Genomic DNA, 144,179 nt, shown 5'->3' on the forward strand with positions numbered 1-144,179 from the left:
AAATGAGTATTTTCTTATTGAATTTTCATTTTATCACTAAATTATTTATACGTTATTTTTGCATATCAGAAACTGTAATTTATTAATATATTACAATGAAATCTACCTTATATTCATTTTGATATATATTTAATTGTTTCGCTTGGTTTTTGATTGACAGTCAGTTTTAATGATTCAAACATGCTTTGAACAGGTACTTATGTATGAGAACGTGAAAAGAATGTTTTTGTTACTCAAAAAACAAATCACAAGGACAAACTATAATATATGAATGAACTTAGTCATTGGTTTAACTATTCGTTCTGTCATCATAAAATAACTAATGCTTACCCGTGTATTACATTTAAGTATAATATCCATGCACATTTAAATTTAAATTTAAAAAATGGTAACCCACAGAGCGTGTTAAAAATTCAGCTGATAAACGAATATAAATTTGCCAGTTATTAAAATGTGTGTTTTGTTTAACCGCGAAATTTTTAAGCAAAAAAAACATTGAAGCATGTTTCTATGACTGTAGGTTTCCGCTTATTCAGATTTAAAGATTGCTGATACCGGGTTTATGGACACACAAAATGCCAAAATTAATTTTACATATATTTTTCATTCATTGTTGTGGCTACATGGAGATTGCTTATCAGATCTAAAGATTGTGATAGCATAAGTATAATTCTACCTAGATTGTTTTCTCAATATTGTTTAACGAAACTTGTATCGTTCACTTGTATGTCTTAAAATAACGGATGCATACTGCATAGTCAACAACGCTATGCCTAAATTTTTTTTCTATTCATCTATGAGAATTAATGTAAAATATTTACTCGGGACTCTGTATAAACGAGTGGGAAAAATGAGAAATTCATATACAATGGCATAATTGGCTGGGGAGGTTGCTCGACAATTGTCATGAACGAAGACGCAAAAATTTATTCTTATACCCGTATGCAGAGACAAAACTTAAGGTGAGGAAAGTACATTCTAATTTCAAATGCAGAGAATAACCCGAAGGAGAAGACAATAGAATGTACTCTCCTCACCTTAAGGTTCGTCTCTGCATACGGGTATTAGAGTTATGCTTCGGTGCCCTCCGACCTACCCATCTGAACCATTATTTCAATTGTTAAAAGTTCTTGATATTCGTCAAATCTATATCAAGAATGTATTGACAATTTTCTTGTCAGGCGACTACGGAAGGAGGTCCCAACTCCCAACAGAATGCCCGTACGAGGTTTTCGCGGAACCTAAACTTCTTAATACCGAGAACGCGTACGATGTTTGCTCGGAGACACTTTTCATATATAGCTCCAAGAGTGTTCAACGTCTTGGATGAACATATTAAGTTCTCCAAAACAACGTCTATATTTAAGATGAAGATCCATAATTGGATTGGATCGAGGGGTAGAGACCACTGTATGAGATTGCTTCGGGAATAAATATATAACATCGCTGATGTCCTTATTATTATCCATATACGTACATGTGTATATCATCACTTTCATACGTATTATTATATAACTTTTCTATATTACATTTTTGGACATGTATAAATTTTTACTATTTATATTTTTCTATTATTATTTTTTATATTGTTATGATTATTTTGCGCATTGTTTTGATTACTTGTATGTTGTTTTAATATGTAAATAAATATTTTTTATTTATATTTCGAAGAGTCCCGACTTAAAACGGAATTTTCTAACAAGTCGGGACATAAAAAACATATAATGGTGTCTATGTAAAATTGTGTATTTTGTGCATTAAATAAATAAATAAATAAATATCTTTAATTCATTGAATGTTTTTGCGTTATTAGTTTTTGCATAGTATTTACAAAGATGATTATGACTGTTTATTTAAACAGTCATAATCATCTTTGTCTTCTTTCAGAGCAGAGACGATGTGAAGAAAACCCTCTCTTCGTCGCATTTGACCTCCATGTACACCGCAAAACTATGGAATGCACAAACATCGTGGAATAAGTTAAAGGTCACCTATAACAATGCATATAGGCAATTGTTTGGATTGCCTAGGTACTGCAGTGCCTCTGAAATGTTGACGGCTGAACGGATGAATTCCTTCACTGTCTCACTTCGCCAAAGAGTCTGGAGCCTGGCTACCAGGCGCGCTCCGTCCATACATACTGTGGATGCGGCGCATCCCTTAAATATTAAAAAATAATAGTATGTATTTTTGTATCAAAAATTTCTAAAATTCGAAAATGTTCGAGTGCACGCGATTTCTAAATTCAAGCAATATTTTTAGTAAACATACCGACATTCGTATGCGTATTTCCTATATAAACGTACTAAATATCAAGGTTTTTTGGCCTTGATAGTATTCTATAGATACGCCAAAATCTGGATACTACTCTTTATTTTGAGTCCAATCCAATTACAAATGTTTTAATTTCCGCGCACGTGCATTAAGGTTCAAACCGTTATCACATTTTTTTGTGAGACTCATAGATATAAGAGCATCCAACTTGTGTAATGCAAAGACAAAACGACTATAATAATAAATAACATAAAGTTTTAAATAGCATATTATAAAAATTTAAGAACATCTCGAGTTTTAGGTCTTTATATTTACAGCATCGCTACTAGTCATGCCTGCTCCTGTGCTTCATTTGTTTATAGACCATCAACTATTAATTATTATCATAATGGAAAACTTATATAGCACTATTTCGTGATATAATACCTCAAATGCGCTTTACAAAGGGGATTCTATCCAATATCAATTTTAATTTGACTTAAAATTTAAATGAAAGGGTTAAAAAAAACAAATTATTTTGAGACGTGTATTAAACAAATTATCACATGCTCAGGATTTGTTCAAATGTCAATTTTATAACAGCGTAAATTTACAAAAACGTAACTGATTTAAAGTGTACATTTTATGATATACATAAGTAGATATCCACCTATATCTACTACTATACCTACTTAAAGTAAAAACGTGATTATTTTTTGTCATCCCCCTACTTATAATAGTCACCGCACACGCCTGCTGGCAACATATAAAAAAAAATCAAAAAATACGCTTTTGCCACTACAGGGTAAATTCAATTTTACTCCTGCTCAAGCAGTGGCTACAAATAAGATCACTATAAAAACTGACATATTTTATCCTTTACCTTCCCAACGTGCACATGTGTGGACTTCAAGTGATTTTTTTCAACACTTTTAAACAAGTCTCTAGTATGTTTCTTTACTACGAAAGCAGTCCATACATTTTTTTCGGTAGATTTTAATGATTATTTTTTCCATCAAAAATCGCCGAGTATAAATTACTCAAAATTGCACACAGTTGTGCAATTCTTGTGTTTTTTAAAGAAATTATTGAGTAAGAAAGTATTTGAGTAAATAAACATATTAAAAATTACTTTTTTTTTTTATAAAATGTCTTTTAAATCTTTGTTAAGTTATTCACTTAATAAATTAATAAATGCAATAAGATAGTAATTTTGAAAACAATAAAAAACATGTTTTTTTTAATCATTTTGGTTTTTTTACTTTTAAAAAAATTAAGTTTTTCTAGTGACTAGGTTTTTCTCGGACCTTAAGAAGACATAAAAGATTTGATTTTATTTATTTCCTGTATTTTTTTTTAAATACCTCTCAATAAAATTTGTAAAATTTCTGCCTCGTTATCGACGCTCTTACTGATCTGTAAAGGTAATATTATGAAAGTTATGAGTAGGCATTGAATCAATTTAAATAAGTCAAGTGCTCAAGCACCTGTTTAATACGAAGAATTTAAGCTAATAATGCTTTAAGATGCGTAAGAAATAAATACTTAAAAATATTTGTTATCACTACCTACATACATGATCCTTAAGAATACGACTTGTAATAGCGGTTGCTTTAAAAAACAAAATAGTTTTTTAATTCATGTAAATACCTACGTGATTAAGAATTTGTTTATATTTTTGCCGACATTTTATTTTATTTATGCCGACAGTATATTAGCCAAATATTTTTTAAATGTTGTAATTGCTTTACATTATGTGTATAATTCACAATATTAAGCGCCATTGATTGCGTGCTTAAAACTGTTCTGTCAACACTACAAATACTAATTTCTATGTTTTTTTGAAGAAACACATTTATTTATCATTTTTAATCCGCTGTAAAGATCTAAATTTGAAAATGAATATTATAAGGCGGGCGTCACGATATTTCACGAATCCATTAAAAAACACACAACTTAGAATTATGTCACATAGTAATTAATATTTTTTAGTATTCAGATCCAATAAAGACACAAACTGCAAATCGCAATTATTTTTGGGTTTTTATAAGAGCCATTTTGATCATTTGTCTCAGTTTAATAAAGTGAGGTTAGAGTCGTTGAGCTTAATAAATCACAGGTCGAACTGAAGAATTCATGGAAAATACATTGAATTTACATGTCGTTAAATGTTAGAGCTTAAAAAGAAATGTCCATTTTTGTAAACGCCCAGCAGATGGTGGACATCTAGTTTTAATAGTCAATCAGGACCCATCATGGTTTCGGCTTTAAAATGAACGCCATTAAATATGATTAAAGAACATAATTAAGTTAGTAAAATGTTGTAAAATTGGCCTAAGCGAGCGAGTTGCGTTAATGACCTCCCGTTTGTATCTCCGACCGTGTGAAAATAGCCAATTCTATTCAAATGCTTTCTGAATTTCACGGAGAATTATATAACTGAATTTAGCATTCCTGAATAAGTATCTACTTTACAGCTTCCTTGTACTGTATTCCCAGGAAAAATAAAATATTACGGGTGATAAAATTCTAAAAATTAATTAACTTTACTCCCCTCTGGTAGATTCATATTCTCAGCAAATGAGGAAGGTCAATGGTTCAAAAAAAATATTTGTTAATAGTCTATAAAAATAACCAAATACACATTTTTTTAATTTCTGCGTATCTACTCTGAATATTACTCCGCGTGTGACGTCTCAAGTTCTCTTCCATTTCTTCTCGGTCAGTTCTGCTGATTGGTCTGTTGACGGTAAGTTAACCGTAAATCTTCTCATTAGTTGATTTATATAAACTAGTGACGTCGTTCAAAGTAGTTAGTTTTTATTAAAATATATTTTCATGTTTTTTTCGTATATTTTCAATAAACTTTGTGGTAAAAATGGTATATTGGTGTTATTGAATCTAAGAAGGCTTGTCTATGTTCTGTCTAAAACACTCAGGCCACTTTCATACAAAAAACTATAATAATCACTTTCGGAAAATTTCATGATGTCAAAATGTCATAAAAGTTCATGTTTCCTCATACATTCAGAGTTTGTAGGAGGTTTCATTCAATATTAGATCTGGCAGTCATTAAAATAATTTAATCTAGTCATATACATGATAAATATTATTGTCTTATTAAAAACCAAATGCTTGCATTATTTATCATTTGCCTAAGTAAAAAATATTCCAACTGTTGTGTAGATTTGATAATTCACTCTTTTCACAAAAGTGCTAATATCTCAGTTTCACTTTTCTATGGCTGGCTGCTTTCTACATAACTACGTGCATTTGATGTTGTATCTCGAGATTTTACTGACAGAATGCATTAAGTCATTAAACTAAGTTACGAGATAATCGCATTTAACGCATGTCCGCAAGGGTGGAATTGAAAGCCTCCCTAACCTGTTCGATCCACCTGAGAGGGGATCTATCCGCCGCGTAATCGCGGAGGATGTTCGTCGTATATTATTTTCAAAAAAAGAATGTGTTTTTCCGCTGTTTAGAACAACATTTAAAAAACCCATTCCAAAAACATTTGCTTCATTATTTTCAAAAGACTTTTCATTGATAAGTAGGTACCTAGATACTTGTTTGTGATTAAATTAAATGAATTTAGGTAGGTACTTGTTTATGGTTGAATTCCAAAACAGAAAATAAATATTTTTTCAAATATGGCATTCTTTTTGCAAACGTCAAACTCCGGTCGTCTCAGCATCAAAGGGGTGTAGTTTTGTAGAAATACGATTTTTAAAAATAAATTAAATTTTATATTATTTTAGTTAGTGTTACCAAAAATCCAATAAGAAGAAATAATGGGTAAAAATCATAAGGAATTTAAGGAAAGAATCTGATAGAGATCCACCAAAAACAAATGCTGTTTGTAAACATTCAAAAACAACTTTTTTTATACACAAAAAAACAATATCTTTCCATTTTTTCGCAAATGCATTCTCCTCAAATGCAACCCTGGTAGATCGATGAATAAAATATTTATGCTTATTTTTTACATATTCTATAGAAGATTTTAATATCTACGAACACGCACAGCGCAAAGATCTATATTTTTCTGAAAACCGCACGTAAATCGGTTAAGCCGTTAAGGAGGAGTACGGTGACATCACACGTACAGAGGAATTATATATATAAAGATAAACAAACTGTTTTTAAAGAATGAGTTTCACGCTTTTTTCATATTCGTGGAGTGGAGATGGCCACGATTTTTCCACGAAACTTAAGATTGTTATTTTTAAGAGCATCAATAACAATGTATTTTTTGTGAAACTGTTCCAGATATTTCGGAAGAATAACTATTTTAATATACCAGTTTTACCTTCTTTACGAGGGACGGGTCAAACCTTTAATCAGGTCTTGCAAATGGTGCAGATATTTTTCTGTTTTTGTATTCTGCATAAGAAAAAAAATTGTGAAGGTAAGTGAACCGTATTGTGGATTCACGGACCAAAAATCCGAGGGTTATCCCGCTACCACAACTCGATTTCCATTTTTCCAGCACAAGTAATTTGCAGCTTTTAGGAAATGGTCTGAAAATTTAAATAATTAAGAATTTCCCTTTTAAAAAAAACACAAATTTATGCCATTAATATAAAGGTTGTATATAACAACTCGGATTTAAAAAATGGAATGACTAGACAAAGAATATTTATGGGTCATGGAATGGCAGGTTTTTGACCCTTGTTTTCGACAACATGGAGGCGAAATGACTTGTATTTTCTTCCAAGTTAAATCAACAATGTTGTTTACCATTTAACAAGAGCGCGCTGTGTTTTCAATTAGAGAACGTTACACAGGGAAAAAATTGACCAGAAAAACATGGTCTCGATATTGCTAATGCCCTTATATTGGCCAATCTTTCTTAGTACGACAGGGACACAATCATGGTACAATTAGAGAAAATGAGATATTATCGGTATTAAAAGATATTTTTACAGAGAATATTCATTGCAGGTATGGGAAGTTTTAGCATTTAGACGTTAAAAATAACTTTATATTTTAGACCACACATGAGTTTATATCATAAATCTATACGTGACATCAAAAACACTTAATTTTACAGAGCAAGCCAAAGAGAATAATACTTAAAACGAATTTAGATTTAAATCAAGAATTTATGGATAAGGAAATTGACTTTCTCACAACAAATCATATACTTTGTCGCGATTTTCAATTCGTAAGAAAAAATAGGCATTAAATCAATGAAAAATGTAATAAGATTAACTGACAATGGTAAACATAATATAAAACTTAAGATAGTCAAATATAAGCTTATCAATAGGGAAAAAAACGGTCCAAAACTTGTTGTACAAGGGTTTGAAATTTGTAAGTTCAGTGGTTTTAAAAAAAAAACTATAATTTGTTAATAGACAATTTACTTAAAAAATAGGTAGGATATGAAAGTTCATAATCCTGTTAGTAAAATAAAATAACCAAGTCCAAAAAATGTAACAGTAAAAGCACTCCCTCCACATACCTGAAAACTGTTTTAAAGACCAATGGGTTTTTTAAATTTTCATTAAAACCATTTTTTTTGTCTGTGAAGGAGTTACTTTTGAAGATTTCAATTTACAAAACCACGATTTTAACTGAATTTAAACTTTAATATGAGTTTGGCAAATTGTATGAAAGGTTTATGTCAGGAAACAGTAAAAAATACATTGAGGCATATTGTATTATATGTATCTTCATGGAAAAATATTAAAATACGAAAAAAAAATGTTCATCATAATAGGCCAGGAGATGCTATTACAGTAGTAAAATACAGCACATTGTTTTGTTCCAAGGGTTGAAAAAATTACTATTTTTGTTGTCCACGTCGGGAATGTCTTAGCCATTGCACCACGTAAGCCGCTAAACAAATATACCTTGTCAGATTTGCAAGGAATCGATCCTGGAACTTCAAACATGATTGGCTAACGCGCTTACTACTACACCACAAGGTAAAAGTCTAAATGAGGAATTATACGATGTCTGTAGCCTAACTATGCACAACACTCTTTCCTCTATCGTTCTTGCTCAAACTTTAATTTATTTTTTTCATCAGTTGATATATTTAACATGCCCATCAATTTATTTTAAAATAAATTCAGACTCATTCTATCAGGCTGCGATACGCTCCCATTTGCTTTTTAATGAAGCTCACGCTTACACATACCTAAACACTTAGTCCTTTACAAATACACATAAACACACTCTTTTGTTGTACCATTTTTTTACATTTTTACATATTTTTTTTTTACACCACAACAGGCCAGGAGGCCTAATTACAGTGGTGAATTACATCACAGAGCACCCAGGCTTGAGAAATCACATTTTTAATTTTTGTGTTCTCACCGGGAATCGAACCCGGAACCTTCCGTAAGTGAGTCAAGCGTCTTGACCACTTTCCATAATTTAATATGTATGATTATATAGAAACTTCGCTGGTCTGTCCTAAAACCTTATCTTTAGTAAGTCATTTAATCATTGTTGACTGTATGTTTCTGTAAAAAAAAATTTATGAATAAATATAGTGATTAGTCATAAGGACTCGTCAAGAGAGGTAACATTAGACGTGATATATATGGCAAAAGCAATAAAAGATATCAATGATTGGAGGACACCAAATGCCAAACACTCTTCAAGTGAATCGGAAGGTCAACACAGGGCTCTTGGCCTCATAGAGTTAGGGATACATTATAATTTTTTTGTTATAGATATGTATCTTTATATGAATAAATAATTTTCTTCTTCTTCTTTCTCTTTCCGCCCCCAATCGTACATAGGACACTGAATTGGTACACCAATCATAGCGTATCTTGATTAATTTTGCTATATGATGGAAAGATGATCAGTCTTACGCTTCAGGTGCACGTCCAGGGACTATGAAATGTTATATTGTTAATACGCCGTTTTAAATAAATGTTTCACATCAACCACGTCGGGAATCGAACCTGAGACCTCTTGCATGACAGGCAAACGCGCTGATCTACACCACGAGGCTGACTATAAAACCGAAGCCGAAAATGAAAAAATTAAATTAAAAATATATAAACCATGTACATTATAAGCAAGGTAAAAAATAATGCAACTCCCATTAATTTTTTTTATTTTTTATTTTTACATTTACTTTATATACATATACACATATGTGCATAAGGGCGGGCATATTCCCTAAAGGCAATTTTGTCCTTCCTTCCCAAACTGTGTTTGAGAAAATCAGTGGTATATAAACATATTGTAGGTTTGTTATAATATTTTCACTATAAAACAAAACATTGATTAATACGTATGTTTTTTTAAGAAATAAAAATTGACCAAATATCTACACTATACTATGAAGAGAGAAGAGAAAGGAAAAAATCAAATATTTATGAAGTAACATTTTATACGTGATCTAAAGTCAAAACTGGTAAAAGTAAAACTTCAAGGTTGACATACTGGTGGATTTTTTAAAGCTGGCGCGTTCGCAATACACAGACGCGTTGTGTAGTATCTGTGAATAAGCCCATGGAATGACATCGCACGGCATACAAATTATGAAAATAATCTCTGTCTCTCTCGCGCTCAGACGCGCTTACGAGCGTGACATAGATGACTATTGCTTTGTTAGTTGCTAATGATAAAGTAATAAAATATACACAGGATGCTTCTGCGTTCGTCTGAATTTCGTTGCGATTCTTAATAGTAAAAATATTATAATATGTATTCGATGTATACTCGTATGTATTAAGATATGGATTGAAAACGTTTTTCAATTTTATCGAATTATGTATAAGTCAATTGTCTAGTGTTGACGCTTTCGCAAAACTTATACAAAAACATTATTTATGTACCGAATATTGATTTAAAAAATCTTGATATCATATGAAATGTTTTAAAAAATCTGTTTTGGATTTGAGCGAAAAAAAAAGTCACTTAAAAATCACTTTAGAAAATGTCATATATTTATTTATTTTTAAACAAGCTCGTTTTTTATTTTATATTTTGGGTTCATATTAATAATAATTAATATAGTGTTAATAAAATGCACAGTCAGAATTATATTTTTTTAAATTAACGCACTTATTGATAAACAATAAAGATAGCACATTTGGTTAAAATATAATATAACTTTTTTTCTCAAATAACATACTGTAGATTTTAAATGCGTTTGTGTAAGTTTTGCGAACGCGCCAGCTTTAGTTAAACAACCAGTACTTTTAATCGATTTTCTTATAAAGCATCTGAGAGTTTTAAGTTAAAAGCACTCGTCTAGGATTCTGGTTCTATTTAACGTCCAGAATTTAAGTTTTATTCCGCTACGGACGGGATAAAATTATAAATTTAATCGGGACTTATTATTTTTATTGATGATTTAAAAATGTTTTAGTACAATGATACAAGTAACGGTTGAATGAAATAACAAGTAACGTACATACAGAACATTACCAGTGGTATGTGGCAATTAGTAAAACAATGGCGGACGATCCGCGTTGGTATTGGCAGTCTTTTTAATAAAAATTCAATTTGTTTTTCGATCGCATTGCGCATTTTAGTAGCGTCATTATAGGGGAGCTTGGGGAAAAATGGACGTATTGCAGCGGCAAATTGTGATTTTATTTACAGGTGAGCCATAAAAAAATAGTAAGATCGGTTTTTCTAGAGACGTTGATGTTTTTTGAAAATTGAAAAATGCCGTTTTTGTTATCAAAACTGTTTTCAGAAGGTGATCATTACAGTTTTATGTATGAAAGCAGCCTGACTGTTTTTTGCAGAACTTAGAACTGACATTATTGCGTCCGATAACACCAATATCTCATTTTTTCAAATTGTGGACTGGCTGCTTTCTCCATCAACACGTTCAAATGGTGTTAGGGCTACTGTTGGTATTTGTACAATATTAGGGTTTCGTGAAAGATAAGATGCTATGATGAAATGTAATTTCGCTAGAGTTCAATTGAGTCATTTAAGAATTAGCATTGACGTTTTCCTAGTATTATTGTCTTGATAATTTTTGTTTATGTGCTTCAGAATGAGATTTTTTTGTTGTATTGGGCAAATTATATGAATGTTAGCTAAATGTACAGGAGTTTTGTTTAGTTGTTTATTTCGTTTGTATTACTTGCTTTTCTTCCTTTCGAAGCAGGATCCGGGAAGTGTGACTGTGCCGTCTCACTTTGGAACCAATACTTTTTTCCTCCACTGTTACGGTGAATAAAGCAAATGTAAAGAATTGTCTTATATTTCGCGTATTTAACTACTACTTTGACTTTTTACTTTTTTTTTTCTAAATAAAAAAGACGATAGATCATGGCCTTGTTAATGCAAACTTCCATTTTTTCCCATAAAAGACAGGTTTCCAAAAAAAAAATGGCATTGAAACCCCGGTGCAGTATGGCCCCGTGTTCCCCGGAATCAAAAGACGATGCAGAGCAGTGAACTTTTAGTCGGTTGACCATGTGACCATGGAACAAGGTCCACCAAATTAGCGACCAGCAGAGACAATAGAGGCAACACGAGCTTTGTGAACCCGAACGCTATCCGTGATCGTGTTTTATAAATACAAAGGCGGAATAATGAACGCCAGATACAAACTGATTAAAAATAATCAGCATTAATAGAACTGTCACTTTATTCCTCTGCACCGTATACCCTGAACAATAAGACCGCCGAATTGTTGACAACTTCCTGATGGCAATAGTCATCATCATACCCCCTTTTTGCACCCTCTGTTGGCATTCCACCATTCCGTGAGAAGTTCGGTTGAATATTTTATTTTCATCGTCATTTTACCCCATAGTGCACAGAGCAATTCACCGGAAAACCAAATTCAGCGTAACAAATTACTACAGGGATGGAGAATACCTTAAAGAAGGGAATATGGAAGTCAAGGCATTTACAGGGCTTATGACCTGTCAATGGCTGGTTTAAGTGGTCACTTTACACACTGTGTAACATTTACCATTTTGCCTATGTTTAAACATCCATATTTCTTCAATTCTTCAGTTTGTTGATTTTAGTAAAGTTAAAGAGCTGAAACCTTTATTGTTGTGAAGAGATTCATTTGACTGGATTTTTTCACATAGGTACTAGGCAACGCCTGAAAACAATTTCCCATTTTTTTAAACTTCTTCTTGAACCAGTTGGTTTTATTACAATATTTGAGTTTGTCCAAATGTTTGTAGACAAAAGACTGTTGTTGTAATTTGTTATTCTTAACGACTCCCGAGGGGGTGAAATCCAGTCATTTGCCTACAAACATTTGGACAAACTCAAATATTGCATATTCAGCGTATTTAAATTATCTGTCATTTAAAGTAAGGTAATCAGTGTTACGCATCAGGCGACATATTTCAGAGAAAAATACCTTTATAAACAAAGATTTTATTTCTTTCTCGAGAATCAAACTCAGAACGATTAATTTCTAACATAGGTGGATAACCACATATAAATTTTTTATTTAAAATACTGCCTGCATAAATCAATCGTGTAAGTACATTCATGATTTTATAAGGAAAGGGCTTTTGGGTGTCAATGAATAAATAAGCTGTCGTTCATCAGTTTTCTGAAGTTGTTACAATATTTTGTTCTTGTGCGACATCTTTTACTTCAGCATCGTTTGTCAAGCCCACAATATCAACCCCTTTCTCTATAACCATGAACCCTTCTTCTTGCAAAGCTACCCCGGCACTCGGTTTTTTTTCTCTGGGTGCAGGAACGTGCCAAAATGGAGTCTGATTTAACTTCCAATTTATTATCTTAACCCGAGATTCCATGCTCGTGTGGGATTTCGATAGCTCATTGAAATATGATTCAATCGTTTCATGAGCTGAAAATAAGATAAAACCTGTATTTTTGTATAAATATCAGAATATTGACCAGCCTTACCTGGCAGTTTGATGAGGGCGCTAGAGTAGGATGAACAATGTAGTCTGGATAGGAAATAATTTGTATTTTTTTTCATTTTCTTAGTTAAGATATTTACTTTAAATGTGAAACGTAACTATTTTTATGTGAATATTAAATCTTCTTCTTCTCTTAGTGCCCTGTCAGGTATCCCCAACGTTGGCAATCACTCTGGCAAAAGTCTCTGTCTTGTGCTGCCTGCTCCACAGTCCTGAAGTCAGTTCAGTCTCGTTTATTTCGCAGCCAGGACATCTGTCTTCTTCCAGCCCCTCAGTGACCCTCAATCTTGCCTTTTAAAATAAATTAAGCAATTGGTACTTTTCTCCACGCATTATATGCCTCAAATATGAAATTAAATAAGCGTGATCTATTCATATTTAAAATCAAGAAATACTGTAAACACTGTTTTTTAATGCACACTAACAAGATTCAAACTCAGAATCTTAAGCATGGTATGCGAATACGTCAATCACTGCACTGCGAGACGGACTTTTCTCCGTCAGTTTTTTTTTTTTAGGATTTTTACCTGACTATCGAGTCAAAAGCACTCGTCCAGATTTCTGGTTCTATTTCACACTTAAAACTGTATTCTTTATCCGCCCAGACACAAACCTTAATAGAACTGTCAATTATTGAAAATAATTGGCATTAATATGTCAACAGTCAATTTATTCAACTCAACCGTACTCACAGAACAATGAGACCGCCGAATTGCTGACAACTTCCTGATAAAAATAAAATTAACTAATTTATTCGTTTAATTAAATTATATTACATGTGTTAGTTGAAACAGGACCTAGGCCCCGATTACAATGAGATGTTAACATAGTTATCCTTTTTGTTTTTTTAATTTTTATAGAAAAAAATAATATATAGGTTCTTGTACCTACCAAATATTTTAATTTTGAGAACCATTTACGAGGAGTTGTAAATAACTCACCGTTTCAAAATGGGAATCAACTTGAGACAGAGTGGGATTCAAACCTCGGACTTTTGATCCACGAATCCGCCTCACTAGCCACGGGACCACAACCCAACTTCGACTATCAATTGATTCATTTGTTATATATCCGGCCTAAGCCAATAACAACAGTTATACAAAGGAACAAATGTACAAACAACTGAACAAAGAGGACATGAAACTATGTAGCAAAAACAAACAAGGTAAATTAAAAAATGGTATACAATATATTCATAAACACTACCAACATATGATACTTTGAGCTAACTCATGTCAATCCATCTTCATCCTACACTATGTTAATGGCAGAGAGATCTACGAAATGCCGAAAGATCTATCCGAAAGAATTTCAAGTTGTGTGACGAATTGACTAATCTACAGATTACGGACATTAGGGCATAAAAACAAAAGTTGTTCTTAGAGAATTTGATAAATGGCAGAGTTTGACTTCTGGTGACACGGTTGGGAACATGAAAAGAAATTGATTGTAACAGAGATGGGACATTACTTATGGTGAAGTGACTTGTAAATGTATATAAGGTCCATCGTCGTTCTACGTTTCTCCAATGAAGACAGATTAAGAAATAAAATTAAATTAAAATTTATCTACGAAAATGTGAACATTTTTATGATTTTTTAAATATTTAATTTATTGGTAACCTGTATTTGAACATTTTTAGACACAAAAAACATATCGTGGGTATACAAGAAAAACCGGTTAACTACGTTTTTGGCATATTTGAGTTAAATTTTGTTATCCTCTATCTACAGGTATAATCCATTAAATGATATTACCGCCATTAGCTGAGTTTCAGACAATTGTAGAGCGAGTAAAAACGTATAAATATCATTTCTTCTCAAATTCTTACAAAGAAAATCACTTAAATGATTTTAAGTGATTATTTTTCAATTGAAGTTTATGTTTTTAATAATGAATATACAAGGAAAAACGGTTGCGTGTCTTTGTCTGGTTATCGTTACTAAAACAGTATCACATCCAAAGTTTTTATTACAAGGAAAAAAAACTACTGTGTGAGTTTAGCTAATTTTCATTGAAGTAAAAATATTGGCCTTAATGAAACCTTACTACAGCTTTCGCTGTTTTTCAACTGTGTTAAAAAGGCTTGTTAAAGTTATGCAAAGCAGGAGTCATTCCCGAAGAATTCCATCTTTGTTACAAGAGTCTTTCCACTGCGCTAATGTGATAGATGCTTTATCTGAAGATGAAGACAGAGTTGACTTTGATACAACTCAAATTCAGTTAGACAATGTCGCCGGCTAACTCAACCAGCACAAATTTATTCACAAGGAAAATCAGCTGAATGCGGGTTTTATTTTTTTATCTTACTTAATTATTTTTTTTCTCAAAATTCTGTTGCTTTTTATTTCATACAAATTCTGTAATGTACAAAAATATGTTTCATGAATAATAAACAATAAGTATTTAAAAAAAAAAAAAAACAAAACTTGATTTTTAGTGAACAACCAAACTTTAAAATTCAATTTACGCAAAACTGGCTTTTTGCAGTTAGCCGGTTTTCTTTGTATACCCACAATATGCAGATTAGATTTTTTATAGAGAAAACTTAATTTTACTTTGTAGATAAAATTGAAGATAACTGTCAACATTTCATTGTAATACGGACCTGCAATAAAATTCTTGGTAACAATAGTCTACAATGAATGGACGGGGAGCGATTTGCTAATAAATATAAATCGAATGTGATGGTTTTTAAAATAAACGAAAGTATGACTCAATGTGAAATCACTGTGAATGGGGTGGGGTATACTGAAACAAGTAGAAAAAAATTGTGTATTAGGGTAGTATGTTTACTAGGAATGGAAAGACAAGAATATATTGAAAGGAGGCTACCGAGGACCCTCGGCAAATAAATGTCAGTCGCAGGAAGCAAAATTGGCAATTCCTATGGAGTACTGGTGCCGACCCTTATGCGTAGGAGCGAAGTACAAAATTGGAAAAACAAGTGTGAAAGTAGGCGGAATGTTGTCTAAATACGATCTCTCAGGCGAATGCATGGTAAAACAATGTTCTTCAATTTCACGAAAGTCAACAGATAAAAGAGTTTGAGAAATGTGGGTGTTACACAGTGTGTAAAATGGCCACCTAAACCAGCCAATGACTGGTCATGAGTCCTGTAAATACCGAGAGATCCATATTCTCTTCTCTCAAATGTTAATCTATATAATTTCTCCGGTTGGTGAAATTATTATTATTATCCTTGTGTAACTACAATCGACAAACTCTAAATATTGTGAATAAATAAATAAATCTAACGCAAGCATGTTTGTCGTAAACATGGCCAAATTATAATAAACATCATAAAATATAAAAAGTTACAAAGGATAGAGTGTGGGATATTCAGAGCGGTTTTATGAATGGAAGAGGATGTATGGATCAAATATTTGCTTTACGAAACATGACAGAAATTTCTTGCTAAAAACCAAAAGCTTTTCTGCGCATTTGTCGATCTGCAAAAAGCGTTTGATAGAGTTGACAGAGAAATATTATGGAAGGTGTTATCGGAGTACGGAGTAAGCGGAAATCTAACACGTGCTATTGCTTCTCTATATAAAGACAGCACAGCATGTGTTAGGGTAAACGGATCATACACATCGTGGTTTGACATTCATAAAGGAGTGAAGCAGGGATGTGTTATGTCACCATGGCTGTTCAACGTGTATATCGATAACTGCATGAAAGAACTGAAAGGCTTAAGAATGGGAGCAAAAATGGCTGATTTAAATGTCAATTATCTTTTGTATGCTGACGATGCTGTACTCCTTGCTAACAACAAAGAGGAACTGCAATTCTTAGTAACAAAGGTCTACGATGTATGCAAGAGAAGCGATTTGCTGATGAATGTCGATAAATCGAATGTGATGGTTTTTGAAAAAAAAGAAAGTGAAAAAAATGACTGAATGTGAAATCACTGTGAATGTGTTATACTTAAACAAGTAGAGGATTTTGTGTATCTGGGAAGTATGTTCACTAGGGATGGAATGACTGAGAAAGATATTGAAAGGAGGGTGAGTGGCGGGAACAGAGTGAACGGTGCACTTAAATTGACCTTGGCAAATAAATGCTGGTCACAAGAGGCAAAATTGGCAGTTCACAACGGAGTCCTGGTCCCGTCCCTGATGTATGGGAGCGAAGTATGGACTTGGAAAAACGGGGATAAAAGTAGGCTTAATGCTGTCGAAATGCGATCTCTCAGGCGAATGTGTGGTAAAACTATGTACGATAGATGCACAAATGTTGAGATCCGTACATTATGTAAGGCTGAGACAAGCATTATCAGCAAAATCAAGAAAGGAGCTCTGCGCTGGTTTGGACATGTAGAACGAATGGACAGCGAGAGAACGGCTAAGAATATTTACAGTGCGAATGTTGATGGATGCAGAAATAGAGGAAGACCGAGAAAGACATGGCATGACCAAATTCAACAAATACTTAAAGATGGACATGTCAGAAGTCGGAATAATCGGCGCGCGTGCATGAGAAGAAGTATGAATGTAGAGGAAGCGAGATCTGTATGCAAAGATAGAGTGTGGTGGCGTTCTATCCTCTCTGCCTACTCTTACGGGGAAACGGCGTGATGGTTTGTTGTTTGTTGTTGTCATAAAATATAACGTTACAGTACCCAAATTAAGCTATCTGGAACACTACCCTCCTAATTAATAAATTACAACAATGCTACTAAAAGTGAACTCACGTTTACTGATAAATTCATTATATTTTAAATATCTACCGTCTAATATTAATGTAAAAACGTAAATTGAACAGGAATGTTGCGTCTTACAAAACAAAACAATACAGACCAAAATGAACACCAAGTCGTTGGAACAATAGGCATCATCCCTCTGTAACTACACATGTGCATCAACTATCTTCCAGGAATTATCAAGCAGCCGTAGGCCACGTGGCGGCGGTATCTACCTAATATCTACAAAAGCTACTCTTCGGACATCTATCTTTATTTTGTTAATCATAATGTTGAAACAGTGCTTTATTTATTTAGTTTTCTATTGTATTCTTGGCATGAACACTTGACAAATTTACTACTTTGTTCTATGTTTACTTTTATTTTTTCTAAATTTATTGATATTATTTTAACATGCTAGAATTCCTACCTTCCATGCGCTTAGTAGCTGCAAGACTAGTTGTGATCTAAATTGTTTTTATTATTAATGTTATAATTAATTTAAATTTTAAATTTCAGTGATACATTTTTTTTTTTACAATTTAAAAAATGCGTAAATGGGGGCTAGATTTTTTACCATCCATGCGCTCTGTAGCTGCAAGACGTGCTGTAATCTAAGCTCATATCTGTTGTAATTTAAATTAATCTTAATTATAACGTTTTCAAACAAGGAACTAGAATCGTTTAAGGTTCACTTTATTTTCACTCAGCTTCAAAGCATTTTTAAAAACTGGTTTTAGTGCAACAAATTTAAGTTATTTAACACATCATTGAGATTACAAATTTGAACAATAGCTCGATTATAAATTTTACCTCTAAAATTCCTAACCAATCCGCGTATATCTTTCATCTGCATTGTTATTCAATGTTCCCATAACAATACATTATTATGTATAATGCGAAGACATAATGGCGGTTATTGGTGGTATAACAGCATCATATTATTTGAATTCTTGCAGCTATAAATCTATTATAAAATAAATACGATGTATCTGAATATCAAGGTGAAACAATGACGATAATTATTTCACCCATGTTCTAAAATTGACAGACTGTTTTATGCGAGTACATTCTACGAATCCAAAATAAGACAAGTTTTCAATGCATATTTATTTATTTACTTATTCACAAATGGTTTTACGTAATAACTCATATTTTCATATAAGTTATAGGTAAATTAAAATACTTGGTACCGTGCGCGGTCCGTCCATAGATTGGATGGAACAAATGCTTCCTTAATAAATTGACTTCTAAACAATCAGTACCTAATTTTTATACATAAATATATCAGCTATAAGTTAACTAATCTTTTCAGTGACTACAACAATTATTTTTAAATTAATTTGTTGTTAATCATAGCAATCTGAGATGGGTTTGATACTCATACATTAATATCTTCTTAAAAATTGCGGCAAACCCACACACAACCTTTCGCCTGCGCGTTTGTGCGCTAACTGAAGTAAAATATATTGCGCACCGTCGAATTCTGAAATTAGGAACTGAGTAAGTCGGTTGGTTCCTATAAAGCGGTCGTTCAGTACTGAATTCACATATCCGCGCACGCGCAAATTGAGATCTTATAAGATTTGTGGAAGCAGTTCTAACAAACTAATCTATGTTTTTTTTTTCATATGTCGTGACTGTTTTATAACAAAATTAGCAATTAAATCGATTGACACGATGACAAACAAACTGTGAAATATAGCTCTTTTATGCTAAAATAAATTGCATCAAAATCATATCAGAGAGGTGAGCCTAATGGATCGGCCACATTATGCGCCATGAGGGCCTCCTGCATGACATAATAGAGGGAATTGCTGAGGGGATAAATTACAGAGGGTGCCTCCGACGGGATTATTTGGAGCAAGTGTGCGAGGATTTGAACTGCGCCTCATATACCGAGCTGAAGAGCGCTGCAGATAATAGAGACCAGAAAAGGACGAAATGGAGGACTTCGCGACAAACCATTCCCCGGGATTGAGACTGCGAAGAAGATGCTAAAATTGGTTTTTACTTTATTTCCCAGCACCTAACTTGAATAATTTTTTTGTAGTAGCTACATATTTTACATATTTATCTTATCATGGTACCGAGTGACTGCTTCCCAAATCAAACACCTCACCGCACGTCCTTGTGTGGGCCACACTCCTAAATATTTTCTTGACTAATTAGCGTTTTTGCCCGGTAACGGGGATCTTCGGACTAATTAACAACATCTTCAACTCTTTTTATTACACTATAGTGTTGTTATACCATTTAACTGTATTTAAAATTGTTTTCTGTAACTATGGTAAAGTAATAAATGCAGTGAAAAAAAATTAACAAAACTGTATACTCGCATAAAAGAAAACAAAATAGTATTCGACAATATTTTTTTATATTTCTGTCTCGAAGGAATTATGGACAAAATAAAAATATACAAACGAAAAAATATTAATCGACGTTATTTTAACACACAATAAAGAGCTGTCAAAAATATTATATCTAAGCTCAAACAGGACTTATGAACTAATCATAAGCTGAGTTTTTTTTTATTATTTTTTTTTTATTAATAAATTTCATAAAAGGTACATGTTTTTTTAAAATTCTATACAGATCTACTTTTATACATTTTGAATGTAACTCTCCAAAAGAAACCAGCTCTTGTGGTTGTAGAGTGATTTACACTGTTGTAGTTAATTATTTATAAGAGTTTATGTAATTTAAAATATACGAGTACATGAGAAAAAAAAAACATGTTTTAATAGTTTTTACTTCATCGGGAAAATTACTATAATTTTTTTACAACTTTGAAGACAAAGCTATTTTGACCATGACTTGTGTGGAATTTAGGAATTTCAATATTATGTTGGTATCTGAGTGACTTATTCATTTCAAATTATTAGATTTTTTCTTCTTTATAAATTTGTATAATTGAATTTATTTTATAAAGAGTGTCCACTGTACGAACCTTAAATATTTTATATGGACCTTCCGTATTGAATGTTAAAGGTTTCTTTAAAACTGCTTGAATAATTAATCTTTGTACTATTTAAAGAGGGTTTAATATATTGGCATATGCACCACCCCATCCTACAATACAATAGATTGTACAATTGAGCAATAAGCTATTTTTAAATAATTGATTTTTAAAATATTCCTTAATCTAATAAATATGTATTTATATATATATATTTGCTAATTCGTTTTACTAATTTACTAATATGGTCTTTCCTTTTTAAGTTTTGGTCTATGTATACACAGAGATATTTAATTTTATCTGTTGTATCAAGTACTGAACATGTTAGATCGTAGTTAGTTTTGTTGCAATTGCTTTGGTGAATAATTATTTTAACTACTGAATCTAAATTTGTTTTGTTAATAAAAAATGGGATGATTTTTGTATTTTCCGTATTTAAAGATAATATATTTTTGTCAAACCATAATTTCAATTTATTTAAAACGTCATTGGCTACTAAATTTACTGAGTTCCTCAACTAAAACAATCGTATCATCGGCATATGATATTATTTTTTTATTTTAATTATTTTGATTTTGAGTTTTTTGAGTACATATCAATTTTTATTTCTATGGCCTATGTTAAAATATATTATTTAACTTTACATGAAACAAATTCGTCGTCTTATGAAAAATATACAAACCGATACAACTAGCGGCATCTATTGTAAATATTGGAAACCTTAATAAAGGAATCTGTTTTTTACAACAATCACCATTGAGCGGCAGTTCCAATTTAATCCGATAGATGGCCCGATGTAATCTTCAATGCTTAACTTGGTAGGTATAAAATATTTTTATATATTATATTATTATTTCTCTTATTATTAGGTGCTATTAATTTATCGATGTCGTTAAAAACAATAAAACAACAATATACATGTAAATACTGCGGATAGACGCTACTGAGAGGGGAAAAAGCTTCTAGTTTGGTCCTTGAAATCAATAAACAGGCTTTTAATAATAACAGTGCATGTTCCTTTTTTTTTAAAACAAAAAAGCCCGTAGGAGTTCAAAAAACTGTGCATAACAATTTAAAGACCACACGCCGACTATGCTCTAGAATCCGCTTTGTCTGCTCTGAGGCTCTGAGGTCTGAGAGGTTGTCAGAGTCATCAGGAACAAATTGAATAAAATAAAATAGTGTTAGGACGATTAATATTTTTGCAAAAGACTGAATTTACTGTTGGTATAAGGACAATAATAGAAAAATATCACATACGACGAATACCGATAAAAATATATGAAATGGATTTAGAATAATTAATTGTATTTTCAAAATCCATATAAATATTTTAGAGAAATGTTTTCATACATGAATGAAAAAAAGAACTTAAAAAGAAATACGTCGCTAGAAAAACACAACATGTTTGACCTTGCCAGTTTTGACGTCAAGATTCGTGGCAATATTCAAAACAAATTTGAATGGCAGGAACAAATAAACATGAATCGTGACGTAACTAATGGAATGACCGTTTTTGTGGGAATTCAAAATTACAAATTTAAAAATATTATTTATGCTACTGTAAGCAAAAATGTTTTTTTCTGGATAGTATTTCATAGAGCTTTAATATTTTTAAAGCGTTTTAAAAAAACATGATATTTCCCCATTAGGGTTTTGTGAGAGAAATATGAAGGACGAAAAAGGAATTTCGCGTAAGTTCGATAAGCTCAAGTAAGAACAGATCCAGATATTAGGGATTTTCCAGTATTATTGTCATTATTGCATTGACATATTAATACATGGATATGGAGTAAAATATTTTTAAAAGTAGTGACGCGAAAACAAACACATAGTTACTAAGTTTGATTATTTAAACCAGGGCTGTATTCAACGATCATACATATGCTACCAAAAATTGGAGGATACTCGTATTTAAGTTTGTATTTTAACGTTTACAATCAACATTCGTTTTTGGTGTCCAAGTAAATCTATGTTCAGGGATCCAAGGGTTGACGTCTCGTTATAATCGGGGCTCTGTTTTAGGTACATAACAATGATTAATTTCCTAACATAAGTAGTTATTTTTTTTATTTCTTTCTTTATTTAAAATATTGCCTGCATAAATCAATCGTGTAAGTACATTTATGATTTTATAAGAAAAAGGCTTTTGGGCGTTGAATAAATAAGCTGTTGTTCATCAGTTTTATGAAATAATTTCAATATTTTGTTCTTGTACGACATCTTTCACTTCAGCGTCGTTCGTCAAGTCCACAATATCAACCCCATTCTCTATAACCATGAACCCTTCTTCTTGCAAAGCTACCCCGGCACTCGGTTTTTTTTCTCTGGGTGCAGGAACGTGCCAAAATGGAGTCTGATTTAACTTCCAATTTATTATCTTAACCCGAGATTCCATGCTCGTGTGGGATTTCGATAGCTCATCGAAATATGATTCAATCGTTTCTTGAGCTGAAAATAAGATAAAGCCCCTATTTTTGTATAAATATGAGAAAATTGACCAGCCTTACCTGGCAGTTTGATGAGAGCGCTAGAGTAGGATGAACAATGTTGTCAGGATAGGAAATAATTTGTTTTTTTTTTTCATTTTTTAATAAAGATATTTACTTCAAATTTGAAACGTAACCATTTTAATGTGAATATTAAATAAGCACTATTCATATTTAAAATTAAAAAATACCATAAACACGGTTTTTTAATGCACACTAATAAAAAAATCATTTTAATATTCTATAAATATAAAACCATTTAAGTCATTATGCTAATATAGGTTTTTAATGAGTCAGTGTAAACAATTCGAGGAAAAATAGATGGAACTTTTAAAAAATACATAAGAAAGACACATTAAGGGTGACATATTTTTAAGCGGATTAAAAAAATAGGTTTATTGACAAAGAGTTTTTTATATTTTTTATTAAGGAATAACCGGCTCAGCCTCTATTAAGAGGTTTGTTAGCAGATGGGATAAAGGGGATATGGAAGGAGGTAATGAAAAATATGCCAAAACACCCAGACCCATTGAGAAAAAATCTTTATTGGATTTTTTTCTTGCAACTGGCGGGAATCGAACCCGCAACACCAGTTTCACGGTTGGCCGTCTTACCAACTGCGCCACGGCGTCTGTCGTTTAATAACTTTCGACAATTTCTAGAAAATTACATTTATTAAGGGACAGTTTTAAGTGGATTAATAAAATCGGGCTGTTAATCATTAGTAATTAAATGTATTAGTAACAATTTTTAAAACAGAATGGATTTTTAAAAGAATGCAATAGCAGTCAAAAAAATATACATATTCATTTTCATATTTAGAAACATCCTAAACAAAGCAACTCTAATTAATGTATACTATGCTCTAGCACAATCAACTATTAGTTACGGAATAATAGGATGGGGAGGAACAAATAAAACTACATTAGAGCCATTAATAAAAGCCCAAAAAGCCTTACTAAGAGTAGCCAGTAAAAAGCCTTACCAATACTCTACAGACAGACTTTTTACAGAATTTCCAGTACTAGACATAAGACAAATATACATAAAGACAATTTTAAGACATTTCCATTAAAATCCTGACAGACATAATGACGGACAACAAATTTACGACACTAGGCAAAGACAAAAGACAATACTTCTGCTCCCAAAAAAAAAAACAAATTACGGACAAAGGCATTATACGTTTCTGGCCCCTAAGCTATACAACTTTTTAAGCAAGGACATATTGGCGAACAAAATGAAAAACAATATTTTCAAAGCTAGAGTACATAAATGGATTACTAAAAAGACTAGACAGGAAGCTGAGGAATATGTTTCATATATAAGAATGTAATTATAGTTTCTTGAAAATCCTTTTTCGTTTTATTGATGTAGATATGTTTTAATTTCTAATTTTTTTTTTATTTCTTTTAAATTTTTATTTCTTTTAAATTTTTACACAATTGATGTGAAATTATGTACAATTATGTATGAATAAAAAATACACTGACACTCCGGAACGTGCCTGTGGGCCAGTGGAGTGGCTATATCCATAAAAATATATATATATTGAATGTACCTACCTATTGTATAGACATTTTGTTAACTATGTATTTGTATTGTATTTTATATTAGATTAAATAAATAAATAAAAAATAAATAAAATAAATAAATAAAAAATAAAATATTTGTAAACATAAAATCTGATCGATTCTTTTTTGTTTATATCATTACTGTATTGTATAATACAGAGTTAAATGAATAGTAATGAAGCCAGATAGATATTTATCGAAAAAAAAAATTCAACACGGGTCGATTAAAATAATTATCCTGGCAGCACTCAGTTAAATAATCAAACAATTATGTCATGGTGGCAGCGCGTCTTATCGAATTTTCTAAAGCGACTAACGCCCTTTTCTTCATTATTTCTACTTCACAATATTGTACAACTGCGTAAGCGATGGTTTTTACGTCACCGCGTTATATTTTTTATGATCTCGGGATATTATTTAATGAATTCTACGAAGTAAATATAAAAAAGGATGCATAATGTTTCACACCGAAGTTACATGATACAAGAAGCGGAAGAGTGGGGGGTGTTAGGGATTTTAGTTATAAAATTAGTCAACTGCCACCTAAGGCTGGTCAAGCTTCATGCTACAAGCGTTAACTTAATTTAATTTTCAAAGTTAATCTTGGGGTGAAGGAGGTAGTGTAACAACTACATTAAAAGGAAAAAGGGTATTTATTGTCCAAATAGAGAAACGAGGGGGTACCCAAAAGAAACCAAACTAATATTGAATAAAATATTCCATGAATTATATTACAAAAAAGTTTAAATAGCCTTTAAAGTACTCTCCATTGGAGCTAATGTCCAATTGTCCAATCTTTTATTCCAATGTTGGAAGCAATTTTAAAATTTGTTTTCCGTGATGCTTGACAGTGCCTTAGTCGTTGTTTTTTCTTTGCCTCGCAACGTTGGCTAAATGTTATCCTTTTATGTCAGGGGAATGAAAAGTGTGACGGGAGGCTAGATCAAATAAATAAGGCGGGTGGGACACAGCGCACAGCGGTCATACCTTTTTAGGTGAAAAATAGACGCAAAGAGGGTTTAGCAATAGTAAATTTTGCAGCCACCCATCTCATCCCCCAAACCAGTAAACTCTGAGTCACTCTAGATAGCTCCACAACTATTTTGGCTTTTTTTCTTAATAAAATATCGTTAATTTCAACGATATTTTTGTCAGTTTGGGCCGTCAAATGACGTCCAGAACTGAATTGGTCATCAATTGATATTTTACTCATTTAAAACCGGAAAACCACACGGATTTTCTACATAATCATGTTTGTGGGCCGTTGTAATTATTTCAAAAGTTTCTGTGTCAGTTTTCCCGAGCAGCAAGCAAAACATCACGGCTGCGCGCTCGATAATCCATCGCAAAACGATGAACTCACCAAACTACTGTCACAAAAAAACCACATAAGTCAATGGAAGCCTTCTGCAGCAACGACATGTGGCATTACAACTGAGAAAGGGTAGCTCTACACAATCCTACCGACCAGAACCTGGTGCTACAAGAACTCCGCCCACCCTAACATTAATTCGTTTTGTTTTTGTTTTGAGTACCCCTACGTATTTTAGAAACTTCTCAGCATGTTTTTCATTGGCGAGTTATATTATAAGGATGCGATTTACTCGCAGACGCATTTATGACACATGATCAAATCATACACCTAAGTTGAATTTTTACCTCTGGAAATGCCGTACATGGATCGTATATGGCTGAGTTCATCTTTATGCCTATTGTCAAGGTGAGTTGTCATGGAAGGATCGTCATCTTCAAAATCATCTAAGAAATACGATGAAAATCTTTGCTGTTTCTTTTTGACCTTCACCTTTTTGCCCAGGCTCACGAAAGACACCTCCATATTAAACAAACTGGAACGCTTGGCATTTATTTCCATCGCATCATAATTAGCAGATTCTCTAGGACCTTTTCTTGGTTTGTTAGGTAAATTTTCTTGGTTGTCAGAGATTACTTTATCTCTTTTCTTTAAAAGAGTTGTTCTTGTATCTGCAACGTACGCGTCATTTTCTCTATTTATGGAGCTGACTAAAAAGCCCACGGGCTCCGTGTTGTGGAGTAGTTTATTTTCCAACTCTCTGTACTGGATTTTCGGCGAAATGATGGCTGCAGAACCCACTACATTCATGGCCGCCATCATACTTTTATTTCTTTGAGCCCGGGAAGTTCGAGGAATAGTCGTCATAACTTTTTTCTCCTAAAACATATTAAATAAGTAAAATTTTAACCAAACAATTAGATTAATTTGATAATCCTGTAATTTTCTATACAATTATAATAAAAAAACAGTCAAAATGCATGAAATGTTTTTAAATTCTAAACAGTCCAATTTCTATTATCCACATATTTCATAGTAACTCTTGAATTAATAAACGCAATGGTCTGCATAACATTATAGTACGTACAATCGACTCATTGTTTAAAAAAGGATAAAATTAAAACCAATACGAGTACCGAGTTAATCACACGAGTTCTTAAAAATAAAAGTAAAACTAATGTAGTTTAACTCTAAGTAATAACTCCTAAGTACAAACAATCGTAGCTGTTATTATTCCTAGCAGCTATCGTGACAGAATTTAACATGCAAATCAACCTTTCTGATAGAGCCTCCGAAGCAGTTGTAGGCCTTGAAGAGCAACGGAGAACCCTCAGACGGGCGTCCTCCTCGCAGCATCAGCTCGCCCAAGCGCCAGAAAGCATGAGCTTCCCACGTGGTGAGCTTGTACCTCTCCGCCAAGCTGAGCATCCGCTGCAAGTATTCCCAGGCTTCGTCTATCTTCTTCAGCCTAGTCAAATATAATTTTACGTCTTTATACTTCAAAATTCAAAACAGAGATAAGTTGTTGGAAGGAATCGGATTTCCCCTCAAATTTGTTGAAGGAAATCAAAGATTCCTTTTGAAGTTAGTTCATAGTTTTGCACCAAAGCGCAGAATTGAAAATGACTAAAAATGGAATAATGTTTAAACTTATTGCAACAGAAAGGGACAACATTTTTGAGAAGAGAATATGGAAGTCTAGGCATTTACGGGGCTTATGACCTGTCATTGGCTGGTTTAAGTCGCCACTTTACACACTGTGTAACATTCACCATTCTGCCCATGTTTGAACATCCACATTTCCTCAACTCTTCCATCTGTTGAATTTTGTGAAGTAAAGGAACTGAAACCTTTATTATGCGGGTGAGATTTATCCGGCTGAACCAAATCACCTACTAGCCAATGCCTGAAAACAATTTTTCAATTTTTATACTTCTTCTTTTACCAGGTAGTTAATTCAACAATTTTTGAGTACGTCCTAATACTTGCAGACTGGCTGGATTTCCTCCCTAGGGAGTTATTCATATTTAAACTTATTGCAACAGAGAGGGAAAACATTTTTGAAAAGGGAATATGGAAGTCTAGGCATTTACGGGGCTTATGACCTGTCATTGGCTGGTTTAAGTCGCCACTTTACACACTGTGTAACATTCACCATTCTGCCCATGTTTGAACATCCACATTTCCTCAACTCTTCCATCTGTTGACTTTTGTGAACGAGCTGAAACCTTAATTATGCCACTATTTAAACATGAATAACTCCCTACGGAGGAAATCCCGCCAGTCTGCAAAAATTTGGACATACTTAAAAATTTTTGAAAAATGGAATAATGTGTAATATTAATGTTTAGTATTTGAATTTACATAATGTGCTTGACAAAAAAAATTAAACAAATTACATAATTGTATTCAAATGAAACTGTAATAATTTATATGGATACAAAATAGGTATGTATGTAGATGAATATATTAAAAGGTTTTGAAATTAACAAAGACAGCTTCAAAAAAAAAGAGGAAACTTAATGAAAAAATAAATATTTTTAATATTTAAAGCACAGACTTTGTGGAACATCAATATAATAAAATGAAAAAACTTTTTTTTGTCCCACTTTATTTTTTTAATAATTTAATTACCAACTAGTTTCTGATTAGTTTCTGTTTCAATTACACCCTGAAGAAGGCATGTTGTTTTTGCCGAAACTACTTGGTTATAAAATTATAAAAAAGTGGTATATAAAAAAAACTAAAATTTCTTAAATTTCAAATAGTTTTTTTTTAAAGGAATAACCCGTTAATCCTCTATTTTGAGACTTGTAGGCAGGTGGGATAAAGGAGATATGGAAGGAGGTAATGAGAAATACACTACAACACCCAGACCAACTGGTAAAAAAATATTTCTTAGATTTTTTTTTGCAACTGGCGGGAATCGAACCCGCGACGCCACTTTCACAGTTCACCGTCTAACCAACTGCGCCACGGTGCCAAAAAATTATTGGATTTTGTCTAAGGGAAGGGATGATTGCAGGATTCTGCTGCGAGATATTGCATAGATTTATATACCATTAAGCGTGTTGTACAGATGTTTATTGAAACAAGTTTATGTAATAAATTTTAATGAAAAATTTTGCTATTATTTAATAAAATGCATGCTTCCACTTTCCATTATGTTGTATCCCAACTCAATACAGGGCTCTTGGACTTAAGAGTTAGGGATATGTAATTATTTTTATATATTACATATATACAGTTGTATGATTTTTTTGTAATCTTCTTTTTCTTTTAATTTGGAAAAAACCAGACAAAACTTATGTAAACGCTCAACATAACGAATCTGGGATTTTTGATTCATTTGATTCTATCTCACATTATAAAATTAAACAAAGTACCTTAGCGTTATTGATTTGAAAAGGTGTTTGTACACTAAAGTATTTCATATTCCCTATGAAACGTATGACTGAACATCTTACCTTCATGTGACAAAAACATTATAAAGATATGCTGCGATTGGTGTACCCAATGCAGTGCCCTAAGCATCATTAGGTGCGGAAAGGGAATGATGATGATGATAAAGCATTATTAAAATATCATTTGTCTTACTTTTGCAAGGCGATTGCTACGTTTATCAAGGCTTCACATATGCCATACATGTTAACTGTTCTCTCTCGAATTTCCAAAGCTTCGTCAAAATTCCTAAGAGCTTCATCAAAATTTCGATTGAGAATATGGCAGTGTCCCGCCGCTGTCACGGCCTCCGCATACTTGTCGTCATTTTCAGCTGAAAAAAATATTTATCTGATAATTTTTCTATGAAGTGGGTTTTCATGTTTTTAAATTGACAGTTCACGTCACCGCCAAATCGTGTAAAGCCAATGTAAAAAATAATCCTTAGTCCGCCTAGTGGCATAATGGTCAGGCCATTTGCCTGCCATGCAAGAGGTTTCGGATTCGATTCCCGACATGGTTGACACGTAATATTTATTTAAAAAGGTTACCAAAATATTTTATAGTTTCTCGACCTAAAGCGCATTTACTTATGCTTTATTAAATTAGTTCATAACATCTAAAGAACTAATATCAGTATTTTTTTATATTTTTTATTTATTTAATTTCTTCAGGTAACTCGTTGTACAGCGTCAATCTCTTGTACAGTGAGTTTTGTGACTCTGTTTTTCCCCTCATTGGTAATGTTATCTTTTTTTAATGCCCTAGATTCATATGTATGACATTGTTGGTTGCATTTGATTATATATTTTATTTTGTTTATCCCCTTAATTATTTCGTAAATAAAAATTGCCACATCATATTTTCTTTTTTGTTTTACTGTTAACAAGCCAATTTCTTCGTGCTTTCTTTCTACATTAGAATATTATGTATTTATTTTGAGTATAATCCTCATCGCCTTATTTTGAAGAATTTATATATTTTTTTATTTCCCCTTCATTATATAAAAAAAGAATGTAAGAACGGTAATTTACGTGTGGACATATAATTCTTTTATATATAAGAATACTCTACTCTTTCTATCTATTACATTTTTTAATCGTCCCATAAATGAATTTCTTTACGTTACATATTGGAAATGTGTTTTGAAAGTTAAATATCTATCTAATTTACTACTACTACTACCATCACGCCATTTCCCCGTAGGGGTAGGCAGAGCTCATAGACCGCCACACACTTCTATTCCGGCATACAATCCTAGCCTCTTCCACATTCATACATCTAGTCATACATGCCCTTCGGTTCTGTCTGCTTTTGACATGACCAGACTTAAGATTTTGGTTTATCTGATCATACCACGTCTTCCTTGGTAGTCCTCGTCTAACGTTGCCGTTCATTTTCACAGAATAGGGTTATATCACGTTTTTTTTATTTTTTAAGTAATAAGGGTCTATGAAATACTGTCGCGTAAAAAAAATATTTTTTTACTACTTATTAGTAGCTAAAAAAATATTTTTAAACTTATAATTTTAAATTCTCACGGAAACAGTCATTACATAGGCCACGCCCCTAATACGTCACGATTTATGTTAATTTTGAACTTTGTTCATGACCGTTAAAATTTGTATGGAACATCGTCACGAATCTTGACGTCATAATTATCAATGAATGTCGCGTTTTTCTAGGGACATATTTTTTTAATATTTTACTTTTTAAAGTTATGTATGAAAACATTTCTCCACAATATCCATATTGATTTTGAATACACAATTAATTTTTCTAAATCCATTTAATATATTTTTATCGGTATTCGTAGAAGGTATGTAATATTTCCCTATTTACATATATATATATATAAATAAATTTTTATCCTTGGGGTATATTTTTTCTCCCTATATTCATATATTTTGTTTGTATGACTGATAATATTACCTTCATGTAACAAAAAACGATCAAGGTACGCTGAGATTAGTGTACCAATCAAGTTCCCAATAGAGCTTTTAAAAAGGTGCGGAAAGAGAATTATGATGAAGTAGAGGCAATCAGAACATTATTTACTGTTATTTTTATGTTTTGTTTGGCTAAGTTTAATAGGACAATAGTGTGTTTTTTTAAAAACAATGCTTCCTTATTTTTTAGACCAACGCGACGATACCATAGACCTTTTTTGCAATTTTCGCTAAACCCATAAAAATGTATTTTATTACCTACAAATTATATTGTATTTTGAGAAATTAAATTACAAAATAGACGCTGACAAATTATTAAGATAATACTTGTTATCACCTTCTTCAGCTCGTTTGACAGCCAGTTGGCAAGCCCTCATGGCCTCTTGAGGATCATTTTCCCCAAGCTCTACGCTTTTCTTTAAATACATGTCTCTTAGAAGAAGACAAATCACAGAATACAGTGTATTTGCACAGTCGCCGTCATTTTCACAAAATTTCCATTTATCCTGAAAACGAAACATAATTTACAGGAAAACCATGAGCAAACTACTCTTATTCAAATGAAAGACATAAACCCTACAATACAAATAATATAATCACTAGATCCTCAACACAAAGACAACTCAAACAAATACAAACTTATACCACTTTCGGACAAAGGGATTTTGAGTATTATTTGATTAAAATCTATAACCTACTTCCACTTTCTATTAAAACAATTAGTAACGAGAAAATGTTCAAAAAGGCTATAAAAAAATGGATAGTGGAGCTAGGTAGAAGTAAAAAGGATTGTCACATTCGCCCAAACCAATATTGAATCAACCGCTCTACAAGTGTATAGCTTATGTTAGGTTTTTGTTCTTTCATTGTGCGTTTTGTAATATAAATAATATAGATGTACATAAATCAATTACAAACATAAATATGTAGTGTTTAAAACTGTCTGAACATTTTGTTAATTATTTCTGTTTATTAAGTTAATCTTCTTTGTATATTCCCCAATGGAAAAATATATTTTTTAAAGTCGTTAAGTGTGCTCGGCACGAGTAACCCCAGTGAGGTCACATTATTTTTATTATTAATTATAGTTTATAAGACAAAAATATGAATAAATAAATTTAAAAAATACGGGTTCTTACTCAAAAACTTAGCATTAACGCCTACGCATAATGGTAGAATACGGATGAAAATACCTCTTTATACTACCCTACCCTCTTTATTCTAGTGGTAATGCCCAGGCGTAACTTAACACCAGGCTTATAGTTTAGACCCATTGTTTTCTTCTTTTCCTCGGGGTTAAATTCGTGGGTTTTCATGACCTTTCAGATACTTGCGATGTTGTCCGGGATTGTAAATTGATTGACACGACATATCGTGTATCGTTTCTTTTACTTGCCGACGTTTCTGAGTGAATTACAGTGTTCATCATCTAAGTGTGATAGTAGAAGGTATGAGAAATTTATACCGCATCGCGTTCGGCGGTTGTTTGTCGTTTGTTTTATGTCGGTTTATTTACGTTAAATACTAGGTAGGTACCGTGATATTTTGAGGCGCATTTTATCATTTTTTTATATTTTTTTTTATTTGATTTAATAGCATAATTATACATTTTTACAATTGAAAAAAATTTCACTTGTTATATTTTTACTAAAACTAAAATCCCACCAAGCCACTTTTTGTAGCTTGTTGGTGTATTACAAACATATAACAAAAATAAAGATGAATTAATACATTTTTTTTATTCAATTTATTAATATTTCAGAGAAACCGTTTTCCCTTTTTGTATCGTTATTTTATAAAAATGGCGCTTACGTGTACAGAGTGATAAAATGAGATATATGAAACAATTTCTTACTATTCCAAAAGCCATTCTGCGAGCGTGTAACAAATGTTCAGCAGCTGTTTCGGTGTCGTGGTCTGGATCTAAAATATAATATTTTCCTTTTAATAAAAGCGCAAAAATACCCTGTACCAGTGTACAACTACACTGCGTTCAAATGTTTAATAATCTTATGTTAATGTGTTTGTGACAGAACGTTTCAAAAACGGCGGTCTCCGTGGTGTAGTGGTTACGCTTGGTGACGCACGGAAGGTTCCGGGTTCGATTCCTGGTGAGAACACAATAATTCAATGTGATTTTTCTCAAGCCTGCATATTCTGTGCTGTAATTCACTATTGTTATAAGGTCTGTTGTGGTGCAAAAAAAACTTTGAGTGCGCCTATCTACACAAAAGAAATCTGAATGTTTATTAGGCTCACAAATAGGCACTAACACATAAGACTAGGACTTTTATATATTTGAATACACTGGGCACCTACCTAATAAGAATTTAAAATATGTTAGGTAGTATGTTTAACGATCTTGGAATTTAAAAAATATTTTTTATTTATTTATTTTATTTATAAATCATATAACACAAAGTATTTTACAAGCATAATACGTTGAATTACATTCCCAAGAGTTACAACAACTCAATTGGGGACTAAAATAATATTAACATTTAGAAAATAACATATATTGAGAACAACAAAGCAAGTTTAGCACCTTCACAACTTAATATAGCATAACAATATAACGCCTAAAACCTTTTCTTACACAAGCAGAATAAATATATTAAAAAAAAACGCTTTTAAGAATAAAAAAAAATAGTGAATTTACTAAGGGAGATAAGGTCATTAACATCACATGCCATGCAGATGATGCTGCCATAGTGATGATGAGAACATATCCACCTCAGTTAGTAAACATCTGGATCCCTAAGAAATGTCGTATAGTACAATGAACGCATGATTATTGGAACATAATTCGGATATACAAAACGTGTGTCAGGCCAATTCATGGTGTATAAGCTAGAGATTTTCCGTCACCCACTATACTCGCCAAATCTTGGTCCATCTAGGGTGATATTCCAAACGCTCTCGTGTATTTACATACGGGTTACGCGAGATAAAGTGTTTTCTACGGCTGCGAGAACGATTCAGAATATCACCGCTGGTTAAAATGTTCAAAATTTGAATATTTTTTTAACATATGAAAAATTTAACTCTTGTTTTTTTTAACTCTAAATCTTGAAAAATAGATTTTAATTATACTACTTGACACCGCAAGCTTAGCATTCTCCATTGAAGTATTTTTAGTGAAGCATAATTGAACGTAGTTATGCAGAAAGCAGCCAGTCTACAATTTCGAAAAAATTGAATATTGATTTTATCGAGTGAAGTAAGATCAATTCTATGTTCTGCTTAAAACAGCCAGAAACTGGTCAAATTCACAATTTGATTCTTCTTTGTAATATAAAAAAAATCTAATGTGCTCATTGTTTATCATTTGTTAAAGTCAAAAACATTCCAACTATTATGTTGACTTGATTATTCACTCTTTTCACAAAAGTGCTATTATCTCAGTTTCGCTTTTCTGTGACTGACTGCTTTTGGCATGACTTCGTTCAATTAGAAATCTCACAAGTCTTTTTTCAAAGTTTTTCACAAATATCTCAGTGACTCCTTCAATGGAGATTTCTAAATTTGCTTCTACTACCCTCATATCATTCCATCGGGAATATTCTTATTGGCAAATGAAAACTCTTATTGATAAATGACTCCACTTATTAATTGCTTAAATGATTTCTCCCTAATACCAGGAGACCGAACCGTGGGCAAAAGCTAGTAGATAATTTGCATGCAATTTTTTTTATTTATTAATTTTTGTCATAGGCAGGCAGCCTTTGTTGGCGCGCCTATATCTTTTGTAATACTTTTTGTCCGCGTTTTTCTTCCTTTAAAAACGTATCCAAGCGATTTTGAACTGGTTGACCAAAATTAACTTTTTTCAATTTATTTATGAAGGCGAGAGTTTCCAGTTTGTCAAATCTCCCTCTCCAAACCCTAATCCGTAAAGTATCGAGCTATTAGGCAGTGGGCGAGCCCTTTAACATCCTCAGGTTTAACCAGTGCTCCCCCGAAGATGATGCTCCTTTTATGATGCAAAACATCACTCACATAAAATGTGTAGGCTTGGCAATTTATTCCGGTCTGAATCCACCCCACTGGAAAGAAAAATTTTCTCGGGATTGAGATCCAATTGTTTATTATTTAATACAAAAAGGCGATTTTAGAAGTAAGCATCTAATATAAATCAATTATTTTTAACTCACAATATCCTAGCAGAAATCTCGCGTACAAGAAACGACAGTTGGCTTCTCTTTCGCCCCCATCCATCTTGATGCCCATGGCCAAGCCTAGAGCCACCAGGAGTAGTCTCCTCACCAGCCAGAGCCAGCCCCGGCCCCGCCCAGGGATGTCGGATACGGAGGGCGCGTTGGGGGCCCTCCCGAGGGCCACGTCTAAGAACCTTAAAGCCCCCGAACATAATACCTTTGTTTCCCCAATTGCATCACCTGAAAAGAAGAGAAATCAGCGGCGGGAGCTGTCGACCAGTGACCGGCCGAAGCAAAATTTTCAGCCGACACCAAAATTGAAACCCAATTTTGGCTTCTGCTCTAGTTCCGGCTGAAATCGAAACCAATTTAAATGATCAATTTCTTTAGTATATCCAAATGCTTGCAGACTGGCTGGATTTTCTTCCTAAGGAGTTATTTATATTTAAATTTGTTTCAACAGAGAGGGAAAATATTTTTGAGAAGAGTGTTATTTATATATATTTTTTCTCTCTGTTGCAACAAATTAAAAAATATATATATTTAAGTAAGTTAAAAGTCATTTTAAAACTCGATAAATAGGGAAATATCACGTACTACCGATAAAAATATATAAAATGGTTTTCGAATAATAATTTGTATGTTCAAAATCAAAATGGATATTGTGGAGAAATGTTTTCACGCACAACCTTAAAAAAGAAAATATAAAAATATATATTCGTGACGATGTTCTAAAAGAACTTGAATGGTTTGGAACAAAGTTAAAAATGAACATGAATCGTGACGTATTAAGGGCGTGGCCAATGCAATGACCGTTTTTTCGGGAATTCTAAATTACAAATTAAAAAATATGCTACTAATACTTAGCAAAAATTCCTTTTTTACTGGACAGTGTTTCATTACTTTTTACTTTGAATTTTTTTTTTAAAACGTGATATTTCCCTATTAGGCTCATTATTGTTACACCTCACGGGTTCTTAAAAATAATTGTAAAATAAAATGCACAAATGAAATAAAGGGCATCAATTTAATTGTTCGTTCTTATGTTAAACATATAACTTTACTTTTAAGTAAAAGTTCTTCACTGTACGCTATAGGAGCTAACTATAGTTAACAAATCCCTAAATCGGCCGAGTCATCAGCCATAAGATGCATCCGAGTACAACCGAATGTAATCCGTCACATCCCGACCACAGTTTTCGGCTGAGCTGAAGTTTGCCAAATTTTATCCGAAACCGAAACAACTAGTTTTACTGCCCAAAACTGTCCGAATCCAAAACAACGGTCGGTCACTGCTGTAGGCGCCAAGATCGTAAACGTAGAATATATTAATTAAATATTTTTTTATTTATAATATTTCATAGATTCCAAACATTCAAAATTTTCCTTTTTTTAAAAAACATGCACTATCCTGGATTCAAACTAAACATATGAGCTCTTTTTTTCTATGATTTATTTTGTTGCCCTTTTATCGTAAGGAATATTTTTGTGTTTTTTTTTATTAATATTTTTTATTTCCTTTTTTATTTACTATAAAAAAAATACCATATTATCTTTTACGGGATATTTTATTTTTTCTTTCTTATGTTACACAAAAATATTATAATTGTCTATTATTTATTATAGGAGCAAAAATTCAATAACATTTTCTTTTGTACCCACGAACAGGCCATGCCTTTGTGGGATTTTTTGTTTTCTATTTTTCTATTAATACGTATTTCATTGCTATGTAATTATGCTATACTTTTTTAATACTCTGTTTTATTATTGTGTTTATTGTAAAAAACAAAAAAAATAAATTTAAAAAAAATAATTAAAAAATAGATTATAAATAAAGATAAATTTTACAAAGTAGTAAAATGTTAATTCCAAGATAATTTGGATCCATTTCATTATGTTTAAAGTTACGCATTCTTTAACCGTATGCAAAATTATGTTTATTTGAAATAAAATAAATCTATTTCCTTCGATTACAAAACAGAAAATATCAATTTAAGTGTAGTCAAATTCATTTGGGATTCTGGAGTTATCGTGGACTATAAACTTAAACTAGCATATTGATTCTATAATAAATAATAATGGTTCAAAACTACTAGGCTTTATTAATTTTATCAAGAGATTTCAGTAAAGTATCAGGCCGCTGTTTAATATTTCTTTCGGAAAAACATTACATTGCTCACTTGTTCGCCATCTTCTATTACATGTTTAAATAAGTTGTGTCCGTTTTTTTTAAATTAAAAAATGAGCACCAAAAGTAAAGCAAAATGGTTAAAGTCATATTTCTTTGAAAATTAAATTTTTTGCTTTATAAGATGTTGTATTTGCTTTTACGTCACATATGTTATTTTATTTGATTACAAGCCTTCAAAACGGAATGTCAAGCAGATGAAAGTGTGCACTTTCGACACTTTTGTTCGCATTCAATCGAGGGAATAAAAGAGGAAATATATAAGGAGAATATATTATGGACTAATTTGTTGTGATAGAACAAAATTAGTTACAATAAACCATATTAAAATACCTATTCATCAAACCACTCTACTTCCGCATATCTTCTTGATAATAATAACCACGCTAAAAGACGGATAACTTACATACAAAAAATAGTTTTGAGTATTTTATACTTACGATCCCTATTGCGTTCTTCAGCTTTTGTTAAAATATTTCTTAACAAATCTATAAACATTGGACTCTCTGATAATTTGAGAGTGATCCCCAAATCATCCTTCAAGATAACTTCTTCATTTTCCACCATCAGATCTCTGATGAACTGAGGAGCCAGAATATAGCCATCTTCTTCCAGTTCCTTTAGAACACAAATGTAGTGAGGCTGCCGATGCCTAAAAGGATTTTTTAATTATCTTTTTTTTTATGTTCCTAATTCTTGCACCACAACTGGTCGAAGGCACTTTATTGGTGTATGAGTGAAAAGAACGCTCATACATAGTTAATTATTACTAGCGGACCTGACGGACGTTGTCCTGAGCGAACGTTGGCTTGCCTGCTATTAGATTGGAAAAATACTTTTAGTTGATAAGTAGGTACCCAGTTACTTGTGTCTGATTGAATCCCAAAACTAACAAGTATTATTATTCAAATATTCAATTTAAGAAGGTATCAAGGAACTTTTTTATGGTTGAGTTCTAAAACATAAAATAATATTTTTTTAAATACAGAATTGTTTTTGCAAATTTCAAACTCTGCTCTTTTAACAACAGAGCCCACTTTATTTAGGATTGCGATTTTCAAAAATGTATCGAACGTCAGTTAATATAATTTTAGTATTACCAAAAATCCAGTTAAAGGAAATAATAATGGGAATTATAAAGAAATTATAATGAATTTGGGGAAATAATCTGATTGGGATCCACCCATAAAAAGCAAATGTTGTTTGTAAACATTCAAAAACAAACTTTTTAAACACGAAAAATATCTTATAATCACCGACCATTATATTATGGTGGAGGTGTTTGATATGGCACATTTAAGTGATTTTACATAAACTTAATAGGTAGGTACATATTTGAATTTTTAAATAAAATATTACCACAAAATGTAATATTGAGCTGAGTTGACATTTACTGTTATTGAATCAGATAAAAATGAATTATTTACCGTCTTAATGTCCTTGGACTCAAATCTTGAAAAGATTTTAGTGCATTTTCTCTAAAATCTGCCAATTTTTTACCTTGAAGGCATCCGATGGCCGTTAATTCCAATTTTTTATCCATTTTATGTATGTAGATCAAAAATTGTTCGAGTTTTAATATTTTGACCAGAGATTATGTAGAAATTTTGACGTATTTTTGTATCTTTATATTATTTTCCGTCGTTGTGTTTTGTTTTAGTCTGGTCAATTTTTAGAATTATTATTTTTTTATTTAAATTTAAATTCCTACTTGAACTTAAATAGTGTAGCCAAATAACAGAAACATTTTTTGTTTTTTTCAAAAATGATTTTTATGAAGAAATCAAAACCACGTAAGTATTTTAAAAAAGGGAAAACTGTTTTTTGGTTTTTTCATAATATCTTAAATTAAGCATATTCTTACATGCGCTCTAATAATAATATTATATTAACATAAATCTCACGTGTACATAGTTTAACACATGTATCCTTACTTTGAATCTGAATATTTATATCATATGATGTATATACATGTGATTCAAATTTAAAACGGTTAATTTTTATTTTACATTTGTTATTTTACATTATTTATTAATTATAAAAATGGGAAAACCAAGGAAAAAAAATGATAAAAATATCCGATTGAAAAAAAAACTATTTACTGTCTTAAAACGGGGAAACTATCGCTAGATAGGTAGTTTAGATGTATCACCATCAAAAACAAAAAAATCTACATTTAATTTTACTACTCATCAAAGCTATTACATATGCGAGTATATAACTAAATGTAAATTGCTGTAATAAGTATGTAACCATAAAAAAAAATAAAAAAAATGACTTATTTATTCTTGAGGTCGTAAAATAGTTTAGTAAGTTGAAATATCAATATAAGTGTCCATGAAATAAAAAAATAAAACAATCATTTCAAACAATACGCATTTATTGTTTACAAGAAAGACTATGTATCACCCATCATCCTTATATATTTTATACAAAAATAAAAAGTAGATCACATTGATGTACATGAAGTAAGTGCTAGATTAATTAAAAATACATTTGTGAGTGCACAAATAAAATCAAACTCATATCGTAAGTCATATTTAGATAAAACAATGCTTCAAATTTAAGCTGTACCACTTTGAATATTCAAATAATGATCACATATTTTAATTTTTCATTTTTATTTTATGTATTTTAAAACACATTATTCTATTAATGCTTTATTTATTATCGTTAATTTTTTTCTTCAGGTTCCGCAGTTATTTAAAAATGAGCTAAAATAAAACTTATTTCAATATACTTACACATATGAAACATTCCATAAATATATACATTTGATCTATGTGGTTCTATATTACATTAGTTAATTTTTTTTTCTTAAAGGTGATTTTTGAGTAGTCGGCTTATGCGATAACAGTAGTCCTTTTGCGGGATTTTAGGCGGACCATGAAGCCTTCCTCTCTTTTGAGGATGATGTCTCCCTGTAGTTTGAAGTCTTCTTCGCTGACATCAGAGTGGATGCGGAAATTACGTAAGATTGTCGATAGTATGATCTTCAGCTTAAGCATGGCGTATTTGCGACCTAAAATGTAAAAATTGAATTTTGCAACGCATTTTTTGATATTAGTAGGTTTTAATGATGGAAAATGTGATGCTGGAGATGGATGCTACGCATTTCGTGAGCTGCAGGACACGTGAGGGCCTCTATCCTCTAGGAACTATCAATAAGCGAAAGGTTTAAGGGTCATTTTGTTGTGTACAAAACAATAGATATTAAAAATAATTGATAAAAATAATTTTAAAACTTTAAAAAAAAAAATTAAAAATCATTTGAATAAAAATTTTCTAAAGGTGTTAAAAGTTTTTTAGTCGATAAATGTAAAACAGTATACAAAAATATTTTGAAGATGAAACGGAGTAAATTTTAATGCATATAATGTAAGCACAAATCACCACAATCTAAAATGATATTAATATATTGAGTTTTTCTATTGACATTTCTTAGTGAAACTGCATATTTAATTATAATAATAAAAATACGTATTTAGTTTTATTCCACTTTTATTTATAAATTTTTACTAGTGACCGGGCTTCGTCGTGACCGACATGTCGACCAGTCTGACGATGTTGGTTAGGACAAAACCCGGTCACTGGTAAAAATTTCTAAATAAAAGTGGAATAAAACCATATACGTATTTTTATTATTATAATTATAAAATGATATTTTTTAAGTTTACGTTTTTTAAACTTTTTATTGGTCACTGTAGGAAATTGCTAGCGGCTTGTCAGCTTTTTACGCATGTGTGTCTTTGTTTTATTGTTTATTATTTGTAACCATTATGTATAATGATTAAAAGATTTTTAATATTATTATTATTATGGCAATACTGTCTTGTCCCAGCTCCGCAAACAGCCCCGTCCGTGTAGGACAGAACGCTATTTAGAGCCTCTTTGGCAGGTAGGAAAAAAGGGCTATGAAAGAAAGTAATGAAATATACACCACAACACCCAGACCAAGGAGAAAAAATCTTTCTTGGATTTTTTCCTGCAACTGGCGGGAATCGAACCCGCGACGCCTGTTTCACAGTTGGTCGTGTAACCAATTGTGCCACGGCACCTGTCAAAGAAATTGGAATTGTTGAAGAATGAACTAAATAATGAAAATGTCATTTTAGGGCAAATCGCTGTTGTCATAAGGTCATGTCTGTGCGCCTTGAAACGAGGACAATGCGGTGATGGAGGTAATCATTGTTCCACGGAGATAGCTTGCCCGCCTATCTCGGTGGCAATGTCTTTGACTATGTGCCACTATGTGGAGAATATTGTGTTGTCCACGTGTTAAAAGCTTTTCAGCGTAGATTCAGAGCACGCATGGAATGACGCAGGACGGACGGCTCGAATATTAAAAGTGCTTCTAGTCGATGGATGTGATGCTTTACAACATAAAAGGAGCCTCATCTTCGGGGGACCACTGGTTAAACCTGAAGATGTTAAAGAGCTCGCTCCCTACCTAAAAGCCCGATACTTTACGAATCTGGTCTTGAAGGGGGAGATTTATCAAAATGTAAACTCCCGCCTTCCACACAGCAGCCAGGCTCTTTATAAACCTGGACTTGGAGGGTGAAAACTATTCACGGAGATCCGTCACAATAGATCTTCACAGGTCGCAATGATTTCAGGAGTTTGCATCGACCTGATCCCCACCTTAAAGAATAATAATAAGCTACAAGTAGATTATAAGGTACGACATCTTGAAGCAAAAAACGAGTGTACATCCAAATTGAATAATTCAAAAATTGTGTACGCCTAAGAATTATTTGTTAAAAAAACACTTTAATTAAAAATGTCGGAAACTAGGCTAAACATAAAATATACATATGTTTTTAAAATAATAAATGTGTTTTTGTTCGGAATGTTTAAAAAAAAATCTATATATGCAATTGTTTATTTGCGTTGAATACAGCTGACTAGTTCTACACGTAAATTACATTTTATTCTTCTTTAGCTATCGCATTTCGTTTTGTATAGAATTTCACCGCAATGCCATTTGTAAAGGAAATTCGACTCTTTATATCTTTATTGAACATAATAACAAATGACTCAAGTAAATAAAACGACCGGTAGACAAAAGTGAACAGAAGCTTTGCGAATGTGGAATTGTATTTCGTTCAATACACATACAAATAAATTCAATTTTATCTCCCTTCGGTTATCCGACTGAAAAGTGCAATGGTAAAACAATTTTGGCTTATCTCAATATTTTTACATGTAAAAAAAGTGATAATTTTACAGTTGAAAGGCCAATCTAAAGGCTTAGAAATATGGCAGTTGAAAAAAGATTTAAACATTAATAATATAATGCCACATACCAGGAATCGAAAAATAACGTTTTGAATAAATTGCCAGCTTATCGCTTAAAACTACTGCGCGAGCAAAAAGCTATTAAATAACTAGCAAAGGTAAAAAGCTGGTGATAGTTTTTCGCTTTATCATACACATTTTGTTTATGGTGTTATTCCTTTGAAATGTTATCCATGAGGTTTTAAAATAAGCCAATCGTTACAAAGTTTATCACATTATTATATGGTTTAATCACTTAGCAGGAGAGTACTAAGGTTTCACTTGAAGTTGAGATGGAATTGGAGACGACAGTGTTTCCAGTGATATTCGGATGAATGAGTGTTTGTGATTTGCTGATACATCTATCAGAGGAGGAAATCACAGTCATAAGTCTTCCCACCTTATTTCCAAAGATGTTCGTTCCAGCAGCGCTTTCGATCCACATATCATCGTTTGGCATCATTTTTAGTAATTAAGTGATTCTTTTAACTTTCTTTTAAAAAATAAGCCGTTATACTAACCAACACAACTTCTCGGTCCCGCAGAGAAAGGAACAAAGCCATAGTAATGCCTGTTGGCACATTTCTCGGGAAGGAAGTTGTCAGGGTTGAACTGTTCCGGGTTAGGGTAGATGTCTTCTCTACGGTGGACCTTGAAGGTTCCAATCACAACTGTAGCTCCAGCAGGAACAGTGAGATTGTTAGACTCTGGGGAGAAAAAAAAGATTGGTTGTTTAAGTAGTTTTGAACAAATGAAGGATTCAAAATGCCATCACTATGTGAAACTTTTTTTGAATAAATAGAACTGGTATTTATTGCTCGTATTTTCACACTTTTGTCTACTTTAAACATTGGTAAAATCAGAATTTTATGTCTCTTTTATACTAGTAATTTCTTTTAAATCGATAAAAAGGTACTATGGATAAAATATTTGTTTTTCAAGATAATTTTTTTGGCCATCTATATTTGAGCAGTGTTATAAAAGAGTGCAAATACTAACATACTTCTTTTTTTCTATGATATTGTTTTATAAGTGGTTGTCTTTTTGACCCACTTCCAATCTTAGCGATATTCTTGCGATTATGTTCAACTTAGCAATGGCATTAAGAAGAAAGTATATTGTTTTGAAAAACCATTTCAGAATTAAAATAAAACTATCAAAATCACGAAGAAGTTATAAAAGTATAATTATTTTGATTTAATTACTCAGTTTGACATCCTCGTTGATCTGTCTAGCAATGATTGGCACTGGAGGGTAGAGTCGAAGGGTTTCCATCAAACACCTTTCCAAGTATTTCATTTCCAAGGTGTCTTGGAATGTGGCTGGCCTATCTGAGTCTCCGAATATGCTGTCCACTTCTTCGATCACCTTATCTTGGATGTTCTGATGGATTCCCATCAAGGAAAGGAAGAAACTGCTTCCAGCTGCTGTTGTATCGTGACCCTAAATATACAAACATTATTTTAGATATTTTTTCAACGGTGACAAAGCTGTTTAGTGTTCAGACATCTAAGCATTTACAGTGCTTGTGATCTATCATCGGCTGGGTTAAGTGATCATTTTATACACTGTGTTACATTTACAGTTTTGGCCACAGATAGTTGACTTTCATATTCACGTTTGGCATTTTTCTATTCTATGTATATGCATGGTTTGGATATAGCATTCGCATGCATAGTTGTTTTACCACAGAGAAAGGAAATATGGAGAAAACTAACAAGACCAACTTACCTCTTTTAAAAAAAGATGCCGCTAGTTTTCTTCATACTTTTATTTTGTATGGAAGTATGAAGAAAACTAGCCAAAAACCAACACGCTTGGAAGTGCTTAACCAAATCAAGCATACATACAGGATCAAAAAATGACATAAGTTAGTACAAATATCTCGCTTTGGTATAGTTATTAAAAACATGCAAATTTATATATTTCAGTACATTTGGATTTAATTATGTACTTTCAGAAATGTACTTTTAATAATGTTTCCCAAAAAAGAGATTCAATGGTGTTGTTATTCAGCATCCCTGCAAAAAATAATGATAGACGCATGAATGGATAAAAGTAATCTTTTTCAAGATACAGGTATCGCAAAAATAGGTTATGAACTTTCTTCATTTCAAGAATGTGATTCGACTTAGAAAAGTCCATTCCTTCTGGACCTGGGTCAAATTAAACATTATGTTTAATAAAGACGTTGTTAGTTTCTTTATTTGAACTATCTTTCTTGTAGGCGGCAGCCCTTTTGCTCGCTTACCCTTACTTGTATCTGTTACCTGTTACTACTAGTTTTTCTTTTACCCAAAATTATCAATTGTTAAACTTACCTCAAACATAATGGTATCCACTTGTTCCTTAATCTCAGTATCAGTAATAACCACACCATTCTGTGAGCTTTCCAACAAGAGATCTAGGAAAGCTAATCTCTTTTTCTCTCCAATATTATTATCCTCTACGTCCAAGTCATCCTTTAGCCCAGCTGACTGTCCGTAGGACAATCCTTCTATTGTTGCTTTTTCTTTTAGTTGCTTTGGTTCTGTTGATTCCTTTTCTTTCAATCGAGCAGCAATTTCAGCCTCCTCTTTCTTTTGAATTTCAGCAATGATAGCAGATGATGAGAACTGTTGACCCTTTGAGAATTCTTCCTTCTTCCTCTTAATAACCTGTAACAAATCATGTATCCATATTTTTCAATAGTTATAACAAGGGAACTTCTAATTATACTTTTTCATTGATTTTTTATTTTTCACTATAAAAATATTTGAGTTATTCCTTTCGCTTTCTTCTTTACTTCACATCTCCTCTCCTCTCTTCATAGTATAGTTTTAATTATTTATTTTTTTGCTAATTTTTGTTTTAAATTTTAAATAAAATTTTAAGATTTAGTACAATTCCTCAAAATATGTCCATTTACTTGTAATTTTCCCAAACTGAACAGTTTGGGTAGGTAGGAAAAAATTTCAATACAATATGCCTTCGCTTATATGTAAACTTAAAATGTTAAATAAATAATAAATACTTATTTTTTTGCAACAGAGAGGGAAAACATTTTCGAGAAGGGAATATGGTAGTCTAGGCATTTACAGGGCTTATGACCTGTCATTGGTTGGTTTAAGTAGCCACTTTACACACTGTGGAACATTCACCACTCTGCCCATGTTTACACATCCACATTTCCTCAACGCTTCCATCTGTCGACTTTTGTGGAGTAAAAGAGCTGAAACCTTTATTATGCGGGTAAGATTCATCCGCCTGAACCACTAGGCAACGCCTAGTAGGTGAATAGTTGAGGAAATGTGGATGGCTACTTAAATCATTAATTAATCAAATCTTAAATTTGGTGTATTTGTAAATAAGAAATTGATTCTGCTGAACTATTGTTACCACTAATAAAATTTAGAATACCCAGGTTTAATAGTAGACTTAATCATCTTTTTTCAACATCTCTTCGACAATCGAATCTTGGTAAAAATGAATACATTTATCGAGTGTGGTCATCATATGATAAAAATTTTTAGCGCAATAAATCTTTTTAAGGAAAAAAAAATACCGTTTTAAAAAACTTATCAAAGTTGATATAAAAACGTCATAAGAGCAAAATTTTTATTTTTTTATCGTTTTACTTATTAGTTTGATTATTTTATTATACTCGTAAATTATATAAATGTACGCGTACGTTTGCGCATTAATGTATTATAAGTTCATGTGTATATGTGTGTATATATATATATATATATATATATATATATATGCATGTTCATGTGTGTATATGTATGTATATGTATATATATGTGTGTGTGAAGTGTGTATGTATGTGTATGTATGTTTTATATGTACATTTTTATTTCTTTTTTCATTGTTTAATATTTACTTACTATTTCTTATTTTTCTCTTCCTTTTATATTTTCCCATCCCACTTCCTTTCACCCCTAGCGAACTGTACGTTTTGTTTTTTTTATATTTTTGTTCCTATATGAAACTTACAATTGGTCTTGTTATTTGTTGTTATTCTTTATGTATTGTTTATTACTATGACTGTGTTTGTTTTAAAAAAATAAATAGTAATAATAAAAAAGCCCTTTAAATGCCTAGACTTCCATATTTCCTTTTCAAAAATGTTTTCCCTCTCTGTTGGGACAAATTAAGATGTAAATAACTCCCAGCCTGTCTTCAAACATTTGGACATACAGAGAACATTGTAGAGTTAAGTTAATCTACAACACAAAACTTTTTAAAAAACCATTGGCAACTCCCTAAACTATTTGCAAAGATTTTGCTCAAATGGAGCCAAGTTTGAGTAGTTTTTACACGTACATACAACGAACACAGCACGTAAAATGTATCCTGTTTCTTCGTAGACAAGTTTGTTTACATTTGATCTACATAACACTGGATCGAGTTTGGTAAATTCAAAAAACTATCCTCAGAAACGATGAGCCGATGTTAAATTAAATTAAAAAACTATTTTTCTGAAAACGATTTCTTTTTATTTGCCATGTGTTTTAAGTAATGTGAAGGTCTTTTAGGCCTGTCTCTCAACAAATTTTATCATAATATTCAGTACTACTTGTATTTTGTATTTATTCTGATTGAAATTGATTGTTAATCACGTAATATTTTGGTAAATAATCAAAACGTTTTTTTTTAATGTATTAGCATACAAGTCTAAGAACAACCTATGTCGTTTTCACAAACTGGTCAATTTGAACGTGGCTAACTTTCGCTCGAAGAGGAATTCCAAATTCAAATATTTACGCTATGTAAGCAGCAAGAGCTGAAGCTGACGTCTCTGGCTCTAAAGACTCTCCGTCACCTATCATACTTGCTCAAACTAATTACTAAAAGTAGGTGTAGGGGTTTGTGGAAGGGATTCTAGTTCGTGAAATTAAAGATTTACACCATTTTCAAAACATTATTTATTAAAAATAAAAAATGTTTTTTTTTCATGTTTACCATAAAGAATGTTCGTCTGAAGTTTCGCGGTCTGGCCCTGAACGTGTATATGCAATATTTAATGATAGGGGTTTATAAATCTATTTTTTTAATAAGATAAATTTGAGAATAGTCCAGAAACCGCATACGCACATCAAACAGAAGGCGACTAAACTACTCATAAATGAGTAGGTTTACGATTTGACCCATTAGTTTCTTTGTAGACGTCGCTCAGTACGCAACTCCAGATCAAATTTAAGAATTGAATTATTTTTCCATCTGTCAGATTGTCGAAGAAACAAAATAGACATTTCGTTAGTGTTACCAGGGTTGTAATTTTTTTTACCCTACTTTGCTCATCTAATACGAGAAATAATAAAAATTGGACCTCGGATAAAACAACTCTGTGGTAGACATTTGACCGACATTATCTTTAAAACATCAAATATTATTTATTAACATTATATAAAAATATCCGTTTTATGCTAAATAAAATTTGTTTTATATTTTAAGTTTAAAGTTCATCAATTCAATTACTCTTATTAAATGACCCTTTACTTATCTACTCTGTTGTATAAATCAATTCCGCGTGCACAATAAAATTTTAGAGAAATTAACAGATTGCTTTTTTTTTACCTTACATTTGTGTCGTAATTATATTTTTTCCCATCGTGCAACATTACGCGGCGGCATCACGAATGCGCGTGGCGAAAGTGGGGCATGGTGGGGGAATTATTGGACACAGTCCGATGTATTCAAATGTGATTCTACGCTCCTTCTGGACTATTCTTAATTCTATGATTAGGATATAATATAATGTTTATACTAGTTCATGTCCAAAAAAAATTTTTAGGGCTAATATATTGCATTTAAGTATCTCATTGAGAATAATAATATTGAGCCTTTTTTCCAAAAACTGATTCTACTCCCATAATACGAATACACATAAAATACTCACCACATTCCACACACATCACTCCATATACCAGCCACACTATAAACATCACACTCTAAACTCACAAAACAATTGAAACACCGCAAACAAAATCATCTATAATACATATTCTCATTAATTCATGTTGTCCTGTTTATAAATTTGTATTATATGTATATTGTGTTGTGTACGTAATTAGTGTTGTGTTAGGTTTATGTTTTTTTGTGATAATTTCTACGCATTATACCAGCATAGTAATGCGTGCATAGTAATAAATATAAATAAATAGTAAATACCCTCTTTGTAAGTCCGTGGATGATGTCCAGGAGTTTGACCTGCGTGGAAGCGTACTTGGTGAAGTTGAAGATGAAGTCAGGCCGGAGCCAGACCTTGGTGTGACGAAGATGGAGAATGTCACACATCTTCATCACAGCCATGGCGTACTCGAAACCACTCTTGCCCTGAGTTGTCTTACTAACTCCCATTGCAGTCTCTGGAAATGTAATTTACGTATTTTCATTATGTTTATAAACATCAGAGTTTTGAGAGTACGCGTTCGAGGAAAATAATTAGTGCTAGGTTATTTTATTTTAAAGCCAGCATTGCAGGTTATTGCTTTCATAACTGTCAGTAAAAGCACTTCCTCCACATATCCAAAGACCGAGGTGTTCCTATTGGTTTCGCTTTTAGTAAACATGTTTTTTTTTGACAATAAACGAGTTATTTTTTACAAATGTTATTCAATTAATTACTTTTTTAATTTAATCTAACTTGACAGCTTTCATTGCCCCTTTTGGCAAATTATTTGGAGGGCTTATTTCAGATTTTGTCATTCTTCCTCATTATATTGAAAACACAAATAGTTTTTATTTGTATTAAATTCAGTTACAAAAGTCAATTTCCCTGATAGTTTTTTTTATTAATTCAATATTATCAATTTAGATTACTGTTATCAAAACTGCCAAAGTTAACGCCGCGCTCAACATCAAATTAAAATTTACTAATTTAATTATATTAAATAGGGTTCTGTTAAAACAGTAGCCACCAACTCAAAACGATTAAAAAAAGAATAAACCACTATTCAATTACGAATTGCTTGTTGAACATGATTTTTGTCACTTCCAGTGCTTCAATATATGTACCGCGGGGTATAGGTGCCCTCGAAAGTTATCGATGTATTTACCACAAAACTCGCAGATACAGGATCGATAGTGTAAAAATGATATAATATGTACGTAATCCATTTAATTGAAAAACGTATCTAACATTTCACAAATGATAGAATTGTATCTCTTGACCATTGCTTATTGCATAAATCAGTCAGTCTTGCTTTAATCATTACGTAAATATTTCAAGTTCAATATTCATTACCAAAGGCTGATTATCCTAGTGTCCATTTAAAGAGCTAGGAGACCACACGACACGTCTGAGTGAAAAAATCGATATGCTGCCGATGCGTCTATTAAGAAAAGATACAAGGTTGAATATTTTATTGACACGGGTGAGATCAAGCCGACCCTTAGATGGTTTGACCATGAAATATCATTGCAAGTGACCGCGGAACATTAATAACATCCAGCTGTCGATTCTGCGTTACATAATTTTAACTTTATCAAAGCCTTATTTGGCCACATACTGCGGACGCCTGCCGAGAGTCGAAGAGCCTGACGTATAAAACGCTTGAAAATATTTCATTTTTGTATGTTTTCTTAGTCTTGTCAGTTTTCTAAACAATATTTTGTACATGTTCAAATCTTTGAAAAACCGATCCCAAGCCTAGAAAGATATTTAATGAGGAGTTTTTACCTCATTTGCGTATGAGTAATAGACACGTTATTTTCTTATTAAACGCATTTTAATTTGTTTTGTTTTTTATAGTTGAAATACAATTAAAGCATTTTTTCGTCACACACGATGGCATATTTCTGCATAGCATCATGTCTAATCGTGATAAAAGTCCGATAGAGAATGAAGGCACCGAGGCTCGTACAGAGACATGCATATATTTTATAAGCCCAAAAATTTTTTATTCTTTTTTAACTGATAATATTTCATTGAATCCAAACTTTAAAAATTTCCTTCTCGAAGAACTCTTTTTTTCTATGATATATTTTGTTGCCCTTTAATAATAAGGAATATTTTTGTGTTTTTTTAAAATATTTTTTATTTCCTTTTTCTATTACTATAAAAAAATACCATATAATCTTTTACAGAATATTTTATTTTCTCTTTCGTATGCTACACAAAAGTTATAACAGTCTATTAATTATAGGAGCAAAAATTCATTGACATTCTCTTGTATACCCACGAACAGGCCATGCCTTTGTGGGATTTTTTGTTTACTATTTTTACTATTAATATGTATTTCGTTGCTATGTAATTATCCTTTATTTTTTTAATACTCTGTTTTACCTCTTATGTTTTATTGTAAAAAAATCAAATAAAAAATAAAATTACCAAAAATTAAAAAATTACCCATGATTGAAATCCCATTTCCTTCGCGCTAGTAACGTGTCTAGTTTATTATACGTCATTGGTTAACCTTATATCACCAGATCAGCCAAATTTTGCGTGTTTTAAACACCAGTTACATGAAGGCAAAATAACAGTTATAAGTTCTTACGATAAGGTAATAATCTCGAAACCGGCTGACGTAATACATGACAATAAAAGTAGTTTAACTCTCAAAGGGCGTGGATTTTTGTATTATATGAACCATTCCTTTTATTAAAAAAATCGCCATTAATTCTACACAATGTTTATTCCATTGTTACCTACCACATACTAAAGAATATATCTTTCGGGGCTAAAATAAAGTGAACGCAACAAAATATAAAATAAAATTTTAATTTGAAGCACTAAATTTGTGGTTATTAATTATAATCAAATCAATACATAAAACAACTTTGTTTTTAATCCGTTATTTTTATTTTTTTATACTGACCAATTTCTAAATGTAATAAGCCTGGCATATACCAATCAAATTGTAATGATTTCGATTCAACCTACATTGGAAAAATCTAAAGAAACGTCAAGGAGTAAAAGAACACTTAGGGTGCCTAAATAATAATATTTTTTCTGAATTCGCAAACTATCTGATAGAAAATACTAATCATTTAAATAAAAACACTGGGTTAAAATTTCTTGATGTTGAAAATAAAATGTCAAAATTAGATAACTTGGAAATCTTAGAAATTAAAAAAGCTATTCATAATAAGAAATAAATAATAAATAACCAAACTCCTACTCCTGTCTAGTTTTAAAGATCGTATCCATTTTACTTCACATTTTGCATCTTAAGGACAACATGACAAAAAGACTTGACTTACTGGCTCCACGTGTATCAATGTAATATTTATAAATCACTGTAAAAAAATAATAAGATGAATTCATTAGTTAAGTATACCTTGATAACGAATTTTGTGTAGCTTTGAAACCAGCCGGTAGAAAAAAATAAAAATAAGTGATATAAGACCAAGTTTTTTTAGATTTATTTTATTGCAAACATATTTACTTAAAAACATGAGAAGTGAGGATACTGTTTCGCGACAGTGTCCAATATTACTAAAAGTCACGCTCATACTTAAAAGGTATAATACGAGTATAATATTCAGTTAAAATAATTAAGTAATAGTAAATGATTTTCATTGATTGATTGATTGATTGATTTGGTGTTTATTTTGTAGAACTCCATATTTAAACTTATAATTAGAAATCAAACACTGATTTGAGTCTTCTGAACACTTTATTTTATTTTTACAAATATAAACATGTAAAAATAAAAACTTCGTGACAATTGTTTCGCCTTATTAGGGCATTTTAAAACGAATGTGAAGATTATTTGGATTGAATGTCCTTATATAGTTATATAATTCAATGTACTTAAGTAGAAAATAAAAATAATCTTATGAACTATAGCATGTACATTAATCATAATTAAGGGAAAAACCAATGGTTAAGGGTGAGGCTAAGTGTTTAATAGGTAATGGGGAATTTAGGTATTTATAACCTACTTCTACTATCTATTAAAGCAATTAGTAATGAGAAAATGTTTAAAAAGGCTATAAAAAAATGGATAGTGGAGCTAGGTAGAAGTAAAATGGATTGTCTCATTCGCCCATACCAATACTGAGTCAACTGCTCCACAACTATTAGGTTTTTGTTGTTTTCATTGTGTGTTTTGTAATATAAATAATAAAAATGTATATAAATACCTTGTTTTTAAAACTGTCTGAATATTTGTTAATTATGTTTGTTTTTTAAGTGAGTCTTCTTTGTTTATTCTCAAATGTAATAAAAAAAAACTAAATTGTTAAGTGTCCTCGGCACGGGAAACCCCAGTGAGGTCACATTATTTTTATTATTAATTATAGTTTGTAAGCGAAAAATATGAATAAATAAATAAATATTTGAATTTCGGGGAAAATATAACAAAGTAAGTATTTATTGACATACAAGTATGTATTGTGAGATAATTAATGAAGCCTTAATTATCAACAAAAAACGATTGTCACGAAGTTTTTATTTTTATATGTTTATATTTGTAAAAATAAAATAAAGTGTTCAGTAGACTCAAATCAGTGTTTAATTTCTAATTATAAGGAATAGAAAATATTTTATACTGTTTGTGTAATTGCGATTTAAAAAAATATAGTTTTTTTTATTACGAACTAACTCGATAGGAAGGCATTGTTTATTTAAGCAATCATTTTATTTTTTGTATTTTAAATCTGAACGCTTCCATTGTCCATTATGTTTTATCCCAACTCATCATAGGGTTTTTGGTGTCATGGAGTTTGGAAAACAAGACTATTTCATTTTATACATATACCGTTGTAACGAATAAATTAATAAATTTAACCTAATGGTGACAAAAAAAATAAAATCAGTTTTAAAGTAATGTGTTTTATAAAAAAATCTTCATGGATTTATTTCTGTGCTGTTAAATTACTGGGCATCTAGCCTTCGCATTTTGTGGTACGAAAAATAAATTGAAATGTCTATCAACTTTGTATATTTTGTAATATCTGATATGCAATGATTTTTTAAAGATATGAAAAATAAAAACCTTTATAAAGGCACATAAATGGAAAACTAGGACAAGGATGGCCTGGGAAAACTTGGCAAGATCAGATCAATTAAATCCACATCAGTCCATGTCTGAGTAACAAAATGACATTATTTATGACATACATGTATGCAAGTGGATGAAGCGAGGCTACAATAACTACTGCTAATATATAAAACAAGTGTACCTTTAATTAATTTTAATATACGTCATGAAAATCGTAGGTATTTCGATTATATTTGTATTATTATTTTTAAAAAAAGAGGTTAAGATTGTATTTTACACCTACCAGAGATGGTTAAGATTATATTTTAGACCCAGTAGTATTGAAAATTATAGAATATTTAAAAAATATTTTGAATCGTTATTTTCTTTATCAAATATATTTTTATTGATTTAAAACGTATTTTAATGAATAAATAAAACTGAAAAACACACAGAAAATACTTATGAAGTGACTTTTGAAACTAGGTGTAATTTGACCCACCACCATCAAAAGTAGGTATTTTGAGCTAGCAGGCTTTAAGATTTTAGTAACCGACAATGCTTTATTTGTTTTATACATTTGTATATACTTCTTTATTTTCGTAAGTACATCGACCGGTTTAGAGGTAATTACATGATAGTCAGAACTTATACTGATTATCTTGTCTTCATGTCAGAAAATAATGATCGATATATGGAATGATTGGTGTAGTAATGCAGTGCCCAGTGCACCGTTATATGTGAAGAACGGAATGGCGATGAGTTAATTGACTTATTGGTATGTATTTTTTTATTTTATAAAATGCTGTTATTTTAAGATAAGTGTTAAAAAACAGTCTAAAATTTTTTGCTATAAAATACGATCAATACATCATACAATTGTTTGTTTTATTTTCCTATATCGGCATTTTTTTTATTTACTTTATCGTTAACTTTCTTGGTATTTTGTTTTAATTTTTTTTAAGCATCATATTTCCTTTCTTCGGTTAGGTATCTTTATTTAATATAATAATAACTAGACAAAGTGCAAATTGTTCCAAAAAATATATATAAATCGCATTTATTATTCTTGTTAACATACGTTTAAAATACCAATAATTGACTAATACAGTAAATGCAAATACGTGTTTGTTGGTTCGTGTTTCCTTCACGTCGCAAGGGAGCGACCGATCGACATGATTTTTAATGAAGATAGCCAAAAACAACAACAAGCTACTTTTAATTCCGAAAAAATATCATTCCCTCCGGAAATTTTTTGACGGAAAAATTGATAATTCTTAGTGGAAATATGAATTCATAGTGAAAGAGAAATAGATGCTACGTCACCATAAATTAACGGATGGTAATTTTTTTGCATAGCGATAGTTTGAGAACTGGCAATCGATACATGCTACTTTTTATTCTAAAAAAATAATATTATTCCATTGGGAAAATTATTACTGTTAAACTACAAAATTAATTCATTACCCAACTAACGTCTCCTCATACAGCATTTTAATTTTCCGCCGACGTCGACGATATTGTTATATTCAAACAATATTAATTTATTGTAATTTTATTTCAAAAATAAGTTTAAATTATTTCTAACTTGAGTGTTTCGGCAGTATTGTGAATTTATACACAAGTAACTATTATAATATACGGTTTATTTATCAAAGTGGGTACTTTATATTCCAAATATCGTTCTAAAATATAAACAAGTGTGTTATTACCACCATTAACCCCATTCAAAGTGCAACGGTTATAACATTGTTTGGTTCATGATCGAATACTATTCAAACAATACATTCCAAGTATTGTTAAAAATAGAAAACGCACTTTGCTTACTATTCCATTGTTAATTTTAGATTTTTTTTTTTTATAAATACGCATTTCAGCGGATTTATTTAAAAAAGCAATATTTTGCCAGCCATCCGAAAGCAGCCTGTTTTTTTTATTAATGTAATTTTTTATTTTTTTTTGAACCTGCTTTAAGTGGGCAGATACAAATTGTACATTAAAATTGATTAATAAGATAATATACTTTTGCTTTGCAAATACATATTTTTTGTATTTACTTTTTTTTTCTTTCTTACACAGGTTAACAATTTACGTCGTTTATAAAAATAACACACAATATATTTTTTTAAATCCCAGCTTGGGAATACTAATTTAATCAGTTTTACATGACACAGACTCTAGATGGACCAAAAAAGCCCTGGAATGGCGACCCAGAACGGGTAGAAGAAGTGTCGGCAGGCCTCAGACAAGGTGGTCTGATGACATTAGACGAGTTGCAGGAAGTGGTTGGATGCGGTTGGCTCAGGATAGGGAAATATGGAGACTAAAGGGGGAGGCCTATGTTCAACATTGGACAAGAGACGGCTTATGATGATGATTATGATGACATGACACCATGATTTTATGAACAAAATTATACATACATACAGATACATGCACGCACACATATATATTTATACACAAACACACATACATGCATATACATATATAAAAATGCACAACATAAATATTTTAGTATAAAAAACAAAAAACAAAAAAGTAAAATATTATGCTAGCAATTTAGCTAAAGTAATCAAGGACATTTCTTTCGATGACTCACTTTTTTGTACATATGTTTTAAAAGTACGATTGGTTAAACTTCGACTTACACAATGAGGAAAGGAGTGCATAGAATGTAGGATCGGGTAAAGGGGGGTATCTTGCATCTAGTGTCTAAGGACCAAACATTACCATCAAATCAATTTTTCATCATATACTAAGAGAAAAAAAGAGATGTGCATTTTTTATTGGCATACAAACAAGAAATCAACCCAGATATCGTCGCCAGATAAGAATGCTTACGCTAACACATATTTTACACTGCTGTCACTTTGTGAGCGTAGGCATTCTTAGCTGGCAATGACAATACCCCAATCAGGGCATTCTGTAGTACACCAGTAATTAAAATTCTAAACAACTCGTTGGTGCGAAGTAGACTTCAGAGTGGCTCGATGATTTAGAGATCATGGGAGTTAGAGTACTCTCTTATGGTGGAGAGGGCTAAGAAAAAAATTCTTTGATTTCTCTACATAATGGAGTGCGGTATTACCCTTGGCTTTATACCATTCAGTTTCACCAGGGTATACTTGGTTACAACAAATTAAAGACCAGAGGGGATGTGTTTCTAGCTACGCATTTCTTTCGATTGTTGCGCGGTACTGTCAACAACCCTGAAATTATTTATTTATTTTATTTTATTTGGGGTTTTTACAGCTATTACATAAACAAAATAAGTAGAAAAATATTAACAATGCTAAAGCAAATTAAAAAAATCCACTGTAAATATAATGACACGTAATATATAAGAAAAGAAATTTCGTAATTGTATTTGTGAGACGTTTGTATTCATGTGTATGTGAATGAGTGTATGCGTTAATGAATGAGAGAGAGGATACATGTGCGTGTGGGAATGAATGAGGGAGAGGGTGCGTGTGTGTGGGTGCGTAAGTATAAAAAAATAATTGTTTGAAACTTGTAAAAAGCTTAGTAAAAAGTTAAAAACCTTTTTGTTAAAATTCAAATCAAGAAATGTTTTAATTTTTTTTTTTTAAGTATGTTAAATTTCAAAACCGTATTCTGAAAAAAAAAAAGCATTTTATTTTAAAATTTTGCTGATACACATCGAATGAATAATGTGCGACGAGTCCCATACAATAGGGTAGGTAACCACAAAATGCAGTAAATACGATATAATGACAACAATAAAATAAGGTTTGACAATACGCGAACGTTGATTCAAAACGAACACACAAATGCATATTATATGCACCTACATAATATATAAATAAGAATAACATTTAAGTTTGATAGAAATGATTGGGATTATAAAAATCAGGGGTCACAAACAGTTGGCCCTCAGTACGGGGATACATAATTATATTAAAAGATCTTCTCACTATAAAACTTATATTTGTTCAGGGATAGAGAGCAACGGAGAGGAGGATGCGGACAAAGACAATTTATTCCCTATGGCAGTTTTGATTAACTTAATATTTTTGGTAAATATATCGAAGTCGTTGAATTTCCTGTTATACGTATCCATAATACGGTTAATCGTAGCGTTTTTTGACGAATTTGTTCTGCATTTAGGTATGTGAAAAAGTTTTTTATAACGCGTTTGTCTCTTTGGTACCTTAAGATGAATGCGGGTAACCAATTCGGGGGAATCTATTTTATCAGACATTATGTTGGTGAGTAACACTATATCAGACGTGGTTCGTCTATCAGAGAGAGTTTGAATATTATGAAAAATGCACGCTTGGCGATAATCTTGGCGATAATTATGCGGAGCATTAGCTTTTATGTTCCGGATAGTTACCTTAGACAGAGTCACATTGACTGTTCCACATTCCAATATAGAAGACCTGCCAATGGTTATGCCTGTTGGAAGGCCTACCTCTATGTTAAACAATATTGCTATGGAAATTGATATTTTTCACGTTTCTGCGGGAGTTTTTCGTTAAAATATTTCCTCTTTTTTTAACATCTTCTCAAGATAAGTTATACATATGGGTGTTGTTTTAATAAGCACCTAATTTTAATATTTGTATATGTTATTTTTCCTTATTCTTAGAGGTGGAGGTCAGTGCTATTTAAGCTCCTGACGTCACTGCGACCTGTGAAGATCTATTGTGACCGTCCCCGTGAATAGTTCTCTCCATCCAAGCCTAGGTCTATAAACAGCCTGGCTACTGTTTTATTTGTGTAAATACAAATTAAGATGTTATATTTTGTAATATACATATATATATAAACAAATAAAACTGAAAAAAAATTCCATGTAATTCATTTAGACACTAGAATTTAAAAGTGGATTAAATACTGGTGTAAAAACCTTATATTTACATTAAGGTTAATAATTAAAAATACTTGGCACACTTCCACTTATTTGTTCGACCAATTAGGGCTTTCACCCTCTAATGGGCATCTTTAGACTGGACATACTTAAATAATAAGATGTCTCGCTTTAACGATTTTCTTTTCTTTATTACTTATACTATAATTAAAAAACACTCACCCAAAAGGATTTCCACTGTACACTCGCTCATGTAGTCATGACAATCGAAGGTCTTCTCTCCCTCCTTCTTCAGCTTGGCCACAACGGCTTTGGAGTTTTCGTTGAAGAGCTCGATGAAACTCTTCAAAACGTTCAAGTGGAAAGTTGGAGCGATCAGTTTACGATGGGAACGCCATTTTTGACCTACGTACAAACATTGATAACTTCATTAAAAATAATTACATATGATTACTGAATTCTGTACGTTTTTGATTCCCAAGCATAAACAAACATGTTTTTTTCTATAATAATAATATAAATATATTTTTAACGCTTTCGATGTTATTTACGCCACTAAAAAATATCAGGGAATATCAAAATCTTTTATTCAGAAGATTAACAATTTTAAGCATATTAAGCACTTAAGCAAAACTTTATTTAATTCTTAAGTTTCATCTTCATAACCCTGTCCTCCCCCCATGGTGCAGATGGCACTGAAGTGGTACCTACACCAAATACAGCGTTAATGACCATCTGTTCAATGAAGGTAAGGTGATCAGCATTACGCAGCAGGTGGCAATCCAGGGACATGATAAATTGCAGTATAGAACTGCCTTTTTTGATTAAATTACGTAATCATCATAAAACTCTAATTTGTACGTATGGTGCATAGGAAACTGCATTTGAAAAGTACACGTGACAGGAAAGTAAGATGATTAGTCTTACGCTTCAGGTGTCATTCTAGAAAAACAGTTTGCCACCACATACCGCACACCGCATCTGAGAAAATTAGTCTCCTTGGCGGTGCCCACATACACGGAAAATTTTCTCGTTGTCAAACGAGAAAAGCTGCCTGAAGGAGTTATCTGAAATCTGGTAGCCTTAGCATCTTTGTGCTGAAAGAAAGTTATCCAGAAGAACATGTTATGTACTTCATTGGATTGAGAAGAGAAGGAAGTGAATTCTTAACTTACTGGGATTAAATTGATTGGACATGATCAATTTGCCGAAATGATTACAAAACATTCTAGAAAGACAGTGAAATATTGCAGCTTGCCCACCATATTTGAGGACATAAGTCACCTTGGCTGTGCCCACATTCGCGTAAAAATTGCTATTTTCCCAACGAAAAAAGCTGCCCGGTGAAGTTCTTTACAATCTAGCAGCCTTAGCATCTTTGTGCTGAAAGGAGGTAATCCAGAAGTACATAACGTGCACATCATTGGAAGTAGAAAAAAAAGTAAAAATGAAATATTGCGGTGCAAAATTACCCAGGAATCGAACCGAGGACTTTAGGCATGATAGGCAAAAGCGCTCAAGATTACATTTTTACACACTACACACTCGACTTATATATTCCGGATTTTTACCTGAGAGTAGCCATCGAGCCGAAAGCACTCGTCCAGAACTCTGGTTTTGTTTCACACAAAGAACTGTAATCCTAATCCATCCGGTCAAAAAAGCATGACGGGCATCGTAAGTGAATAGGCTATTTAAATTAGTAAATGCAAAACCGGTCACATACTGATTTTATATTCCTATCAATATTACTCAAAACATTGGTAATACATACAAAATGGTTTACTTGTTAACAGCGTTTTGCAGTGACTTTGATGGTTAAAATACCTGAGCTGATGAGAAGGCCGTTTCCTAGCCACGGCTCGAAGAACTTGTACTCCTTGGACTTGTCGATGTAGACTTGGCTGCTCAGTATAACCTCCACGTCATCAGGGTGGAAGAGGAACACCAACAGCCGAGGGCCGATCCACAACTTGACAACATTGTCAAACTCGAAACTCTTGGCGTATACTCTTGTGAAAATATCTGTAACAAAGGAAGTAAACATTAACGAATTGCAGGTTCCAAAACAAACTAATGCGACATCGGGTGAAATTGGAAACATTGCAAAATATAATAAAAGTTGCAAGAAATGTACTAGTATACAAGAAAAATATGTAAAAATACATTCCTACTCGTATTTAAGAAATTTCCACAATGTTTTTCGCAATAGGGAAATATCAGGTTTAAAAAAAAAAAATAAAGTTATAAGGGTCTGTGAAATACGGTTGAGTTAATTGATTTTTTTAAACTCTATTTACTAACAATATTTTGAGTTTGTTCAAATTTTTGTGGACAAGGACTGAATTCAACTCCCTGGGGAGCTGTTTATATTAACATATTACAACAGAGATGAAGAACATTTAAGAGAAGGTAATATAGAAGTCTAGGCATCTACAGGGCTTATGACCTGTCAATGGCTGGTTTAAGCTCCATGAAGAAGTATAGAAATTGAAAAAATAATATTTTCAGGCGTTGCCTAGTATGTAGGTGAAATAATTCAATTAGATGAATCTCACCCGCATAAATAAAAGTTTCAGCTCTTTGACTTTACAAACATTAACAGATGAAAGAATTGAAGGAATATAGATGTTCAAATATAGGCAGAATGGTGAATGTTACACAGTGTGTAAAGTGGCCACTTAAACCAGCCATTGACAGGTCATAAGCCCTGTAGATGCCTAGACTTCTATATAACCTTCTCTTAAATGTTCTTCATCTTTGTTGTAATATTATAATTCTATTTATTAATTTGTAATTGTGGATTCCCGACAAAACGGCCATTGCATTGGCCACGCCCCTAATACGTCACGATTCATGTTAATTTTTGACGTTATTTGTAACCGTTTAAACCGTTTAAATTTTTATAGAACATCGTCACGAATCTTAATCGAAATTATCAATGCCAAACATGTCTTGTTTTTCTAGTAACATAATTATTTATATATGTTTTTTTATATAAGTTATGTATAAAAACATTTCTCCACAATATCCGTATTGATTTTGAAAGTACAATTAATTAATCTAAATCCATTTCATATATTTTTATCGGTATTCGTAGTATGCGATATTTCCCTGTTATCATAAGCATGCTTTTGCGAAACAGATGCATTTATAAAAACATTTTAAAAATTCATTAACAAACGTCCATAAGATGGCGATGATTTTCTCAATAAAAATAAAATTAATTTAATTTAAGTTGGTTCTCCCGCCATATCAGTTATAAATTTCAGATTTTTTTTACATTCAGATACCGAAAGCGTAATTGTTCGTTATTGCGTCACGTATTGTTAGCATCATTTGATAATTTTTTTTAAAGATGTCTTTTAAAATATTACAAATGAGGTGGGGAACGTTTTAGAGAAGGAAATATTTTAGTTTAGACATTTACAGGGCTTATGATTTGTCATTGGCTGCTTAGATTTATTTTTAAGCCTTGTCTTGTATGTAGGTGAAAAATTCAGACAGATCTGCATCAATAAAGATTTCAGCTCTTAACTTCACACACATCTGTATTTGGAAGAATTGCAGAAATGTGGATGTTTTATCTTAGACAGAATTGTGAATGTTAGAGAATACGTTAATTAGACAAATTTATGATTTATTCGCTGAGTTAAAGATATTGGATGCAAGACAATTATTTGTGAGGTGCCTACTACTTTAAATTTTATAATGAATTAAGTGAGGTCAAAAGAACTCAACAAAATATAAACACTCATTTAGCAACACAAATTAACTGTCCAATTGTCCCTTGTCCCATTTGTATCAACCGCCTTTGGTAAAAAGCAAAATAATTTAATTTCTTCTAAAATATTTAATGATTTATTGCCAAATATAAAAGACTTGAAATGTTAAACAAATTTTAAAATAAAAATAACTGCACATATAAATAAAGTAGAGAGAGATTTTTTTGAAAAATATATGTAAATCAAAAAACTTAGTTAACCATTTTTCTCCATGATTGTTTATCGTATTCGTAATCACAATGAAACATCCGTGAACACCTAATATTAAATGTCAAAATATTTACGTTTCGCGACGTACGAGTATAATCCTGCTGCGCAATCACATATTTGAATTTTACCGGTGTAAATATGGAAATATTTCTAAACGGCTATTTTTAACTATTTATTCATAATTTATCATGCTATTTATTGCATTTAGCCGGCGGTTGGCAAGCCAAATGTCAAGAAAAGCAGCCGCCCTAGTAATTGTTATATAATTTTCATTTTTTTGTATTAGATACTCCTCACTATTTTGCAAATGCAATATAATGTCGTTTCTTTTATAGTAAACGTCGATTTTTTTCCAGGGAACTATTTATATACGAGGAAAACAAACCGAAACATGCATTGACTTAGAGATTACACACGCGTTGATTTATGACTGCGATAACTTAAGCATGTTCATTATTGTTCATTTAATGCTCAAATGCTTAGCATGTTTTTAAGCACGTCGATAGTTATTTGTGATTGAGCTACTGGGCTTGGAGGGCGAGAACACAATAGATCTTCGCAAGTCGCAGTGACATCAGGAGCTTGTATAGCACTGACCCCCATCTCTAAGATTAAGAATAAAAATAATGGCGCCGCAATATAATCTGAAGAGCTTAGCTAAAAGGCTCCCACAGAATACGACAAACATCAAATTAGGAAACATCCTGTCATAGACGGATATATTAACCATTCAGTAAGTGTGCGGCTTCCATATCTGGACTAATCAAAATTCTAATGCGTTTCACGCGTTTTGGTAGCAAGGCTGAGAGAAACATCATTAAAAAACATTATGCTGTCGAATGTTATGTAATGAACTATTGCATGGTAATGAAACAAGTTTGGTAGTAGTTTAGAACATAACGCCACTTCATTCATATTTTTTTCCCATTTTTTATACCAAAAATGCAGCGCCAGCGATTGCATCGCTAAAAATAGTCATTAATCATCTCAAAACAGGACGGTATTCGCAAACTTGGAAAATACGTCTTTGTTATTTTTTAATCATTTATTTTATTTTTTGTACTTGATTTAAATTGCAAATTGGCGGGCTTATTGCAATTTCTTTCAAGCAACCAATAAAATTAAACTAAATGTTATTAACAAATTACAACAGGGATGGAGAATACCTTAAATAAGGGAATATGGAAGTCTAGGCATTTCATATTCCCATCCCTGTTGTAATTTATAAATAAAAGGTATTCTTCATCCCTGTTGTAATTTATAAATAAAAGGTATTCTCCATCCCTGTTGTAATTTGTTAATCTTTATGACTCCCGAGGGGGTGAAATCCAGTATTTTGTCTACAAACATTTGGACAATCTCAAATATTGTAATAAAAGTTATTAAATATTTGTATATAACCACTTACCGACTTTTCTATGTCTACCGGTTTCGAGACGTACCCGTCTCTCCGTCAGGACACCAATTAAACCAATATTCAAACTAACATGCAAAACCCACTATACACCCACTATGAACCACAAATCCCACCATACATACATTATATACTTCTTGTCCCTCAGTTTACGTCGAAAGAACATCAAGAAATTTTCATATTTGTGTTAAAGAACATATTATGAGGTGTCTTCACAATAATAATTTCTCTGAATTCGCAAATCACCTGATCAATTTGAATCGTGACTTTAATAAAAATACAGGAGTTAAAATCTTACATACAAATAATAAAGGGTTAAATTTAAATTAAATGGAAATATTTCACAAAAGGAAAGCTTTAAAAAATAATATTCCTTTGATCAAAAATCAGACAAACTTTCGATACAGTTCTTTATACGATGTTCCACTATAATGGTCACCCTAATAAACCTATTAACCTTATCCTCTTCCTCCATCCCCTTTACTTTTTTTATTTATTTCTCAAACAACAGAATATTTTCATAATTTAATCAGTGCATGTTTGTCCTAATCAGTTCATGTGCTTTTTAATATTTCAGCAACTATGGCGAAGGTGTATAGTAGGTTTTGCATGTTAGTTTGCATGTTGGTTTAATTGGTGTCCTGACGCAGAGACGGGTACGACTCGAAACCAGTAGACATAAAAAGTCGGTAAGTGGCTATATACAAATATTTAATGACATTTAGTAAAATGTTAGAGCATAAAGTTAATGCTTTAAATATTAATAATAAAATTAAAGTTTCAGTTGTATTTATATTTAAGTTTCAAAACGTATTGAATAGAAAATAAAATAAGAAGCTAAATATTCAAACATAGAAATAACTTTATTTGTAAATAAATTACCTTGAATCAGTACTATTACTCAATGGGGAAAAGGAATAAAGAGGAAAGTAGGATTGCTTAAGGAAGAGAAAGGAGATGTTTCTTTAGACTTAATTCTGTAGAAACTTATTTGATAGTGGATGGGAGATGATTACACAGTCGAGCCGCATAGACAATATCCGGGCTATACTGACTGAATGCATTCAGTCAACAGTCTTTATATATTTCAAACATCGGAGCAAGATGTTGATTTCAAATTTTATGCTATGCCTAGAATAAAAATTACTCTTTCAAAGCTTTAAATATAGAAAAAAGAAAACTGTCGGAGAAATAATGCGTTGAAAGAACAAAAATCGCTTTAAATGAGATTATCTCGGAACTTGTTTTAATGACTTAATGCATTCTGACAGTAAAGCCTCGATATATGAGTTAGATTAGAAAAATATACTGTGGATGGGGTATTGAGAAGGTGATTTGAGAATTAGAACGAAGAGAAAGTCGAAAAAATAAAAAAGAAGTGGTTAAAAAGAAAATTGAAAATTAATTTATTTTTGAAAAGAAGTATCTCGGAAAAAATGGTTGAGTAATTTTTGATTTGCTTGACAGCGCAAAAAACTAAAGAAAATATTGCACAGAAACCATATCAATCGAAAACAATCATCGAACTAACCTATCATTTTTTAATACTTCTGCAAATGATAACTTGATCAACAAATTGCAACAGGGATGGAAAACATTTTAGGGAAGGGTTTATGGAAGTCCAGGCATTTACAGGGCTTATGACCTGTCATTGGCTGGTTTAAGTAGCCACTTTACACACTGTGTAACATTCACCATTCTGCCTAGATTTGAACATAGGAATATAGATTCCTTCAATTCTTTCATCTGTTGATGTTTGTGAAGTTAAAGAGCTGAAACCTTTATTTTTGCGGGTGAGATTCATCTAATTGAATTATTTCACCTACATACTAGGCAACACCTGAAAATATTTTTTTTTTCAATTTCTATACTTCTTCATGGACCAGGTAATTTATCAACAATATTTTGATAGTTCTAAGTGTTGGTATATTAATATCCAGGAGTTCGCAACAATACAATTTAGAATAAATAATTTTACAAAAATATATAAAGTCAGTCATTGTCCTGCGATTCTCCAGAGTAGGTAAATTCAAAAAGTTGAACAAAGACATCAAATATTACATCATAGAGGTAGAATAAGAATGGTTTCCGGGGTAGACATGTAATTTGACGTTTAGCATGTTTTGACGTTTATCAGCTACCAATATTTTATTTTTATAAATGTGCGGGATTCAACGTTTAAATGTCAGAAACACTCATGGTCTTGAACTCTTGACGTTGATGGTGGTTTAAGTTTTTATCGTTTTATCAAAACGCGATATTTGCTGCACATGCCATTTTTTTTTTCAAACTTAATGCCGATATTGAGACCCATCGATTACATATATCAAAGTCTTGCACGGTAAAATATTGTGTTTAAAAAAAAGTGTAATTAAGAATCGATTCCAGCACCAAAATAATGGCAGACGAACACGTCAATCACTACACAGCGAGGTGGACTTATCTCCACTCGATTTTTTTATACAGGATTTTTACTTGAGAGCAGCCATCGAATCTAAAAAATTCTTCCGAGGTTGTACCTCAATTTCACTTACGAAATTGTGTTTTTTATCAGCCTGGACCGATTTTTATATTTTTACTTGCATACAATACATAAAAGTCAAACAGGTTAATACGTACGTATATGAGGTTTGATATTTCATTTACAATGCATATTTTAATTGTAAATATTGGAAATCACCTGAACCGAATTTCTTTGAAAATTTGCATATTACCGTTTATTTAAAATTATAACGATGATTCAATTTAAGTACTTGGTAATGATAATTTTAATAATTGCGGGCAAAGTCAGTTGACCGACCACTCACTGGGCTTATAATGTGAATAACCTACGTACAATAAAGTTAACAATGGCAGAATTATTTTTCATGCAAATTGTATTGTCAGCGCAATAACTTAATTATTTACTAACTTTTATCCGCGATTTCACTCACGTGGAATTGGAGAGCAATTATTTAGTTATGAATTAGTTGTTTATTTTATCAATAATAGTTTTCTCGATGGAATGATCTATTTTATCGGAATCGAAAGTCTTGGTCTTCCGACTATCGCTATAAAAGAAATACGATAATCCGTTTGTCTATGGTGACGTAGAATAATTAATCTGTTTACAAGTCCTACTGTAAAACTAAAACGAAAAGCAAACCAAACATACCACAGATAAAGTAAGTTAATTATAGAAATTTAAAGAACTAATTTCAAATTTATTCGTTCTGACATCTCACTTTACCACCTACTCATTTCCAAATAATATTGCTCATTGTTGATTATATCGCACCTTTAGTGCGAAAACGATTTACCTAAAAAAAAGCTTAAAATAAGTTTAGATCATAAAACGACTTCCATGAACATGATCCATCTTTCTGCATTTAAAAAACGCAACATTCGGGGAAGAATAGGACAAAACCGTTGCATCAGTCTCTTTATTACTCAGAAAATTTAGATTCCGTGCCAGTACTATGCAATTAATGTTGTGTCACTCTCTCTTAGAACAGGCTGTGCCATGTTAGATAGAGACTATCATAAAAAGAGAACACTCCGTTTTCGTTTTACATTAATTGCTTTTATATAGATTCCCTGTTATTAAGTATGTTTATTACTTTTTTGCAATAAATTTATAAATAAAATAAAACGAAAATTGCTGTGTGAAGGACGCAACGCAGACAAACATATAGTGACCGAAAACCGGTTGAGTTGATTTTATTCCGATACAAATAGCATGTTTACTTTTTTTTTAATATTGAAAGGGACCAATTTAGCTTTGTGATTGTTGCTTTCCGACTAACCGATAATCTTAGTAACTTATTCACATTTGTGTCGTTTCGTGAATAAATAAAAACATGTGCTTGGTGACCTGATCTGACCTAATAAAAATAATGTCATTTGGTTTGGTTTTTTAAAATCTAATAATGACTCATTAAATAAATGTCTTGTTTAAACTTATAATTTTTTTTAAATATTTTTTTTTATTATTAATAAAACATTTGGTACAAAAATTACATATTATTCTCCCAGGAGTTATTAAAAACTCATTTGGGACCGTACATTTTTTTGACAATACACAATATCATACAAATAAATACATCCGAAATAAAAAGAAAACATTATTGTTTAAGAAACATAAAACACCATCTTATATAAACTACATTAATAATTATCACTATCAAAAAGATTTCAATTTTCTTTACTTTTTTTTCAAAGATACCTAAAAGCCTTCGGTATAATTTTTCATTCAAATTTTGGCGCTAACTTCGAAAAATACGAAACAATCGATGAAAGAGTACGATGGTGTCACAATTTACATTCTTCTTTTGCAATTTCCCAAAAAGTTGATTTTTTTAGTTGAGTCGTTTTCGTCCTAAAGGTGCGATATATTCCATTAAGTGTCCCATTTTACTGATCACCTTTCTGGCTATCAATATACAAAAAATATAACAATCGGTCTTTCCGTTGAGACGCGAAGGAAACACAAACACACTTTCACTTTTGTAATATTAGTATGGATATGTTTTTTTTTTTTTTATGAAATAAACTGGGGCACTGATCTATTCGAAAAGGCAATTATATTAGTTCTTGGTTTGATTTATTTGAGTATTATTAAACATTATGTTAAGTCCTGAAACATCTTTACTATAAAAAATATTGTTTTGTATATTTGACTAAATACAAGCTTTTATTAAAAAATAAAATAAAATAAAATTTTTAAAAAAACATAACATGCAGTTCATTGGAAGTTGAAGGAGTGGAAAAAATGGAATTTATAATTATTAAAAAATTAAATGAAAAAAATCATAATTTATAATTATTGATTCATAAAACGCTGAAATTAGTTGGTTAAAAATTATTTTAATCAATTTTAAATCTATCAATTGAAAGTCATTGAAGTAAATATTCTATGCACATATGTAGATATACAGACAGAAATTTGTAAAACAAGACATTCTCACCATGTTAAACGGGCAGGCTGTCTAAAATAACAAATATAAAAGTGTCGCCCACAAATACTACTTGAATCTTTTTGATAGTGATAGTTATCAATGTAATTTATATAGATAGTGTATAATAAAGGACTTAAGATGCTTAATGAGTTGCCAAAAAAGATTAGGAATGCTGGGTCTATCGCATCATTTCGTTTCATAAATATTGTTAAAAACAAACATTCATATAGGCAGATACAGTGTCATCAGAAAGCGTCTGGATTTCATGACAATGTTTTGCTTTTGAAATTGTTTTTGAATAATATATATTGTATATAAGTTAAGGTTTAACTAGGTGTTCAAATTTTATTTGTACAACTATCTAAATAAATACATTACATTACCTAATACTGTGTTTTATGTTTCTAATATTATGTTTTCTTACTGTTTTGGATGGTATCAACCGATGTTATGTACTGTCCCAAATGAGTTTATTTATAACTCCTGGGAGTATAATATTTTCTTAATGTATTCTATGTTTTATTTATTTATATTTTTTAAATAAACCCGTGCGGTCGAAGTTGTTCACGGAGCTGGAACAAGACACTATTGGCATTGCTATTGAATTGTCCACATGCCAAGGATTCTTTATTGTCAAGATTTGAAAGGTTTAATATTGAAATTGATTTGAACGAAAAATGCCCCTTTTTGCATAAAATAAATATACTAATTGGAGTCATGTAAATACTCTGGAGAGAATTGATTAAATTTATGATTCAAATTAATTTCAGCTAATTATTATGTTTTTTTTAAAGTGTTGAAACATTAAATGATAGCAATTCACCGTAATTTAATATATATTTAACTAATTTTTTTTTAATGTTTGATTTTGCACATGATAAAGACCTTCTATCCGCCGGCTTGTACTGTTCTAGTAAATTAAATAAATGACTAGCCTATCTTTCTTGAGTACAAATAATTATTCTATTTCTTTGCCGAAACATTATTCGATGCGAGTATCATTGTCAAGGACTATACTGTTTGTGTCCTAATCTGAATCGTGAATAACAATGTCCTGTAACTATTCTTATTTAGTACTAACGTACACTATACTGTATGTTTTTATCGTCTGACAACATTAACGTTGATACAAGAATGAAATAATTTTATTATTAATGTTTAAAGCATTAAATTTGCCATAAAAAATATCAATTAACGTAAGTAAATACTTTAATATAACCACTCACCGATTTTTCTATGCTGAACGATATATAAATTTTCCATAAGAACCTCGTCGACCTCGTGGTGTAATTAATGTTCAGCGCGTTTGCCTACCATGCAAGAGGTCTCGGGTTCGATTACCGATAATAGGGCTGACATAAAATATTTATTAAAAAATGTGTTTTTACACTGGTACCTGAAGACCGATCATCTTACCTTCGTGTAAAAAATGATCAAGGTACACTGCGATTGGTGTACCAATGCAGTGTTCTATGCACCATTAGCTGCAGAAAGGGAATTTATTATCGGGTTGTGGTCCCGTGGCTAGTGTCTCGGACTCACATGCTCGAAGGTCCGTGGTTCGAATCCCACTCTACCCCAACTTGATTCCCATTTTCTAATAGTGAGTAATTTACAACTCGTTGAAAATGGCCTTCAAAATGAAATATTTGGGAAAATCATAAGAACGCAAGTATTTCTTCTTTTATTAAAACCTTTTTTTCTGTCAAAAATCGAGATATTTGATAAGCCAAAATAATTTTTGCTACAGAATTTTATTTATATATTTTGCCTGCTTTGAAAATCTTTTTTTTTAATGATTAAATACACTACAATAAAATTAAACTAATTTGATTTAATTAACAATTGTAATATAAAACACGTTCCATGAATTTTGTTGTTCAATTATCAGTTTGAGACGCATTTTTTATGAAAACGGACGATAAATAACTATAAAAGACATAAAATTGCCAAATGCTTAAAATGTTTTTAATAATGAGGATGTTCAGCGGTTTTTTAACAAACTAAGCCAAAAAAAATATTTTATTTTCAAGTATCGTATTATAAGCGCTGTAATTTTTCAAGTTTTGTATTTCTGAAAATACGCGTCTTCTCTTCCGCGTCTTCTCGGTCTTGCGGTCAGTTCTGCCGATTAGTCAGTTGACGATAAGTAAATCGGAATTCGTCCACAACCCTCTTATCATTGGTTGATTTGTACAAACTTGTCACGTTGTTCAAAGTAGTTCGTTTTTTTTGACAATATTTTTTTCGTACGTTTTCAAGAAACGTTGCCGCATAATCGAATGCTCTAATTTTTACCGCGCATATAAAAACATTTTCTGTATCCGATTGCCGTCCATATAAGGCTGTATTCTGCAATATGCACATCTTGGGTGGTATTGTCAGTCTGACTTTAGAAATAATTAAAACTGGTAAAACACGCAATTAATTTTTTTTTTGCATTATAAAAAATATATATGAATGCATTATTTTTCACTTGTAAAAGTAAAAAATATTTATACTGTTGTGATGATTTGATTATTCACGCTTTTCATAGAGCGCTTTTATTTTTGTTTCACTTTTCTATCTCTGGCTTTTTGCATAACTACGTTAAATTGTATATACGTTCCAGAGATATTCTACAATATACAATAGAAGTAAAACAATACATTTATTGATCGTGGCACAAAATTGGTTCAGTGTACGTGAACATCGTCTCTAAAAGTTTACTACGTACTGAGTTTAGTTCTATTTGTACGTGAGATAAATGCCAATGATCAATTCAGTCTTGGAAATAGCATAGTGCTGTAGTAGTTTCGTAAATGAAGACTCTGGAGATAGTCTACAAGTGGTTTCATGCAACTCGTGTCGCTTTTCCTAATTTTAACCAAATAATGACATATAGTAAGCCCCGTTAACCACTACATATAATATTCCCTTTAAAAAAATCTCTCTCTATCGACATTAGTTAACTCAATTAATAAAGTAAATGCCTACAAATATGAAAAAAAAAAACAAAAATATATATATCCGCTCTTTAGTGGATATGGTATCTACGAACACCTTCCCATCCACTTAGTCGGCTAAAAGATAATATACGGCCTAAGCGTAAAAGTTCTGGCTTCAACCGAATTAAGTTAAGTAACCTGTAGGTTGCTAACCGACTTACCTTTTTAATTGATTAAAATTAAAAAGGTTTGTAATCAGTAAGTTAATCAAACGTTAATAATTTAAATTATTAACGTTTGGTTTATTTTTTTATACCTTTAAGAAATATACTAAGGATTAAAGAACTAAAACAATTGTATTATGGATTGGTAAATTCAATACTGACGTATGGTCTGATTGGCTGGAGAAGCTGCACTAAAACGATTATGGCTTTAGCAGCTATATCTCAAAAATCAGTGTTAGGAGTTATATTAAAAAAACCATACCGATACCCGAGTGATTCGCTCTTCAAAGAATTTCAAGTGCTGGATATTCGTCAATAGTATATACTGAGGTCAGTGGCGGTCACACTTCTCAACAGGGAAAAATACGCAAGGGTTTGTCATGTTCATAATACTAGACACTCCAATAAAGATCTGATTCTACAGAGAGGAGTCAATATTTTTTTGGCTCAAAGACAGCAATATTATATAGGCCAGAGGGTATATAACCTTATCCCAGTTTCGTGGAAATGTGGTGGGATTTGCAGGCTGAGGAAGTTGTTGACTGCATTCTTAATCCATATTGGTCCGAGGGAGTCAGAGAATTTGTTGTCCGATGTAGAAGGACGTAAGCTGGTTGCTTGTTTTACTAGTAATGACTTAGGACTTAGGATATAGAGATTTTGGTATTATTTATGTTTTCTCTGGATATTCATTGTTTACTTTTAAGACTGAAAAAGCACACATTATGATAAAACTGTAAATACTTTTAAATATCATTATAAAATTCATAATTTACTGCCTTAGAACGGGGAAGCTATCCCTAGTTAGGCAGTTTAGATGAACCAACAGCAAAAATAAAAAGATGTATGTTTACTTTTACTACTAAATTAATTTGTTGTATAAATAATAACTTGTATATTGCTGTAATAAATAAGTAAAAAAAAATAAAAAAATTGAAAAATAAGTTTTCGGTCAAATTTTACTACTTAATATTACAAAATACATAATGATTAAATTGTAATTTTTAGTGACAAATCTATTACATACCTAACGAAAAATCAAGTAATTCAGTTTACAAAAAAATACGGTTTTTCAACAGGAAACTAAGCATGATAGTAATGTAGACAGAAAATTCTGATAACTAGAACAGTTATACAAAAAAAATGTAAAAAAAGGGAAAAAATTGTTTTTAAAATGTAGCATAATGCTTTTACGTTCAACAATGTTTAAGTATGTCCAAATGCTTGCAGACCAGCTGGATTTCCTCCCTAGGGAGTTATTCATATTAAAATTTATTGCAACAGAGAGGGAAAACATTTTTGAGAAGGGAATATAGAAGTCTAGGCATTTACAGGGCTTATGACCTGTCATTGGCTGATTTAATTGGCCACTTTACACACTGTGTAACATTAACCATTCTGCCCATGTTTTAACATCCACATTGTCTCATATTCCGATATACAAGACCAACCTGCCAAGAGTTATGCCTATTGGGAGGGCTACAGCTATGCTGAACAACATCGCTCTGGATGTTGACTTATTTCATGTATCCCAAGGGGTTTTCCGGAGCACGATTCTCGTACTACTTTGACAAGAGTCTCTTTCATTTTTTTTTATTTTTATAATATGTATGTCTTGAATTTTAGTTTTTTATGTTTATGTTAATTTTTAAATAAATGTATTGAATTGAAATGAAAAAAATATGCACATATATTTTTTAATATGCCTATATGTCTTCTTGTTCATACCAATCATCGTGGTTTCGGATATGACAGGGCATTACAAATACACTGTATACATATATGCACATAAAACAAGACTTGCACAAAATGAAGGCTTGTCAGTACTAAAGTAAACTTTAGGAACAAATATGGCCAAATTTTTTATTGCAAAAATTTGTAATAAAACACCTAGATTCGTGGCACCACGACGTACCACACTAGAGCAATTAAATTATGTCAATACAATACCCATAGAATATGCGCCAGATAACTCCTGAACACACCATTCCACATTACGACACAACAATGTAATTCTACCTTTACTTCTATTACAATAAAAAACGTATTTCTAAATTAAACAATAAATATTAAATCTTAGCACTCATAAAGCAAGTACTCGCAAGTTATAAAAAAGTAATAGGCAATAATAATAATTGTAGCTTTACCATTACTTAGAATAACACATAATTTTATGTTGGTCAAAGAGCTGTATGGTACCTACCATATCAACCTTGGCATAAATACACTCGATTTGCTCTTTATTCTTAACGTTTTTGTCGTTTACATTTAGTCATCATTTTTTATTGTAGATGGAATATTTGCGTTTTATAATGCAACTAATATTAAAAAATGGTAAACGAGTTGAGGTTGAAGGAGGGTCTTTTGATACAGTCACTGAAACTACCACTAACAAATTAGTAGCAGCTCTCACATAAACACTTACAAAACAAAATATAACTGGGCCAGTAATTCTTCATAACTGTCTAAAGCAAGTGAGTTACAAAAAGCATTTGGATTTTTAAAAATAAAGCAAACAATTAAACGTAATACCAAAAAACTACTGAAGAAACTTTATTTAAGAACAAAATGAAAGACGAATAAATATGAAAAGCAAACGGCATAGGCAAAACATATTGTAATATGTTTTTATGTACATATAGGTGAATACAATTATAAATGAAAATGATAATCTTTAAAACATCTGCTAATTAAAATTTATCATGATTTTATGAAAATTTGATGATCAGTTTTACGCATAAACGATATTTCAAAATCTCTGGAAGAATGGTACATTATGTTTCTAAAATTGTTAAAATCCATTTTACTAGTGAAAAATATTACAGATGACATATCGCAGGCCTATTATATCGTTAAACCACCTCGGAGCCAGGCGTAAGCTAGGAATAAGTTCGCATTATTGCTATTCCAGCTCTTTACCGAATGCGTATTCGCAAATACCCGACGCGTTATCTATTCGGTATGCTTCGGTATCAATCGGAAACACGTTTCCCGTTCAGAATGCTTTGGAATTACTCGAGCGCTCGTCATTAATTAGCAGTGTTCAATTTCGTATCGCAACAAAATCGCCCCTGAATAGCGCCTGCTAACGTCACTCAACATAAACATTCTCGTATTCATTATAGTACCTTGGCTACGCCATCATTGTCTTATAAAAGAATTTGGTTTGTTTCAGTTATTACTGGGGTAGATAACGCGTCAGTTAGATCCATTTGACACGTCTGCTATTTACGAAGCCACTTCGGGTGAATTCCAAAACATCCCGAACGAATAAGTAACGCCCGTAATGTATCAATAAATAAATAAAAACATTATAACTATTTTTCATATACAGAATCACATAATTGTAATTAAATACGGTAAGCGGCATTAAGTTCAGTAACCTTTATATCCTGTAATTTATCGTTTCACTTTGCCATTGTTATAACAATGAGTTGAAATTAATTTTAACATATTGGGTAGGACATAAAATTATAATTTACACGTTACGTAATGATAAGCTTCCACCAAATTTAACGTTTCGTGGTTTTTAAAAATAAATAGTTAGGTACAGTTTTTCTATGTCCGAGCCGAAAAAAAATCAGTTCTGTGTCTTAAATAATATAATCAGGGCCTCGATTACAATGAAAAGTTAACATTTATCTTTAATTTTATCTACAAAATAAAATTAAGTTTTCCATATGAAAAGCAGAATATGCATACATTTATTTATTTTAAACATGTTCAATTATAAGTTACTGATGAATATACTTTGAATGTTCATGCTAATATATTCATTTTCGTACACAAATATCGATTTTTCTTTATAGACAGTCGAAGATAACTATGTTAACTTCCCATTGTAGTCGGGGCCCAGATCATACAAAACACAACTTGCGTTGACTTTGAAGTTTGGCGTTTGATCACGTGACCACGATAAACTAATCTACTTCCACTGTGATCGGTCAAGTTGGTAAAGGACTTTATATCGACTTTCTTCAGCTGAATGGTTACCGTCGGGTAAAGATAAAATTATAATTATCGGCCTCGTGGCGTAATGGTTAGCGCGATTGCCTACTATGCAAGAAGTCTTGAGTTCGATTCCCGGAATGAAATATTTATTTAAAAGGGTGTTTTCACACTAGAATATTTCAAAGTCCCTGGACTAGCACCTGAAGAGTAAGATTGATCATCTTACCTTCATGTAACAAAAATGATCAAGATACGCTGCGATTGGTATATCAATGCAATGTCTTATGGACCATTAGATGCGGAAAGGGAATGGTGATGATGATGAAAAATATAATAATCATGCTTATTATTTTTTTGATCAAACTGTAAGAAATTTCTAGCGGCAATAAGTCCACCATTTAAGCATGTATCCATCATTCCCTTTCCGCACTTAATGGTGCATAGGGCACTGCATTGGTGCACCAATCGCAACGTATCTTGATATTTTTTGTATACATGCAAACCATGTATATATTTGTTTTATTATTTTGTACTTATCACAATGTATATTTAGGTTAGTAATGATTATTATTATTATTCATTATTATAATCACAAAAAAATAAATAATACAGATTAGTCCGCCTCGCTGTTTACTGGTCAGCCTACCATGTTTGATAGTATGGATTCGATTTCGGTCAAAATCGACCTCAAATATCTATTTATTATTTATTAATAAATGAAAGAAAAGGTTCTCCTAAATAATTGTACAATCATTATTATTTTTTCGGCAAACGGTGGTGGTGCATAGATCATTACAGTGGTACATTTATAGTGGCTGATCATTATCATTTGGTAAATATTTATGCATTTCGTCATCATAAATAAGAAAACAAGCTATTTTAACATAAAAATAAATTAAATCATTAAAAAGATCTATGGATCCACTGCAGTTGGCGTACCAACGCAGTATGCTATGCACACATAAATTCTACTTGAGAAAAAAAAAGACGTTGTATTGATTTGTCGTGAGATAAAAAATGCCAAATCATGATATGAATTTAATTATAAAGACAAAAACATTTTTTATCACAAAATGATTACATCATAGTATTATTGTTAGAAATTGCGATAAGCAGAATCATTAGCAACACAAATCATATTTTTATATCACGATTTGAAGCAACAAACCCATTTAATTTCAAGTTAGTTTTTGAATCACAATAAATTCAATTGATGTTAAAATCGATTGACGTTTTTGTTGAAAAGGATCGTATTATTCACCGTCACTCCCGATTTCGAAGGTCAAAAACAAAATAATATTAAAAGAACACCAAACATTCAAGAAACAAAATCGATAAGAAAAACTAATGTTTAAAGTCATGTAATTACCAAAGGCGTACTTTTTTTACCTTTAAAGTTACGAGTATAAAAAAAGAAATTTTATATTAACAAACCATTCAATTAGATTTATTAATCGTTTATCTTCTCATATCATTTCATATTTTTGTATTAACATTTGACTGACTGTTTTTATTAGTTTTGGATGTATAATTATGTTTTTAAAGTTTTGTTGTTATTGTATAGTACTCAGAAGACATGACCAGTTTTTTTTATATCAGCATTTATAAAATACGCTTAAGTATTCGTAACGTGTAAATATAAATATTGCCTATGTAAAACTTTTTATCGACAGGGTTTTATAATCTTTATAAAAAAAACATAATTTTATCACTTTTCTATAAAATTCTTAATCCCTGTTAAACAGCCGGTTGCATATTACTGTTTGATTACTAGTGTTTATTATGATAATTAACTGGTGTGGTCTAACATATGAATGTATGTGTAAAATTAAAATACAACACATGTACTTTGTTTAAAAAATAAATATTTGCGTTATTTGATTTACCCAAATAATTCTGTTTTGTGAACCATTTTCAACGCGTTGTATTACATAATTAGGATCAAGTTCTGGTAGAGTAGGGTTCGAGCCTCAAACCCTTGATTCGTAAGTCCGCGACGCTGCACAGTGTTTTGACCCATACAAGCTACAAGATAAAAAGTCACTTTTGAATTCTTAAACGATGACGTCATGGGGGCATTACCAGATAGTTAGTTTGACGATTGTAAGCCTAATTGGGGTGATTAATGCTTAGGGTGATTCATAGCAGAATATGAAAGTCGGATAATTGGTTTTTGAAAGCCTAATTACATTTATTTGCATTTTGGCGTCCGACGTGTAAAGGTTGTTTATCAAGTTTAAAGTGTTTTATTTCGATTTAAAAAAAAATGGAAGCTATTTTGGAAGGTATGTTGTATGTTTTTTTTTCTAATATTTTAATGTATTTCATTTAGGTATTTAAAAAAATAATAATTTAACTTATGTATTTTTTAGTAGTTAAAAAAATATCAATTTCTAACTTCTCGAGAATTTATCTCGGAGAGTATATCAAAGTAGCAAAATATTTTTTTTATTTTTCAATAGACCAATTTATTGTTAATTCATTACAGTTTCGATATTTTACCGCACGAAGTTGCATCTATCTTATTTTGTTATTTTACAGGTACCAGATACGAGATTTCCAGGCAAGAATTGTACGTGATGTGGAAGAGTTTGACGAAGAAAGAAAGGCTTCAAGGAATGTTAAATAATATTGTTAGTAAATTTGAAGTCAGTGAACTTGGTGCAAGTGGTGAAAAACTGTTAAAAAATCAAATTAAGCTTATTTGTTTAAATATAAACAGAAAATGGACCGAATCTGGCTGTAAACTAGATAGATTTGTTAAAAAAAATTTTGAGTGGCTTAACGGTAGTGAAAATATTTTGATATGTGAAAACTTTCGACAAAGTCCTTCAGTAGACATGAATGAACCATCTACGTCTACTGGAAGGCCCGCAAAGGATTTTGGGGCATGCAGTGATCAGTGCAAAAGGACAAAAGTGCGTGATTTAGTGAGTACGAAGACATCTGAAGAACTTTCGTTTGCCACGCAGGTATCTATTCGAGCATCAGGAAAACGCACAGTTGCCGATCTCCTAAAGGAAATTTTGGAAGCTACTCCCAATGAAGTAGCAAAAATACGTAGGGAACGTCAACAAGTAAACAAACAACGGGCATTGACAATTGAGGAAGCGCTAAGTTTATACGTTGACTGTAAATTATCTTCGCATTCCTACAAAGTTATGCGTAAAAATGCCATAAAAGCCGGCCACAACATATATCCGGCATTTTATAGTTTAAGAAAAGCAAAAGAAGCATGTTGCCCGAGCGAAGAATTTGTTAAAATAACGGAAACTAGTGCAGAAATCCAGCTACAAGCAATTTTAAATCATACGGTGGAACGATTGCTAAATGTACAATCAGAAGTCTTAAAAGAAAGAGTTCCTTCAGGTTCTGTACTGACTCTTATATGCAAGTGGGGTGGAGATGGAAGCTCGGGACATAGTAATTATAAACAGAAATTTCACACAGAGCATGCAACAGATGAATTCTTATTTATTATGTCATTTGTTCCAATACAACTTAGGCTTAATGATGACCCTAATATAGTAATTTGGCAAAATTTAAGCCCTTCCTCAACCTCTTATTGTCGTCCTATTAAATTTATTTTCGCCAAAGAAACTGATATTCTTACTAAGTCTGAAATCGAAAAACTTCAAGATGCAATTGAAAAACTTGAAAATTTTAATGTTAATATTGGAGGTGTAGTGTTGTCCATAAAATTCAAAATGCTTTTAACAATGGTAGATGGCAAAATTTGCAACGTTTTGGCTGAAAATAAGTCAACCATGTCCTGTTATATTTGTGGCGCCAAACCCAGTGAAATGAACTCTATTAGTATTAATAGAGTTTCTCGACAAGAATTTTATTCCTTTGGCTTATCTACATTACATGCTTGGATAAAAATTTTTGAATGCTTTTTGCATATTGCTTATCGAATTCAACTCAAATGCTGGCAAGTCAAAGGAGAAGAAAATAAAATCATTTTAAACAACAGAAAAAAAAAATTACAGGAACTTTTTAAAGCTGAAATGGGATTAATTGTAGATAAGCCAAAGCCTGGGTTTGGCAACTCAAATGACGGTAATACGGCAAGGCGGTTTTTCCAACAGCACGAAAAGAGCGCAGAAATAACGGGTATAGATGCAGGGTTGATTAATAGATTTCACGTAATTTTATGTACATTAGCTTCAGGACATAATATAAATTTAGAAAAATTTGAACATTATGTGCGTGTGACCAAAGAGCAATATCTTAACCTTTATGGGTGGTACACAATGCCACCAACTGTTCATAAAATATTACATCATTCAGTTGATGTTATTCGATCTTGTATTGTACCGATAGGTCAGCTCTCTGAAGAAGCTCAAGAGGCGCGTAATAAAGATTGTCGACGATTCAGGCAACTACATACCCGAAAATGCGATCGATCATCCACAAACAGAGATTTATTGACCATGTTATTAATAACATCGGATCCTTTAATAAATCGTTTTAGAGAGGTTCCGAAAAAAAAAATTGGCTCACTTCCTTCTGAAGTGCTAAATTTAATTGTTTCTTTCTCTTCAGAGATAAGGACACAAAACTTGCATCCTAATTATTCCGAAGACTCATCTGAATATGACTCAGATACGATCTAAGTTTTTCTTTAGACTCTTTTGGGTTTATTTTATTTATTTATTTACTATTATGTTAATACTTACTCCGATTATTTATTTTCATGTAACTTCTTCTTTGGGGTACTAGTTTTTGACATAAAAAATTACTCATTTAATGTGCATATATTATTGTATTGTAGAAGTTTTAGTAAAAGTAATCATTATTTTATCGATTTTTGTGTACTGCTTTATTGTCTTGGAAATTTGTTGATTTAATGCTATTTGTACTTTTTGACCAAACGTAAATTGTTCGTTGTTAATCTGTGTAATTTATAATGTTTTTTTGAAATTCACTAATACCAATTTTATTTAGGCGATAATATTATTTTGTCAAATTTTATGCATTTTATTTTCTTGTAAAAAAGTTAATTACATGCTGTTTGTACTTTTAACTTAACCTTAATTATTCATATTAATTTGTATTTTATAATGTTTTGACTCTAAAATTTACTAATATCCATTTAAAGGAAATAATATTCTTTTGTCAATTTTTGCATATTTTATTTTCTTTGAACTCTGTTCATTGTATACTATTTGTACTTTCTTGTTAATGCCTAAGTTATTCCTATTAATGTGTTTTTTATTAGCATGCCATTTACTTTTTCATTGAATTATATAAATATTAAAATTAAGTTATAATTACTTTGCTGAATTTCGTACTTTGTTTTCTCTCGTATGTTGATTTTATTTTGTATTCTGATTGCACTTTCCCCTTATGACGCTCTTTTTATATTTCTCAAAATACATATATTTGAAAATTACTTAAAACAAATGTTTTATTTAAAGACCTTCAAGTTTTATCATCATCATACCATATCCGCTCCCTATGTGGAGCATATGGATTCCATAATCTGCCTCCGGCCAATCGATCGACCTCCCGTACATCCTCCCAAGTCAAGTCCACATACCGCAACTCTGACGCAAACTGTCGACAAATTGTCAACAGTGGACGACCAGGACGCCGAGAACCTGATGCTTTGTAACATAGACAAGCATGGTTAAAGCTCTCAGAAGGCATAGGTAGTATATGGCCTTGCCAGCCAAAACGCCTTCGCTGGATGACAGTAGATACCAAGGGTTGCTGTGTCCGTTGCCTCACTTCTGTGTTCCTTACAATGTCAAACTTTTAAATTTATTTAAACCCTTTAAGTTTTCGCGTTTAACATAATAAAATCAGCTGTAAAATGGATATTCTGACAAAACAAGTGAAGGCAGATTAGTTCTCTCGGGTGAAATCTTTATTTTATGCCTAAGTATCTAATATCATTTTCAATGATTTATTTTATAGGTTGACCGATTTATCAGTCAATAGAATTAAAGTAATAATTTCAATTATTTATGATCATTAAATACATTATTGGATGCAGATATCAATTTTCAGAAAATTTATTTCGTTTATTAAATAACAAAATGTGACATATTTTTTATAAAACGAATTATTATTACATATTTACTAAAAAAAAACTCTTTTTAGGATTAAGTGAATCGCATACATGAGTTAAAAGTACATTCAGAATTTTTAGTTTCTAGCTTGTATGAAACGAAACACTGTGCGCTGTCGCGACGCTGTAGACATTCGTTTATATTATTTTTGTATTATGTTCTAGTACATAATAAATATAATATAATATAATAGATAACACTGTATTGAAATAGACATAAAACATAAATAGCAGACATGCAATAATAATTCCAAGTTCAAATACACAACTGTTTTGGTGGGGTGACTACCTCAAGGCAGTTTTCAGGACCCAAATCCAGAAGCCGTTTTTTTACAAAAAAAATGAATTTCTGTTTATTTGTATTCAATTTTAAATAAAGAGGTAGAGTGTTGTAAATTTTAGGAGCAAGGTACATGTGACTCCTCTGACCAAACGATGTTGTCATTTAAGGTGGCACAAATAGTTGTCTCTTTTTTATCTTGTTTTATAGATTGTATTATATTTATTGCTACCATTTTTATGTATTATGTTTTTACGTGTTTTCTTTTTATGAGCATTACTTATTGTTAATATTTGTTATGTATTTTTTGAATTTCTATATTCACGTCCATGCAAGTAGATTCGTTTGACGTATAAATTATCTTTGCGTCAAACTTCTCGATATTATTTTTCACAATATTGCATAAACAACCATATCGATGGAATTGAAAAAGCAAGATCTTACTGTGAGACGATCCTGTGAACTCTAATGCGTTCCCGAGAATAGGATATCCTCGCGGTCCCGGCAACTTCTCAGCCAGCTCCAGCATGTGTTTCCTGGATACCCTCCAGTAGGCGTACCAGAGTATGAGGGCGGGAAGAAGCAGCATATAGAAGACGCTGGAAGCGCTGATGAAGTTGGGGGCAGCTTCTATGCCCGCAGTTGCGGCTGAGACACCCATTGTGAACGAATTTATTAGCTAAAAAAAGAAAAACTGTGATAGAAAACAAAACAAAATCAGTTGCTTTTTAAATAATGATTATATTATGTCAGCGTTTTCGCTTAATGCAACACCGTAGGTTTACAAAAAGTTATTTTTTTTAGTTCGCGCTCAGCCTTTGCACGGGCTGGGCATAAAATATGGTTCCTCTCTAACCGTAGCTTAAAATTTGAAAACAATTTATAACTGTTAGAAAATATTAAGTTAGTGTTTATAAGGCAGTAATGTGTAGTCATGTTAAAGACAAATAGTGGAAAAAGAATACTATTTTTTTTATTGCGTTGTTTTACACTTTAATCTTACCAAAATATGTCACAAATAGTAAACTCTTCCTTAATCTCTCCTCCTTTCCTCTTTCCTCTTTCCTCTTTTTTTCTTTTTTCCATTGAGTAATTATATTGATTTAAAGTAATTTATACACAATTATATTTATTTTTATTTTTATGTATCTTTAGCTTTTTTATCTTTATTGTATATTAAATATGTTTAACTTGAAATTTAAAAAATAAAACTTTTATTTTATTGGTTGATTGGATTTTGCAAGCCATTTGGCAATAAGCTTGCCAATTTACAATTAACGTACAAAAAGTTAAATAAATAAAAAATGGAAACTTTCAAACAATAGTGCGCCTGTAACCATAAAATCCTAAAATCTTGTATAAATCTATTAAAACCGTTTAAGAATGCATCAACTTTTGACGCAAAAGTATCCAAATTTAGCAATTTAGAACACTACCCCCCCATATTTAATAAATTACAACAATGCTTCTAAAAGTGAACTTACGTTTATTGATAAATACATAATAGTTTAAATACCTACCTTCACAATAACATACAAAATGACAAATCAAATCTCTCATACACGCGTTTGTCTAAAATCAATTTAATATAAAATAAAGGTTTCAGCTCTTTAACTTCACAAACATCAACAGATGAAAGAATTTAAGGACTATAGATGTTCAAATATAGGCAGAATGGTGAATGTTACACAGTGTGTAAAGTGGCCACTTAAACCAGCCATTGACAGGTCGCAAGCCCTGTAGATGCCTAGACTAGTATATTACCTTTTCTTAAATGTTCTTCATCTCTGTTGTAATATGTTAATAAAATCAATTTGAAAAAGTTAATTGAACAGGTATATTGAGTCTCATAAAATACGGACCAAAATGGACATTAAGTCGTTGAAACAATAGGCATTATCCCTCTGTAACTACACATGTACATCAACCATCTTCCGGGAATTATCAAGCAGCCAGTAGGCCACATGGCGGTGGTATCTACCTACTATCTACAAAAACTATTCTTTGGACACCTATCTTTATTTTGCTAATCATAGTATTGAAACAGTGCTTTATTTATTTAGGTTTTTATTGCTTTCTTCTCGGCATGAACATTTGACAAATTGACTACTATGCTCTATGTTTACGTTTATTTTTTTGTAAATTTATTGATCATTTTAAATTGCTAGAATTCCACTCGCCCATGCGCTTTGTAGATGCACGACGATTGGTAATCTATATTCCATATGTAAATGTTATCCAATATAAAATACCTATTTTTTTTAATGGGGTATAGAATTCCAACCGTCTTTACGCTAAGTAGATGTAAGACGTGTTGTAATTCTACTCCTTTTTATTATTATTATTTATTTTTTTAAACATTTCATTTATGCACCAAATTTCATGGTCAATTTTGAAAATATATAAATGGGGGGTGGATTTCTTACGTCAATGCGTTCTGTAGCTGCAAGACGGTGTTGTAAACAATTTCAAACAATATGTTTTAATGAAAATTGTCTTATTTAGAAACGAGGAACTAGAATGCCAATCGTCCATGCGCCCTGTAGCTGCAGGAAGGGCTGGGATATTTATTTATTGTACAGCGCCCTTGAGGTGGTTTTGATAAAAATGGCGCTATATAAATTATCCAACTCATATAACGTACACTGCACGTTATGTCTTAGAAGTTTATATAAAAAAAGATGCCTATCCTAAATTGAGATAGGTATTATAGCATAGGGAGCCGCAATCAAATCATTACTTCGATCCTATATCACCCAAATGATGAATTTAAAGGGTTTTTAACAAATACCCCTAAGAATACCTACATAATAAGTTTTTGTTGGGTCTAATGTACTGACCTTATTTAGACGCTAAAATAAGATGTTATTCATACCAAAAATGAATTTCGAACCGGTCAACTCTACTGTAAATATTCCCTATCCTCTCGTCTAATTTATCTCACCCTCCATCCTTCTTCCAGTGCTTTTCTTTTCTTGTTTTAAATCGGGTTGTAGCCCCGTGGCTAATGTTGTGGACATACGGATCAGAGGTCCGAGGTTCGAACCCCACTCTACCCCAACTTGATTTCCATTTTTTAATAGTGAGTTACGTATTTACAACTCGTTGAAAATGGCTACTAAAATTGAAATATTTGGGTAAATTGTAAGAACGCTAATATTTATATTATTTATTGTTTCAGCATTTACTTTTTTGGAAAAACATTTTGAATTTATTTAAAATAAAACACTTTGTCAATTTGCCACACAAGAGTTTAATACATTAAAACACGACTAATTTCGGGTAATCAGTATTACCCATACTCAGGTGTATAGTTTATATTTATACCTGAGGATGGGTAATACTGATTACCTGAAACTAGTAGTGTTTTAATGTATTAAACTCTTGTGTGGTAAATTTACAAAGTGTTTTAATTTAAATAAATTAAATAAACGCTAATATTTCTTTTCAATAAAAAAAAAATATTAAAAATTAAAAAATAATATTATTTACCATGTCATAAATACTCTAAGATCATACTTTTTCTTAACAACAATTTTAATATATTTATTAAGATCATTTCTCTTGTTTTTGTGCATAAATTAAATAAACCGGAACAAAATTAAATTCGTTGGATCTAACCTACCTATCAGCTTTAAAAATCTAAGACGGCTTCTGTCGTGTAGTGGTCAAGACGCTTGACTCACAGACGGAAGGTTCCGGGTTCGATTCCCGGTGAGAACACAAAAATTAAATGTGATTTTTCTCTAGCCTGGGTGTTCTGTGCTGTAATTCACCACTGTAGTTGGGCCTCCTGGCCTGTTGTGGTGCAAAAATAAAATAAAATAAAAATAAAATAAAGATTTTTTTTAATACATAAAATACTGGATTACCAGCCTATCAGCTAATAAGCAGAAAAAATGGTGAACCACGTGTAACGATGAATTTGCAAATTTTATTAATGGTTCAATAAGAAAAGAAAAATCTTTCCCGGATACAGTTAACTAGTGATCAAAAACAAAAAAAATCTGCTGAATAATTAAGTAAATATGATGTTTTACGTAAAAGCCGAAAAGGCGTTTATTTGTAAATAAATCATTAAAACATTATTCTTCAAGAATTTAATTAAATAGTTTCTTCAATTGTGGGTTTTTCCATGACAGTATTTAAAACTCTTGACAATTGGCACGTGCTTCTACAACCGTAGTGATTCGTTGTATAATTCCTACAGATACATAACTAGCTTTATATATTTGTATATTGATTCATGGAAATAAAACTAGCTATCGGTTTTTGTCACCTTGAAAACGGTCGTCTTAATTACTATAAGATTAATTGGTGCAAACATCAGGTAGTTGACGCACTTAGACTTGTAAGTACATGTTTACGAGGAAATCAACATAATTGCGTCACGATAAAATAATTGCTAATGTTTTTCAAAGTCTCCTTTTCAAGGGAAATTTGCCAATTAAATGTGACCCTTATATGAAAAACATAATCAACTGAATGATTAACATATTATAACAGAGATGAAGACCATTTAAAAGAAGGTAATATAGAAGTCTAGGCATCTACAGGGCTTATGACCCGTCATTAGCTGGTTTAAGTGTCCACTTTATATACTGTTACATTCATCATTCTGCCCATATTAGAAAACCCATATCCCTTCAATTCTTTCGTCTGTTGATGTTTGTGAAGTTAAAGAGCTGAAAATTTTATTTATGTGGGTGAGATTCAACTAATTGAACTATTTCACCTACACACTAGGCAAGGCCTGAAAATTTTGGATTTTTTCAATTTCTATACTTCTTCATGGACCAGGTGGATTTATCAACAATATTTTGAGTTTGTACAAATTTTTGTAGACAAGGACTGGATTCAACTCGTTGGGGAGCTGTTAACATTAACATATTATACACAGTGTGTAAAGTGGCCTTTTAAACCAGCCAATGACCGATTAAAAGCCCTGTAGATTCCTAGACTTCTATATTACCTAATAAAATGTTCTGCATATCCGTTATAATATGTCAATGTTAACAGCTTTCCAGGCAGTTGAATCCAGTCCTTGTTTACAAAAATTTGGACAAACTCAAAATATTGTTAACTAAATGATTATTATGTTACTAACGATGCCTATAAAATCATTTAAAGAATTCTTAGATACTTTTCTTCAGTAACAATGACACATTTTTTTATCAATATTAGGTATCCCCAGGACAGGAAAGCTTTGCTATATGTATCTTACTGCTTAGTAGAATACTTAAATTCACTGTTAATTTAATAAATTTATGGAATTCTTTCTGAAATTAAATTCATAAAAATCTTATTTATTTCAAATACCTACAAGCCACTTGAAGTTCACAAAAACCAACAGGCGGAAGAACGGAAAAAAACATGTTCAAACGGCCTTGTCGTCCTCGTGGTATAATAGTCAGCGCTTTTGCCTACCATGCAAAAGGTTTCAGGTTCGATTCCCGACATGGTTGAAATGAAATATTGATTTGAAAGACTTTTTTCACACAAGAATATTTCATAGTCCCTGGACTGGCCCCTGAAGCGTAAGAGTGATCATCTTACCTTCATGTATAAAAAATGATCAGGATACGCTGCGATATGTGCACCAATGCAGTGCCCAATTTACCGTTAGGTGCGGAAAGAGAATGACGATGATGATGATGTTCAAACATAGAAAAACAAGAACGGATGTTGCTTTGTTGTTCTGAATATGTGATTTAAAAAAAAGGTAATGTTATTTAAGTTCCGAATTGAGTTGTTGTAACTCCTGTTGTAATTCTTCTGCAGTGATAGTCTTAATTTAAAATTGAGACAGAGGATAGTCAAGTGCTATGTGTGGTCAATACTGCTCTACAGGGTTGAAACATGGACTCTCAAGGTAAATTTCCATGAACCGATTAGAGGCTTTTGAAATGTGGCTTCACCGGAGAATGCTGAGAATTCCATGGACAGATTTAGTGACCAACGTGGAGGTGTTGAGACGAGCCAGTGCCGAAAAAGAACTACTGTCCTCAATAAAACAGAGAAAACTCGCATATCTGGGCCATATAATGCGCGGAAGCAAATATGCGCTTCTACGCTGATTATGATGGGAAAGATCGAGGAAAGGCGTGGAGTTGGAAGGCGACAGATGTCCTGGCTGAGAAACATCCGCGACTGGACGGGAGTGCGCGGGGTAGAGGCGCTGTTCCAGTTGGCGCAGCACCGGAATGCCTACTCTAGAGTGATCGCCAACGTTGGGGAGACCTGATTTGGCACAGAAAGAAGAAGAACTCCTAGGAATGTAATGCATGTGTATTATACTGTGTTTTATATAATTTACAAATATGCATACATACATTTTTTATGTGGAAAAAGAATAGTGAATATTACACATATATTAAGCGATTGCTTAAACCAGTCAATGACAGTAAACTCTAATACTTTTTAACAAACATTTAAACATGCTCTTGAGGAAACACGGTCTGACTTTTCGTTGTCCAAACGTAATCCCGCATTTTTTCTCTTGGATTTTGTTTACAAACTACAGATATTTAACATTAGCGTGTCACGATAGTTAAGTTTTTTTTTTAATGTTTATTATGGGAACTAGGACCATAAAAACCCTTGAAAGCACCCTGTTTTATCTACCGTCTTCGGACGTACTGTATACAAATATGATAAATATTTTTGGAAAACTCAAAAAATACGGACACAAAAATTTTCATTTTATACTCTTGCCTAAAAAAACAACCCTATCGGTTCAGTAAAGGGTTGTGGAAATCGGGACAATGAAACTGTCACCTTCTAGCAAATGCTTACCCTGTACTGAACGAAAAAGACCACAACACGTCGGACTTATTAAGTCTAACTTAAGTTGATGTTTCGTTTTCCCATTTTGCGCACCCCAAAATTGAACCCATTTGGTTGTTTTTTTTTTTTTAAAGCGTAAAAATATTTTTTTCTGTATTTGTACCTTTTCTGATAATTTTTTTTTGTATCATATTTGTATTTCGTACGTCCGAAGACGGCAGTTAAAACTGGAAACTATTATGGGTTTTTGGATGGTCCTAGCTCGCGTAAGAAACTATTTGTCAAAAAAAAAAAACAATAAAGACACGCCAAAAATCACAGCTTTAGTGCTATAATCCAGGGAAAAAATAAGATAATACGTTTGTATGAAGAAAGCTCAGTAGGTATACGTTTTCTCTTAAGAAACCACGATCCGGATTGAATTATAGAAGTTTACAAAATATGTGAATGTACAATCTCATTGTAAGACAAAAGTTCTTCGTCAAATCCAATGTCAAATTGTGTTTATTTTTTAACACTAAGCATTAGGTTGTTCAGTTCCTTGAAACATTTTTTATTGATACTCGTAATGTGTTACACTTGTACACGGGAGTGACGTCCATATTATATTAAAGTAAAATAAATTGCAGTATTTTTCCTGTCGTAGAAATTGTGCTAGATATGGAAAATCTTGCGTCGAACATACGTTTACATATATTCACCTCTATTTAAACTTGTCTTAAAGGTCAAAATGATTACATTGTTAGCAACATATAAATAATTTTATGTCCATTCTGGTCATTTGACAGAACAAATTCCAATTGTCTGAACTCTTTCGTTATTAGGGTCATACTATCGATTACTAAATCAAAAATATTCATTCCAAACTGATTGTATGCTAATCAATCAATCATTTCACATCGAATGTTTTATTTTCGGAAATTTCTATTAAAATATAGATAGTCGTCAACTAACAACCACAGTCGGTTACAATAAATTGGTCGTACATAAGTGGATCTCGACGTTAGTCGGTTTATGGAATCCTATAGTATATTGGATACTAGCACATATTTTTTTGCGATTGTCTTTATTTTTTATGTTCTTGTTACAGTAACTTGTTATGATACCAAATCTTTTTCCCTTTTACTTTCCACAAATACCGCGTTTGTTTATCGAGTTTCGCTGTTATTGATTTTAATATCCTTTATGCAGGTTGCGAAATTATCATTTTCCTTTTAGTAGACATCCCGAAAGGGCTGAAAAAATGCCCAGACCACTATCGCCACGCTTAGCGCAGACGGTGATGAACTGAGCGCAGATTGTGGTCGTTAAGTCAAACATTTGAAAGTCACATAGGTCGTTAGTCGACAAATACTTGTAAATCGATTGATAGTAAGTATTTCAAAAAATAATGAGAGCTCTTTCAAAAACAGGGAAATATCGAAATCTTGGCATTTGCAGAACTTTGGCAAGTTTAAATGACCGCATTACATATTGCGTAATTCTCTCATTTAATAATGGTCAAAAAAGTAATATTAAAAAAAAAAATATGTAGGTGTATTTTAAAGCGTTTTCCAGTAGTTATTATAGATACTATAGATGATTTTAGGCCATATATTACGGATGCCTCCCGAGAGCCTTAACCACGCTTGCCTACTTTACAAGGCTTCTGGTTCTTGCGGTCCTGGACGTCCACGGCTGGCAGTTCGTAGCATTGCACGTTTGAACTACGCCACGCGAACCTGACTCAGACACACGGTAGTAAACCGAAGACAGAGAGGCTTGGAGAGATTTCGTGGACACCAAATGCTCCACCGAATAAGGTGTTTTGTATTTATACAAACAACGCACGGGATGTCGGGTTCGATTCCCGGTGAGATTTATACAATTAAAATTCGATTATGTTCAAATAATAAATGAAAGTAATAATTATGATACTTATTGTGAATTGTGATAAGGGAAAAAGATGTTTTGGTCCAAAAAAAAAGAAAATCACCCACACCGACATTAATTGAATACATAATGACAGCTGGTTGAGGGCCAAAAGTAGTAGCATTCCAATTTATCCAAAAGGCAACTATTTAGACCCCTTTTTTATTTTATTTAATAGCATAATTATACATTTTTACAATTTAAAAAAAATTTCACTTTTTATATTTTTACTAAAACTAAAATCCCACCAAGTCACTTTTTGTAGCTTGTTGGTGTAGATTATATTTATACTGACTTAATAATATTATTTACATTTATAAAAACAATGAATAGCATATAAAAATTAACAGCCGGAAAGATCAGAATAAACATGTTTATACAAATAATAATATATAAATTTATTTTTTAAATTCAAGAAAATATATGAAAAATTAAAATATTACCACCTAAGCTACTATTCACATTTAAACTCTTGATCGAGTAGCCACTCTCTTATTTTGCTTTTGTTACAATGTGAGTTAAATTTAAGTTCTTTTGGTAATAAATTAAAAATGCTAGGTACCAAATATTTGAGAGTTCTATTTCCATATTTATTACATACTTTTGGTACTACCAAGCCATTATTAGACGTGAAGCGTGTATTATGTTTATGTTTGAGAGTAAACTTGAATGTATTACTATTAAATTGTTCCAAAATGATGCAAAGCCACCGTAGTCCTCGAACAGGCAGAGTTTCATTTCAAAATCCGGAAAAAAATAACTACCCACCCTAATACACACATATTGCACTACACATTTAAATATGGACAATTAATGCAGAACAGTCAACAATACTATAGTAAAGACTTAAACGGTATAGTGGCTCACATGGCTACTTGAAAAATCTATGATGAACACATAACGACTTTACTAACCGGCCGAAACATAACGTGACTTACTTGACAATACATTTGTATAACCAAAACGGGTTTTAAAAATTACAAATAAATCAATAAAAAATGCTCTGCATTTGGTGGTACCTACACTTTGGTGCACTATGCACCGCTGGATGCAAACATGGTAATTATGATGATAATTATAAACTGTATTTGAAATAGTTATCCTACAACAAGAGCACTATAAAAATATTGTTTCAAATATTATTAAGCAACAAAATTGTTTTATAACTTGAAGCTTTACATTTTAACAAACAAAAGTTTTTCAAGATCAATAAAGCGATATCATGATTTTAATTTTTACTTTAAAAACGTAAAAATTATGGTATTAAATAATGGTCTTTGAAATACTGCCTATTAAAAAAAAAATGTTACTTATTAGTAGTATAAAAAATATTTTTAAATTTGTAATTTTGAATTCCTGCAAAAACAGTAATTGCGCTAGCCACCCCCTTAATACGTCACGATTCATGTTAATTTTTAACTTTGTTCCAAAACTTTGAAATTTTTATAGAACGTCGTCACGAATCTTGACGTCACAATTATGAATGCCAAACATGTTGCGTTTTTCTAGTGACATATTTTTTTTATGATTTATTTTTAAGTTTTGTATGAAAACATTTCCCCACATTGATTTTGAAAATACAATTAATTATTCTAATTCCATTTCATATATTTTTATCAGTATTCGCGGTATGTAATATTTTCCTATTCGGAAATTTTCGGTTTTGAGCTATGTATGCAGAAATGTTTGTAAATGTTGTATTCACACAATTAAACGCCATGATTTAAATATTTATGTGGCATGTCAATTCAGCTTCTTGTTTTATATTCAAATTCAAGAAATAATAGTTTCACAATAATCATTGTATCATTTTGATATCTAACAAAATTTAAAACCAGATGGCACAAGTTACTAAACTTTATGTTGTGCCTTTGTTTTTGCAAATAAATGTTAGTTACCACTGGTGTGTGTGAAACCTGTAAATATTAGTTTTATGAGTTGTGCCAGCATTATTCTTGACTGTGCGGGGTGCGAAATATCCATTCCACACTTCCACACCAATTTATTTTTTTTACAAACATGAACGTAAAATAATTTTGTTTTACAATTAACAACTTTTTAAAATTTAAAATAAGTTTTTGTTTTACATATTTTCCAAATACCTAGTTTATCAAATTTAAATCTCCTTTCAATAAATTAAAATTTACTTATGATAAAAAGGTATATTAAAAAACAGGAAATTTAGTTGCTATTTCAGAATTAAATACTAGAAATAGAACCAATATACTAACAACATCGACGTCTTAAACGTGAGTCTTGTAAATTAAAAAAACCAATGTATATGTTCCATATCAAATAGAACCTAAAACTCTGTTTATATTGTATTGTAATATTATGTACTTAGCTGCTTTAAACTGTATTTCTTTAATATGTTTGTATTTTTTTTGTTAATCTATTTTTTTATTTTTAATCTAGCTTCTAGAGTTTTTTTTTTATTTTTATTTTAAAAACCACCCATACTTCTTAACACTGTTCTATATTTTATTTCATTATATTGTATTTTTTAAAATTTATGTTATATAAACAATACTGTTCTTCTTTTTTTATACCAACTTTACTTCTAAATATTGTTCTATCTTTTATTTCTTTATATTGTATTTTTTAAATTTTATGTTGTTTATAAACTCGTGTTTTATATTACTTCCATGCTTGTAAAAGTCTAATGAGCGTGAAAAAATAATAAAATAATAAATAAAATAAAACAAAAATAAATTTAATTTACTATTTCCTTTTCACACCTAATAGCTCATAGGACAATGAATTGGTACACCAACATTGGTAGTTTGGTCATTTTTTTTTGTTACTTAAAGGTAAGATAAAAGAAGCATTACGCTCCGGGTCTAGGGACTTTATAATATTACAGTGTTAAAACACATTTTTAAATAAATATTTTGACCATGTCGTGAATCAAATCCGAGACCTCTTGCATGGTTGGCAATCGCGCTGACCATTTGACAACGAGGCGAACAATTTCTGCGATTTACGAGTAATTAAAAAAAAGGTATTTGAGTTTATTGGTTTTTACATATATTTTTTTAATGGTTTATTTATATATGTAAAAAAATCCACTAAAAATACCACTACTAAAAACGATCGGAGTTATGTTTATGAAAAAATAAATTGTTTTGCGTAAAAAAATATGTGTCTGTTTTTATCTGAGAAAAACTGTATTTTTGTTTTACATAAACGAGGTTAAACCTTCTTAATTATGGATATAAAATAATATTACAATGCTAAGACTTCGTTGGCTAAAAAGCTATAAGTGCTAATAAGCAATATGTAGCAACCGAGAAAAACAGTGTTGCATGAAAACACCCTTCAATTCGAAATTGTTGTGTTTCGAAAAAATGTTTTTATATCACCATTGTGTCTGACTGACAATTCGAATGAAATATTTGTTATTATTTAAATTAAGTTTAACTGTAATAAAATAAATAAAAACAACTTTGTATTCAACCACTTATTTCTTATTTTTTCTACCGACCGGTTTCAAAGCTACACAAGCTTCTTTTTCAAGGTATACTTAACTAATAAATTCTATCCTATTTTATTTTATCAATGGTGCGTATGGAGCTAATTAGCTCCTGTTGTCTTGTAAGGGTAGAAAACGTAATGTGAGATGGATAAAATCTTCGTTTTTCAATCGCTATTTTAATTTCTAAGAATTTCAAGTTGTCTATTTATAATATGAAAAAATTAAAAATAGTTTAATAAACAATATTTCCTTTAGACCACTCCTGTCTAATTATAAAGATTGTATCCATCTCACATAACGCTTCCTACCCTTACAAGACAAAAAGGCTCCATTAATTAGCTCCAAATGGAGCATTGATAAAATAAAATAGGATAGAAATCATTAGTTAAGTATACCTTAATAAAGAACCTTGTATAGCTTTGAAACCGGTAGGTAGAAAAAAAAAAAAAAGGCGGTTAAAAACAACGTTGTTTTTATTTATTTTATTATAATGGATAACCACAAAGTTAGTGCTTCAAGTATTAAATTTATCGGATTAAATGCATTATAACATTTTTAATTAAACTTGATTAAAACCAATACTTGAAGCTTAAACATTATAGAAACACTTTATATTGATTGACTTTAAAGAAAATTAAACGTATGCATTATTAAATCTTGTGTAGTTTTTTCAAATTAAGTATTATATGACAGAATTAATAAGAGATATTTCATTGTAAATCTGCAAATTTCTTCGCTGACACTATTTTTTTTTAAATCACCATCGAGGTGAATTTAAATTCTATCACTTAATATGTAATTTGTGTAATTAACTCTAAAAAATATAATTAAAGAAGCACTCAAACCAATGACATCACTTTTCAAAAACACAAATTAATTATATCACAAATTTCTCCTTGCACAACTTTTTTATTCGATTTAAGCCGATATTTTGAATTTAGACAAATAAAATATATTCATTTACCTAATCAAATAATTATCTGTCGTTGCCTATTGCAAAACTAGTGACCAGCAACTGACTGCAAGCGGGTTGACCACTGGCTTATATAGGATGGAATAGTTTACCATGAAGACCCCTCTAGTACGCGAATCGTATTTACATTATTTGCACGTAGCGCACCAGGCCAGGGGCGCCAAACAATCAACGTAAGTGCTAAACTTTAAACCGAAAATTGATAACAATAATGAATCTAATAAAATGAACGTTTTATATTTGTGCGAAATCACGAAAGTATATTTACTATGCCAACCGGTTTCAGAACGTGTCTTTTCGTTTGTCAAGGCTTAAAATAAACTAGCACTAAATATTTTTAGTCTTACTAAATATCTGAGGTAAAACATTGAAACATATGTAAGCAGATCATGTTCTAAAACCAGTCGGCAAATTAAATTTATTTTATTGATTTTAGGTAAACTAAATACGTACCTAGTAATATTTTTAACATCGAAAATCACCAAGTTCTTTGAATGTTAATTTTATTTAAGAAAATAAATTATTACTTTATCATCATTTTCTCATCCGCCAGTGGTACATAGAACACTTAATTGGTTTTTTCATCCTCTTCTTCTTCTTCTTCTTTATCTTTTGAGAGATCCTAAGATCTGTGTAACCGAAAACTAGTTGTTTTTCTGAGATAATGAGGTCCAACTGTTCCTCCATTTCTTTGATGGTCTTCCAGGTGGACGTTGTCCAGAGCGATTTACGCCTAGCTAAAATCGACAAATTGATGTTTCGTCAAATAGAACAAAGATAAAATTTTCTGTGTTGGTATTTTTGCGTTTTTCAAAAATAGTTTTCATATTTTTATACCGTACGCCCGAAGATGGCAGACAAAACTGGGTGCTTTTAAGAATATTTGGATGGTCCTAGTTAACATAATTAACAATTCATCAAAAAACTAAGCAACAAAAACACGTCAATTGTAAATACCTATAATGTGTACACAATCTATGGAGAAAAAACGAGAATAAGATTGTATGGAGAAAAGTCAGACCGCGATTTCTCTTAAGCCGCTCCTCATTTTTTTATTCCAGAATCTCACCTTTCCACACGGCCACTTGGCCTCTCTTAGGGTTTTTATTTGTTCAAAAACTAAATCCTAATCTCCCTATTTTAAAATTTAATGTATGTTTTTTTTTATAAATACATAACTTTAGATACGTTTTGTTCCATTGTTAAAGAATATGTCAAAATGATTGTTGAAATATGAAAAAAAAATACACAAATCGACATGGTTTTCTTTATAAATAACATTTTATAAAATCAAACGATTAGGTTTTGTTTTGGTAGGCGTTTTAATTTAGACTTAAAATTTTCAAAGAAGAGTTTATCAGTTCATTAATTATTCCATAACATCCAACTACAGCGTATCTAGATATTTTTTTGTGACATAACGGTAAGATGATCAATATTAGTATTATATATTATTATAAATATTCCAGTGTAAAATCACATTTTTTTAGAAATATTTTATGTAGACTATGCCGAATATGGAACTCGAGACCTCTTGCATAGTAGGAAAATGTGCTGACTATTGGAGGACAAGACGGACAACATAAAAAAGTAACTTAAGCAACTGTTTTCTTTTACTAAAGTTTTGTTTTGAATTTATAAATAAACAAACAAATATTACGCCGTTTAGTAGGCAGAGAGGATAGAACACCACTCTGTCTTTGGATGCAGACTTTTTTTTCTATACATTAATACATCTTCTCATGCACGAACGCCGACTATACCGATTTTGACATGTCCGTCAACAAATATATTTTGAATTTGGTAGTGCCATGTCTTCTTCGTATTCTGCATCCATCAATCGTAAAAATTTTTAGCCGTTCTTTCGCTGTCCGTTCGTTCTACACGTCGCACTTCTTTCTTGATTTTGTCGATAGTGCTAAAATTTATAATTGTGAGTTTTTTACATTTTAAAATAGCGTTTTATTTCTTCTCATTTTTTAAAGAACGCACTTAAACCAAAAGTTATTTCCCCCTAACACAATGCTTTAAAAACTATTGATACAATGAATACTCGATTTCATCATAATGTGAATATGGTTCACTGAAAATATTCATATTATTTTATCATTCCAAAATAACAAAATTACCAACATTATTGATATGTCAACAGAAATGAAAAGCTATTTTGAAAAGTTAATATGAAAGTTTACGTATTTACAGGACTTATGATCTGTTATTGGCTGGCTCAAGTGGTAGAGCGGCAATTAAAAAATTAGAACGCTTTTTTTATATGAAATAGAGCTATTGGGCTTATCCAGCGATTTATTACTCTGAGCATTCAGCATTCTGCCTGTGTTTATTTACCATTATTTCTTCAATTTTTACATTCATTGATTTCGTGAAGTAAACTAGCTGAAACCTTTATTAGCGTGGGTGAGATTTATTGTATTTAGTTTTGTAAAAGTTTATTAGCATTTTACTGTTGGTCTGGTCCAGGCAGATGAATACGGCCGTATGCATGAAGTAGTGTAAGTGTCATATAGTATACGGGTTAGCGCGTTCGCTCACCGTGCTTGAGATCCCGGTTTCGATTCCTGGTGGATACAAGAGAAAAAAAATTTTTAAATACAGTTTAACACTGCAATATTTGACTCAGAAGTAAATTCATACCATATTCCACAATAATAATTGATTTTTTGTTACTGTGTTATTCAAGTAAATAAACAGTTCTTGTTGCTGTCCGTGTAATTACAATATGGTCATCAGGAAGAATGACAATATCCGATGTAAGCCCAGCTTATAATTTTCCAAACTCACAGTGACAGGGGCAATGAAAGTGTTAGAGTTGAATTCAATTTAAATCGTGGTTTAATTGAAATCTCGATGACAGAATTTTTTTTTATTATGAGCAAAACCAATAGCAAGATCATTGATCTTTAAATCGGTTTTCGGGTATATAGAGGGAGTGTTTTCACCTTTTTTTTTATTTTTTTTTTTGAGTCTTTATTCAATAAAATATACATATTATTACATTATAATACATTATAAAGAAAACAAAGTATTAAGATATATTTTGTCCCGATAAACTATTCAATAATAGTTTGTCATCGGGTGCTCAGACATTAGTTTTAATTAATAATCAAATAAGAAGAGTACAGACAAAATACTGTATACGTATAAAATAATAAACATAAAAATAGTTTAAAGATTTTTTTTTTTTTTTTAAGTAAGAAAATAGAGTAAAATAATACAATTAAAATTAAAGAATAGTAGAATAGTAATTTACTTAAATATATTTTAAATATAAGAAAGAAAAAAAAAAAAAATAATAATAATAGACACATATATAAATAGTGTGTGCTCATAAATGTAATCAAAACAAGATAAGAAAATAAATTAAACAAGGTAAAGTAAATCTAGAAACCTCAATATATTACTGTATCTGAACTAGTATCTGAAGCGTAAGACTGATCATCTTACCTTTTAGTAACAGATTTTAAAGGTACGGTCCACTTGGTGTTCCAATTGAGGATGATTATAGTTTTTGGCATTTTATATCTGTACAGGAAAATATTTTTTTTTATGTTCAATAAAAATAAATAAAATAGCAAACACTCAAATTTCTTGGACATGTCTGAATCACAGCTGGGCTCGTATTACGACAGAAAGCTAACCTTTATTTTCAATGCGTGCTTTTCTTATTTATTTGGACAAATTTTTATTTTTCCACGTGTAACATATTTTTGATGCACATGGGTATACATATTTTTTTTCCATAGTAATAAGTGTTTTTATATGTTATAGAGTTTAAGAGATAAGATTATGTATATTTATTAGAATTTAATTTTAAGCACCTGCTGATGAACTGCATTTTATGCAGTTCAGTATGACTTGATAATTTGTATTTTAATTTTTGTTTTTGATAAATAAATAATCTTATACACGAAGTAAAATTTAGTTTTCTAGGTGAAAAATACAAAATGTGCACAATTTTTTTTGTAACACGTTCAATGAGGAAGTTCAATGGATTTTTAAACTTTTTTTTGTTTTTTATTTTTAATTTTCTTGTATCGTATTGTCAGTGCTATGGTTTGTTACAAAGTTTTGTATTTCTGAAATTACTCCGCATGTGATATTTCAAGTTCTCTTTCGTTTCTTCTCGGTCAGTTTTGCCGATTGGTCCGTTGACTTACCGTAAACTTCTCAACTCTTTTAACATGAGTTGATTGATTAGAGCTAGTGACATCGTTCAGAGTAGTTTCGATAAAAATATTTTCTATCATTAATTTCAACATTTTCAAGAAACTTTGCCTACAATCTCATGCTACGAGTATATTTTTTATCCCGCGTAGTAATTCATTTTTTATATCTAATTTCTCGTAGATCTGAACTTCCTTATTATTACTGAGGAAGATACCTTAAATTTTCATACAAATATACACATTTTCGGACATAAATATCGATTTTACTTTTTATCGTCTCGATATGTTCCGATGAATGTAATTGCCCCCCTGGAAGATCGATATATAACACTAGGTCCTGCCAATAAAATTGGTTCTGAGTATTAAATCACACAGATAATGTTGACCAAAAAGAAAACGAAATTAGGTTTAAGCATATTTGCATAGAATTAAAAAATATATATAGCTATATATATATATATTTGCGTGACGTGGGAAAAATGTAAATTAAACTTTGAACATTTATTTTAAACTTCACTTTCAAATTTATTTATTCATTTATATGTACATTACACAATGGAATATCTATACGGAATATATTAAATTAATTTGAATAATAAGGTGTACATAAAAATAACACATAATTATACATAATATTAAAAGAATAATATGTTGAAAAGTAAGAGAATTTTGTAACGAAAAACTCCCTTAGAGACGTGAAAAATGTCTTTGTCTAAAGTAATATTGTTCAACAACGAGATAGTGCTTCCAACAGGCATAACCATTGGCAGGTTGGTCCTGTATATTGGAATATGAAACAGTCTATGCTGACGCTGTCTAAGGTAATTAATTATCCTGAACATAAAAGCCAATACTCCGCATAATTTCAGAGTTGTCAACAATACCGCGCAAAAATCGAAAGAAATGCGTAAGTAAATATACATTCCTTCTGGTCTTCAAACTGCTGTAACGTTGCGGATTGCACAGCTACAGCCCTTCCTCAATCAAGTTATCCTACTAAGGACCCTTACATCAATGCTTTGTACTAGTTTTTCTCAAATGTATTGTGTACACTAAAATAATTAAAAATAAAGTCAACAATGTTTTGAGATTTTCAAAATGTTTATAAACAGGAACTGGATTCAACCCGCCTGAGAGTTATTAATTTAAATGTATTAATAATAATTGTATTCAATATAAGAATTGTAATTATATCCCAATGACCCGCCTTTGTCGTATTGTTAACTCAAGACAAGATCTGGACTTTTTTGGTTAAAGTTTACAACGATTTAAACGAGCACTAAATAAATAGTCCAGATCTTGTCTCGATCCCTTATGTTTGCCAATGTTTTTTTTTATTTTTTTTATGTGTTAAACTATTCTTTTATTGCAATATTTAAACCTTATCAATTGTATACATGGACAATGTTCGTTAATAAATAAATAAGTATGCAATAATTGACCTTGCTCATAATGTACTAGGTTTATACTTCACCGGTGGATTTTGTTTCCCAGCTATCTATATATAAGTATTGTTGGGAATGAATCAGTTGTGGTCCCGTGGCTAGTGTCTCGGAATCATGGATCAAAGGTTCGTGGTTCAAATCCCACTCTATCTCTACTTGATTCCTCATTTATAATTGATAGTTGAAAATGACCATCAAAATGAAATATTTGGGTAAATCATAAGAACGCAAATATTTCTTTAAAAAAATACAAAAATGTAGGGAATTTCGTCTGTGAACCTTTATAGGAACTTCTCCGTATTTGCTTAATGAAGGTAAACCACAGTAAACTCATTTAAGAGAAACCAAACTATTAATACACAACAGTAGGCCTTCCGTTTTACTTAAGATATCAGGGCATTTCGTAGTTTAAAACCACCCTGTGAGCAAATATTTCATATTTAATATCCTAGGAATCAAACCCAGGACCTAGATCATAGTGGGTGAACGCGCCAACCACTTCATTGCAAGGCGGACTTTTCTCCACTCAATTTATTTTTTTGGGATTTTTACCTGAGAGTAACTATCGAGTCGAAAACATTCGTCAAGGATTCTGGTTCTATTTCACACACACAATTATATTCTTCATGTGCCCGGACACAGACTCCATTCTGTCCAATCACTTTTTGATATTTATTTATGTTTTATTAATTGCGTTAATGTTATAAAATAACATTCAATATAAACATCATAATCAAAGTATTATTTAATGTAAAAAGGCTATTTCATTTATTTCCTGAGATAACTCATTGTACTAATTCAAACTCACGTGCAATGAGTTTTCAGACTCTGTTTTTTTGCCTTATTTTGTGTGTATAGTTTTTTCGGTTTAATTTTATAATGTATTCAATTTGATCTAACTACTTAATTATTTAATTAATGAAACATTATTTTTTTTATCATATATTGAGAAGGCCAATTTTTTTTTAATGCATGCGCCTAAATTCGAAATAAAGTGGTTGTTTTATTTATTATTCTGATTGCCTTGTATTGTAATCTGTAATAATTGTAATCCTAGCTAATTTTCATACATTAAATACTGTTTTACTTTAACGTAGCGGAACTTTCATATTTAAAAGTTCTTAAATAAAGTTTATTTTTAAAAAAGGAATGTATAATTTTATTTGCATTAAATTAAAATACTTATAGGAGTTTTTTGAGTTTGGAGAACTTTAAAAAGAATCCATCAAATTTGTTTCCTGTTTTCTGTTTTAAATTAACTTACAAATCCTTACGGATTACTTAGACGGATCATTACATTGATTTAACAAAATGTTTTTAATTTTTAATTCATACTCCGTTGTTGATAGTTGTATTTTTTTATTATCTTTTATAATATATTTTGAAAGGGTTTGTCTGAGTGTTTTGTTTAGTTTTGTCTGGTAGTTCCGTACCTGGTTAATTAGTTTCAATTGTCCTTGTCTCGTTTTAGAATGTATGTGATATTGTTTTGATATTTTGTCTGTGTTTGTTACATTTTTCTTTGAGTTTTAGTTTTTTGTTAGTGGCTAACTTATAAAGATTCTAGAAAAAGTTCAGTAACATTTCACTGTTTGTTATTTAGAGTGTTCTTTAGTTGTTTTTAGATAAAGGAGGTCATATGTAAACTTAAAAATTTTATTTTGCTGTCGTTGTAGTCTGTTTATGTCTTTATGGTGTCCTGTTCCACATAGTTGCTGCATATTTTGGATTTTATGTAGGCTCCATACATTAGATTTTAAGCTATTTTTTAAATGAAGTTTTTGATTTAGAAAAAAAACACTGGATAATGTTGTTGTATTTCAATAATTTAATTATTGAGATGAAGTGTCCATATCAATTTTTGTATACTGTTAGTCCTAAGTATTTGAGATGTTCAATTTCGTTTACTCGTTTATTTTTTATGCAAGATTGTCATTTTATTCTAGATTCAAAACGTATGATACATATTTTTTTAATTAACTGTAAGTCAGTTTGTTTTTGTTCATTTGGTCAAAAGGGTAGATCAATATCGCAAATCAAATACTCTCAGATTTTAAATTAGTAAATTTTCATACCGAAATACATAGGTATTTAACAAAAAATAACTTTTAAATAAGGACATCACAAAAATAATAAATTTTTTTCGAATGTCAATTATTTTATTGTAAAAATCTGTTTTTTTTTCTGTGCATATTACAAAATTTACTAGGAAAACGGCTTACGTTACAAAATTGCGTTCAGTTATTTTTTGTGTAATTGATCCGAATATGTCGGTTGTGCAGATAGCTAACACCACCCTTACATATATAAATAATTTAGTGACTATTTTAATTTGCTGATTAAAATGGTTGGTGTTTATTATTATTATCAAGCAAGGTTTGGTATTGGTCAAAATTAGTTCATGCGTAATTGAAAAATATATTTTCATAATTACAATTTAGGTTTAATCTCGCCATATTACATGTTGTTCTTCTTCACCAATAAAATTCCCAAATCCAGGAGGAACTCGTCTCTTTTTGACGTGGTGGCATGATAAGCATTCCTTCGTTATCATCACTGGAGTTGGACACCTAACATCTGAATAAAATGTAAAATTAATCAATTCATAAATTTCAAGAAAACGCGGGTCAGTCTAGGAAAGGAACAAATAGAAAATATGAAAAATTAAAAAATTAAAATAAGTTCAGATAATAAATTAATTAGTTTGATTAGATTATTATTAATATTATAATTAAAAAAATAATTCCATAAGAATTAAGTAGATGCCTATCTGTATTCACCGGATCAGTAAAATTATGTGACTACTATTCACAGTTCGCACAATTATATTTTAATTTACTTGCAGTTCGGGTTGCAAGTAGGCAGAAATACTGAAAAAAATAGCTTAAAAGGGAATAAAATCTTTATTTGAAACAAATGAGGGTACTAGTTGCAAACCAGATAAAATCTAATTTTTTGTGTTGAGAAAATCACAAAAAAAAACTCGTACAATAATAGCTTTAACTATTTTTTTTACATTTCAAATTTTTATTTTAACCAGTTAGTATTTTATATTTTAATTTTTATAAGTAACTAAGATGATAAAATAATCAAGATTATGTGAAGAAACAATTTTTTCTTCTTTTTTTCCACATCATGCATGAGCATGGTGCTCCAGGAGACCCTAATGCCAGTCAGCACCCTCGCCTCTTCCCACGTCAATTCAGCGCCCCTTAGTTCCGCCGAATAATGTCGAAAGATCGTTATTGACCGCCGTCCAGGATGGCGCGAGCCCGCAGTTTTAAAGAAAAGTTTGAACAAGAAACATTATTGAAATAACAAACTAAATTTTGTTTGCTAACTTTGCAATATTCAAGTAGAGGTTTCCATGTTTGCTACAAGCTCAATAATTGGAAAGTCACAAATAAAGCCGTATTTTAACGGATAATGTTATAATTATCGTAAACAATTGAATTCTGAATAAGTTTCAATTAATATCTCACTTTTTAAAGATTAAGTACTTTACCAGATTTGTAAGTAAAACCCTCAAATATAGACTACTATGTAATACTACTACTACTACTACTTAGTAGACATTATAATAATAAATATGTACATCTCCCTTCCCCTCCTTATCCTCTCTTCAAGCATTCTTGTCCCTATCCCGCCCAATTTACAGTAACTTAATGTTCTTAAAATAAATATTTAAAAGTCTTTGATTATTGAGTACATGAAAATAACATTTTTATATGTATAAATTGTTTGTATTTATTTGATATGTAATATATTTTCTTTACTAACTTTGTATATTATGTGGAAATCTGTTATTAGTTCTGAGTTTATACACTATATCTGTTTGTTTACTAAAAATATGTATGTAGAACTGTTGATTTCCCTAATAAAAATAAAATATGTGTTAACAGTTGAATTTGAAAAGCGTACTTTTTCTATAGGCTTGGCACGTCTTTCGTAAAAAGCACGAAGTAGAGTTTAAAAAAAAGTTATATTAATTTTAGAATAATTTAATACGTTTATTTATTATTGTTCATGTTTATTTCTCTTCAAATCGCAACGCTCAAGAATTTCTTTGATCAAATCTGTATATTTTAATTGTCTTCATCAAATCACTCCGTGTTCACTCATTAGATGAACGTGTCCACAAATTGCCTCCTCCAGGCTTCATCGACGGGCAATTTCTGTACATCTTTCCGCATCAAGTCCGCGTCCTATTACTCAAATATGAACTTCTGACTAACTGTCTGCATTGTACATCAGGGACAAGAGAACCTGATGCATTGTCAAGTAGCCAAGAACTGTCTTGGGAAGCATGAATAAGAAATATGGTGCTTTTCCACAGTCAAGTAAACAAAATTGCCTCCTTTCAACGAGGAAAATGTTACTAAAGATTGATGCGAGATTGGTGTGTTAATAATTTTATTAAAATAAAAAATTACTACCTGGATTATCAAAATGTCTGCAGCAGCGTTCTCCATACCGCCTTTTGAGACAACACATCAATTTACAACATCTAGATGGAACAGCCCGATTTTTCAAAGTATTAATTATCTACAACAAAAAGTAAAATTTTAAAAGGTAGGTACCGAGAAAATTTCATTACTGTATAAGACGATGATCACATTTGTGTAATAAATCAAATAAAACTCATAAAAGAAAACGCGGTCTGACTTTTCTTCATACAAACGTATTCTCGTATTTTCTCTCAGAATTATGGCACTAGAGCAGTATTTTTTTTAAAATATGTGTGTATAAAAAATATGTGTGTATCAATATCAATATATTGCTGCTCTTACTATAATGTGTCATTAATTTTGAAGATGTTTTTTAAATTGACCTAAATTTAAATTTACTGTCTTATATTTCACTTAAAGATTCTTCTCATCGTTTCTTTGAATCCCTTAAAATAAATATGTGTTTATGTTTTTCCTTTTTTAAAAAAAAATGTTATTACTATTTTATTTTATTTTTACATCTGAGAATGTTTTTCATTCCTTATTTCCATTCTTAATTCTTAATTACTCTTACAAATTTTCTTCATTTTTAATATTATTTTCATTTGTAAATACTCACTACAAACTACAAACCTTAAAATATATTTTTTTCACTTAAATTTTAATTTTTAAACAACTTTCATTTATGTTTTCTTTTTCCTTCTCTGTTTTATACTTTCATAATTAACATTACATGTAATTGCTTTTTAATATGGAAACTTCACTGGTCCATTAGAATTAAGTCCAATTGTGTAAAATATTAAACTTTGTAACTGTACTGTATGTTTTCTGAATAAAAGAAAATAAAATGAAAATAAAAATAAAATAAATAAAAATATGTATGCGTTCATATAAATGTGCATTCGGTATTTTTATTTATTACCAATAATAACCTACACGGAAAATGCAAATGTTAACTTTTATTCTTTTCTCACATACGTTTTGTTAATTTATTTTTTGACACTATTAATGTTTACATCTTTAACATAATTTATGAAAACTTAATTGGTCATTTTATGCTAGAAAATATTTGTTTTTAATACTTCTTATGAATGAATGTATGTTTTCTGAATAAAATAAATCTGAGAGGTCAGGTAGGAACTTAGGAAAACATTTATTTATGCGGCATTACAAAAAAACATGTTCAAGGTCTTCTTTCTCAAGCTGACATTCGCACATGGCAGCGCCCCGCAAACGGATTCTGAACAGGTAAAAACCATGGCATTAATGTCCAATGCGTATTCTACACATAAAGGACGTCTCAAACTTGTAAAAATTATTTTGGAGAACCAAGGTTTTCCCTGAACATCTGGATTGAAATGGAAAAAAATGTTTATCTTCGGCTTGTGAGGATGCTTCCAATATTCTTGCCATGAGTGAAGTTGCTTCTTCTTCATCATAACGAGAAAGTCTTAAATAACCATTGGCAGTATCCCCGGAATGGATCGCCTCCTTTGTTAACGCGTTTTATTTTTCGTTACCGGAAATACTGCAGTGGCTAGGGATTTAAGACATAACAATGCTTTTATTAGGCCTTTCTGATAACAAAGAAGAGGTTTTATGGAAGGGCGCAAGGAAAGTTATATGCACTTAAATACAAATTATTCGATACATAAATGTCATTGATACCTAATCGGAAACGATAAGGACAGAACTTTTAGGTGGGGTAAATTGGATTAAGTTGGTTCCCGGTAAAATTGGGAGCTTAAGAAAACAAGGAATCCAGAATATAAAAACAATACCTACGTATCCTGAAAATTATTAAAGTATTTTAGATGTTTTAATTGATGCTTGATGCTTAGCAATCGGGACGGAAATCTTCCCTTTCAGCTAAGGTAACCTTCATTTTTTTCTCCTTAATCTAGACTACCCAGTTTTTATCAGGTCATGGTAAATTTAACGATTTAAAAAAAATTACATTATAGATTCCCCTAAGCGATGCTGCGGACATCCTAATTAATCTTCTAAAGACATATTTTGGTATTTTTCCATTCCCCCTGTCTACGAATACCGAATACCGAACAAACCTTTTTGCTACTATCTGTGGCCCTGTTGATCCTGTCAGATATATTTTTTTTTACTTAAACGGCATAAATTGCCTTTAACATATATTGAACATAAATATGAAAAAAAAATACATATATAAATACAAAACAAAAAAATTTAAAATTGCATAACTATAACAATAGTAACAAGTAGGTAAATACACATAAGCAACCAAAAAGATTAACAAAATAAATACATAAATATGAAAAAACAAAAAAAGGAAAAACATTTTTAAATATAAAGAAAAGTTTAAGAATAATATTGCGAGAGAAAAAAGAAATCACACTCGTTTTATAACTATCAAGTCCAGAACCCAATATATTAGCCTTGTCCTCATACTGATTGCCATATCTATGGAGCCTAGGGATAGGTGAGTGCATGTGATAGTTGGTCCTAGAACTTGCAGAACAAAAAGGAGATCTGTGGCGGGTATGTCGACCAGGTACACGGAAACACACCAACTCCAGCAAATCAGGGCAGCCAATCAATGAATTGATCACTTTATAAAGTAATATTAGGTTAGTTAGGATTCTCCTATTGGAAAGTCTTAAAATATTTACTTAAGACAATAATTGATTGTAATTAAATCAAGAAGCTGGAATATGAAGATTAAAATTAATATATTTTAGGAATTTCTTCAAAACGCACTTGAATGAATCAGAATGTACACGATAATGGGGCGACCAGACTGGAGAAATATATTCCAAATGACTTCTAACCAGGGAGCAATAAAGTGACTTGATTGGTGTGATACTTTTAAATTTGTTAGTAACCCTACAAATAAATCCCAACATACTTAGCGCCTCATTTAAAATATACAGATTGGTTCGTGTTTGTGCTGTCAAATTTCAAGGCTTTTAAAAAGTTTTGTAATCATTTCGGCGAATTAATTATTTTCAATCAATTTAAACCAAGTGTGTGAAGAATTTACTTCCCTCTTTTCTTCATTCCAATTAAGTACATATTATGTACGCGTGGATTACCTTCTTTCAGCACAAAGATGCCAATGCTTCCAGATTACGAAGAGCTCCCTCAGGCAACTATTCTCGTTCGGCAACGAGGTATTTTTCCATGTATGTAGGCACCACTAAGGAGACTTAAGTCCTCGGATGCGGACAAGGTATTTAGAAAATATTTCAGTAAAATGTTGGTTCGTCAACAAAAAAAATTTTTCAATTTTCACTAGTATTTCATTGTGTTATGCAATGTTGCCACTTAATCCAGCCAATGACAGGCCATAAGCCCTGTTAATGCCTAAACTTCCGTATTCCGTTCTCTAAAATATTATCCATCTCTGTTGTAAAATGTTAATCTCAATGACTTCCTAGGGTGTGGAATTCAGTCATTGGCTGCAATCATTTAGACAAAGTCAAAATATTATTAAAACTTGTTTAATTAAAATACATAAAATCATAATTGACAGACCCGGTTTCCACTTTATAACATAAACATTAGTTTAGTCTCCCACCAGTCTGACGATGTCAGTCACGACGAAACACGGTCACCGGTAAAACTTATAAATTAAAGAGGAAAAGACGTCGTCATTCTTTGAAATAAATGATTAATTACCCATATCACGTCAATTTCCTATTCTGGTGTCAATAATATAATTTGTACTCTTTTCTGTCCATAGTAGATTAATGCAATCTTGATGTACAAATATAGATAGGGCTGTTTATTAAAGGCTTATATAAGCACCCCCTGGGCAGGTCAATGTGTTTACAAGGGGTTGGTTTTTAAAAGTAAGTTACCTTAACCCAAGTGATAACATTTCTTACTAATTATTGGTTCGTTTACCGACCCAGTTCATTTTAAATAATCAATTTTAATGACTATTCATTCATAGTTCATAGGATATGCACTTTATATTATATTTGAGTCGCCAATTTTCTAAATTCGTCTTCGCCAATTTTTTATGAAATATGAACTGAGTATGCCATTTAATGGTGAGTGTAAAAGCACTAATATAGTAATAAGTAGATATATTTTATATGTTTAAGTTGCGAGCGGCGCGAGGCGGCCGGTTCTATTCATTCGAGTTTTGCGTTCCTAGTCGGTCAAACGTCCTCCAACTAATTATTATATGAAATATAAGAGTTTTTATTTTTAATTAGATAATGAAAGGACCCACTGCTTTTTTGAAACTTATTCACTATCAATTTTCTAAAATTTATTTATCGAAAATTTAATATTTATTAACAATCAAACCGTAAAAGTAACAAAACTTAGAAACTTTAAATGCTTTAATTGTGCCACTCACTGCAGTTCTGTCAATTTGTACAAGATTGTAATACACACGGTCAGTACAATCACCTTTTCTAGTTTCCCAGCATGACAGTGAAGGAATATAGTGTTTGTTTCAAATTGAGACCGCGGCCATACGCTTCAGATCCCGCTCCAAATCTAATATGAACTTATTGAACCTATCCCCATTATATATATTGTCCCTTTAAAACATTTTGAAAAAGCCATAAAAAAGGCATCGTGGCTCCCAACCTTTCCGTATCTCAGTGTTTCTTCTAAACACTGAGATACGGAAAGGTTGGGAGTAACGAACGTAGTCGAAAGATCGGCTAAGCTTTAATTGTCATTTGCGGAACATGTTGCCACATTAAAAGACCAAAAACTGACTAAAAGGGTAGTTGAGAAGAGATCTCGTGAAGACAAAAGAAGTAGAAGGAGACCCTCCACACGATAGTCAGATGATATAAAGAGAATTGCTAGTGACTGGATTCAGAAAGAGCAAGACAGAGACGTATGGAAGAATGCGGAGGAAAAAAGTGGAAGGCAATGGTTGTGTGATGATGATGAAAAGTGAGTTATTTACAAGAGATTGCGTTACACCTAGTAGGTGATTTGGTTCAGCCGGATGAATCTCACCCACGCGGCCACGTGATAAAGGTTGCTCTTTTACTTCACAAAAGTCAATAGATGGAAGAGTTGAGGAAATGTGGATGTTTTAACATGGGCAGAATGGTGAATGTCACACGGTGTGTAAAGTGGCCACTTAAACCAGCCAATGACAGGTCGTAAGCCCTGTAAATACCTAGACTTCCATATTCGCTTCTCAAAAATGTTTTCTCTCTCTGTCGAAATAAATTTAAACATAATATGTCAATCTTAAGAACTTTTAAAACGCCTCACAAATTGTATTAAAGCTCTGATCTAAACTTCTAGTAAAAAACGTAAATTTGTGAGTCACGGATACGGAAAAACACCGCCTCAATTGTAAAAACGTGGCGCCCTATTTCCTTCCAGACCCAGACCTATCAGACTCGGATCATTACGTATGTATAACTTGGCGTATGTACATTTCTTGTATACGAGAAAGATTCGAAATGTAATAATGTACTCTACCTCTTGATAAAAATTATCTACTATCATCGCCTTTTCCTTCACTGAAAAATAAAGTTATTCAAAACATTCAAGTTTGCTGGTGAAAATTCCTGGTAGGTTTATCGAAATTTATTACAGAAATAAAAAAAATATTTAAACGAAATTTTCTGTGCCGGTACTTTTTCTGTTTTTCAACATTCTTTGTCCATATTTGTACACCGCCCCGTACGTCCGAAGACATCAGATCAAACTGCGCGCTTTTTGAGTTTTTGAATGGTCCTTGTTCCCATAAGAAAGGGTTAATGAAATGAAATATTTGGGGATAATACTTGATTCAAAATTGACATTAAATGCAAATTTTGAACACGTTAATAAAAAAATATCAAAAAAATATTTTTCCTTAGTAGATTGAGAAATAAATTAAATAAAGATACTGCAGAACTAATTTACAAAACAATCATTCTTCCACATTTGGATTACTGCTCAACAATATTATTTTTAGCAAACGAAGGAAATTAAATAAACAAAAAATTTTACAAAATAAAGCGATGAGAATAGTTCTTAAGAAAAATAAATATAGCAATGTAAAAAAAATGAGAGATGAACTAAAATGGTTATCTGTAAGGAGACTTAAATTTAATATGTTGATATTTATACATAAATTTTTTCACGATAAATTACCAAAATATTTTAAGGATAAAGTTGTCTTAAACAAAAATTGTCATGAATATGCTACTAGACAAAAGGATAAAATAAGACTACCATTATTGAAAAGAGCTGAGTCGCAAAATTGTTTGATGTATAAGGGTTTAAAAATGTATGATGAGATGCCTGAATGTATGAAGAATGAAAAGTGTCTGAAAGAATTTAAAAATAAATGTATAAGTTACTGTAAGGAAATGTAAATATACATGGATGATGTAAATGTACATAATAGTTTATATTAGTTTTAATATAAGCTAACTTAAGAAATAAATAAAAAAAAATAAAAAAAAATTATTCAACAGCAAAACAATCAAGGTACACTAATGGTAATCTGTAGTGTGCAAAAATCATTATTTAAGTGCCATGATCTAGGGAGAAAATACTGGACTACGTTGCATGAAGAAAAGTAGGACCGCGTTTCCTTTTAAGGTCTTTCATAACATCTTAGAAACAAATATACACATTTACTTACATTACGTTTCATATTTTTAAAAAGGAATTAAATTTATAAATTCAATTTTAAATTTAGAAATGCTTTCCATTTCTTTTATTTCTTTAGTCACTAACTATACAATTTCAAACAGTTTTGAGACTGTCTTTTTCCTCCTCGGTAATCTTAACTTTTTTTATCTCTAGTTTCGTATGTTGGTTAAATTTTACTTTTTTTTTTTTTTTAATTATTTCATTTAACTAATTTCTTCATGTGTAAGTTTACATTAAAGCATATGCTCGTTTTGATTATTATGCAGAACTACATTGCTCTAGTGTGTAGTGTAGAGGCGCCACGACACTTATTTTGTATTTTGTTTTATTGCACGTAAATGAAGTATTAATCTTTGTTGTTTTCAATATATTAATGTGTTTTACGAATGGCAATTTGTGTTGTTTTATGTTTTTTTACTCTGAATCTTTTTTAATACTCTTATTTAACATATTTTTCAACACGCTTACGGTATGGTTTATAATATTAATCAAAGGATTTTTGTCTAATTAAGTTGAGACTTGTGTCCACGTAAATGTAAGTTATTCCATTTTTTTAAATAAATTTAAACCTTAAATTAAATAGTATATAAAAAAGGCATTGCTCAAGTAAATGAATTCAACGATATATTTATTTATTCATTATAAATCCACTTACTTAATATGAGTTTTTAAGCTGTGCCCGCGTTAAACCATAATAAATAATAAGAAAAAAAAAAATGGTAACTTAAAATAAATAATAACAAACTAAAAACAGAACAACGTTAAAAATAATAAAATGTTAACATTAAAACGAAACAAAAAAATATCAAAATATATAAAGAGCATATATTGTGTTCGGGAAAAATCTTTGTTGACGTTAGAGGTATTAGTCTATTTTTTTATGCGTAGTTATGTGTATTTTTTTAAAAACTTTTATTTATTTATTTAAGAGCCGTTTCGACGTTAATGTGTAAAAATATAAAATACTTTCTAAATTATGTGCTAAACATTTTATCTTTGCAGAACTTTGTTATTTATATTTAGCAATTTGCACATTTTTGCTAATATTATTCTTTCCCCTTTAATTACAAAATCTACAATTTAATCGAATAATTATACAGTCTTAATTAAAAACTTTAGAGATTAAGCTAATTAATTAGCGTTTTCAAACTTTACGGAATCGTTATCAGTAAATGCTACCCTTTATTTAGAAACACTTAAGAATATACTTACTTTTATTTTTGTTTTCAGAATTACTTTTCAACCGTTACTCTGTTATCAAAATAATTAACGAAATAGTGGCGAGATATTTCTAAAATAAACTTAATAATATTTTCAAACTATTTAGTTGTTTAAACTTTTTATCCTGTTAACCTAACTTTTGTCGTTATATAAGCAATTAAGGATAATTACATAAATGTTTAATTCAATTACAAAGTTTAACAGAGCAATCAAACCGATACGTTGAATCCCAAATCTAAATTACAAGTATTTACACTGTGGCTTAAATACATATTACAAACATTTGGTCCTAGAGATTTGTAGTTAACTTAATTACTCTCGTAATGTATTTTGAAAATAACTTACGTCTCCATAAAAGCTTCAGAGCTTAATACCTTTAAAAGGCATTTATTTAAGCTTTCGCGAGGTGAGTCGTTTTCTTTGACTATATCCGTAATTCAGACGTGACGTAGACTAAGCTAAAGTGTGAAATAATAATATGAGAGAGTAGGAGGGTAAACGGCAGAATTACGCAAGAATTTGGATGTTTTCTAAAAAACAAAATGGCGTTGTGAAATAAATATTTATACAATTAATACTTTGAAGTATAAAATTTGTGATTTTACATTTTAAATAATAATGAAATTTTATACAAAATCATCAATAAAATAAATGAAACAACTTTGTTTTAAACACTAGTTTTTTTTCCACTGACCGGTTTCAAAGCTATACAAGCTTCTTTCTGAAGGGAGTAGAAAGAAGCTGGTTTAGATTTATAACCGGTCGGTGGAAAAAAAAATTGTTTTATTTATTTTATTACAATAAAAAACCACCAAGTCAGTGCTTCAAATGTAAAATTTATTTTTGTTATTTAAAATCACCGAAATAAATTTTAGTTCAAAAAAATCTAAATTAAAATCACTTAAATCGGTTTCAAAATACGGCTGTTCCTTTACCAATGCTAACAATTGAACAATTTGGGCCATTTTATGTTCATTTTTTTTTTTATTGTTCAGAGACCCTAACTAAGTATATTAATAAAATATCAAATAAATAATTTTTAAGTAGATGCCAACCTTCTCAATAAAATAAAAATAAAGGTGATGTCTCGAGACAATGTTTTATTGTTTAGACGTGGGCAATGGTCGAGTCCTTGGATACAACAATATTGAATTATCCACGTGTAAACCGCCTTTTAAAATCAATGTTTCCCGTCCACTTTACCAAGAATCGAGCCTAGGACCTCAAGCAAGGAAGGCGAACTTGCTAATCACTACAACTACGACGATAAAATTCTTTAGTGGTTTAATTTTATGATGACATGTTTTTATTGCATCACAACAGGCCAGGAGGCCCCAAACACTCAGGTTTAAAAAAATCATACTGAATTTTTGGAGTTCGAACTGGAAATCGAACCCGAAAACTTCCGTGGGTAAGTTATGTGACTAAGCTATTACACCACGGACGCCACCTTAAAATTTTCGATTATGAACTCGAAATTTTAAAAAGATATGAGGTGTCAGAGAAATTTGATAAATAAGTATATCGTTTTTCTACCATTCTCTCTTTCGCAGATTCCCCCCGAATATTGTGCATAAAATTGCAATAAAAAATTGCAACAGTGCATAAAAAAAATGTGCATAAAATTTATTATACACACTTATTTTATATACTTTATAAAAGATGGTAGAGTTCTATAATTGAGGATATATATAAAGAATCTTAGTAATGCTTACATGAAAAATTTATATATCTTATGTATCCTTGTTGAACTTCCAAATAAATAAAAATATAAAAAAAGACAAATTCACGTTGCATTGATTATCCTTAACTAAAATCAACGTTTCGTTGCCCTTTTTGTCGCTCTCTAAAACTGAACCGATTTGGTAGTTTTTTTCAAGAAGAGTATCAGAATAATATTTTCAGTAGGTAAGTTTTCCGTTATTCAAAAATACTAGGCGCTTTTTTGGGTTTTGGGGTTTTTGGATAGTCCTAGCTCCCACAAGGAAAAATTTAACAAAAAAGCAAAAATACAGGGACACGCTAATAATCCTTATATACATAATTCTTTTGTACATGTGATGTCACTGAACTCCTAAACGGCATAACCGATTTACGTGCAGTTTTCAGAGAAATATAGATCTTTGCGCTGTGAGTGTTTGTAGATAAAATCTTCAATCTAATATGTTAAATAGAAGTAAGGAGCATGAATGTTTTATTCATCGATCTACCATGGTTGCATTCGAGAATAATGTATTTATTAAAACATGGAAAGATGTTGTTTTTTGTCTATAAAAAAAGTTTGTTTTTGAATGTTTACAAACAGCATTTATTTTTTGTGGATCTCAATCTGATTTTCCTTAAATTCCTTATAATTTCTACCCGTTTTTTTCTTTTTACAGGGTTTTTGGTAATACTTAAATAATAATCAATTCAATACATTTAAAAAAAACGTATTTCTACATTAGTACACCCTTTTGTTTTTTTTCCTTTATTAGAGCCTACTACCAAAACTTGATAACATCGGCCAAAAACAAGTTACATTTATAAACATAAGAAAAACATAAACAGAAAGGAATAACAATATAGATACAAACAAAAGACAACAACAATATAAGAACAAGAATAACATCAAAATATCAATTGTAATAATAAACACATATCCAAACCAACAAAAATTTCAACATAAATTGACACCCTTTTGTTGGTGAGAAGACCGGAGTTTGACGTTTGCAAAAAGCCATATTTGAAAAAAAAAAAAAAATGGTTTTGGAATTCAACAATAAACAAGTACCTAAGTACCTACTTAAATTCAATATTTGAATATATAAACTATTTTTAGTTTTGGAATTTAATCACAAACAAGTACAGTGGTACCTACTTTTCAATGAAAAGTATTTTTCCAAGGTAAGGCAGGCAAGCCAACACTCGGGCAGGACAACGTCTGTCGGGACCGCTAGTAAATATATATATTGCAATTCTGGGAAAAATACGAAAAGTCAGTATGTTAGTTCTCTTAAGCAAGATGGAAATTAGTGTTTCAATGAATTTTTTTATGCTTCATTAGGTGCAGATAACAGTGAAAAATACAAGAAAAAAAAATCAAATTCCGGTTCAAAGAAATAAAAATACGTAACAAAGGTAATGTAAAGCAATATTTTAAAAAGACTTAGAAAATGTTTGGTGGCCAAATTGACGTCGGTTAATTTTTCCTTTTGGGTCCATTATCTTAACCATCAAATGTCTTTATAGTCAAATATCTTGACGGTCAAGGGTCCTGTCAGTCAAGTGCATTGACGGTCAAATGTCAGATTTTTTAAAATCACTTATTATCAAAGCGTTTTGGGTGGTTAACTTGTAACTCGACCGTGGCATTTGTACTGAAATATTATCAAATTATGTTTATTCTTGCCAAACACAATTCTGAGATAATACTGCTGTCTCATGAAAACACTAGGACGGAAAAGGCAAACCACTCCGGCTTTACATGAATACTGATCATAAAATAGAAAAGATCATACAATAAAGAAAATTCTTTACACGAGAGCGACATTTTTAATAAAAATAAACGTAGAGCGACTTTGAACCTCTTTGCGATTTCCCATACTCAAGATTTGAATATGCAAAAATTAAAATATTCTTTTGAATCGATTTTATTCGGAAAACAGTTAAAAATAATTCAGCCCGATGAATCTCACTCACATGTAACAAAAATGATCAAGATACGCTGCGATTAGTGTACCAATTCAGTGCTCTATGCATCATTAGGTGCGGAAAGGAAATTATGATGATGTTTCAAAATAGTGTTTTTATTAAAATTTAACAAGAGAAAAAAATTCAGCTGGTAACCTGCAAAAATTCATTGTTATTTGTAAAAAATATAGCATTCGAAAGGAAAAACGTTTTTACGAAGGCAGCATGGAAGTCTAGACATTTACAAAGTTTATGAACTGGCATTGGTTGTTTCACGTGACCGCTTTACAAACTGTGTAACATTAACAATTCTGCCTATGTTGAAATGTCGACATTTCCTCAATTTTTCTATCAGTTGACTTTTGTGAAGTAAAAGAGCTGAAACTTTTATCATGTGGGTGAGATTCATCCGGCTGAACCAATTCCTAGGCAACGCCTGAAAACAATTTTCCTATTTTTTATACTTCTTCTTTTACCGGGTAGTTAATTCAAAATTCATTATTCCCTTCTTAAAAATGTTTTTCCTCTGTTGCAAAAAATTAAAAAATATTTGAACTTCATTATTGCTCCCTAGCGTTTATTTTTAAAAATAGTTCAAATTTATAATTGTTATAAGATTATGTTTGCTATAATTTGGATTATTTTGTTGTAATTTTTCTAGTAAAACACTATGAGCACCGGTCAAATACACATAAAATTTACCCCGTGCCCGGCCCATTTTTGTTAAAATATATGTTTTGCGAAGGGTTTCTTAAAAGTGTCATAATTATGAAAATACTGGATAAAATCAATTGAAACTTCTCATATATATTTAAAACTATTTAATAAATCATTTTTATATCATAATTTTGCCAACATTGGCCTTTTTGGAGAGCCACATTGCAATGTTTGCACATATACGGGGTCTCACTCCTTTTATTGTTCTTTGCACACACCTTGCAGGTTCGACAGGATTTGTCTTTTTTTTCTGTGGCAGGTATAGCTATTAAAACATGCTTGGACATATCCCCTGACAACCTGTTTGGTAGATCCTGCAAGTGGATCCGGTGACTGCAAAATGTGGTCTCCATAAGGCGAAAAATGATTACTTAAAACTGAAGAACCTACATAATCTAACAAATAAACTCCAAATTTTTTCTAATAACTAACATTATTTTTCCCATACAAAATAAAAGAATTAAACAGAGCACACATAACAAGGTGAAAAAATACTTTTTTCGACCACTTAATGGTCTTTCTGTGGATATTGTAATAGGACAAGAAATGGTCCGAGATGTCCACACCGCTCATTTACTTATTATATTCCAACACACTTTCAGGTGTGTAAAATATCCCTCGTAAAAAATCTTTAAAATCAAACGTCAACTGCAAGCGAAACTGGGCGAAATCGTAATGGTCAATGGCGGTCACAAGTAGCCGTGAAACAAACATGTGATATCAATTGATAAAAGAGATCCTTTCATTTACCGATATTGCAAATCAGATGACAGCTTTGCAATGGTTTAAGTATTTACTATTCATAAAACTACGAAAAAGTACTAATAAAAGTCACTATTTGTGAATAAAATGCGCATTTTTAGATAGCTGGATACACAATCACGTGTTTAAGCTAGGGTTTCCTAGGACAGCGGTGACCGTACCTTAACGGCCGTAGTGAACGGTAATGGAGTGGACAGCCGTCGTTACGGTGACTAGAGAGTGGTTTCTTAGGAAAACGGTGTTGATAACATTTAACAAGAAAACCAGTAACCACTCTCTTGTCACCGTTACGACGGCTGTCCACCGCATCACCGTTCACTACGGCCGTTAAGATACGGTCACCGCTGTCATAGGAAACCCTAGATTTACTCGGCTCCAGGATACAATGTGTTAGGTTCTATCTTCTTTTTTATATTTTACTGTAATTTTCTCCTTTCTGCTAAATATGTCCTAACAGGTTTTAATGGGTTTTTTCTGTTGGTGCCTTCAATTTGTGTTAAAGTTTTGTTAGTTTTGTTATATGTTTATTATTTCAATTATTAAATTACGTTTTATTGTACATATATTTCTGTTGTCAACAACAACAACAAACCATCACGCCGTTTCCCCGTAGGGGTAGGCAGAGAGGATAGAACGCCATAGCACTCTATCTTGGCATACAGACCTCACTTCCTTTACATTCATACATCTTCTCATGTACGCACGCCGATTATTCCTACTTTTGACATGTCCATCTTCAAGTATTTGATGGACTTGATCGTGCCATGTCTTTCTTGGTTTTCCTCGTTTTCTGCATCCATCAACAATTGGATCGTAGATCCTTTTAGCCGTTCTTTCGCTGTTCATTCGCTCTACATGTCCAAACCAACGCAGCACCCCTTTCTTGATTCTGTCAATAATGCATGTCTCAGCCTTACACACTCCACGGATCTCGACATTTGTGCACCTATCATACATCGTTTTACCACACATTCGCCTGAGGGATCGCATTTCGACAGCATTCAACCTACTTTCATCATTATTTTTCCAATTCCATACTCCGCTCCCATTCATTAAAGTTGGAACTAGAACTCCGTTGTGAACTGCTAGTTTAGCCTCCTGCGATAAACATTTGTTTGCCAAAGTAGATTTTAGTGCACCGTTCACCCTGTTCCCGGCACTCACCCTCCTTTCAATATCTTTCTCGGCCTTTCCGTCCCTAGTAAACATACTTCCCAGGTACACAAATTCTTCTACCGTCTATTTTTTAATCTTTATTGTTATTCCTTTCTGTTTGTGTTGTTCTTATGTTTATTGTAAATTAATCTAACTTGTTTTTGACCGATGTTATCACGTTTTGGTAGAAGGTCCAAATAAAGGAAAAAAAAACCTTCATATTGTCTCGCTATACCATGAAACGCTTGAATTTTAATTTTAATTAAAAGTGTGAAAATGATAATTTAATTAATTACTATTCTTACCTCTTGTGATGTCATTGTTATAAGAGGAAAAAAATCTTCAAAGATATCCAGAAGAGTACAAACGATACCGTCTATATAATAAAGGCCGAACAACATCCAAATCTTCAGTATTAAGTTTGTTATATACCACGCCAACAGGACCAAAAGTCGTACCGAAGGAAACACATCCTGTAAAAAAAATAAAAAATAATTATCCAAGTAACTTATGTTATAACAGTAAAAAATATTAAGTGCTTTAGAATGTTTGATAAACCTGTGTTAATGTGTAAGTGACTGCTTGAAAACAAAAAAGGTACAAATTTTGTTTGTAAGTCGTATTTTTTTTTTCTTTTCTTTAGGAAACATACAGTATTGTTTTTTTTTTTTTTTTTAAATATATTTGGACCCCTGTATTTAGTAGCCTTACGTGTCATGTACAAGGCTAAGGTACTCGGAAGGAAAAAAAAAGTTTTTGTTTGTCTTGAAAATGGGATGTTCGATCACTGATTTTGGTTTATTACCTTTATGAGTCCAATCACTATTGTTGCAAAGTTCAAGAACAATGGCGCGTGATAACTACTTTTTACTACAGTGTGGATATCTGTTAAGGATATTCCATCTTTCCTGCATTCTGCTTCAAGATTATGGCGTTGCAAACTGAAAAATAGGCACTGAAATAACAGATGTTTGATGCTCTGTGACGAAATATCATCGCATGGACAATAGTCATCATTCATTAATTTAAACCTATTTAGATAACTTCTCATAGCTCCGTGTCCGGTAAAAATTTGGGTCGTTTCGAAAGTACATACATACAACGAAGCTTGTTTGCTTTGAAACCGGTGGGTGAAAAATAAAAATTAGTTGTTTTATTTATTTTATTATAAATAGAAGTTGTTTAAAGATTAAAATTAAAGTAAAAAAAAATAAGAAAATTTGTAAAAGTAATTAAAAGTTAAGAATTAAAATAAAGAATGAAAAACATGCTTAGATGTAAAAATAAAATAAAATAATAACATTTTTTTAAAAAGGAAAAACATAAATATACACAATAGAACTCATTGTTACGCACTCATTAAGCAGATGTAATTAAAAATTTGAATGGGCCATGGATGATAGAATTTGTAAATTCAATTAGATATGGATGGGAATCTGCGAATTTATTTCTAGAAAACACGTTAATATTATCTTGATTTTTTGTTCCTCATATTATTAAATAGATATTCAGTACTTTTGTAGGGATCATAGTCCATAATCGATGACACACGTGTGCTAAAACATTTCAAGTGGAATAGAGCAACGACCGATGAAACGGTGTCATCGTTTTCTATAGAATCCAATACATCAAACTATGCAACTCTAACAATATTGCATAGAAAAACGAGAGCATCGTTTTGCAGTACATTAACACCGTCTAAAGGACGTGGCTTATGAAGAGACCACAGCGTGCATTCAACGCCCAGTCAACGTCAGTCAGTAGATGAAGTGCGCTAGAAAATAGGAGGGACGTGTAGGTAGATATGGATTAGGTTGAGAATTGGTCCGAACAAATATGAAACCCGTCTTTCCTCTAACCATTTCAAATCATTTTTTCTTTTTGATAATCGATTTAGTTTGCGTTAAAATACTGTTTGTTTACCTATGAGAATCGACTCTGATAATAAATTTAAAGTTCGTAAAAAGGTCGAGCGGAAAGTTGCGCAAAGCGCCTTCAGTTGTTTGTTGTTTGTTTTTTGTCTAAGATTGAAAAAGTTTAGACGCGACATGAGGTTTCGCGCTGGGTTAGTTTTTGCCAAACAAATTTCAGGATTTGTTTATCAATAATCAAAGTTTTATCAGGACTACACAATAGTTAAAAACGTTTATCATAATTCCATATCTACTCCCTATTTTAAGCATATGGTATCTACAAACAGGCCTCTATGTCACAGTTACAGTAACGAGAGAACCCTTTCAATACCCATTCACCGCTCTAATTTTTTTGCCTCCTCTTTCACAGTAGTAGCTGCTCGATAATGGAATAATCTGCCTACTAATGCCAGAGACCCCCCCGCCCCTTATTTCTTCTTCTTCTTTTGTCGCTCCTACCGGATATTAGGAGATAGGCCAGTCTAATCAGCGCTGCTGCATCCAGCACACCGAACCACTGTCTGAGATTTCTGAGCCATGATGCTCTTTTTCGTCCCATACTCCGCCTGCCATCTATCTTTCCTTCCATAATAAGTTGAAGAAGGGCATACTTCTCATTGCGGAATATATGACCAAAGTCGAAGCTTTTCTTCTTTTGACAGTGGTCAGTAACTCCCTCTCGTCGTGCATAATGTTTGAAACCGGTTCATTGGTCCCCTTCTTTGTTTACATTAAAATCACGTTTGAAATGTCACTTCCTGAATATTTGATTTTTTTCTGTCTCTTCCCTCTTTTCTTCCCTTTTTACCTCCCCTACTCTCTTCGTAGTATAGTATAGATATTTAGACCATTTTTATTTCTTCAAATATACATAATATGTTTAACAATATTTTGTTTTATGATGGAAATATTAGAATAAACTAGCAATATGTACCACTGATTTTCTCAAATTGAACGGTTTGGGTTGGTAGGAAGAAATTGCCTCAAGGCAATATGCCCGCCCTCGTGCATATGTATGTACACTGTATATGTATATAAAGTGTTTAAACAAATAAATAAATATACTTTGAAATACAAAAACAACATAAAAATATAAAGACTTTTAACTTACTAACATCAATAGATGGAATTAAATAAATATACAGTTCAAGTTTCCAATCGTCGTGTTTAAAATCGTTATTTATAAAACGCAATTTCAAGAGTAACTAAAAATATTTCCATATTTTTTTAAGGAGAAGAAGTAGGATTATTTTATATAGGTTATTTTATATGATGCAAAAAAACGCATTTTTCTTAGGAAGATGTACTATAGTCCTTAAAATATAGCTTGATTACAATGACAGCTGTCAAACTAATTTCATTAGTGATGGAAAATTACTGATCACTGATTAAATCGATTTTATCAGTTATTTCTTGCAATCATGAAACTCTGTTTCCGAAAATTGATATAAACAACGCAAAAACAAGCCTATTATAGTGTGTTTAACACAATTATTCACTAAACAATGAGACATTTAAACTTTTTTCATGAACAACATCAAATGAATTATTTTTTTATTCGATCAATTTGTCCATCTCTAACGTTTTTGCTAAATGATGTAACCTTGTTAGAACGTCGTTAATAATTAGGTTAATTTTAGTTTTAAAGCTGATTTTATAGATTAATGTTGATTTATGTTTCAAGCATTGTATTTAAAAAAATAATTAACACGCCAGATTCAAATGATTTTTCGTGTGTCAATATATATAACTCCTTTGACGTTACTACAAAGTTATGTCGTCACTTTTTCTGACAACTGTCATTCTAATCGTGTTATATTTTAAGGACTTTAACAATATCTCAAGCGATGCGACGTTCATATTAAGGATATTAAAAACAAACTGAGAAATCTCCATTATGCATGTTTTGTGTATAAGCCAAGATAAAAAATCACTGTCATTTCTTTCCTCTTTATTTTATCAATACTTCTATTATTATTTCTAAGCACTTTTTAGGCCACTTTATTTGTAACTGGAGTATGATGGATATCCATATTTATTGACTCCAACTTTTTTTTACTTGAAACTCCTTAATTTTATAATATTTCAACCAACTTTTAAATGTAAGGCGACCATGTTGTTTTCGAAGAAATTATAGTTTACAATTGGCTGATTGTCAGATTCCTAATTATGTTTCACCAATTCATTGGAGAATGAAAGTTCGGGGTGTCAATTATAATTGAAATACGCGTTTGTAAGATTTAGAGATGGTTTAAAATTGCGATATTATTTAGGTAGACATTTTGTTTTGGCATCCTTTTCCGTTTTTGGTGGAGATTTCTAAATTTATTAATTAATTTATTTATTTATTTAACTTTTTGTACATAATGTTATTTGTAAATTGGCAGGCTTATTGCCAAATGGCAATTTCTTCCAACCAACCGATAAAATAAAAGTTTTATTTTTATAATTCAAGTTACAGAACATGTTCAATAGAAAAAAAAGATTAAAAAGCTTAAGATATATTAAAATAGAAATAAACATAATAAATTAACTTATATCAAAACTATTACTCAATGGGAAAAAGGAAAAAAAGAGGAAAGAGGAAAGAGGAAAGGAGGAAAAATTAAGTAAGAGAAAGGAGATGTTTCTTCAGACGTGATTAAAACAGAGATAATGTAGTAACATCTCTAATACCCTCATAATATGTCCGACTCCACACCCATACTCCTTTTACCCATGGTGAACTGAATGTTAGGTTTTGTATTATTGTTCCCACGTTAAACCCGTTATTGGTAGTTATTTGTTATTACTTTGTACGCAGGTTAGTTAAATTTTGCACTTGTGTTGGTTTCAACAAAAATTAAATAAAACTAGATATAAATAAATGCAATGTATGTATATCATAAACACATTCAAACCTTTTAAAATAGATTTTGCTCGAATGTAATCCAAATATGAATTATATTTCTATCGTTTACACCTAAATGCATTGTCAATCGATTCATTAATTGCAGTGCATTTCGATCAGTTGTTACGCGAAAGCTAAATTATGAAAGTACCCAATACAAAATATTAAATTTATGAATTGATATTTTACACAATTTTACACCAGCCCCTTCTTAGAATCAGACGAGTCTAATAAAAAAACACAGCAAAATATTTTGGTAGTCTAAAATTGGCAATTTTTTATTGTAAACCAATATGCAAACGTTAATTTTACTCAATATGAAATGCACTAACGTACTAAACACGCAAACTTAAATTACTTATAAGTTAAAGCAATATTTTGATACTGTGATAATAATCTATGTAGGTAGGATCTTTGTATTTCATTTATCGTGTTATGGATATTAAGTTAAAGTCAAATTATTTATGAAGGTTGTGGTATAGGTGTAGGACTTACAGCGTCTCTAAGTAATGGCTTCGAGCGTTTTCAGTTGATTTTTTTCCACTATGATAATGGAAGTAATATTGAAATGGAGCAGGCAATCGATCTTGTTAACAAGTAGCACAGAAATTCTCCAAAAAATGTCAAGTTGTATATTACAAAGATAATGAAAAAGTAATGAAACATATTTTATTGTAGTTTAAAATACTCAAATATAAATTAAGTAATTATAATGAAACATAATTAAGATTTCAGATCTAAATATCAACATATGAAAATGAAGATGACATTCAAACCAACGTTTATACAAAGATTAATAAATAAATTGACGCCCCCTACGTATTAATTTATACTTTAATATTGTTTATATATTTTTTTTAAACAGAATAATGTTCCCTCACTGTTCCTTCCCTGTCCCGAGCCGAAGGAAACATTTTACAAAATGTGAAACATGCCTTAAATTAGCTATTCAATAAAGTTTACACAATAATAACCACAAAAAAAACGAACTCAATCCAATAAATCTAATTATCATTAACATAAGGAATTTAAGCAGAGACTCGCCCAAAACCTCGTTGGAAGTTGATATTCATGAAAAATCTTACTTAAATATTTTATCTGAAATCACTTCCACAATCAACAAAGAGTTCAAAAAATTCGGGAAGAGCTTTTTGAGAAATTGAAGGATATTACCACATCCATCCAGTATTTATCCGAAAAATACGACGACATCATAAAAATAAACGATAATCTCAATAAAAAGGTCAGTGCAATGTCTAATGATTATTCTCTCCTTAGTACATCATTCTGTCAATTAAAATCGAAACTTAATATAATGGAACAGTCGGCTAGAAATAATAACATTGAGATACAAATGGTACCCGAAAGGAATACTGAGAATATTATTAATTTGTTTACTTCGCTTTGCCGCACAGTCTCTGTGCCTCTCAAAGTGGATAATATTATTACCTGCAGTCGAGTTCCAAAAAAAATAGAAAATAAAAGACCTAAGAACATTGTCATATCACTCACATCTCCCAGGGAACGTGATGTGATACTTGCAGCAGTACGTCAATATAATAAGAAAAATACTACTAGTAAACTCAACGCATCACACCTAGGAATCACAGGAACGACAGAACCAATATTCGTCCAAGAGCATCTTTCTCTTGAAAATAAAATGATTTTTTCTGCTGCTCGATCTAAAGCGAAGTCTAACAATTGGAAGTACTGCTGGACCAAAAATGGAAAAACATATATTCGGCGGGATGACTCGTCCGGTGCTCGGATTATTCTTAATACTCAAGACCTCGATAAACTCACCTAATATAATTTTTCTCACTAATAATCATTGCACCGTGATTTTCATGGAACTACAAAAAACTACAACCATTCATTGTATATTTGTTATTTTTTTGCATCCGAGTATATCTAATAGTTTGCCTATAAATATAATTAGCTTTTTTTTTAGCACATTTCAGGTTATTTATCTTACATTCTATGTTTTGATCATAACAGATTATACTGCAGTCGATTTTTACGTCCATACTTTCCTCTATCTAATAAAACCTATCAATTTCAACAAATTAAATATAATCTGTAAAGCAAAAACATTATCACAATGCATGTTTAATCTTAATTACACATTGGAAACTGTTTTGACAGTTCGAACTAATAACTCATTCTATGCTTTCGAGGACGACATGCGTCTGTTCATAACAGTCACGAATGCAATTTTTAAAATGTGCCCGTTTATGTACCTCGCGGCGCTACCGTTTGCAGGTAGAAATAATATTATTAATATTTACCGTGAAATAAAACATGTTCGCTGTAATAGTGTGAACTGCCTGATAATGTATAAAAGGAAATATATTATTTCATGTTGTAAACTATTATTACTAAATATTATCATTTTTAACTTATACATTAAGCAAATAATCATGAATTTACATTTAAAGACCAATATTATTTGTAAAATGAGCTCAGAAACTTATATGTTGAAAATATTACTTATTACTTTTTTTATATTTTATATGGTAATGGAATTTACTAATATTGGTATACTACAATCTGTTCTCAGGGTGATTAAAACTATATATATATTAAAACATTACGCTTTATTTATGTCTGGCAGAACTTTTAATCTCATTTTTGAATTCATTAATAAGCAATTAAAATTAGAAAAAACTAACATGTCATATTTATGTACAAAACTTGTTATAAAAAACTGTATAGTATTTCAGCTGATGTTTTCTATATTACCTATTTTTGCATACTATAAATTATATCAGTTTCACTACTTCATTATACTTATGCAACTTACTATTCACAGTACATTTTTAATTATGGTTATACAGACGATGACTGGTGTTTCACTGCCTCTAATTTATTCATATCTCTGTACTATCTCTATTTGTTTCTAAAACCATCACACTTAAATTTGAAATTGTGAGATTAATATTTTTTAAATTTGAATGTTTACTGATTGCAACCAAATTTCATATTTACAGATGCTTTTATTCTACAATTATGCTAAATAATGATTATTTGTATTTATTATGCTATATTTTTTCATTTTTTGAGGCTTTAGTTCAAGCAAATATCTTTAAATATATTTTATTAAGATTTTATTCATTGATTTCGTCTGGTCGGTCTGAGTGGTACAAAAACAAGTTACGTCAAAAATTTTTTTTTTGCGAATCCATTAAACAACTTACCCACTGTATATCTTATATATGTTTTCTAAAAATAGAGACTTCTTACATTTTACCTTCTATTCAAAAAATCATAATATGTATTAATAGCGATATAATTTGGTGCTTTGCCCTGTCATGCCTTTGATATTCTATCAAAACTGTAGAGGCCTTCGAAGCAAGGTCGAAACATTTTTCCATAACATATTACTAAATAATATTTATTCTATATACGGCATAACCGAGACTTGGCTCCATGATAATATCTTTGATGGCGAACTAGCTCCAATATTGAACTTCAGTATTTTCCGGGCCGATAGACCTTACCACGAAAGTAACGTATCCCGCGGAGGCGGGGTGATGATTATCTGCCGAAAGGAGCTTGAAGCTCGCGCTCGCGAAGATTTGGCATGCACAGCGGAGTGCGTATGGATAACTATTCCTGCCGGCAAATTAATCTTAAACCAAAATGTTCACATAGCGTGTGTCTATTTACCTCAAGGACGCAATTACAACACAGCGGTAAATTCTTTTTCATCATTATTAAGTTCGGTCCGTGACCAATGTCCCGGTGACGCTGTAATAGTGATGGGTGATTTCAATATGCCAAACATCACCTGGATTATTGGACAACATAACAATTCTCTTATACCGCACTCCGTAAGTCATCATACTGACGCTGCATTTATAGATACCCTATACTACACTGGACTTTTACAATATAATAACATTTTGAATCTCAACGGTAAAATACTTGATTTGGTTATTAGTAATATTGAATGCCAAATACTGCACAGTGATTCACCTTTAGTAAAGGAAGACTCCCATCACCCTGCATTAAAGATCACACTTCTGGTAGAACCGGTAAATAGCTCTCTTTTTGGTGCTCAAAGGGAAGTTTTACTATTTCGATACGGTGATTACAATCAAATTAACAATTTTTTGACAAATATAAATTGGACGATTCTAAGTGAGATCGAAGATATTGACTCTGCCATAAAATATTTCTATGGCAGTATCAATAAAGCCATTTCTACATATGTTCCGAAAAAGTTATTTAATCCAAAAAAATATCCGAAGTGGTACAACTCCTCTTTGATAAAAATCATAAAAGAAAAGAAAAAAATACATAAAAAATGGATAAAATATGGTAATCCACGTGACTATTCTGAATTTTCACTACTTCGATCAAGACAAAAGAAAGTTCAAAAAGACTGCTACAAATGTTATATCAACACTATTGAACGTGAAATACCACAAAATCCTAAAAAACTATGGTCTTACATTAAACATCAGAATAAAGGATCAAATACTCCACAAACCATATGCTTTGAAAATGAAGTTGTGTCAGGGGGAGAAAACGTATGCAATCTCTTCCTGAAATACTTTAATTCTATTTATTCATCACCAACCACAGCTTCAATTACATTCACAGAAGAAGAAAATACCACAGATCAATGGGTTTTTGATAATATAGGTTCTATAATTTTAAACAAGGTAGAAGTTTTTAAATATTTAATTAAGCTCGATGTAAACAAAGGTGCAGGCAGCGATGGGATTCCACCTTTATTCGTTGTACGCTGTGCGCAATCTCTAGTGACTCCGCTGACTTTACTTTTTAACAGATCACTTAAAGAAGGAATTTTCCCTCAAAAGTTTAAGGAAGCACTTGTCATTCCAATACATAAGTCGGGAGCAAAAAATTTAGCTAAAAACTATCGCCCAATATCAATTTTGTCGGTATTTAGTAAAATTTTTGAAAAAATAATATACGATCGCATATATCCCCTTATTTTAAAATATATTCCAAATCAACAGCACGGTTTTCTAAAACAACGGTCAGTTTTATCGAATCTTACAATTTTCACAGACTTTGCTATGCAAAACTTGCGTAGTAACAATCAGACAGATGTCATATACACCGACTATTCCAAAGCATTTGACAGGGTAAATCATCAAATTTTAATTAATAAATTACGGTGCATGGGTATCCATGGGGATTTACTCAAATGGTTTACATCATACCTAGAAAAAAGGTTACAGAGTGTAACAATTGAAGGCTATAATTCACACTTTGTAACTATACCTTCTGGTGTACCACAGGGTTCTCACCTGGGCCCTCTACTATTTAACGCATATACTTATGATATAAACAAATGCTTTAAATATTGTAAATTCATATCCTTTGCTGATGACATGAAAGTTTACGCCTGCATTACATCTCACACTGACTGTGCAAAAATGCAAGAAGATCTCGACAGACTTTTTCAGTATTGTAATCAAAATTTACTGGAATTAAATATTAGTAAATGTCATTCATTTTGTATTTCGCGCAAACAAACAACAATCAGCTTTCCTTACTCTTTTAATAATACCCCGATCTCTATAACAGATAGTCAAATTCGCGACTTAGGTGTTATTATTGACTCAAAACTAATGTTTAATATTCATATTGAATCAGTCCTAAAAAAAGCATATAAAATGGTTGGACTTATTATGCGAGTATCGAAACCTTTTAAACATGCGGAGACATATGAAAAACTCTACAAAACATTTGTTCGTCCCCAGGTAGAATACTGTACTCCTATTTGGTCACCTTACTATAATGTAAGTATTAATAGACTAGAAAGGGTCCAACAAAATTTTTTTAAGCAGGTCGACTACCGGTTAAACATTAACCTTTCTAATCATGCTGAAAGTATGCAGTACCATGGAATAAACTCTCTTAAAAATCGAAGAATAATGTTGGACCAGTTATTTTTATTCAAATTAATTAATAACAAAATTGATTCTCCTAACCTACTAGAAAGACTTCCATTCCGTGTGCCATCTAGACCGACAAGACAAAATCTTTTGTTTTACACTGAAAACGCGTCAACAAACTATTTTAAACAATCTACAATACCTAGAATATGCGACCAGTATAACAATATATTTACCGAGGCTGATATTTTTTGTGACAATGTATGTAAATTTAGGTCAAAAATTATTGAAATTTTGAGAGAAGCAGACATTTAACATTATTATTATATAAATATTTTTTCATTTCGTTACTTTTACATTTATTATATAAAATATATTATTTAAATTATTGTATTAAGTGTAAACAATTTTTTTGGTGTGTGCATGAGTTTCTTACTCTAATATACAAAGAAATTGGCAATATATGTGTACATACTGTTTGTTTACCTAGTAAAATAAATAAATAAATAAATAAATAAACATAATATACAATAAAAAACTAAAATAATCATAAAAAACATAACCAGTTTATATAGACCAATATAACAAATTTCATAAACATTACACACATTTTACCTATTTGGCTTGATCCACTCATCGATCTGTGTGCAACCCACCTCTACTATCCATTTCTTAATAGCAATTTTATATTGTGAGAACTTTCTAATTGTCCTTATGGATAATCGAAGTAGATTGTACAATTTAACCGAGTAGTAGGACAATCCTCTTTGACCGAAGGTTATATTTATTTTATTATTTTTTTGCAGCATCGGGGTGGAGTATCTAGTAACTCTTGTATTTGTAACGGAAGGTAGAGAATAGTGTTTACATGCGCCTAGTAACAAAGCTTTTACAGAAAGTTGTTTTATAGATTTGACATTAAGATTTTTAAATTTACCGAGGGAGCTAGTTCTGATTGGGACTCTTAAGATAATTTTTATTAAAGATTTTTGTGCAATTATTATTTGCTTAATCAGTGTGTCATTTGCACATCTCCATCCAATTATTTCATATTCCAAAACTGATTGAGTTATTGCGTAATATATTTTTACAAGTTCTTTTAGGCTTATTATATTTATTATAGTTTTAAAAAAGTAAATTTGCTTTTTCAGTTTATTTTTAATATGTTCGATTTGATTATTCCATCTTAAAACCCATCTATATAAATTCCCAAATATTTAATTGAATCTTCTCTAAATTGAATCTGCATTTTGCGAGGTTTACAGGAGAGTAAAAACAAATTTAATATTTTTTAAGAAGCACATGCACAATACACAATGCACATGTTTGGCAGTTCTACAGTATCCAATAGCCTATTAAAAAAATATCCAGTTTTTACTCTCATGTAAACCTGTCAAAATGCAGATTCGATTGTGTACGTAGGAACCGTCGAAATGGTCATTTATCGACGTCTACATCTATCGTAACTGCATTTTGTGAGATAAACAGGAGAGCAAAAACAAAGCATGATATTTTTTAAAAGAAACTTTTAGATACTGTAGAATTACCAATCGTGTGTTTTTTTGTATTTTAATAGACTGTAAACCTCGCTAAATGCAGTTTTGATAGTATACGTATGGACCGTCGACATATTCTGATCATAAATTTTTCATCAATGAAAAGTTTTTTTTCTGTACTTTCGCAGTAAAAAAAACCTTTATTATAAAATGTCTTCGGCACGGGTTACCCTTAGTCAAGACCTAATTTTTTATATTATTTAAGCATGCAATAATAACATAGTTTTTATTTTCTGAAAAAATATCAATGTGTTACAATGCGAAGTCAATCAATAAAATATTTCACAAATTTATAATTAATTAAATGATGTAAAGAACATAAGTACCTATATATATATATACATATATATATATATATATATATATATACCTGAAACGTTGGGCTGTTTTTCTATATAATGTATTTTTCATGTTTTATATTTGTTTTTTTTTTTACCGATAGAATGTTGCATTCAATTTATTCTACGCTTTTTTCTTTTGAAAAATAATTCTCTGCCAACAAAGTGAAAATTAACTATCTTTACTTATTATACAAAAAATAAATAAATTAAATTGTCCTATAATATGAATAATAACCCTTCTAAATAATGGTTATTTCAAATTCATTTTCTTATCTCTCTCCCTTTAGGGGATGATAATTATAATGTTACTTGATCACAAAATGGTCTCAATTAGTGCTTTAAATGAAGCGAACATCGTTCTTAATGTATAAAATAGAATATAAACATAGAGGTCGTATGTTTATGCTCGTAAGTAGATGATCACGTTAAAAATTATAGTTTTAAGGGTGCCTTCTCTTTTGATGTACAAAATCGTTATTATCAATTTTCTACAACGTGTTCAAAGAAATTCTATTGTGAAGTTTCAACAATCCAAAAATTAAATATGTACACATTAGAATTTGTTATTTTTCCTTCTAAAGAAAATCAGTTGAGTATAAAAATTATTCATGTATGATAATTTAACAACAATTTGTTCGTATATATGAATAAATATTGAAACTGACCAAAGTCCTATCATGTTGGTCCCAAGTTCAAATTTGTTTCATTAGAACTGCTTCATAAAACTTAGTAAAACTTTTTTTATTTAATTTTGTGAAGTGATAAAAATTCAACCAGTTTCACAGCAAGGCATTTATGATGACTCAAAGAGGTTCCAGTACAGATGATAACGAAAGCGCATAAACTATGTTTTTTATGAAATTATGTATTACAAAACCGCCTAAGTCAATATTTTCATTGTCTTCTAATTTATATGAATAATTCATTCTGATTTGCTGTAAATGTATATTTTGTGGAAATCAATCTTGTGTAAAAACATTATTTATCTTTGTATTATATTTTTAAAAAAACATTGAAAGACGTCGTTTCCCATTATTGCAAACATTCAATACTTCCTTTTTTATTCATGTAATTGGAAACGGTAAAAAATTATATAAAGGTAACTTCTACATGAAATCATCTTCTTAAGTTGAGTAAAACGCGCGAAAAATGAAGAAATATTATCTCCAAATTATTTGCAAATATTTTAGTTCAATACTTAGTCTTTATATGAGAATCAAGATACCAAAGTTTAGTCTAAATTTGAAATGGCGTAATCTGTTGATAAAAAAGTAATTATATTTTAGTTATAAAAAAAAAATTCAGTGTACAATACAAAATTTAAAAACATAGACTACACAAACATCACTGTGTCAGATTTAAAATTTACACCAAAAATGCATTAAGTAACTTAGACATTATAATAATACATATGTACATCTCCCTTCCCCTCCTTATCCTCTCTTCATGCATCCTTGTCCTAATCCCTCCCGATTTACAATAACTTACTGTTCTTTAAAAAAAAAACACTTTGATTATTGGAAAATATATACGAGTACACGAAAATAACATTTTTATATGCATAAACTTATATGTATTCATATTTATGGCGAACTTTTAATAATTTTAATGTAATAAATAAATCATTTAACATAGATTTATTTGAAAATAATCTTAATAACGTGCGGCGTTTGCTTTCGAAATAACTCGTAGTATTTTTTTCTTTTCTTTTAAATTTACATTTAATTACTATTCATTTTGTGTTCGAGAATCTTTTTTAACTTACTGTGATGCTACTTGTGAAAACCTGTAATTGGCTTATTTGTTTTGTTATATGAATATGATATAATTATAGCTGTTGGTTATCCAAATAAATAAAAATAAAATAAAAATAAAATAAAATAAAATAATATATAATGTATTTTCTTTTCAAACTTAGTATACTTCGTGGAAATCTGTTATTGGTTCCGAGTTTAAACACTTTATCTGTTTGTTTACTATAAATATGTATATAAAACTGTTCGTTTTCCAAATAAAATAAAATAAAATAATTAAACTTTTAAGTATACTTTTTAATAGAAATACTTTTGAAAATTATAGTTTCTATCTAATTTATGTTTTTTTATTTTTTATTATAGCGCGATTTAAAAAAAGTATTCGGTTTAAAATGTCGAAATGGTATGATTTCCTCATTTTTCGTGCGTTTTACCCAACTACAGCCTTAAATAAAGATATTTAAAAAAAAAAACATTTTTAGCGGACTAAAAAGAAATCATAATATAATAGCATATTCCAATTTATTTTTCAGAAAAAAAGAATATTTGAGTTCTGACTATTTACCTACATATTATTTTACTTATTCAAACCATTCCCTAAATAAATAATTTGTATTGAAAAAATGGTTATCGAGAAGAGAATTTAAGTGTGAATTAACTAACAGATAATCGAGATACCTACGCAGCATTTGGTGTATCAATGCAGTGCCCTATGCACCATTGGGTCCGAAAATGTGTGAGATACTGATAAATCTGATTTCAGATATCCGCATTTCATTCTTACAACACTTTTGGCAAAATATTTCAAGTTTTTTAGTAATTTTATTGTACCAAAGAAAATGGCATTTTACGCCATTTTAAAAGTTTAAATTGTACTGTTTGGATGAAAAGGGTGGACAAGAGATATGTTTTAGGTTAATGTTGTGTCGAAAGCATAAACAACAAGTATCGTATTTTTGCGTTACTATGCCCGACAAATTTGTATAAATTTTATGCTCGTTTTAATGTAACTCTTATGTTCCATTTGACCCAGTTCATGCTAACGCTAACGGTGTTTTTACTGCAATTCGGACTAGCGACAATTTATTCGTCTGTTGTCGACGCCATTTAAAAGTTCAACTTTTATTTAAGCAACATTTTTACATCTTTGAGAATTCGATTAGATATTTTACATCTAGGAAAAATACTCTCCCGCAATTATAGTTATAGTACAGGTTTTTTTTTTTTTAAGTATTAAAACATGATGTAACACTAGTACCATTATCATCATCATCCCCTTTTCTGCACCTAGTGGTACATATGGTACTGCATTGGTAAACCAAATGCAGTGTATTTTAATCATCCGTTACGTGAAGGTCTTACGCTTTAGATGCCTATCCCCTTCCGCCCTGCCAGGAATCGAACCTAGAACCTCAAGAATAGTAGACGAACGTGTCAGCCATTACTCGAGGCCGACTAATCTCCACTTGATTTCACTATGTAAGATTTTTTCTGAGATCAGCCAAAAATCAAAAACATTCGTCCAGGTCTCTGATTCTATTTCACACCAGGAATTGTATTCTTCACCCGCTTGGGCATAGAGAAATACACGTTTGCAATTATAATTAAAGTAAAGTATTTATTTATGGTAAGAATAAAATATTTTACATATAATGAAAGGTAATCAGTCTTTTACTTCAATCTTTACAATCTTCGGTCTTTCAGGCCAGGAATAATTTAATAGTGCAGTGTAGCCCCACTTGAAAGTTTCTCGTCCACCTTTTCAGGAATCGAACCAGTGACCTTAACCATGGTAAATGAACGCGCTTACCATGAAGCGGATCTATCTCCACAAGATTTTCTTTTTCAGAATTTTTCAACCGTCTGGTACGTCTCAAAACCGGTAGACTTAAAAAGTCAGTAAGTGGTTGTATACAAATATTTACTAACATTAGTTAATAAAATGAAAATATATTCTTCAAGAAATCATAAATATAGTCAACGTTTAACAAAACAAAATGCCTGTTGATGACTGCCAATAATCCGGATTCTCCTGAATGAATTTTCTGTGGTTTCTTCGTCTCTAAGCAAATACTCTAAGTTCCTTAACAAGGCCACAGCCGATTATCCCACCAGATCCTCACACTATATTTAGAGTAATTAGAAGGAACATGCCTTTTGCAGTTAATGTAAACCTTGTACATAATAGGAAAGCAAAAAAATCAGCACCTCCCATTGAAAAAAAAAATTAAACAACAGTAGCAACAAAAAAAAACTATCGCACTCGAAATAGATAAGAAAAAGTTGATGAATCGTAATTCTCTCTAAGGCTGATGTTAAATGACCCGTGGGAGACACATTTCCCAAAACCAATAATCATATTTCAAATATAAGCTTTTGCCGGCTACAAAAAATAATTGGACATCTAAAGTATACAATTTCCACTATTTGACAGAAACGAAATAAAGGAACAAATATGAATTACGATTTCTCACCCCAAAAGTGACAAATAAATCTTTAAAAATGTTCTATTGTAATAAAATAAAAAAAATCATCAATAAGGCTATTATTTCTAGGATGGCAATAATGAAAGCCTTGTTTTATTATATGAGGCTAATAAATCATTTATATTAAAACAAATGCACTAGCTTGTAGGGAATATTATCATTAAATGTCTAATGTATTTTTCCATGGATAATATTATAAACGAACATGTTAGACCACTGAACATTGAATGAATTCAATGGCTTAATGGTTTTAATGAAGCTGTCAATAAATAAACATAAATAGGTAGTTTTTATGTTATTTGTATTTTTCAATGATTATTCTAATGCTAATTAAATAATATTTACACAAATATAACAACATTTTGAGTATTACTCTTCATAAAATGATTTAAAAATTGTATTTTGCAAAGTATTTTACAAAGTATAATACAAAGTATGAAAAAAAATTATTACATTCCCAGGAGTTACTTTCACTCAATTCGGGACTTAAATAATATTTTAAAAAGTTAAAAGCACATATTCAGAACAGCGAAGAAACAAAGCACGTCTAACATGTTTAAAACTAAATATATCACAACAGTATATAAACCAAGAAACTTTTCTCTCGCAAATAAAATAAATAAAAACGCTTTCAATAATGGAGGGAGCAGTAAATCTAGGACTAAGGGAGGTAAAGTCGTTAAAATCACATGCTACGCAGACGATGCAACCATAGTGGCAGAAGAAGAACATGATTTACAACGCATGTTGCGCAAGTTTCATCTAGCACCTCAGAAAATAATCTTAAGCATTTTTTCAATTTTTCTTTTAATATTTTAGATTTTTTTTTTTAATTAAACGCAGTTATGAAGAAAGCAGCCAGTCCACAATTTTCAAAAAATGAGATATTACGTTATCGTGTGCAGTAAGGTCAATCCTATGTTTTGCTGAAAACAGCCAGACCGCTGTCACACAAAAAACTGTATTAATCACCTTCTGAAAATGGTGTCGATTACAAAAATGGAATTTCTCAATTTCCAAAAAACTCCCACAGCACTAGGAAAATCTTATTGTATTTTTAAAATCATTAAAACTGGTCAAACACATAATTAGATTCTTATTTGTAATGTAAAAAAAACTAGCGTATTCATTATTTATCATTCAAATATTCCAACTGTTGTGTAGATTCGATTATTCTCCCTTTTCACAAAAGTGCTATTATCTTAGTTTCACTTTTCTATGGCTGGCTGCTTTCTGTATAACGACGTACAATTCTAAGGACATCATTTTAATTCCGTCGTAACTCATCACAACAGTCTGTTTCTAGAAAAGTCTCCCTAACGGATTGAGTCACTGTTCACAGCTACGCAAGCATTTTAAGCAAACTAATCAAACAGAATTGAACGATCAATAAAAACGACAGAAGAAGCTTTAACACACCTTTACACTTAATGCAGTAATCTTACCATAAAGCAGAAAATAATAATGTAACCTGCTCCTTACAGCCAAACCCTTCTCTTCATCTACGCGTTAACGTCGCATTTTAATGTTAAATATTATAAATGATACCGTGCAGTGATGTGATATTTTTGTAGGTAGTCAAAAGCAACCATTATTTTTTTTCACGGGTAATTAATTACAACATGTAAAATGTAACATGCTGATTTTGAAAACATCCTTAAACTTCTGTTATGCCGTAAAATATTACGTAATAAATCATGCAGTTAAAAAACGTACAAATTGAATAAAAGTCTGATAATTTACATTTAACATGAAATGTTTAATTTTTTTATTTGAATGGCGTTGAACTTTAAGAGAGGTTATACAAATCAAGACATGAAAAGTACAGTTTTTTTGTTTGTTTTAATATTGAGGAGGGCATCACCAACAGCAGTTGTCCCACATGATCACATTCATATATGTCTACGTGCATTCACACACACACAAAGATACAAATGTTTATTTTAATCTTATTCAACAATTCAAACATAGTTGAATAAGAAGAAAATACAGGGAATTCATGTATTGTGTATTTATATTTTTAATTGTACTATAACTATATATTTTTAATATCTTATGCAAATTTTTCTCTCTTTTATAATATATTACTTTATTTCTAAGCACTATTTTTTTTTCTTTAATTTCGTTATGCTGTTTTTTTTAATTTTATATTGTTTATATATTTATTTTTCGTTTTACTTTTATGTATGTAAAACCTTAATGGGCGTGAAAAAATAATATTATATAAAATAATATTAATTAAATAATCGGGTTGTGGTCCCGTGGCTAGTGTTTCGGACTCGCGGACCAAAGGTCCGTGGTTTGAATCCTACTCTACCCCAACTTGATTCCTTTTTTTAATGTTGAGTTATTTACAAATCGTTGAAAATGGCCCACAAAATTAAGTATTTGGGTAAATCAGAAGAACGCAAATCTTTCTTTTTTTTTAAATTTATTTTTTTTATATTTTATTTATTTTTTTATTTATTTATTCTAGACACATTTTGCCCTCTTCAAAGTACTCGCTATTGGATACGTATAATTCACTTACGCTAGCGTTTTTTCAATTCCTCGAAACATTTCTCTGTATCTTTGGGAATATAAAAGTTGCAGGGGGACAAGTCCTGTGAATACGGAGGTTGGTGCATTAATGCGGTCTGTTTTTTTTTTGTCAAAAAGTTGCGAACTAGCTCGAGGCGTGAGCAAGCGTCCATCATTAATTGCTCTGAAATAATTTTGATAATTCACCGATCACACCAAAAATGGCCGACAATTGATAGATTGATACATGTGTACTTATCTAGGAAAAAAATAAGCTTTTATAATACGCATTTCCCATTTAGCATGAAAATATGCCATATTTTAATTAAACAAATTTTGTTCACTTACGCTTCTTAAATACTTGGTAGTATATGTACTTGACGAAAAATGGCGGCTTTCAAAAAGAGCTGAAATTATGGGAGTGCGGCTAGAATTCAACCGGTGCCGCATTCAACAGAATAAAGGTTCTTTGGGATCAGATGTTTATTCGATAAAAACCGCACATTACAGAATACCGCACGATCAGTACCTGCAAAGCACCTACATATTGTCCACTACGGATCGAATACTTACTTTTGAGAAAACTAACGTCATAAGCAAAAAAGAAAATATTTGCAAAAGTCCTATTTTGAGATATGACGCTTTTAAGCATTTATCAACTAGATGCAATATATTAAAAACTGTAAGCAATAATGAGTAAAAACTCAGTATATCAATTGTTTCATTAATTGTATGAGAATCTCTAGATACTCTGTTATTTCTTAAAAAAAACTTTAAAACATAACATCGATTGTCGTACTAAAAAAAATAATTAATTTTTGTTTGCATGATATCAAATGGTTCGATGTTTCTTTCTCCTATTTAACTCATTTTGTAATTTTTGTCGAAAAGCTGCCTGTTGGGTTATGACGGCAGATTAAGTATCTAAGAAGAATTTTGGGCGTTCTGTGGTTTGACTTTGTAAGAAACTAAGAAATAAGAAAGTTTACTCAGTAACTTCCAATGACAGATGTCATCAATCGAAGGCGTTACGGTTAGCTGGGCGTAAACTGCGGATACCTCCTAAAAACCTCGGTTACATTTCAAAACTAAGAATAGTTTTTGAATGCGTAAGTGAAAACTGTTTGAGCGTCCACAATGCGCGACGAATTGAGTTGATTCTTGGAACTAAACCACCAAAAACTTAAATGTGTATAATTTTGTAGACTCCCATCTTAACGTAGGTATAAGTTTCATGTAATATGGTGTGCGTTGGCCAAAATATTATCTTTTGTTTTCACCCCATAAAAAATATTTACACCCTAATAATTACATTTAGTTTTGTGAATAATACAAATGTATGCATATAGTTTTATAGTATAAATACAAACATAAATAGCCCCTAGTGCATAAAATATACTATAATCGTAAATAAACAAAATCTCAATAATCTTTAATTATGTTGGTTTTTGTATGAGAAAATAAATTATATGGTTTTTACAACAGTAACACATCTATCAAAAATTTAAGAAAGAAAAGCTTCGTTTTATTGTAAACATTAAATGTATTATTATTATACAGTATGTTTATATACGTAATGTGTAAGTAGGTATGTATATGCTTTTGTATATTTATTATTATTTTACTTTTTGTTTTTTTTTTAATTTTGTATTTATTTGTCATTTTTTATTTAAGTAACCTAAATTGTTCTTATTTTTTAATTTATGTCAATCAATGATAAATAAAAGTTTCATTTACAAAATATTATGTAAAAAAAACTTATCAAATTAAATGTCATGTTTTCATGAACCAACAATATTTTGAGTTTGTTTAAACTTTTGTGGACAAGGAATGAATTTATCTCATGGGAAATTTTAGAAAAAGGAACATGGATGTCGAGGAATTTATAGGGCTATGGTGTATTGGATGGTTTAAGTGGAAACCTTCTACACTGTGTAACATTCACCAATCTGCTATATTTATGTTTTAATAAAATATAAATGGGTTAGTAGAACTATTTCTGAACTATTTATATTTTAACATATTACAACAGAGATGAAGAACATTTAAGAAAAGGTTTTATAGAAGTCTAGGCATCTACAGATATAGATGTTCAAATATAGACAGAATGGTGAATGTTACACAGTGTGTAAAGTGGCCACTTAAACCAGCCATTGACAGGTCATAAGCCCTGTAGATGCCTAGACTTCTATATTACCTTTTCGTAAATGTTCTTCATCTCTGTTGTAATATGTTAATATAAACAGCTCCCCGGGGAGTTAAATCCAGTCCTTGTCTACAAAAATTTGGACAAACTCAAAATATTGTTCTATTTATATTTTGTTTTATATGTGTTTATGTGGGTTTTACGAGTAATTTGTAATTATTACAAAAATAAACACATAAACTTTTTATTTAGATTTATTTCAACAGAGAGGGAAAAAGTTTTCGAGAAGAAATTTGGAAGTCTAGGCATTTACAGGGCTTATGACCTGTCATTGGCTGGTTTAAGTGGCCACTTTACACACTGTGTAACATTCACCATTCTGCCCATGTTTGAACATCCACATTTCCTCAACTCTTCCATCTGTTGACTTTTGTGAAGTGAAAGAGCTGAAACCTTTATCACGTGGGTGAGATTCATCCGGCTGAACCAAATCACCTACTAGGCAACGCCTGGAAACAATTTTCCAATGGAATTACTACATAAACTTTTTGGCTAACGATTATTCAATCATAATTTTCATTTTAAAGAAAGTAAGATAAATACAAAAAAACTAATTAGATGTATTATTTTCTTAAAAAAAAAATATTTATAAAATTTGTTATTTATTTATTTAGATAATAAGGTACTACAACAACTGGGCCTTAAAATCGAATGAATCGGGTTGCAATCCCGTGGCTAGTGTTGCGGACTCACGGATCAGAGGTCCGGGGTTCAAATTCCACTCTATCCCAACTTGATTTTTATTTTCTAATAGTGAGTTATTTACAACTCGTTAAAAATGGTCACCTAAGGCGAAATATTTGGATATATTATAAGAACGCTAATATTTCTTTTCTAAAAAAAAAACGTTTCTACCTTATGTTTTTTCTTAGAGCCAATGGCATGTTTAAAAGTAAACAAACAATTAGAAAAATTTATTAACTGTTCATTTGATTAAATGAAATGTTTTAAACAATGCTAAATTTGAGTCTTAAAAACTTCATAGAGCCTCTTGAAAAGGCATCAAGGATGTAATTAGAACATAGGCTATCGGACGATTTTTCCCCGGGTATTTTTTTAATATTACATTTTCAAATATCGGAAACCCGATATTTCGATATTTTCTTGATATTTTTGCTAAATATACACTCAAAACTCAGGTTAAAATTGCTGTAAAGGATGGAAATCTTTGAAAAAAATTTGATTTAAAAGTAAATCAACAAATATTATTTGAAATCACTGTTTGTTTATTTTTGAGCTCTTCGACTTCAATTTAAGCTTAAATAGGTACGTGTGTTTTGAACGCGACAGTTACATCTTTAACCTAACAAACACATACATTTCTTAAAACCTAATATTCTATGCATAGAATTAGACTATTCTTAATTCTATGTTTTTATCAAATCCAAGGAAACATAAAATAAGTAAATAAACAATACGAAAATCAGGAACATTTAAGCAAGTCTGTAAGCATTAAATAAAATCTAAATAAAGAGAATATTCAGCATCTAACTAAAACGAACAGAAAGCTACTGACGCATATAGTGACGGAGTTTGGTTGAACGAAATCAGAATTATGATTTCTGGTTTTTTAATTAAATGGATTGGCGTATGGAGTTTGAAAAAATCACGTTCGATTAAAACCTGACAAAATAAAAAAAAAACCTCATCTAACATCGAAATCCCGGTAAAAGAGATGTCAATATCGGTGTTTTTGATATCGCGTTTTCGGTCCGATATTCCGGTTTTTCGATATTATCAAAAAACTGTTAACGAGATTCACATCCCTTTCGAAAAATATATAAATCCTTACAATTTTAGTGGCAATTACGACTTGTTCGGATGTGAATTTACTACAAACATAAGTATTTTTTTATTGGTTATGAGTACGTTAAAATCATCAAAGCGAAATAACGATCTCATTAAATTTTAGTACACTCGATAACGAAGGCCTATCAACACTGTGTCAGTATACAATGGCACAAATGTGTTGTTTGGCCGCCCGAAGTAGTTTCACCAATCACCCTATGAAAGCTACCCTTAAGGGACCAGCTTTAAATCTCAGAGGCGCAAAAAAATTACGACCGAAGTAAAAGGTGAAGGTCAGTTTAAAAAAATACGTACATTATTTTATTAATTACAATGTTTTCCATGACTGGATTCAACCTCCTAGGGAGCTGTTAATATTAACATATAACAATTGAGATGAAGAACATTTTAAAGAGGGTAATATAGAAGTATAGGTATCTACAGGGCTTATGACTTGTCATCATATCCTTTCCGCACCTAATGATGCATAGGGAACTACATTGTTTACACTAGTGGCAGCGTACCTAGATCTTTTTTTGTTACATGAATTGTAAAACTTTTTAAAAGCCTTGAAATTATTTTTGGAAGCCACCATATATGTATATCTGACAAGATCTATAACAGGGCTACGGATAGTAGTGAGAAACTTAACTCAGTAATCAAAGAGAGGGGGAATGGGATAAGACCACAAAATCTCTTCAGAAGACTGATTAGGATATCCGCAGCAGCATGAAGGGGAATCAACAATATTGAAAACAAACAATTTGTTATAATAAATTTACCATG

General features: G+C 31.1%; 2 protein-coding genes across 3 annotated transcripts; both read right to left on the bottom strand.

Annotated features, from left to right (window-relative positions):
* Window positions 1-22,725: 22,725 nt before the first annotated feature.
* On the bottom strand, window positions 22,726-39,518 carry LOC148280960 (uncharacterized). Of its 2 annotated transcripts, XM_088227545.1 has the most exons (9): window positions 39,299-39,518; window positions 38,312-38,523; window positions 35,681-35,923; window positions 33,382-33,449; window positions 31,864-32,032; window positions 29,734-29,911; window positions 27,412-27,604; window positions 26,484-27,015; window positions 22,726-23,212 (listed from the first exon to the last, which is right to left on the bottom strand). In XM_088227545.1, the coding sequence occupies exons 1-9, from the start codon at window positions 39,412-39,414 to the stop codon at window positions 22,947-22,949; spliced, it is 1,977 nt and encodes a 658-aa protein (XP_088083671.1). In that variant the 5' UTR covers window positions 39,415-39,518; the 3' UTR covers window positions 22,726-22,946. The 2 variants fall into 2 exon arrangements, with proteins under 2 accessions (XP_088083671.1, XP_088083672.1); XM_088227546.1 differs by lacking the exons at window positions 29,734-29,911; window positions 31,864-32,032; window positions 33,382-33,449; ... (1 more) ...; window positions 38,312-38,523; window positions 39,299-39,518 and adding an exon at window positions 27,859-27,936.
* Window positions 39,519-40,233: 715 nt separating this feature from the next.
* On the bottom strand, window positions 40,234-95,895 carry Cyp4g15 (Cytochrome P450 4g15). Its single transcript, XM_088227547.1, has 9 exons — window positions 95,842-95,895; window positions 83,150-83,384; window positions 60,726-60,923; window positions 59,121-59,303; window positions 49,308-49,504; window positions 45,473-45,808; window positions 44,357-44,594; window positions 43,673-43,858; window positions 40,234-40,893 (listed from the first exon to the last, which is right to left on the bottom strand). Exons 2-9 carry the CDS (start codon window positions 83,364-83,366, stop codon window positions 40,715-40,717), a joined length of 1,734 nt encoding a protein of 577 aa, XP_088083673.1. The 5' UTR covers window positions 83,367-83,384; window positions 95,842-95,895; the 3' UTR covers window positions 40,234-40,714.
* Between the last annotated feature and the right edge of the window lie 48,284 nt (window positions 95,896-144,179).

The sequence above is a fragment of the Micrasema longulum genome, unplaced genomic scaffold, assembly GCF_059751315.1.
Source record: "Micrasema longulum isolate JH-2025_06_02 unplaced genomic scaffold, ASM5975131v1 h1tg000509l, whole genome shotgun sequence".
NCBI classification, from domain to species: Eukaryota; Metazoa; Arthropoda; class Insecta; order Trichoptera; family Brachycentridae; genus Micrasema; species Micrasema longulum.

What these genes read in the sequence shown, in the direction of transcription:
- Cyp4g15 (XM_088227547.1), bottom strand. Translation starts at nt 83,366, where the DNA reads ATGGGTGTCTCAGCCGCAACTGCGGGCATAGAAGCTGCCCCCAACTTC. An exon ending in TACAGTGGAAATCCTTTTGG is followed by an intron (nt 49,505 to 59,120) that starts GTGAGTGTTTTT and finishes TTACATTTCCAG; the next exon opens with AGACTGCAATGGGAGTTAGT. An exon ending in GGGACCGAGAAGTTGTGTTG is followed by an intron (nt 40,894 to 43,672) that starts GTTAGTATAACG and finishes TTTACATTTTAG; the next exon opens with GTCGCAAATACGCCATGCTT.
- LOC148280960 (XM_088227545.1), bottom strand. Translation starts at nt 39,414, where the DNA reads ATGGATAAAAAATTGGAATTAACGGCCATCGGATGCCTTCAAGGTAAA. An exon ending in GCAGAATGGCTTTTGGAATA is followed by an intron (nt 32,033 to 33,381) that starts GTAAGAAATTGT and finishes TTTCGTTTTCAG; the next exon opens with GATAAATGGAAATTTTGTGA. An exon ending in CATGTACGGCATTTCCAGAG is followed by an intron (nt 23,213 to 26,483) that starts GTAAAAATTCAA and finishes TCTTATTTTCAG; the next exon opens with CTCAAGAAACGATTGAATCA.